The sequence below is a fragment of the Stegodyphus dumicola genome, chromosome 3, assembly GCF_044657685.1.
Source record: "Stegodyphus dumicola isolate Sdum_Otavi_A_Nest chromosome 3, ASM4465768v1".
NCBI classification, from domain to species: Eukaryota; Metazoa; Arthropoda; class Arachnida; order Araneae; family Eresidae; genus Stegodyphus; species Stegodyphus dumicola.
The window spans coordinates 159,517,697-159,636,802 of NC_140770.1; the positions used below are offsets into that span (position 1 = coordinate 159,517,697).

At 34.0% G+C, this 119,106-nt stretch overlaps 1 protein-coding gene across 1 annotated transcript; it reads right to left on the bottom strand.

The window, feature by feature from the left end:
• Window positions 1-237: 237 nt before the first annotated feature.
• On the bottom strand, window positions 238-109,929 carry LOC118203580 (uncharacterized). Its single transcript, XM_035375866.1, has 6 exons — window positions 109,841-109,929; window positions 55,918-55,998; window positions 21,034-21,274; window positions 15,073-15,339; window positions 11,486-11,752; window positions 238-480 (listed from the first exon to the last, which is right to left on the bottom strand). Exons 3-6 carry the CDS (start codon window positions 21,232-21,234, stop codon window positions 391-393), a joined length of 825 nt encoding a protein of 274 aa, XP_035231757.1. The 5' UTR covers window positions 21,235-21,274; window positions 55,918-55,998; window positions 109,841-109,929; the 3' UTR covers window positions 238-390.
• Between the last annotated feature and the right edge of the window lie 9,177 nt (window positions 109,930-119,106).

The window sequence follows — 119,106 nt, forward strand, 5'->3', positions numbered from 1 at the left end:
TGGAAATGCACGGATATTCGAAGCCAATCGCAGATATATTTCATACCTTTGCCGGTTTGTCATTCGGCATTCTATAGAATGCCTAGGAAATATATGAAATGTTAATCACTACCGGCTAGTTTCAGCATTCTATAGTAGAATGCCTGACTTTCATACATTGCCGGTACTACATATAAACACATTTCATAACATGAACATCGTTACGTCTTCAATTGTAAGATTCAATTGTAGCTCAGATAAACATATAGAAGCCTTTATTAACATAATAAAATGAATGCAGGTGCAACAAACAGACAATGATTGTGTTATTTACACTTCTACTCTGAAGATCTCGCATGCAGAGGAATGTCTAAGACAGCAGCCTACGAGTCCTTTGCAGAAACACGAATGTTACATCGTCATGTAAAGAAGTGTGATTGTCATTCCGGGCTTCACTGGTACTTGACTCCTGTTGGGTATGCAGACGTTGTCGTAGACAACCTGAAATAATAATTCCTCTTAGAATTTTATCCTAAAACTTATAAGGATTTATTACTGAGCTACATACTCAGCTACCTTTCGAATTTTCCTGATTTTAGTTTTCAACCCACAGAAGCCGCCGCTTAATGTGATCATGTTTGCCCACGGCTACTTAACCGAACGATAACATTAAACGATGCGAAAAGGTATCCTTCAAAACAGCAAAGGAACTTAACTAATTTAATATAAATATGAATAGAAACATGTAATGAGTTTATTTAGCAGCACTTTATATAGGAAAAAGAGACGTTATGAGTGATTGTCTGTGAGCTTTATGTAAAAGTTCATTTATGAAATGCATTAAATGTTTCTGGGAATTATTTTGTAAGTTTATAAGGTATATCTCGCACTTTCTTGGCGTGCTTTCGTGATGTAGTAGTTCTGCACACTGGGACGGTATTCCAGAGGTCCGCGGTTCGATTCCCGGCGAAGGCGTTGTTAATTTTTCATCTTTCCTGCTTCCAAAAAAATACCTAATGTCACTACAAGGTGCAAGTTAATTTTATAACAATTATTTTTAATTTTGAAACCCTTTCTTGTCTATTCTTGTTTCCCACTTACAACTCCCTACCAGAATGAACTCTTAGAATCAGGTGGAATGCAAATGAGTTAGAAGTAGTATTTAAAGGAAGTTCAACTTACTTCGAAAGAGAGTGCTTAGGAGTCCTTAGCGACACGTGCTTGCCTTCTGATTTATTCATTCTTGAATCTATTACGCTCGGCCGTATTGTACGTGCCTGCTTTAACCACCGGCTAGTTTAAATTAAGGGCCAACTGCGTGAAATATTTGTGTCTAGCTTTACCCTGATTTAAAAGCCTAAGTGGAGGCTTTCCTGTAAGCCCGAGAAGGGGCCGTCTGTCATTATTTCGTCTAGTGAATAAAAGGGTATTTTAACACTTCTCAAATATATGTTGCAAGTACTTAAACTCAGCGATAAGCCGTTACTTAGTTCACTAGGTTCCTCGATATCTGGACATAGACAAAATGCGAGGGACATTACAATTTGATTGATGCTATACTCCTAATTTTAATACTCGGAGGGCGTTCTTATATCAGCTTTCATAGGAAATCTACCGATTTCATGTTTATGTTTTTAGGAAGGTTATTATATATGACATGCTTGCATATATTTCAGAAAGCTCTTGGCAGATATCTTTAGTACGAAGAAGAAAGACGTGTGTCTAATCAATCTCGAAATCAAGAGTTATCAAACATTTTGCGCTAAACTAAACAGAAGTTACTTTTTTTGCCTAATTTTAAATGGTTGGCTATATTAAAAATTAAGCATTCTGTTGACTCAATTCCTTACTTGGTGACATTTTTCAATTAGATGGCATTTTTTAAAAATTATTTTGGCCTTATTTTGAGAATTTATTTCGGTTTAAAATATTCAATTAATATTAATTAATAATAATGTATTCATTATACATTATTATTAATTAATATTAATTGAATGTATTCATAATATAATATTTTATGTAATGTATTCATAATTATGACATATTACATTCATATTTATGTAATGCGTAATGTATTCATTATATAATATTTTGGTAATATTAACCGAAATTTTTATCACAATAAGCGAAGTATTTTCTGTGTTTTCGTGTACAAACGAGCGGAACTTTGCAATACCGGCCAAATTCACGGTTACTTGAAGAGCCAGAAAATGTTTTAAACAAAATGAAAAAGGTTATTAAGAATACAAAAAAAATGTAAACTAACTTTTAAATAAATTCAAATTCTCTACACGTTGAAGTAAACACTAAATAAATTACGTTTAATCTGGAAACCGCAAATTTTAGAAAACTGAAGCTCCACCAGCTGTCGCCAACAAACTAAATTTATTGTTTGCACCAACGTGAGAAATTCTGCTACCTTACCTTAATCATGTGGCTTGCGTGTAAGTGACAAAGATAGAAATCCCATTTTATTCAACCTCTGTTTTTTTTTTAATCCTGCAATAGCAGTCGCGCACACAAGCTCAGTCCATTTCTTTATGTCTCTAAAATTATAAGCATCGTGTTTGCAAAAAACTATAATTAAAATGTATTCGTAGTCTGCATACAATTGCTTCGGGGATTCGTAGTCTGCATACAATTGCTTCGGGGCCACGAATTTGACACCACTGCATTAAAACACGCTGCAACATTCAACAAAAAAATCTAAGCAGTTGAAAATTGTCGAATAAAGATTACTTCAACTACCTCTCCAGCTCACTGGTACCTTTAAAAGGTATTCCCCACCCCTCAAAAGGTGGACCAGTTTTTAGTGTGTTTTGAATCCACAACTTCGGCATCACACAGTTACTAAGAAGGAATACAAGTCCGTATAAATAAACTTGCTAAACATCATGTCTCCTCTTTAAACGGAAAGCTGCAACAACACGTTTGTTCTCTTAGGAAACTAAGAATTTTATTGAGGGAGTGTCCTGAATCTGACAAGTGAAAATAAATAGCAGTGAATAAAGGATTTCTATTTTCGTGTAAATACAGAATGAAGTTTGATGTTTTATCAATGTTCAATTCCATGCGCTTGTTTCTAGTAATCTTGCAGACATACCCTCAATAAAAGCATTCTTGCTGCTTGCTTCCAATAGAGCATATGTACGTGGTGTAATTTCAGTAAAGCGAGTAATAATTCTGGAATGTTGCTTATTAGTATTTAATGGTAGTTGTAGTACGCAACCAAGATATATTTTATACATCCAGAAGAAAAGCAAGGATAAAAAAGTTTATAGAGTAATATTTCAATCTGCTTCATTAAACTACTGTTTAGATATTTATTGTTTGACTAGTTACATATACAGTCAAAATTCTTTAATCTGGACGTCCATAATCCGGAATGATCTATAATCCGGACGTCAAAGCTACAAACTTTCAGCAACGCATGCGCATAATACCTTTCAAGCATGCGCGTTTAATGTATAACGGAAGGTATAAGCTAAAATTATCCAATTATCTATTTCAGTTAATGTTGCAGATTGCGTTGTTTCTTAATCTTCTAATTGGATCCGGCTTATTATTTTTCGCAGACTGTTAGAACAATTTTATAAAAGTAAGCATAAACTTTCGATTATGTCAAAAAGAATTTCCGATTCTGGAGCTACCAAAGCATCTACAAAACGAAAGCATGTTCCGATGTCCATCAAACAAAAAGTGGAATTGCTGCAAAAAAATGGATAAAGGCGTATTCTTTGATTTTCTAATCATTCCGAAATATGTTTATAAATTCCACGGTGCTCTGCGGGGGGGGGGGAACGACGCGGCACGCAATGAACTGGAAGTTGATCTGTCAGCACTACCCTTATCTTCAGGGCAGATGTTTTTATTTTAATCGGCTTATAATTCCTTACTAAATGTAGTATTTCATCTCGATGTACTCCGTCTTTGATATGATTTAAATCAAATTCCTCGTCATTATAAATATCACGAATACATATCAAATAGTTTTCTGGTTAAAATTTTCTAATTTCGACTATGCGTAATGTATGCTTTACGCATGCACGCGTTGAAAGAAATGTTTAATAAAGTAAACAAATAAATATAAAGCTTTTTTATTTGTAAATTTTGATACCCTTTAGATTATAATTGCGCTTTATTTCATAAATTACGGTTTCATATTTTTAATTTTATAATTTCTGCATGCCATCTTACCAGATTTAAACTGATGATCAATAATCCGGAAAAACCGATAATTCGGAATAGCCGAAGTCCCGACGAGTCCGGATTAAAGACTTTTGACTGTATAAACTGTTATTATACAGGGTGACTGCTAATTCATGGTACAAACTTTGAGGGCTGGTACAGGACACTGAAGCAATCACATTTTGTAAATTAATTTTAATTAATTTTTTTAGTTTTAAATTAATTTTAATTAATTTTTTAGTTTTAAATTAATTTTGTAAATTAGTTTGCACTTGTAAACGAGGTTATCAAAATAAAACACTTTCCCTATCATTTGTTCTTTCCTGTGTTTGTGCTTCGATGCTTCACTTTTGGCCATACTTTCCTATATAAAATGTGAATGTCCTGTTCCAGCCCTCAAAGTTTGTACCATGAATTAGCAGTCACCCTGTATATGTAGTTAGATTTCGTTTATTAGTTGTAAATTTATTTTTTTTTAATTTGACATTTTCAAAAATCGTACTCTGTTTCCAAATTTCCTAAGATATTTGAAAATTAGAGCTTTATATCCTTGCAGATCTGACTGTTCCTCGCAAAGTAGGGATTTCGTATTCGTCTTAGTCTATTAGTAACACAACATATACTATTAGTAACACAACATATACTATTAATTAATAATATAATATTTTATCTTTATTAAGTAGATTCAAAAGTAAAATAACTGATCAGTTTTGTAGAAAAGTGTTTGACCTTGAAAAGGAACGGTAAGTAGACTACGTTCGACATCCAGATTTTCTAAAATAATGCAGTTAAATCTATTATACATCACACATTTTAGACGATGTATATTGTATTTACAAAACTAAATTACATAAAATTCTTGTGTTTTAAATGTTCTATTTGACATCCCTTATTCTGAACTATCTTTCGACACTGCATTTTCCAGGATAATAATGCCTTTTGAAGTGGCAGAAGAGGTATCCTGTCCCATTCCTCCCGAACAGCTTTCCATAGTCCTGTTAGGGTTTTGGGACAACGTTTGGATAATGCAGTTTTTAAAAGTCCGAAAGCACAAAAATCCATAGGTGACACATCGGAAGATTTAGTAGGGATACCAGTGAAGGGTATGGCCTTGATATCACTTTTTTGGTGCATTTTGTTTAGGAAATTTACAGTGGATTTTGATGTGTGACTGCTAGCTTTGTCCTGATGGAGTCTCACAGACTGATGGCACTGTGGGTAAAGCGATGGTATTTGAGAAAAATTGGGGATCAAATATGTTCCTGATAGTATTTGGAGTTAATCTTGACATTTTTTTGCACTCTCTTTATTTTTAACTTGCCATTATAAGAAAAACCAGCAACAATCATGAATCCCTTAGAAAAACTTTTTTTCGATTCTTTGAACCATGTACTTAAATTTTTTTCTCCCCTTTTATGATAATAAATGGCTCGTTTTTTTTTTTTTTTTTTTTTTTTTTTTTTTTTTTTTTTTTTTTTTTTTTGTTACAATCATTTAAATACACCCATGCTTCATCTATCGTGACAATTGTTTTCCATTTTTCTGTAGATAAGTGTTTCTCATGATAGAATTCTGCAGCGTGTCCTGCGTAGAGCGATATGCTTTGGAAGAAGACGAAGCACATTGCGTTTTTTTCGCTTTCTTAAGATTTAAATCAACATTTATCATTTTGTTTACAGTGGACACCGAGCATTTTAATGATTTTGCAACTGTCCTTTGACTAGGGGGATTTTCTTTTAACATTAAACAACGTACCTTTTCAAATAGTCGAAGATGTCCGCTTTTTCCTTGGATACTTGTTTGGAATTTTTCTCCCACTTGAGGCTCCAATTTGACGTTTTTTCCTTTCTTGTTGATGATATTACCTATCGAAGCTTTAGATATCACAAAACCATGACTTTCACATCGTTTTTGGCTAACGGAGTATGCATATTTCTCTTCGGAACGAGCGTAAATGTAGCCTTCGACCACTGCTTTGTTAAATTTGCCATTTTGAATGAAAACAAAACTTTCAAGCCACAGACGATAATTTTGACTTTTAAAAATATAGTACAATTGCAATTACTTCTTTTGCAGCAAACGATTTTTTATTACGGCTTACCAAAGTCGTCTAAAAAATGTGCGAACAGCCTCTGTATTATTGATGTTATTTATGAGAATGCTACTTAATATGCTATAAACAATGGTTAAAAATAATATTAAAGTATAATAGTTGGTTTTATTCTTACACTTTCGGTTAAAAATATGTCATATTTTAGGACTACTAGATATTATCCCACAAAATTATTTATCAATATTTTGTCTTTATTTTTGCCACTAATATTTATTACTATATAAGGAATTAAATAAACTGAAATCGAAGTGATAAATTAAAATGTTTATGAAATATATCTGCTTGAATACATGCATTAGATATATTTTCAGAAATTTTTCTGTTTCCATTTAGTTCCATAAACTTTTAGTTCCTTTCATTCCCAATATTTCCTGATAATCTGTGGAAAGTTAAAAATTTTAAAAAAATCAAATGTAATGTAAGCATACACAGAAGGAAAAGAACTGTTGCTAAGTATGTAAATAAACTGCAAAACTAATCTTGTTCTCGAGCACTTCATAACAAATAGAAAAGTACAAAATCATATTTTGAACATCATCAAAAGTTCAAAGGAAAAATTGTCATTTTTAAAGTTATTTAGTGTACCTTTAAGACATCAACTTCAAGGTTTTAAAAAAAAACTTTCGGTTTACGGCATAGAACAAGAACAGCCAGAATTTTGCTTGTAACGACTGGAGAGACAAGTTAAAAGTAGTTTTGGCAAGCTTAATGTATAAGTTTTAAAGTAAAGTAATATATTTGTTTGAAAACTTTTATCAAAATTTACGATTAGAACTTATTGGGATAGGTTAGGTCATAAATATTTCTAGTTACTGTCTCTCAAATATATCAATTATTAGTCACAAAAGTGTTATTTTTCCATCTATTTTCATTGGCTACTTAGTATTGTTATATTCTGCCTCTGATTACTAATAGCAGAAATAAATAATTAAGTAGTTACAGTACACGATAGAATCTAAGGATGGTAGTTTTTGATTTCATTATTAATTATTCAAATGTGAAAGTAGAAAGTTATATTGGTTTACAATTTTCTTCTAGTAGCATTCTTACCTAATACAGAAGGAAACGTGCTTATTTAATACTATTAGTTATCTTAATTATCATTAGTTTTGTCACTAGAAGTAGCATTTAGCTATTAATTTCGATTGAACTCAGCATATCTTGTAAAGTAAGACATTATCTGATTAAAATTCTATGTCTGATAATACCTGTTTCTCATATATTGCGTAAACAATATCTGAAGTGTGTTTTAAAATAAAATACACTCGAGGTATAAAAGTTAATTCCTATTGCTTCTCAGCTTACGAAATTTATTAGCAAACAAAATAAGTCATCAACAAACTCATTGTACTCTAAACCATATACAATAGGGTGGCCGAAAAAACACACTTTTTAAATTTCTTTCTCTGTATTCCGGAGAAGTTGCCTATCTTCTAGCTAAGCAAACTGAAAAAAAAATCAAATAAAATTATATCTTCTGGTCGCTCATCGCACTCCAAATTTTGAAAAATGGTGAAATAATTTTGATGTTTTTCGTCAATTTCTTATAGTCACTAAACTTGCTATCGAAACGTTGTAGGTCCTGATGTGAAGAGACATGAAAGAACCCGAAAACGTTAACTGTAAGTTTAATTTATTCATTGTTTCCGGAAAAAGTTGAAAAAGCACAATTTTTTAACAAATAATGATATTTCGTTACTTTTTCTGCAAACCGTTTAAAGGGTGACTATGAACGCGATAACTGATTGAGAGAATTCCCACGTCGTTGACAAAACCAAACTAAGAAAAGGGAATACTCGTACTAACAGAAATAATTTCTGGAGTCAATCTATTAAGAAAACACTGTTTGGTCTATAATTTGGCTGTAGAAATGACGACACGAGGGTAATTAAAAAAATAATTCAAATCATTTTACAAAAACTGACAACGAGGACACCCTCATAAAAAACTAGGACCAACATATATAGGCTATGTTTCTTCCTCTGCAGGACTTGATAAATATATAGCTTCTACCACAATTTTCCATCAGCATCTCCTATACTCTTGTTCCATAACTTATATAACTACTTGAGTGATGTTGCCACAGGACCCAAATCTTTCAGTGTACCAATCGAAAAAAAACTCGGTGACTGAGTAAAACTTCCAGAGGTTCGCTTTTAAAGTGCTGAATTCTATACTCCTGAAGTTAACAGCAAAGTATTGAGAAAAGATCAATTATACTTATTTGATATTTCTACTGCCATATAAGTCAGGTATAGTTTTAGAAGATTTAATAATCCTTGTCCGCTTTCACATTCAAGATGATAGCAAATAGAGTTATCAGATTTTTTCCGCGTTTAGAAAGTGTACTGATGAAATTAGAAGACGAGATATATAATTTTGAGTTGTTACACACTTCTCTGGTTCTCCAAAATTTCACAGACGGTCCAAAGATAGTTTTTAAAGCCATAAGAACATCATGATATCTAACTCAAAATTTATTGCAAGTCATTTTTCCCGTAATTCAGGGAAATGCTTTCTTTTCTCATAGAAAAAAAAAAAAAAAACCTTGCAATTATTCTAGATGAAAAATGGCAGACCAGAAAACTAGCACTGCGTCGATTGTTTAAAGCTCGATCATTTTCCAAGACTGTTCGAAACTTTACCAAGCCAAAACTCAACTGTGAAGCCACAGACTACATCAGAATTGTAAGTTACATAGTTGTAACTACATAGTTGCAATATCTCTGCTCTTCTATGATTAACTTTACGTATGAGGACATCGGAATCAATTAAATTCTAGCACATCGCTGCAACTGGATTTCCAAAGCATCCTTTGTCCCACCCAGACCCGACGATAGTGTATCAAACTTGTGACCGAAGCATCTAAAAGGGTGTGTGGCACTGACACAAGAGACGGCTTAATAACGACCACCCTCCTATCAACATGTACTATGCCTTGGGGTTTCCCAAAAGCTAATTTTAAAGTACTAAATAAATATATTCACCATTTCTTTACTTAAAAGGGAAAAAATAAAAGGATTAGAAATTACGAAATGTTGCTATTTTTGCAAGAAACTGCGTATCTTGAGCTTTTTGCGCAATCAGTAAATAATTTGAAATTATGGGTTTTAAACTTTTTTCCTGTTTTATGTTGTGTAGAGAATTTTTCTGATAGCGTTATAAAAACTAGGTGAATGATTTTCTGATTTATGGGAATTTTAATTTTATTTGATTCTGAATTATTTATTTTAAGGCTTTAATTTTGGGGAAAACAGATGCTTCTGGGAATATTATTTAGTTTAAATGAATATTATTTATTTTCTTTTATTTGCAAATTTTGTACAAGCTTTGATTCATTGTGAAAGAAGCAGGGAAAGGGAAGCCATTTTTGCCAAGTCATGATTTCGCGCGCTTGGTCCTTTAGAATGTTCTAGAAGGAATTTCATTGTTAGTTGACCTTAAGAGAGGAAGTACGTGACAGAAAGGTCAAAGGTTGCTACTTGTCTTTCAATGTAAGTCATTCAGGTTTTTGACGATTGAGGGTCCGGTTGTTGGCTAAGTGAAGAAGGGCGCGCATGCGCGATCACCCTTATTTCCGCATTCAGGGGTTGAAAACAAAAATTTTGCCAAAATTAAGGGGCGATAAGTGAAGCCATAGTGGGAGCCCGCGTTTTGTGAAGGAGACGAAGGAAATTTGAGTTGGAAGGACTTACTCACTCTCTTACTGACTGGCGTGTGAAACTTACGTTGGACGTTACTCGTGAAGCTTGCTCTTGGGATGAGCAAGAACAGGCGAGCCGTAATTGCCTAGAAAAACGTTTCTGGCCGGAAGCTGCAAACATGCTCCTTTGCCGCGTTCTGGTAAAAAGGCGAAATTTGAACCAGTTATCTGCGTGTTGACTTAAGACTTTCAAGACCAAGCGGATAGCCGTCCTGGGCAGCAGTGCTCCTGTTTCTGTTTTATAGACTTAAAAAATTAGCTTCGTCATTATGAAAACCAGTTACCTGCGTGTGTGTGTTTTCGCAAATAGTGCCCGGACAGGATGATGTCTTCTGAAACTTCCATTTTGTGACCGTAAAGATGAGCCCCGTCGACGTCAACGCTTATTAGGATACGAGTCCTCCACTTCAAGATGTCTACACAAGATAAGTTTTATTTTTTTTGTGTGTGTTTGAACTTTAAGTAAGTTTTTCAAAAACGTCCTTAGAATGTAAAAACAACGTCGAATCTCAAAATTAATTCTCAGGCTATCAATTGTTTCCCTTTCCCCTTTTAAATTACCAAGACAAACCTTAAAGTTTTTTATATGAATTTAAATGTAAATGAGAAAAAAAAAAGTAAATGACAAATTGAAGAATTCCCCTTAGACTCTCTGATGAGGTTAAGATTTTATTTTATTTTTTTTTGTGATGAAATTGAATAAACTGATATTTAATCTGGAAACCTATTAAAGTATGTTTTCTTTATATATTTAATATGTTTTTCCTATATATCTTGTATATGTTTTTCTTATGTTTTCGATCCTCTCACGGCGCGGTCCCGGGATACATTTTTTTCACAACGCAAAAATGCTTTACCGTTTCACTATACGATCACTAAAAGTTTGGTAGTTGGAAAATTCTTAAGAGTTTAGTTTCCTCCCTAAGAGGAAGTAGAAACCTCTCACGGCAAGTAGTTTCTTATTTAACAATGGTGCCGTGAAGTAAGCTTCATAACATTATTTCCCGGCGTGAAATAAAGCAACTTAACATTTACATGCCCACAAAGTTCCCATTAGAAACAATTGCATTTCGATAGTAATAAGCTTACTAATAATAATAAAAAATGACAAAAACAGCAAAATTTTGTTTCAAAATTATGATTGCGATGCGCGAACGGAATGTATAATTTGATTTGAAAATATTTCATTTCATTTTGCTTCACTGGCCGATGGGCAGTTTTCCAGGAGTATAATAATAGAAATATAAAAAAGTGTTTCTTAGGCCCACTTTAACATACGTATAAACATTGAAAGTAATAGATCTTAAAAAGTCTGATATTCAATACGGCCACAGCATCAGTTAGGTCAAAAGGTAGCCATTCAGTAGAACAGAAATTTGTTGCGTTATTTTCAACACAAGTAGACAAGGACGTGTTTCAAGTAAATATCGTATTAATAAATTTAGTAAATAACGTACAAGTGAATTTCAAATAACTACCTAAGGTATTGAGTAAATACGTACTTCTCCGTCTTTATCAACAACTGTGATCTTCCAGAAGGATTCAGGTTCTCTTGATCGGACATTTTCGAATCGTCTGATGATAAGACAGCGATAAATTGGTGAGGAACTGAATGAAATGATATCTCCGTCTGATTCGAGTGGTCCTAGGAAGAGTTTAAATTGGCTTTCTGCTTGTTTTAGGGCTTCCATAATGGTCATCATTGGAGAAAGTGTAACCTTCACCTCTGGTATCGTTCTGGTTCCCAGGACACGTATAGTCACATCAGGCTTTGTAAAGAAAGTTTAAAAAGTCATTTTATTATGAGCATGATATAAATTAAATAAATATATTTATAATGATCATGAAGTAAGTTAACAAAGACTTATCATGAAGGTCACGAAGGCTATGAAGGTAAGTTAACAAAGACTTTACTTTCTGTGTTCTTAAACAGAATGTCATTATGTAACTGACGTTATTTTGGTTCCTGTGACTCAGTATATATCTAATTTTATACGATAACTTGAATGTTGTGAATAAATACGTGTTTCACAGGTGAAGATACTACGAGTTATTTTTTGTACTATACATGGGTAATAATAACACTTGTGTACGTGCTCTGATTTATTAGTCACTACACGACCTAGATCGCTCTGGAAAACCTCCTTATTAGGTGGGAGGCAGGATCCAGGCAAAACGCCACCTAGGAGATGGAGTATAGGTCACGACTGCTGAAGGCCCAGTCCCCATGCATACCGGGCAATAGATGTTTTGTATTCTCCTGAATCCGCCACTCGGTCCGGATCTACGGGGTCACCACTTCCGGATTTGGAACTTTATGAGGAGTGTGGCCCTGTAAGCACAATGGCACAGGCGTTATTCCTTTGCTGAGACCCTAGTTTGGGTACTTAACGCCAGTCTCCAATTAGTTCAACAGTATAGGACGATCTTCCCTCGGGATACTGGAACTGCCAGACTTTTTTATGCCTAGACAGTTAAGGTGGAGATTCTAGCTAGTGTTATATAAAACTGCCGGGTGGGGTCATACATGGGTAGGTAAACATTTATCTTTTATCCAATTTTGTTATTCAGGCACACTAGAATCAAATTTTAATGTTCTCCTTACTGAGGATTATTGTGGGAGAAGTGCAGAAAAGTAATCAAAATACATATATCTAAATCATTCACCAACATTTTGGCGTATTACATTTTTGTGATGATCAAGAGTCAGTTTGGTGATAGACAGCCGAATATGCACCGGCAAAAAATCGGCATCAGCAAGATCGGGTTGATTACAAAAATTAATTAACATATTTCCTAATTAATTTTTATCGATATAAAGCTCTATCTGATATGTCGAGCATTTAACACAGTTAAGGCATTAAGTACACTATACTCTATATAGCACAGTTTTATTAAAATACCATAAGTTAGAGTAACTACGAAATATTTATTAGCCAATAAGAGGGTTTGCTTACCTCAAATAGAACATAAATCAAAGTTAACAATCTTCACAATGTATTGAGAAAATAAATAACAAGAGACTCATTTTAAAGTTTTTAAATGTCCTCAGGTTTCTATTACGCAATATTATCAGAAGTATATTCCATTAAGGCTTCGTCATCAAAACGGAGGTAGAATCTTCTCTCGCCAACATATCCTTTGGTGCTCATTTTTTGACGTTGCCGAGTTTCACTACGCAAAAGTGACACTAATTTATTCCAACAGCGTCGTGTAGTAAGGAAAAAAATGATATAAAACCATATAATATTAAAGAAAAAATACACCAAAATTAGTTAATATATTTTTTAAACTATTAACTGATTTTTTAAAAGGTATACATTTTGCATGCAGCAAATGGAGAATACAAATATAAAACGCAGGAACACAATAGAACACTAGAAAAAATGCGAAGAAAGCAAAACTAAAATAGAAAATAAGAAACAGGTTGAATGTATTTGAATGAAATTATTTAAAAGTCAAATTAAGGGGTTTGATGTCAAATGTTGAAAACTTGTATCGATAAAAGTTGATCCATCAAATATATTAAAACCGTACTTTTATGCAAATAGAATCCGGGATTTTATTTCTGAAAACTTGCTTATATTTGTAAAATTAAATATCATAATAATAGAAAAAATAATTAAACATAAATATAATAAAGCGTTTTTCAAAACCTTTTGCTCATATTCTTAATCTAATTGCTATATTTAAGTTATTTTATAATATTACATTTATTATGATGATGCTGTTTACTGCATATTATTAAGAAAAATGAGTCAATGAAGGGTCGATGAAGAAAGCTAATCCTTTAAAAAGGGGTCAATGCAAGAAAAGTTTAGGAATCCCTGGTCTACGCATAACAAGAGCTACCGTGGCGCTTCAGAGACGTTTATTCCAAATACTTTTCTTCTTTCCAATTATTTTTTAAGTCACAATACGAAAAAAAAAGGTTTAATTTTGGATGTATGTGTTAATTCTTTTTCATCACTTCTTGCTGGGGCATCCTGTATCTTAAGACTTTTTTTGATATTCTTCTCTGACTGTTAAATGCCTTCAAGAGCAGAATGTATTGGATTGAAAAACTGAATCCATTTCAACACAGATGCCGATGGAAGAACAGATGAATCGCTTGTATTATAAGTATACCTTGCTAAGCCTACTTTAAGCAAAAATTTCAGTGTGAGTTTCGATCTGTGACACTTCCGATCTGTTCGATACTTTGATACTTTTTGTTGTCAGCAAGGGAGATTTTCATGTTTTTACGAGAGCCTCAGTGAATCCCATATAATGCCTGGCGAATGGTGAGTCCAAATGGTGAAGATCTCTGTATGAGAAGAATCTAAGGAGAAAAAAAGAACTAAGGTGACTTGCATCTTAGTCATTATCTGCACTGGAAGGCAGTGTTAGCATCGTGAAGCTTCGAATAAGGAATTCTGCTTTAAACGTGTCGTAAAAACATGTAAATCGAAGCAAATCCTGTTGAAAAGAAAATAATTTAGAATCAACAGAGCTATGCAAGTAGTTCCATGTGCTGAAGGTTTGAGAAAAGTCCAAGAAGTGCTTGGTGATCGTAGAATTTGTAGTGAGAGGTCAGGTGAATTTACTACATCAAACATCACCTTGGAAATCAAAATTCAGAAAACTACATCTCATTTTCTAAGATTTTCAGTACATCGAGTGAATATTGAAATCTTTTCAGGAGGGAACTGGCTTCAGAATATAATTTAGCAGTCTCCAAAATTTTGCAGAGGAATTTCGAGAGTCCTCGAATAATTTTATGGCTAAAATTTTGGTCAAATCTCCTTGGTATATGCACAGTAGCGAAGTCGTCAGCAGCTAAACTTCTGGAAGCAAGAGTACCGGAATTATGGAGTTCCTTCTTATGTTGCGCTGCGGAAGAACTTAAAATTTTTACGTCTGTTGAAGGTATGTATGGGCATGTTGTGGAAGTAACCAAATGGTTGGATCTATGAAATGATGCTCGTTTCTTGAGGAAGTTAAAGAATGCAGTTCTAAATCATGCATATATGGTTAAGGTATCTTTCGCGATTAAAATCATAATATAAAGTTAATAACAACTAACTAACTATAATTTGAACAGGCTTACCGGAGGACGAGTGTGTATTGGGATTAAAAGTGGTGGCGGACATGGCTGCGGGCTTTGCATTGCGTGTGGCGGCAGGCCTTGAGGAAAGAATACCCCAGCAAACATGCTGTTTTGAACCATTGGTGGAGATAATGGCCGTGAAGGTGATAGTGGCTGTTCTGAGGGAATGATTGGACGAATGTTTACCATACCAGGACTAGGCGGACGAGATCTGGAATTAATAAGTTCTTGGAGTGCCATCTCTTGGAGGGAAGTTCTGGATTTTACCTGAAACGAATGGTATTTGGTTTTTGTTTATTGCACCGAACAATAAGTAAATAACATTTAACATAAAAATAAGCAACATAAGAAATTATCCCTAATTTAAATACGCTAAGTAGAAATATACCGTATTTGCTCGTATATATTCTCCCTAGTTTTTCAGCGCCATTTTCTGAAAATGCTAAAAGCGCTCAAATTTCCCCTTTTTCTGTGCTTCCAGAGATCGAGCACCCTGAATTTTAAAACTATTTCATCTACACAGTAACTGTTTTCGTCTTGCTAAGAAGCACATATCCTGCAAATTTCCTACGAAGTCCATTCCAAAATCTTTCCTTTCTAACAGTTGAATATTATGCCATCCTAATGCAAGAACCAACTCATCACCAATGAAGCAAACATGAGCATACAATTCTCCGAATCGGCATCCCCCTAAACATTTGTACTTAATTTATGGATGATTTGAGGCCTAAGGAGTAGCAGAGACTATAATAAAAGCAGGCGAGATTCGCGTGATAGAGAAGTAGAAATGAAGATATATTATTATATCTTTTAATGTTATTATCTGACTGGAATGTAGGTTTCTTTTAAAGGAATTGTATTACGATAGTTACCTTTAATTTCTCTATGACGAAGTTTCATTTGTTATGGTTTTACTGTAACCGGAGATTAAATTTTTTGCATAATTTTCCCTTCTTGAATCTCGGACGAGAAAACTAGTAAAAAAAGGGGGAGATAAATACGTGAGCACTCGACAATGGCCGAGCGGTAAAGCCGCTGAGCACTGGTTGTTTGATCTGGTTTCGAATTCTGGTGAACACGCTGGTTGCATGAGTGTTTTTGGAGATTCACTTGGATGTGAGTGAAGCCCTCTACGACGGCTTTCTCTCTTTTTACTGAATACACAAGATTATGGTTCGAATACGTTGGCATACATACTAGACCTGAATCCTCTAAACGTGATTGCACACTTTAGAATTATGATTTATAGAAATAAACCTTCTCAAAGATACTGCGGGAGTTCAGATTTGCGTTTTTAAATATATAATAATTAATTCCACAAGAATGGTTTCAAAGGATATTAATCTCCAATTGCTGTATATCAGTTGTAGGTCGCAAGGAATTTTCTCCTTCCCTGCCACATGCCTTGGAGGTGTAATTGGAAACACGTTCGGCTAGGAGTAGAAAGGTATGGTGTTTGAATCCCGGTGAAAGTATCTCAGATTTTTCAATTTTTCTGCAGCTAGGTAGGCCTAGTGATTCTAAACGATGCAGCACAAATTTCTAATTATTTTGGACAATTATAATTTTTTAAATTTGTTCTGTCCCTTTCCCCGAAAATACACTGCATTTTCTTCTGTATTTTTCTATTAACACCGGTTTCTGTATATTATTATTAAATTTTAAGCATTAGTGTAGTAGTTTGTAACTGAATAAACTGTTGCTATACACGAAGCTTTGTGCTTAACATCTGCCAGTAAATTGAATTTACTTATCTGTGGAACCCAGCCAAAGCGTAGAAAAGAAGAAATATAGTCACAGATGTTAGTCTTTGAGAAAGTCAACAAGAGTTTAGCCCCTTCGCGCCGACTGCCAGCAACGAACACACTTATCTACCGGCCGACACGCAGGCGTGCCAGAGCATTGTTGCATTCTCTACCGACTGTCACGTATTTGTGCCAGTACCTTGGAACATTTTTCAAACTATAATTTCTGCCACAAGATGGCACTGTATATCCATATGGTTTCAGATACATGTGCATTAGACCTTCTACTTGAAATGAGAGAAGCATGACTCACATACACGTGTTTTTGAATATATAAACAAACGGGGAACTAAATGTTTCCGAATGGCGTGATTTATGACGTCTCTTTAAATCGCACTTTATTCGCACGTGGTAGTTGTTTATTGTAAGTAGAAGTTTTATATACGCTAAAGCGTTGAGTATTTCGGTTTACAGTTCAGTTTTTAGAAAATAATTAGATCTTGTTAGACGTGAATTCTTTCTGTTTTTACCGTTTCAATGTCGAAGCGTCGAAAATGTTTAACAGAGCATGAAATAGCAGAAATGATGCAAAATATTTCAGATATTGATTCTGAAATTCTGATATTGATTCTGAAAGATTAACTGAAAGACATTTTCCAAAACTTTGTTCAGAAGAGACTGATAAGAAAATGAGACGACGATGCTTCGTTTGTTCACATTCCCGGAAAAATCCTCCAAAATGGCAAATGAGTTATTACGAATTCAAGGAATGTAACGTAGGACTGTGTGTAGATCCCTGTTTTAAAATTTTTCATACGAAAAGAAAATTTTAAGTAATATATTTAGTTTTCAGATTATAATGTTAAAAGTCATAAAATGGTGAGTAATTAAAATAAAATGTGTAAAATATGCATTTAAACAAGAAATAAGGTAATTAAAGTATATATATATAAAGCATAAGCCGTTTAAATACTCTATAGAGCATTATTAAACAATGCGTTGATACTTCGGAAATTTCATAGATTTAGGCTTAGTAGCAAAAAAGCCCCCCCCCCGGCCCTGGAGAGACGCTCGCGGAAGACACTGCCGGCCTCCGCGATAAGCGCGCGTTTTCGCTACCCGGCTCGAAGGGGTTAGAATAGCAATACAGCAATACAATATTTTCACGTTGTCACATTGTGCAAATGCTGTAGAGAGAAATCAGGTTAATAATGTTAGGATATACAATGGTAATATAAAGATGGAGCTGAGGTAAGTTACGTACATGAGTAATTTGTATGAAAATAGAAGAACAAAAATAAGGAACTGAATGCTGTGGGTAAACCTGTAATGCATAAGAAAAAATTTACACGATATAACTGTAAACAAATAGCTATTAGAGGTTTTTAAAAACGCCAAACATCTAATCATGTATAATTAGTTAAACAAAAACGAAACTTACAGAGAGCAAAATGCTACAAACGACAGGTTAATGAAATAAATTATTTATTATTTTACTGGTAAATCCAAGCTACATGTTATTAGCCATGTTATCGGTTCAGCATATAAGAATATCTTTTGAGAGTGGTATTAAGTCAGTGTCTTTAGATACTTAGATATTTAGATCATTTTTCACTAGCCGTTTTAACCATATCTTTTATAACTGTATATATTATCGTCTCACCTATAGAATGACGTTGTAGGATTCCGCAATGTCTCTAAGCTTGTGTCAATGTTCTGAAAATCCTTCTAGACTGGAAGCGGGGTATCGCTCTAGTCGAGAACAAATGACCAAATCTTAAATAAGAAGCTCCTAAGTGAAACGAAAGCACTATTTGTGCGACAGGCAAACCTGCGCTGCTTGGGGGTTTTAAATCAACATAATAGAAAGTTAAATTCTAGTGTAGCCTAGTCTGTGACTACACGCAGAATAAGGTACTTATGTTGGCTCAAAATAAATACCGGTGCATAACTTTAAACATTGGCTAACAAGATGCTAAAGCCAGAATAAATTTGGTAGAGCTGGCGATAATCCGTAACTGCAAAGGCTGCCAGTATTTCTAACTCTAAACATTGAAACCATTGGCTTAAATGCAAAATAATTCATCTGCAGGTCTTGATAAGATTGACCTTTTTATCAGTCTTCTTCTTGTTTACGATTTTGCGAAGATTTTTGGCCTTGGTCTAGCCTGCAGCTAGATCATATGGAATAAGACAACAACAATAACAACAAAATAATTAATTGGCAGTCTGGTGGGAACTACGAAATGAAGAAATTATAGTAAAGGTTCAACTCAGAAGAAATGAGCAGACCTTGGGATAGAAACAACTTTCATTTCTTTATTCAGTTCTTCAACATTTCGTTGGGAAGATTCGACAAGTTTACATTTTACATCTGCGTGTTTCATCTCCACATGCCTTTTAAATTTCACGCGTCTCTTGCATTCGTTTGTAAGCAATTCGTAACATACGACACACTGAGGGTTTACTCAGTGTGTCGTAAATAGAAATACCACAGCCAGTAAATAGAAATTTCAAATAATTCCTGTCATATTTACGAAAATATTTTTTCATTGAACTGCTTCTCATGAGTCCTACTCCTTAAATTTTTCTTTCACCTTTTTCATCACTTCAAAATGAAATACCACAGATTAAAACTATCTAAATGCCTACAATGCAAACTTGATGATGATCTTTAAAAATAATTTGAATTTTTTAAATTAGATAAACTGCATAGGGATAAACAAAAGTTACCATTTAGAAAGAATGTCTATTTTTATGAATTTAGCAATAAAAGATGAAACTATCTTTGTTTAAATAATTTTAAATTAGAAAATCTTGAATTTTTATATTATTTAATGGAATATTTTACACTGTTAAGATCCATACTCTCTATGGAATCGAAAATGCGAACGTTTGAATCTCTCTACGACATGAATTGCATTGGAATGATAAAGGAAGAACTAAAAAGTGGAGAATAAATCCATCTGTAAAGTTGCATACACTTTTTCAGATTCGGCGATAAGATTAAACGTTGATTCAACGAATTAAAATTATATATAAATAATATTAAATAGAGATTAAACTTAGGTGGATTATTTATTACTTCCTTGTACGAAGTAAACGAAGTATTGTAATCGCGAAAAATTTCGGGTATCATATTTCAACGAAAGTATCCATTTTACCACTCTTGAATACATTTGAGCGATGTTTTTGCTGGACATCTCTACGTACCGACGGGATAAAGGACTCTCATCCAAAACGTATTACAAAATGGATTTAAAATGGTTTCAGAAGAGACTTTTCCTGACGTTTGTATGCACGCGCATAAGTATGTATGTACCTCGCAAAACTCAAAAATGAGTAGCCTTATAACGCTGCATATATTGCATTGGAATAACTTAAAAGTATAAATGCTGTTCATCCTAACAACTTAAAAATTTAAATGGTGTTAAGTTTAACGAGGCTGCCATTTGCTTACATTTGAAACTCTAGAATGTAGAATAGTGGAATAGTGAGTTAAGTCAGTTGGTGCACCAATTTTAGTGTCTTTCTGCAGAATGGGATCAAAAGTATACATTCAATTTTATGCACCGAAAATCTGTCTTCCTGACCGCTGGCCAAATTGCTTGTTTTTTGGTAGAAAGTCTAATTTTAATTGCAAAACATTTTTTTTTACTAAACTCTATTTGGTGTTTTACATATTTTAACGAAGATACATTTTTGCCTTACCGCAAATAGAGAACTGAATTAATTGAATGAATAATATATCTCTAATAAAATTCGTGGAAATAAGTTTAAATAAAATGCAGCCAAAAATGTGTATAATTTAATAGGCTGTACCAGGAAGTTACGTGGTGTCGACATCACGTTAGTCTTTGTTTTATTTTACAACAAACCCCTAACTTTGCGCGAGAATGAGTAATAAAATTAGCTAAACTTACCAAAAAAAATCAGGAATAAATCAAAAATTTGACTGTACACAGTGTTTCAGATAAAAGCATTGTTAAACATTATTCAGTATTAATAACATTGATCAGAAGAATGCGGCATCCACGCTGCATATATTATTCTCTCTAATATAAGATAATTCATTCAGTGTTATGTACTACTTTAGAAGCAATTATAAGAGGTGCCCTGCATAAGAGCTCCTTGTCTACATTAGGCGTTATCCTTCGAATCTAATGGTTGCATATTCATGTACGAACACTGAATAATTAGTTTTCAATACACTTACTCTTTCCAATTTTTTCGCTTTCCGGAGTATTCCTTTGAGCAGGACAATTGGGGATATGCCTTTCGCGTTGGCAACAGCGTATGCTATCTTCTCCATGTCTTCTACTGTGAAAGAACTGAGGTCATCCATGCAGGTGCTCATCACCAAAGGCAATCCGTTAATCCCGATGGTAAGATACAGGACGGTCAACATCACTTTCATGGCAAACTGGGGTGCAATGGTTTACTGGATTCTGAAAAAGCTAAAGCAAAGTATAGAAGTTACTTACAGTGACCTTTGTTTGCAAATTACTTGCACTTCTAAATCATACTAAAGATTCACTGAAGTTTTCAGAATGGCATGTTCACCTAACAATTGTAGCTTAATTAAAATTTCCCGAATACGAATATAATTTTGAAAGATTAAAGACGATGCAAAGCAGCATCAGAGATGTCAAAATACGTGATTGTTATAATTCCAGAAAATAAAGGTGGATTCGAATCTTGCATTACAGTAGATGCTGCTTTATGTGTTCCCGGTTAATATTATCATACGGATATTGCTAATTAACTGTCGATATCTGTCCCATTAGTATACAAGAACATGAAAAATATATTAGGCGTTTTCTCCTTTCTTCCGGCATTTCTCCGTTGCGTAACTGGAAGCACACTCAACGTGTATTCAGGAGGTTAGGAGTTCGAATCCGAGCAAGAGCATTGCGGCCATTTTTCAGTTTCCTGACTACGCAAAAATTCTAAATGACTATAAATACATTGCTTATTGTGAAAAAAATTTTATAGAATAAATTTTTCAAACCGAAGGAAATTTTCCAAATAAGGTTGTAAGAGTTTCTGATGTAGCTCGGTGTTGATTCGTACAAGATATGACTCTACGTTGCCAAAACAGTCAGCGTTCATAACACAGGTTTTTCATAAAAACACGGAAGTCACTATACGATGCTCGAACGAGAACTGATGGTAAAGGAAGTGTGTTGTCAGAAATTATCCCGCGAAGCAATGCGATGAATCGAAAAACAATGTGACGGCCGCCACAGAATTGAAAAACAACGTGACGGCTAGCGCAGCTGTAGATGAGAAAATCACAAAGTCAAAATAAATTACACATAATAACCAAGTGAATGAAAAATGTCACCAAATAAAGGATTAAGTCACACTAAACTTCCTGCTTTTCACTATAGTCAAACATTTAAAACAAACTTTTGACAATTAGGAGTGTAGCTTTAGTCAAATAATTTCTATAAACATTAGACGTAGCTCATAAAACAACTTTTGCATAAAACTCAGAGACAATCCACTAGTAACGATATATTTCTGGTTAAAATACTGTGAAAGTGAGTATATATAGCATTTTAAATATGTATGATATAACAAAATACGATTGCTGCTTTAAGAGACGATTGGCGACCTCAAAATTAACTATTCTAGATTTTATATTCTCCCTCCTAAATTCATCTGCTCTTCTAAGTTCTAGATCAGCAGTTCGCAATCATTTGACCAACGAGTACCATCTAAATAAAAATTTAAAATGTACCACCATTACAAAGTATTACTAGTCGCATAAACTTACGAGTGTTAGAGAAAACACTCAGTCAGAATGTCGGGGCTTTAATATTTGAATTCAATAGTTAAAAATACTTTACTTCTTTGGGTACCACCTATTTTTCTCTTGCGTACCACCGGTTGAGAACCTCTGTTCTAGATCATTCCTTATTGCATAACAGCCTAAAACTAACCAGTCAGAGATTAGTTGTACTTATGCATCATACTTGGCGTAAATACTCTTTGAAAACCAATGACGTCATTCCTTATCCTAGCTTCTACCCCGCAAACAACTCTGCGCCGGGGCAAGTTTGCATTCGTCCGATGAATGGAAACTATATACTTTGGCACTGAACCACACCAGCCTTCAATTGTACGTCTCCACGAAGATAGAGAAGGACATTTAATTTTCTACTTCCTGGGTTTTTTAAGTACCAAGCTCGTTTACTCATTGTAAGTGAAACATAGCATAGGAGCACGAGTTTTGAATTTGATTATTTGTGCAACTTTAATATTATTCAATTCTTCTCGAATGAGTTCCTCTTTAATTTCGTCGACAGCACAATTTGTGGGTAAGCCTCTAAGTACAAGTTTAAGTGGTAAAACCTTTTTGATGTGTACAAAACAATGCTGAACTTTTTTCTCACTTGTCTATCGTGTAATTGTCCTGTGAAATCTTCACCCCTAGGTGGAATTCTTACTAATATTTTTGCAATTTTTGATGTGAAAATGTCTGAGGTTTCTTCAGCTAACTTACTTAACAAACTTATTGAATTTCCAAGCAGGAATAACTACAGTTAGTTTAATCTGAATTTCAGTAGCCTCAACACATCGCGGTACAGAGATTTGCTCCATAATATTATCGAAAACCTGAGAATTTTCCTTAAAAACATCTTTTAGTACTTCGAATTGATTGCTAACAGCTACATCTAGAAGGATTTTATTCAGTTGTTTGAGGTGGGCGATTCTCCTTTGGGAGGTAAAACCGTCTTTACCTTGCGAAGCTTTTTTTTACTTCCTTGTACGAAGTAAAAAGGAAGTATTGTAATCGCGAAAAGTTTCAGGCAGCATATTTCAACGAAAATATCCATTTTGACCGCTATCGAATGCAATTTAACGATGTTTTTGCGTGATATCTGTACGTAAGGATAGAATAAAATACTCTTTTCCTTCAAAAAAATTATAAAACTGCTTTAAAATTAATTCTGAAGAGAATATTTCGTGGCGTCTGTACGAACGTATGTACGTATCTCGCATAACTCAAAAACGAGTAGCCTCAGAACGTTGAAATTTTGTGTATAGGTCTGCTATAACATGTAGATGTGCACCTCGTATTTTGGTTGCAATCGGCCGCACCAAACGTATATAAATATATTTATATATATACCCACTCTGTTACCCGGCTCAGTGATCTCAGTTTCTTTACTCTTATATGTTGGTAAATTGTACATTTTTTGCTTTAAAAATGATTGAATTATGTTTTTTTTATCTTCCGGTTAAAGATTTTATGCCTTTAGTAAATCTGTGTGCAATATTTTTAGAATTATCAGCAATTTTAAAGTTGTTTAATTGCCACTAAGCCTTTTTTAATGGCGGCCATTGATGTTTACATTTGAAACAGGAGACTAGTGAATTTGTTGCCAATCTAGAGAAACTTAGCTTCGCAACAACAAAGATAACGCCTTCATTTATTATTGCGAATTAAATCATGCTTAATCCTTTCTGGAATTTTTTCGAGGAAATAAGCGTTTGAGATTTACTTCGTAATTTTTAATATAGATATTTTGAGTTTTTATGTATTTTTGCCTTCTCGCGAAGTAAGAACTGAATTAATTAAATGAGAAATACTCAATCGTCTGTGAAAAACTGTTTCTTTTTTGTTTTGTTTGCTTAATTTCTTTTATACATCATTCTAGCTTTATTATAGTATTTGAATAGAACATGTAGCAACGATTAGATAATTCTATTCTTTAAATGATATAAATTTTTTGCATTATGAGTTATAATATGAACGAAATATAATAAGTTAACTGTTATATAATTATTGGATTATATAACAGTTCACTTAGTTTCAGTTATAAAATTATTATATACGTTAACTGTTATATAATTATTAATACTGTTAAGTGAATCTAGCGCCAGAGTGTCGCTATGGTAAACAAATACTAGAGTGAATTTTAAAGAATGCATTTATTCTATTGTGGTTTATGCGCTGTCGGCGAAGTAGATTGAATTCAATCCAATAAGTTTAAATGAAATGCAAGAAAAAATGCGTATAATTTAATATTCCAATACAAGGAAGTCATGTGGTGTACACATCAGATTTTTTTATCTTAGTAATCTTACTACCATCATAACATCTTTTAGAGCCAGTATTAATATCTACGATACCTTTATTAACCACGGAAACTTAATCAACATTCTTAACATCAGCAGAGTTAACCAACTTATATTAATTATAGCAGTTAGAAACTAGAGTGCTATTAGAAGCAGGAACACGACCTACATTTCCAGAATTTACAGTGACATTAGAAATACCAATATTTTCAAAAATTTTTATTTCAATACCTAGAACATCATTTAAATAAAATTTGTCTTGACCTCCCCCAAAAACTCACACTTACCTTTAATATTATCAATCTGTGAAGGTCATGTCCTTAGTTTAAAGCGTGAGTGGCACTTGTTTGTTTCCATTTGAAACTCTTAATATTATAGTAAATTAAGTCCCACTTGGTGCACCAACTTTCAGTGTCTTTCTGTCCAGTGGGGCCAAAAGTTAACTTTTGTGCACCGAAAATGTTTTTTTCTGCCTGTTGGTCGAAGTGCTTGCCTTGGCGTAGAAGCTTTAATTTTAATTGCAAAATCTGTTTTTAACTGCTTTTAATTGTATTTTAGGTTTTTATTTATTTTCAATTTTTAACAAAGGTGTTTTGATTTTCTATGTATTTTTGCCTTCCCTCGAATTGATAACTAAATTGATTGAATGAGAATTGTATCTCTAATGAAATTCGTTGGAATAAGTTTGAATGAAGTGCAGAAAAAATATGTATAACTTAATTGGCCGTTACGGTTTGTGCCATCAAAGAGCTCAAGAAGAGCTTTAAAATGAAACTTGCATGTAAATTGTAATATTTTGTTTCTGAAGGTTTGGTGAATTTTAGAAAATCAGTAGAATTTTTTCTTCTATTTGACACCTGTGATTTTGAAGATTTGAAATTTTCGCTGATAATAAAACAAACACTCAGTTAAAACAGACTTTCTTAAGTGATATTTATTTAAAAAATATGTTTTGGTCTCATGCAGAAGGAGGAGGGAGGAAAAATCCGTTCTGCAGGTCATCACATCGTTTGCAGATATATCACTTTCAGGTTCATTATATCACAAACAATACAGTTTAAGGATTGATTAACTGAGGGATTCTCAACCAAGAGGAATTCCCCACTGGTAAGGATTTCATATTTTCGGAGTAGGAATGGAGTCTATTTTTCCTTTACCTGTTAAGAATTCAGTTTTAGTTTATAAATATAAAAAAACACTTTTATTCAAGTTTTAGAACTTAAAACACATACATACGTATGTACGTACAGACGCCACGAAACAATCTCTTCTGAATCCATTTTAAGTCAGTTTTATAATTCGTTTGGTAAAAAAGAATCTTTATTCTGTCCTTACGTACAGATGTTAAATTGCATTCGATAGCGATCAAAATGGATATTTGCGTTGAAATATTGTACCCGGAATTTTTTTGTGATTACAATACTTCCTTTACTTCGTACAAGGAAGAAGTGTAACATATTATCTTTTTAAATTATTCAATGGCGTCGCATGTTTTTATAACTCGTGATATAAAATTGTAAATGAATTTCTTAAAGAGAATCATTTAATTTCTTGTTCGCATGAAATTGTAAGATAAATTATTTTCTTTCTTTGAGTTCATCAATTATTTCAGTTTTAAATATAAGCTTATTTTATGAAAAGAATTTCTTACGTTATTTTGTTCTCAAACTATTGTTATTCTATGATTCTATAAACTAAACTGCGCCTTAGCCCACCTGACCCAGCTCCGGTGCTAAATCACACTTCTAGCTGGAGAGCACCGTAACACTGAATAAGAAGGCTTCTGCACTTCTTCAATGTACCTGAACAACAATTTCAGCATAAATCTGATTTCGAAAATTTTATTTTTAATAATGAAATTATATTAAAAATGAATTAACTTTTGAATGCATGCCTTTTTTCGTTGGGAAACAAGCCATGGGTAGAGGCCGATACTTTTAAGAAAAGAAAAGCCCCCACCAATATGTCAAAGGCTTATTCTCCGGAACGTACGATGAATTTATGACAGCGGGTGAATTTTTCGTTCCAACGCTAGTATCTTCATGCAGAAAAGAACACCTGCAAACTAATTGGAACCATGTAACCAAGACGCGTAATAAAAATTCTCACTTGTTACTCTTTTTTCAGTTTAGTTTCGGTGAAGATTTGCTGCCCTGTCATATTCTGCTTGACAGCTAGAATTATACTGAAAAGAGATCGCGGTCAGAAAATGTTGGATTCTTCTTTTCATTGCGCAAAATTAATATCATCATTACCTGCAGATCATACGTTAGAATTTTCTCTATATTCTCTTACTATTTATAGCATTCTCTGCATTTTCATTAGTGACGCTTTAACCATTTAAAAATTTTTCTTTGGTGTGCTGGAAAAAGAATATTTTTTATATCTTTCATCTCTTGAGGTAGTACTTCATTCAGAACTTAAATTAAACCGTAGAACGGTTGAGCTATTTCTTACTTTTTTTGTGGGAAATTGCAGCCGAAACCACAAATAACTCAAGATCCAGTACTTTATTATTTACCATTTATTTAATAACTTTTTTATATTTTTATTTATCTCTTTACATTTTATTAAATTTTAATGTTAATTGTTTAATTATTCTAATCATTAATAATTTAAATTCCGCAATTACTTATTTAAATGTTTAATTACTAAATAGTCTACTAATCATTTTATTTATTTATTTTTGTTCTTCTTTCCTGAGAGTTTTCCATAGGGCCCCTGCACTTCTAATTTTAGAAATTAAGTCCTGTTTATTTTGCATTAATTTGTAGACGTAGCGTTTTAACATATAATGTTGAAAGACATTATTTTCATTTATTACGATAATTCAAAGTGAACAGAGCGCAAAAGAAATTTTGGAACAAAACAGGTAATACTAATTCAGAAGTCAAACAACAAAAATCAGCGATATATTTTCGACATTTCACAGGACTAGTTTCGATGGTTTTACCGAACCACCATCCTCAGCTGTAAAACCGCAAATGAACAAGATAGGAAATAATGATTAGATAAGATAGAAAGCCTGGACAAGAATAAGCACGTGGCCTCATCTGTTATCCCTTGATGAAGAACTAAATTATTTAAAAGCAATAGCTATTGACAGGGGCTTTTCAGCCAACATTATTAATCAAGCAGTTACAAAATTCTCATCTCAACACACTAAAAGACACACTCTTGTTTTAGGAGATTATGAAAACTCTGTTGTCATTCCCTTCTTTCCATCAGTTAGCTTTAAAGTTGCACATATTTTGCAGAAATTTAACTTTCGGGTCCTTTATTCTTCCATCAATAAAATTCCGAGTTCCATACTCAAGCACCCCATTCCGGATATGAATTCCTGGGGTATTTATAGGATTCCTTGCCAGTGTGGTTTAATTTACATTGGCCAAACTAAGAAAGCCTTAAAATTTCGCGTCAAGGAACATGAGGCATATGTTAGAAAAAAGTAAACACAGAAGACTTCTGTTGCTCAACATTGTTGGTCCGAAAATCACACTTTCAATTTTTCTGCTGCCAAAATTATTCAAAAAACATCTTTGCAGAACTGGATTTTCTAGAGGCATTTTACATTCAAAAAAATCTTTCTGTTCTAGTTAACGATCATTATTCCAATCCATCTTTGCCTTAGGCCTTTAAAGAAATTATGTTTTGGTTCTGGTTTCATCAACATATGCCGCCACTTGCTTATTCTTGTCCATGCTTTCTTATCTTATCTAATCATTATTTCCTATCTTGTTCATTTGCGGTTTTACAGCTGAGGATGGTGGTTCGGTAAAACCATCGAAACTAGTCCTGTGAAAATTTGAAAATATAACACTGATTTTTGTTGTTTGACTTCTGAATTAGTATTTGTTCGGCGTGTTATTGTGTCTTAAAACAGGTGATATCATAGAAACCTAATTAAAATGCTCATATAATGTTTAAAAATCAACTCAATTTATCTGTACTCTAACAGACAGCTTAATAAAGTCTTTCAAAATATCGTTAGAATCTGAAGTATAGACTCGTATTGGGAGAAAATAAATAATCGATGCAATCTATCTCCCTTTCAAAAGAAGTAAGGAACCCGTGTCTTATTTTTATCCAGAATTAATGGAATTTTCCCAAAATAAAATAAGCCTTCATCCCCCAAATAAATGAAATTACAGACATTTTCTCCAAATAAGTAGAAGGCGACGCCCTAATTTAAGGAAGCTCAACGTCCTGTAATTTATTTTTATAGATAAGATAATCGTTCTTGATATACACGATATCTATTTTTATGTACGAATTCCACGAGCAGAGATAAATAGCTATTATGCTTCCTGTTACTATTACGTTTTAACTTGTTATTAACTATTATATTTTAACTGGATCTAACTAAAAGGTTGGATGAGCTCAATGATTGCTTAGAAATGCCCTAAATATATCTCTGAACTCATATTTAATTTGAGTTTTATGTATGTCTAGTTCTCCAGTGACATTACGTCACTATGTAAAACTGCTTATTTTGTTTATCGCCTTTGAAAGTGTTATGTTTAGTTTTAGCTTTCCACATTATTTTAAATAAAGAACTAGTTTTAAAAAGTTTAATACTAAGAAATTTTAATATCTGGATTTTTTTTTTGTTTTGTTTTTGTTTTTGTTTTTGCTTAATTACAGGAGACGCTAAAAACAAAAGAAAGAATAAAACGATTGGGTAAAATAATAAATTTGCGATTAACTGGAATGACGTCGAAGATGATATGCACTATTAACTAGATATTAAGGTTAATTCTGGCATTTATGAACACCTACAGGCAAAGGGATAGCTCCTATTATACTAATTAAAAGGAAAATATTGCTAAAAATTTATGCATATTTTAATGTAGTTTAATTTGGAAAATAAATTCATTTGGCTACGTAAATTAATTCAGAGTTCAAAACTAAAAGAACACACTGCAAACAACAGAGAAATTGGAAATGAAAAAATAAGGGATAATAACGGAGTTTAGAAGCGGTTTAATATTAGTTTACCAGAGTTTACGCATTTACAAGACACATACTAAAACTGCGAATAAAAACAATTCCGAAATATTTTATCACCTGCTGTAACTTCTGCAAATCTTCGAAATTCCCCCCCGCTATTTGTATTCTTTGTAGACAGTTTTACCTTACGATTATGATTTACGATAATATTTTTTCTAAAATAAACAAATACACATTCACACAGGCACACACACATACATACAACGTCTGGTGAAACTCGATTTTACATTTAATTTTTCAAGTGTTTAAGTTAAAGACAGAATTAAGTCAGGCTTCCTAGCAGCTATCTTTACTTAGCATGAAAGCTAGTTTTACAGGCCAACAAAACGAGTTTTTTTACAGTTGATTTGCTTATTTGTAAATTATTGATGTTTCTAGAACGTTAAATATATTCGAAAATGTCTTTTTTTCTATGTTTTTAATTAAAACATAGGAAAATGTGTCATGTTTTTAATTAAAATAAGAAAGAAAGGCAACCTTAAACTGGCGTAGATTATGCATAAGATTCTACGGGTCTTGAGGGTAACCAGGTGTATACGATTCTTCTTCAGGAGGGGAAAAAACAAAATTATGGGAGGCTCTTAAACTGTTTTACATAGAAATGAATGAACGCATCAAAGCGAAAACAATATACGGTATCTGTCGAGGAAAAAAGTAACAAAATATGAAAAAAACTAGGATACAAAAATGATAAAAGCATTAGGATTAACTAATAAAATGCAGAATAAGCTATTATAGTATGTGATTACTGATCATACTCGTATATGAATATTATAAGGAGTACAGACTGATATAAACTCTTAACAATATAATATCTATTGAACAGTTCAAAATTCATCAGATGACTATTGATATGACGAACTGACCACTGACTTTGATCATTGTCTTAATGTTAAATATCCCCTTAAAATTTATTACTTTCTTACATTCTTGTGAATATTAATAAACAAATTTGTGACTTTATCAAATAATTCCAATATTCAATAAATGACCTTCTGGCAGCCTATTTTAAGTTACCTATTATTTAACCTTAAGGAATCCATTTTATTTTACTTTTTGAATAAAATAAAACTTGTTGCAAAATAAAGCAAAGAATTCGAGATAAAATAACTTTTAGATGATTAACTGAACGCATTGTTGAGCAATTTACCTTCATGATGTTGAGTATATTTATTGTGGAAGTAATTTTATCGAAATTAAAAACAGTAGAATTTCGAAAATAAATAAGTAACCTTTTCTCCTCCGCCCAATTTCAGCTATACTTAGAAATTTACTAATTTTATTTCCGCGTTTTCCGATTAATTATCGCTTAGAGAAAATGCAGAAGAAAAATAACTGTCTATATCTTTATGGCATGTTCTAATTTAAGGCAATCTTATATCTAGTTAATAAAAACATTTTCGGTAATACACATTATACTGCACGTAAGGAATGTAGCAACTAAAATATCATTAAATAGGTACAAAAAAATCTATTTTGAAGTTTACTTTCACGTGAATTTTTTTCTATTTGATCAAGATATTTAAAAGAACTACAGAATGTTCAGAAATGTTTGCAAAAACTAACATATAATAACAGCCTCTTTTCCCTTAGAACTCTAAAGAAAGGGTCTCAAATGGGTTAATACGAAATTTAGAGGGGTCGATCTTTAAGTAAACTAAAAAAACTAACTTACATATAACTTACATAACTATGTACTAATTATGTACATGGTGTTTCAGAACTATTGTTGAAAAATGTTGTTGAGGTTCGGAACCCGATGACAGACAATAATCATACAGGAAGTTCATATAGGGTCGCATGCTCAATTTTGATGCGCAGCTAGCCCACAAGGACCGAAATAGAACGACTCAAGGCAGATCATAAATAATGAAGCTTTATTAGATGAAGAACAATATCAAACAGTACAGCAGATGTTCGAAGTTGCGCCCTGTACATACAGTACCCTCTTCTCAATGACGATGCATCGATTGATGAATGTTTGCAAGAACGTCTAATATTTTCATGTAGCTTCCAAAAACCAAATCAAAATGGACCAGGTCTGGGATCGCAAGAAATGCTTTAGATACAGCATCATGCTTTAGAACGTCGAGGTTACGCATACCACCCTATATTCCTAGGTGATTATTGCCTCTTAACGTGTTCCAGAGTTCATTTCTGAACAACAATTCTGAAACTCCCTGTATATATATACACACCGTGTCTATAGATGTCCTTATTCTATCTTTATTTTCGCAAGCGTTGGGCGTAGATGTGTAATTCCAATCACAAAAGTATTTCAATTGAAGAAACGATTCATGTTTTTGTATTTTTTAATTTAAAAAGAGTAATTTTATGTAAAATAAAAAACCAAGATTTTACGTTTTTACTTATGTTGTTATTTGCAAAAATGTTATACAAATGATAGAAAATAAAACACAGAAAGAATGACCCCAGAATAACAAAAATTATACAACAAATTTAATTTCAAAACATGCGGTTTTTAACCTCATTTCCAACTAGTCTTAGAGGGTCGGTTAACAAAGAAATTAAAATTATTCGAGGCTTTTCAGTTATATTCTTTTGTGATTTACTAGAGTTTAATGTTCTTTAATTTATAATTTTGCCACAATTGATATGTTGTTTGCACAAATAATTTATAAGTTTTGAAACTTTAGAAATAAATTTTTAATATCCTCATGCAGTTTTATTACTTTTCTCATGCAGTTTTATTACTTAATAATAATCTAAAAATTATACAAAAATTTAATTAAACTAGGACTATTTAAAATTTTTAATTTATGCAAATACGGTTACGAGCTGGCAGTATAATAATACTAGAGTCTGCCAGTGTTTTCTTGTATCAGATTTCTATAAATTTTCGTGAATAAGATCACTTGTCCGGAAAAAAGTTATATTCAGCGGTACTTGTCACGATAATATGCAAAGAAATTCTCATCACATAAACTTTTAGTTAAAAGTATTTTCATAAATAGATATTTTATTTTTAATGAGTACAAATGCAAACACATTGCTCTTTAATCTGCGCCTGGCCTCTGAAAATTATATCCAAACTACAGGGTTTGTCAGGAAAATAGTAGGAATGAATTTATAAAAAAAAAAATCCCAGTTTTCACATTTTGACTTAATAGCTTTCAAAATAAGTCCCTTCTGCATCAACACAGCGTTTCCTGTGATTCAGCAATCACTGAAGGCTGCTTGGACCGCAGAAACTGGAATACTCTTCAACTCTCTCGTTAAATGTCTTGGACCGAAACGTGGTGCCATTTTTTCATGACCATTTTCAATCGGAAGAAAAGAAAGAGATCGGCATCTGGGCTGGCTGTAGGATGGCTGGAGAAGCTCTGTGATGTCTTGTTTGGTCAGGTAGTCCATGACAGCAAAGGCAGTGCGGCTAGGGGCGTATTGTCGTGATGGATATTCCATGATCCAGCGATTTGGATGGACGCGGCCGAGTTCACTTAATCTGCTGTCAGAATTCAAAAGATTTCGCACCTTCAAACGGAATTCAAACGGTTTCGTCTTTTTTTGCCGTTGAAGGGCGTCCTGTTCGTTGCTCACCTTCAACTTGTTCTCTTCCTTCTCGAAACAATTTTTGCCATTTAAAACCACGTGATCGACCCATGGCATCAAACCCAGTCAGTGCAGTAACATCCCCCTATTACTTCCCAGATAAACCCTGTAAATATCTCGTTCATTTTTTATCGTACGAGAGTCACGCTTTTTACTATTGTGCCTTTTGTAATGATTATAAAATTTTGCTAAATATGAGTAGGGACCAAGAAAATGTATAAAAGATTAAATTTCTTTAGTTTTGCAAAACTGATTTTGTTTTGTTCCAAAATATCAAATGACCATTTATGCAGTTTTAAACATTTTTGTAACTAGAAATATATGTCTACGACTAATGATTCCGAAAATAAATGTTGGACAAAGAGTTTTATAAATATGGCGTGTCTGCGTTAAATTCATATATATATTTGAAAATAACTTGACTGTAATATTGACTTGGAAAGTTAATTCTTATTTGGAAAATAAACATTAATTTTAATTGTAATGTTCTGTTTCTATTGTAAAAAGTTTTACCTTTTCTGTTTTATTTGCATAATTTTATAACGTATCACACGTAAGTTCAAGTTAACATTAATAGCATTTTTCGAGATTACTATTCATCAGCCCAATTTGACTTTTATATTTCGCACTTGAAAATTAATTGAGTAGCATATTAATTAAATTTAATTTATTTCAGTTACAGTGATACTGAAATATTGTTCCTAAGGGATCATAATTGAATTATATGCATACAGATAGAAAGATAAATAGATAAACCATTGAGATTCATTTAAATTAATTTATTTGATCTGATTAATTAATTTTTTATTTATTTTTTCCTAGTTTTAGGTTAAGACATTTTAATTTTTTCTTCCATTTTTTACGCTATATTCTTTCGTTTTTATATGTCTTCTCCCCAGTTTGGAAACGTTTTTTGCATTAATTGTTGTTTTAAATTCTTACACATTTATATATATCATTTTACATATCTGACATTTTACATATAAATAAAAAAAAATTTAAAGGAATTGGAGATTTATTTTTAATGTAAGTTTTTATTCTTTTCTAAATTTTGAGATATATATAGTTTATTAAATCATTGTTTTTAGGTAATGAAGTAACGGCTAAATTTATTGTTGGTGAGAATGTTTTCGTATGATTTCTATAAAATTCGATTTTGCCAGTATAGATAACTTTTTATTTTCTTCTTTTTAACGAATGTTGAATTAATGTGGAATTTACAAAATTAAAATGAGATAATCTAAAAATTAATAAACACTGTTTAAGAGAAATTCTTAAAAAGGTGGATTGTCAAAAATATTTGGGCAAACCTAATCTGAAATATTTAAAAAATTAGTTCTGTTCGAGCAGTAATTAAAATTAATGTGTTATTATACAAAAATCTTAAAAATAATTAAATGAAGTAATGTTCTATATAAATGTTTCATGTCGAGACAGTTACGTCTTTCAATCAGCAACAAGCCTTCAGCTTTAAATCCTTGCTTAGCTCTATCTAGAATGGGTGAATGAAACAATAAACACACCCAATTCCATACTTACATCCCTAGAGTATTAAGGTTGCTGTAATTACTGTTATTAAAATTTAATATTCTGTGCTGAACTTCGAAAGTGGATTTGCTATTTATAGCCCACACAAACGTTTCCCAACTTGCTAGACAATTTCTTATCTTCTGCGGGCATTTAAGTTTATTTTTATTTCAAGTAGCAAAGGCTAGAATATAAACACAAGTGCTCTGTTTTTACAGATGATTCTGCGTCAGAGGAATGGCAGCAGGTAAGAGATTTAGAGCGATTTAGACATTAAGCGGAAAGAAAGGGCAATTATGGACCATTTAAAGACATCACGATATGGACTTTAATGGAGAGTGATTGCTTGGGATTTAATTTCAAGTAGCACTCGAAGCACGAAAGTAGTGTGAAGATCATATTGTATTACCAAAACAAGAGGCGTCCAGTAGAATTATGAGATTTATGGTGATACTGTTTGAATACTAACCACAAAGAACCATTTTAAAACGTAGAACTACTGCAGATTTTACAAGGCAAATGATTGTAGAATGCAAATTTTCTACTGCAGTTGTATCAAACTGGTGGCCCTCGAAGCAAAAACATTTATGTGGCCCACGAATAAATCTCTGGTAATTAATTAACATTATTATGGCATTTTTATTGTTGCAAGAATTTGAAGAAAGGTTGAATATTTTAATGATTTTGAGTCTGAGTTTACATTATTTTCATCGTCATCAAAAAGTGACGTAAATAATACCCAAAAATATCGACAAATGAGTCTAACTAATTTACACTGAGACATAAGAGTGGAATTTTAAGCAGCCTGGGCAACTGCCATATGTAAGATGTATTAAAAAAATAATTATTACACTTTTAACGAACCTTTAAAGCTATCATACTAAGACCCTCCTTGATCAAGTGGAAATCCAGTAGCGCAACCAAAAACACTTTATTTAAACAAAACCATTTGCATCTTGACATCATACATCAAACTAAATAAAAATAAATAAATACATTTATTCCTCAGCATAAATTATATTACGTATTTCGTGATATTTCGTGGTATCAGTGATTAGCACATTTCAACTAGTAACTGGAAGATCTATAATTTGAAGTTTGTCAAGGCCACAGTTCATTCTTCATATTTCCTAGTCCTAAATGTTTAATGGTCTTATAATGGTGCTCGAACTAAAATCCGGGAGACAACAACTTGTCACCACTTGAGCCATAAATTGAGTCACCACTTGAGCCACCAACTTGTCACCACAAATTTTATTTTTAACAGTAATTTCAAGTATAGTATAACAGTAATCTCAAGTATAGGGCTGCAATCTGGGCGGAGACTATGACAGAAAGGAAGAAAAGGAAACTTTTCGCCATTCAGAGATCTTCTCTCCTGAGCATTTGCAAAGCCTATAGAACGACAGCTAATTCCTCTCTATGCGTTCTTACTGGGATTCCTCCCCTTCATTTAATTGCGACGAAGGATTCAATAAAAGCCAGAGTACTCCAGTTGAAAGAAGATGCTTACTTGAACGGCACCACCTATTCTGCCTCAAAGTATGAGTCTCCAGCCATACTATTGACCTACCATCCTGCAAAGTATTGTAATTTAATTATCAGTACGGACGCTTCAGCAATCAGTAGTAAAGAATGTCCAAGAACATTTACAGACGGCTCTAAAATTCATGGAGAAGTGGGCGCAGCATCAATAATCTATTCTTCTTCCTCTATTCCAACAGTATGGAAAGGAAAATTATCTCCAGAAAATTCCGTTTATCAGGCCGAGCTGTCAGCAATTCAATCTGCAGTAAATAAAGCTATATCAAATAATTTCAGGACAATAGCTATCTATTCAGACAGTCAATCTGCATTATATGCCCAGGACAGAAACAATGAGAACCAACTGATTCAGGATATTCAAAATACTATAAGTGACCACCCAGAAATCCAGTTTATCCTCAATTAGGTGAAAGCCCACATCGGAAACGACGGCAACGAGGCAGCTGACCTCCTTGCAAAGGATGCAACAACTAACATCAACAGTGAGGTAATTCATGCCCCGTGGCCCAAGTCCCATTTAAAATATACACTGAATGCAATTGTCAACTCAAAGTGGCAAGAAGAGTGGGATTCTGCATTGCAAGGCAGAAGAGTCCACAATTTTTTCTCAAAAACTGACAAAGAGGCCCTACACTATGACCATGTTCTAAATCAGTATATCACAGGACACGGTCCTTTCCCCACCTACTTCCATGACAGAGGCATCTACCCACGGATCTCTGCATATGTGGCGAAAGGGGTGACCCTGATCATTACATTTTTGATTGTAATCTAACAGACGGCAAACATCTGATCAAGCCTAACAACAATCTAATACCATTTAAGAAATATGCAATAAAGAACAGACACCTTAGGACCAAAATCAGAGACGTTCTTATACATATCCAAAGACTCGGACTGGATATTTGTCATATCTAAAGCTTATTCATCTCCATATGTTACTATACCATATTTGTCTTTTTTATTTTATTTTATTTTATTTTATTTATATATTTTTATTTTTTATTTTTCATTATTTATTTTATTTTTTTATTTATTATTTTTTATTTTTTTTAATTTCATTTCATTTTAATGCTCCAACAGTTTCATTTATCTACGCAATGCTGATGGACGGGAGCTCCAAAGACTTGCTTATTACACCTTCCGCCTTAGAAAAGACATTTATTCTTACATTTCTGCTTTTGGAAGCATCAGTTGTTGAACTTTTCAAGGACAGTCTTTTATCAATATGATTTGTGTTCACTATTAATACCAGAACTCATTTATCTCAGAAAGTCCTCTCAAGTGGTTGATGGTAAAAAAAGAAGGGCGGGAGAACCTCGGACCCCCCCCGGCGTGTTCTCCCTCAAAATTGGGGTGGAAAGTTTAACAGGTTCAGCAATACCTCAATTACCTGTGGTACTACGGAGGTGCTGGCCTAGCTTCTACCTGTACCTGTACCTGTCACCACTTGAGCTATGTTCGTATGCAAGGCTATGTTCTGGATGCCGTGTAAGCTATTATGACGCTGTGTATTTTATGTTGCAAATCTGTGACGTCAATATTGTTACGATATGTACAGGCGCGGTGAGATAGCTTCCTAGCAAAGCAGTTTTAGGGTTGCCATAAAATGGCAAGGGAAAGCAGGGTTGCCACATTTGGAGAGAAATCGCCCATTTGTCGACAAAATTGGCGATGTGCCATGGACAGATGGAGAACCTTCTGGAACGAATTTTTACCGGTTTAGCCCAGAATGTTCTCGAACACAAGCCGAAACCTATATAAACCCTGCTGGTCCGCAGTCAGTTAGTGAGTGTCTCAGAGTGTGCCTCGTCGAGAGGGCGAGTGAGAGTGCCTCGTCTAGAGTGCGAGATAATCAGTATCGAGTTGGTGTCTCGTCTAGCGAGTCAATCCCTGCGGAGTCGATCGAGTTGACAGCCGGGCAGCGAGTGCCGAGTGGGTCGTCGAGTGCACCGAAGGATTCTGTTAGTGTATTGCGGTTAATGCATCGTCGAGAGAGCGTGTTGAGCTCCGGGAACGACTGAACCGAAGAGTCGGGAGCTGTGTTCGTGTGTCGTCGAGTGCATCGCGAGTTGTAGTGTGGAGAGTCTCGAGAGTACGTGGAGTTCCGAGAACAACCAAGCAGAGTCGGGAGCTGTACTCCGGAAAGCAGAGTCGTGTGTTTTGCAGGAAGCTGTCTCCACCGTGATAGCCTGATAACCTGAAGGCTGTGTCGCTGATCGTGTCAGCGTGTTTATAGGAGTTCATCGACGACTGTAAAACGTGTTTTGGAGCTGTCCTGACAATACTGGCTAATAAAGCGTGCTTTGATATTTCATCAAGTGTCGTCTTTATTCACTCCAAATCCACACGGACCCCGTACGAACGTGAAAGAAGAAAATAGCGTAACAACTGGTGTTGTTACGCTATTTTCTTCTTTCACGTTAACAATATGTTATGTCGTAACAATATGTCGTAACACGGCGTAACAATATGTTATGTCGCAATTCTACAATATGTATGTTATGTCTATGAGGTGCTATGGTATGTCGCTAGGCTATGTCCACCTTTCATGTAGTTAAGTTACGTTGTGTATTTAATGCTGTAAATATGTAATCCTTATGCTATACTATATCATCTTATGTTGCAATGCTGTGTCATGTTATGTCTACGCTACGCTATGATACGTCACCATGCAAAGTCCACCTGTAGTATAGGTCATGCCAACACTGAGAATTGTATGTTGTAAATATGTAAACTCAATATGTTATGTCGCTCTGCTATGTCCATATGCTATGCTATGCTATGTTGCAATACTATGCGATGTCTTATCTATGTTTAAGTATGTTATGTCGCTGTATTATGTCCACCTGTCGTGTAAGTTACATTACGTAGTGTATTTAATGTTGTAAATATATTATGTCGCTATGCAATGACTATATTCTATATTATCAAATGCCATGTCATGTCTATGCTGAACTATGTAATGTCTTCATGCAATGTCTACCTGTCGTGTAGGTAATGCAACGCTAGGTATTTTATGTTGTAAACATGTTATGCTCTAGATGGAGCGGGTCCCGGAGTATATCCGATTAATCTTTGAAAGCCGTCCGGGTGTCCGGCCCTGATGTCACCTGTCACCACTTGAACTTAGACGACTGGCAACTTTCTACAGTCAAGTAGGGAAAAAAGCTAAGCCAATTACAATAATGCATGGTGTGTGCTCTTTATGGTGCAAATAGTTAGCTTATTTTCCTGGATAAGAGATACGTAAATTTTGGATAGATGTACTGGTATATGTAATAACTACAGGTAGAAAATAGGCTAACACGTCAGTAGTAACATAAGTGATTGAGATATTGTTCAACCTAGCTAAATGTCAAATGCTCGTCCTAATTTTGAAGGAGAATACCCCAGGAGAAGGAACGAGGATCGCCCACCCCTCTTCCTCTACCAGGAACTTCTCGAGAGGACTTTCGGTTCTACTGTATTGAGTGCCGCCTTGCCGCATAGACATTAAGTGATGGACGGAGCATGCGAAACAGGTTTTGATTACAATAATAATTAACAAAAAATAACATAAAATTCTTAAATAACTACCGAACATTGTAGGGGGAGGTAGCCTAATTTGGACCGTAGCCTTATTCGGACCGCTATGATACACAAAACTGATGATATCTGCGAGATTTGAGATAGGCATTTTGTTATACGTAGATGTAGAAGAGGTTAATGCAGTTGTGTTTGTAAAGAAATGCCTCGTGGTTACATTGAGAGAAGGATTATTCTTTTGGCTAAGAAGAAAATCTGTTATTTCGGCATAAGTGTGAAAGCAGTTGATTCGTCTAAACGTAAGTAATTACATGTCTTATTATACCATTACAAAACTTGCTTATTTAATTACAATTTTGCGAGGTTATGTTAGTTTGACGTTTCTGTACAATATCAAGGATTAAATATTCAAGTTTCCCAATTTGGAGCGAAAACAGTTGCCGAATTTGAACCAGTCCAATTTCGGCAACGACATTTTGTCTTACTTCAGCTGCCTGGCCATACCCCCCACCGTTTACAGCCTTTGGATATAGCATTTTTGGTCCTCTGCAGACTTATTTTACACAAGCTCAGGAAACGTTTCTTCGCTTATATAAAGGGGATCAAACCCAAATGTTAAAATTACTTAATAAGGCATATGGCAGAGCGGCTACTGTGGGAATTGCAGAGAGTGCTTTTCGTGCTTCCGGAATTCGGCCGGTGAATAGGCATCTATTTACAGATGAGCCATTTGCACTAGCTGATGTTTTGCAACCTTCTGAAACCCCTGTTTCACCTTCTAATAGGGATGATGATGAAGATAGAAGTGATAACGAAAATAAAGGATTTAGGACAAATGAATGTAACGGTGATATTTGAAACGGCTCACGGTGATATTTGAAAAAATATCACCGTGAGCAAAGATAACAAGCAGCGCTTACAAATCGCGGTTATACCAAACCTTAAAAACAAAAATCAGTTCACCAAGTTTAACAAAATGCAGAAACATAAAAAAGAAACTGGTGATTCGTGCTTTCGTATATTATGTGAAGAAACCAAGGAAGAAGGAATGATAACAATGCACGAAATGTCATGCTTGGATACATACTCGGTGTGCTGGAGTTAGTGCTGCAATTAAAAGGTTCTTTTGATGTAATTGCCGTTAAGAAAGCTCATGGTCCAATTTAGGAAACTAGCGGTCCAAATAGGAAACCGGTTTCCTAAATTGAACCGATGAAACGATTTTTTTAATTCATTTTTCACCATTATAAATAATTTTTAAAATTTTATAAATGGTTCTATTTTGAAGGTACACTTAGTGAGTTTATTTTCTACTACTTAATTTTTATTAGTACTTCTTCCGTCCTTCTATATAGTGAAAAATACAAAATTGGTTCAAATTAGGCTACTCTACCCTATATTTGTTTATATTTATATTTGAATATAAGTTTGTATATAAGTATGAAAGTTTGTATATTTGAATATAAGTATAATTTATATTTGAATCATAAAGATTTTAATGAGTCCAGGCAAAAATATGTCTGTACTCCAAATTAACTTGGCTAACATCAATATTTTGAAACTGTAATTTTTCTCTTCTTTTTTTCCGATTTGCTTTACTATGGTACAACTATTAAGAGGTAAAGATTGTTCCTTTCGTTTCTTGTTGAAAGATAGAAAAAAAAACTTCATATCAAATGAGCTGGAAATCTAATGTTAAAACCCAGATAAACCACGAAGTTCGATGAATTTTCTTCTTACCTTTTATTCGTTGAATCCTTACGTCCTGATGATTTTAAAGATAGTTTCAGGATTAACTTTCTTTGCAAATCGCTTTTCTGATCCAACCTACAGCTTTGCAATTGAATTGCATATCCACTTTTACTGGTTATGTAGCTTTCTAATGCAACACCGAATTATGAACTAAAATACTTGCTCTTCTGATAGAATTTCTAACTTCAGTAAACTTCTTAAAGCACCTTACTTTAACTATTTGTTTATAAATAGCCAATGGAAATATATTTTCATTTTTCTGGGTCCACTAGGTGCTGAGTGGAGATAAGCATCAAACACTAACAGTTTGATCCACGTTTAAATCCCGGTAAATGGGCTACTCACGTGGATATTCAAGCAGACTTCTTCATAGGTAAGGACAATATCAGACAATTTCCCTTAAAAAATCCTTCTCTGAGGTCTACTTTCCTCTTAGAAAGATAGAACATGTATTCTACGCCTTAATCAATTACACTTTAAAGACATTAGGTAATTTTTGAAAGCAAGAGAGATTAAAAATTAGCAATCGCCTTCGCCGGGAATCAAACCACGGACCTCTGGATACCGGCCCAGCGTCCAGAACCACTACGCCACGAAGGCACGCTAGGAAGGCGGGAGAAATACCTTATAAACCTAACCCAAGTTTAGAGTTTCTAGATAAATTTTAAAAAAAATCAAAATCTGAAAGTTTCGGATTTTAACGGTCACCCAAAAGGGTTTGGTAAGATTTCTCACTCTCTCGCTGAGCTCATTCACTAAATAATCTAGAAGATGATTGTCTGGAAAGTAAGGACATTAACCGGATGAATGGACCAGCCAGATCTACAAAACTCAACTCTATGCAGCACGTCTATGCTGTTGCTTGGGAGGGCAATTATCTCGCCTTTCTCCTCCCAGATACCTTTAAAGACCTGAAAACAGCATTGCAGAAGGAATGCTAAAGGGACTCAAAAACTGCCACATCATGAGAATTATGATGTGACTGTTAGAGGGTAATGTAACCTCGTACTAGCCCCATTTTTTCTATCTTGCAATCTCTAATTCAGAATTTTCTGGTCTCATCATAAATTTCTTAAAATATCTCGACAGATCTGGAGATAAACGACCAAATGGAAAATCCCTCTTAATTTTGAACATAGAGGTACAAAATTACATTTATTAGGGAATCGAACTTATTAACGACTAAAAGTGTAAAACAGATTTAATTGGTAGCAAAATGAGCTCGAATCATATAAAATGGACGCTCTGTAAAAATAAGGTGGGTTGAAGAAAATTTCTAATAAAGATTTTACTGGACATAAATCAAATTTAGATCACTGTACTCATATCATAATCTCTAAATATATTTACTGCTTTAACCAAGAAGCCTATGAAGAAGGAAGACGTTAATTATTTGACGTTCAGAATTTTAAAGGTTTCACATTTTGGCATCTGAAGCTGAAGCCTTACTTTTGTGCTATGTAATAAACTACTGGCAAATTTCCTTGAGAAATCGAAAATTGAATACCTACCATTTCAATTTTTGCGAATGACATTTTAATCGTAGCCATGAAGCATAGTGAGATAAGTGAAGATTAACGTATAATTATAAATTTATGAAGAACTTTAAAATTATTCATGAAAAAAGAACATGACAAAACAAGAACTGAAAATATTATTCCTTTTTGAGTAATGTTTCCGTGAATATAAAGAGGGAGTCTCTGCTTGTAGGAGTCAAGCTTTGAAATTAATACCGATTTGAAACATTTATGTCATATTTTCGAAATTAAATAAACGAGTTTACTGTTATTACAATAAATATGATATTTATTATTAAAAAATCTCGCTCTTCATTTTTAAGAGTATTAAACTAAACTGGAAAGTTTCTTTCGCATTGTGTTTTACATAATGTTAAATGAATATTATTGCGTCCTACGGGTTCGTGGATTTGGAGTTATTAATGGCAACACTTGATGAATAATCAAAACACAATTTATTCGCCAGTATTACGCAGGACAGTTCCGAAGACAAGTTTACAGTCGTCAAAAAACTACAGCAAACATGCTGAAACAATTGGAAACATAGCAGATAAAGGCTTAACAGATTTGTTAAATGCAGATACATGCTTTCTGCAAGCACATGCATAAATACCCATACCTATTTCATATTTTTCATTTCCGGCATGTGGAAATCTTTAATTTTTGTGCATTCACTATATTTATCGAGTAAAGTAATTTACACTGATTTTAAAAGTACATGTTACAATAATATGTGGATGTAAAAAACATTTACTTTATTTAAACCATTTTGGCGTTTGAAACATAAAATAAAAGTAGCGAATACTCTATCAAGGGTATCGAAAGATGTATACAATTTTAAAGGTACGCTGAGGTATTTTTCATTCTTTAAGCATAACGTTTTTGCTAAAATCTACATTTTTGTAGTTCAACAGCTTAAAATTTTATAAAACAAATTCATAATAAAATCGCTGTTGTTAGTTATCGAAAAATAACCAAGATATGATTTTTGCGTAAATGTCACTAAACTATACAAATTGCTATTATCCATCACACTAGGAATGTTTCTTTTATGCGGAAGTGTCTCGTTTTTTGATTTGTATGGAACTGCCATGTGTCAAAATACTATTAGAGCGCTGTCAAGCAAGCTTCTGAATGTAAACTAAAAACACCCCATCTCGTGACCGAAGCTGCGGAGCAGTGCTTCACTTCTAATGCCGGTTTGGCCACTCCTTCCTTTCTTAGCTTCATGATGACACCGATGTGAACTCATTGGCTGTTATGGTAGTGTCATGTCATAATGGAAAAATACATGTACGTTGGCCATATGGAATTAATTGTATGTGACATGCCTGCCAAGTTACTAAAGACTAATTTTGATTTCGATGTCAAAGGATAGACTTTTTCTTTTGGAATTACACGTCTATATAATGATAGTGATTATGTGATTTAGATTGTTACTTTATGAACCTTTATAGGCTCAGACCTTTCATCTGAGAACTATATAATTGGACTTAGTGTCTATATAATGATTATGATCTTGTGAATTATGGACTTTGATAGGCAAAGAACTATTGGGGAACTATATATAGTGTCGTAGAGAATTTTGTTGTGAACATTTTTGGAGATTTTCATAAATATTAACTGGACTATTATATTTACAAGATTGTAAAAATGAATATTTTGATCTTTATAAGACTATATTTTGATGTTAATTCTGAATAGGTGAAGGTAGCCTTCGCTTAAGCAGATCATATGAATGTTATTTTGCTTGTGTAACAGTATGCCTTACGTCACACAATAGTGCAAATATGTCTATGTTTCATTTATGTACACAGATTCCTGTATTTGTATTAGCTTGCGAACAAAATAACTGCCCCTGGGCGGTGGCGGTAGCTAGCTGGTAGATCTACATCCGCTGTGTAGGCATTATCCTGCTTGGTTATACCTTAGGTCAGGACCCACTTTAAAATGAGTTCCCGCTCACACAGGGATTCAAGGCAATGAAGCCGCCGACCTACTGGTCAAGCAGGCAGCCAACTGCACGGATATATTAGAAAGACCAACTAAACTTCCTTGGTCTCATATTAAGCGAACAACTTTGACAAGTCTGCTACAAATTTGGTAAAGTAGATGGACAGAGGCAGAGGTAGGACGAAAGACATACCTCGCTTACTGCCAAAAGTTAACATGGAAATAAAAACCCACTGTGCTAGCCTAACACAGTTCTTGACAGGTCATGGACCATTCCCAGTTATACCTGAACAGATTTAGACTTAGGGATATTCGTTTCTGCGAAGGCGGAGAGGAAGGCGACACGGACCATTTTACTTCCATTGTGTACATACAAGAACCTGGCACTTGAAGAAACTAGCGGACTATACCTGGGCAATGTGGACGTCTAACATACTCAAAAACAGAATAGCCCTTGATAAAATAGAGAAAATCTCAAGACACTGCCTAATCAGAAACAACCGTGTATAATATTATGTTTCAAATGTTCAGAACTTAAAGCAGATAACCAGAATAACGCTTAGTGCCTTGCAGTTATCAATATGTAAAAACTCTTATTAGAATGTAATATTCAACCTTGCTACTTTGGAGTCTACCCCGCCGTGATGGTATATAATTCCCTTTGGTTCATGTCCGTGGTCGGAAGCCATCATAGCGGTGCACTCACTCACTCACATTAGGTCAGGAGCCTGAACAGTGGCGTTCAAAACAGTCCTTCAGAGATACGCGAGTGCCAGAAGTTTTCTCTCTGTCTCTAAAGATTCGGAACTCTCATCTTAAATGCACTAAACGCTAATCTTCATTCTGGTGAGGAATGCGGAAAGAAGTTAAAGTAAACACGAAATCCAAAATAACTGGTTAATTAGCATAAGAACCTTAGAAACTTCCACAGTTGCAAAATAATATGAGAAAGATAAAATTTCTGTTAAGTTTTTCCTTCTAGATTTTGGTCCACACAATATTTTATATGCAGTCTTTTTATTAAGATCTTCATGAATTCAAATGTATATTTCATTTATAATATTTTTATAATCATATATATCTTTAGGTACCGGCAAGATTTCCGTTATTCGATGTTAAATGTTTACTTCAAAATATATTAAAAGGTACACTGGTGTGCAAAAATTAAGGACGAGACAGTTTTTTCAATATAACTTTGTACAAAAGCTTTTCCAAATCAACACATTTAATACCGTAAGATCCCCAATACGTAAGGACATGAGTAATGTAAGCAACACTTACTAAAAGAGAAATCAGAGGGATAAAAAGAAGCTTTATTGAAAAAGTAGCATGGAGCGCAATGCGACTGAAGGCCGAAACATCCCTGTAATGGGTGTCCAGCAAGAAACATCCGGTCTTTAATAGGGGATATGATCTCCCCTGACTGCTAGGCAGGTTTCACAGCGTCTGCCCATGCTGAGAATGAGGATGTCAATGAGTTGTTGAGGCATTGCTGCCCATTCGTCTTGCAGCGCCAATCGAAGCTCCGGAATCGTTACTGGTGGTAAAGTACGAGCTGCCAAGCGTCTGCCTAGAAGATCCCATACATGCTCGATGGAATTGAGATCCGGAGATCGTGCCGGCCAATCCATACGTTCAATATCCTCACTCTCTAAGAGCTGTTCGGCAGCTACTGTGCGATGACATGGTGCATTGTCGTCCATGAAAAGGAACTGCGGACCCATAGCGCCTCTAAAAAGACGCACATATGGAAGAAGAATCTCGTTACAATAACGGGTCCCGTTGACTGAACCTGCGTCGAAGATGTGAAGGTCTGTACGACTACCAAGCATGATGCCTTCCCAAACGAGAACACCGCCACCTCCATACCTGTCCCTTTCAATGATGTTCGAGGGATGATTGCGAATTCCCCGCTCTCTCCAGATGAGTATGCGATGAGAATCGCTACTCAGACTGAATCTGCTCTCATCTGTAAAGAGTACTCGTCCCCATTCATTGTCTCTCCAAGTCCGGTGTTTCCGGCACCACAGAAAACGCCTTCTCCGATGGGCAGGCGTTAGAGGTACACACCGTACCGGGCGTCGTGCAAACAGACCACCACCGTGCAGTCTTCTGGCCACGGTAAAACGCGATATCGGTCGTCCAGTCGCCTGTGTCGTGTGTCTAGCGATTTCTCCCGCTGTCTGCCGCCTGTTTCTTCTGGCCTGTAAGGCAATATGCCGGTCATCTGCGGGTGCGGTTCCTCGTGGACGACCACTACTAAACCCCCGGATAGCTGTTCCTGTAGTTTGAAATTGTCTCCAAAGTCGTGAAACGATGCTGTGAGCAATTCCGAACTCTGAAGCCACAATTGTCACACTGCGGCCTTCCTCCAACTTCCCAATGATTCGACCTCGGGTAAAAGCATCCAGATGTCGTCTAACAGATTGATTATTCGCTATTTCTCGCTGAGGCAGCAACTCAGTGTGATTTAAACTGCTATGCGGCGTGCAATCTCTTTGCCAGAAATACTGATCTTACACCGACAACGTGCTTTATACTACTCAGACACTCCCCCATTACGTCTACCTGCATATCCGCGCATGTGCTACCGTACATCACCTTACTTAATCTCCTGATTGGTCTTTCTGTCCGCTCTGCCTTTTCGTTCAGCTGATATGTTAATTTTTCGACTTCGTCCTTAATTTTTGCACACCAGTGTATATGCTTAATATGGATATCTAATGTATATTAAGCGTTTATATCAAGTACTGCTAGGTGTCTCCTCCCTCCTTTCTTCATGCTCTAGTCATGTTATTGGAAGCATAATTGAAGCATTTTCGAAAGATCCAGGATTTGAGTCCCGACGAGAGCATTGCACATGTTTCCCGTCTCCTGCTTCAAAATAGCCTGATGACTCTACAAGTAGCGCCCGAACTTGAAGGTGGTGGACAATAATTCATCAACACTAGGATCTGACAACTGGGTCCTTTCATTCCCAGTCATCCTTTAAAAGGGGGGGAGTATCTCCCTCCTTTCCTTGTGCCTTCGTGATGTAATTGGATGCATACTCAACGCGTATTCAAGTGGTCCAGGGTTCGAATCGCGGCGAAGGCACTGTGCATTTTTCACATCTTCCGATTCAAAATAACCTAGTGACTCTACACAGTGAGCAAAATATTTAATTTTTTTTTAGATTTTATTGATATATTTTTTTAATTTCAATTACTAGAAAGCAGAAATTATTTTTTTGAAATTGTTTTAATTACAGTCAGCTTCCTCTTAAACCAAAATTTCGGTTAATTTGAAAGTGATTAAAAAGATTCAGGAAAGAGGAGTAGCGCATATAATAATTTGCAGGAGAAGGATACTATTACTGTTGTTGTTATTCATCCCCCCCCCAAAGTCTTACAAAGTCAGATAAAATCCGGAAGTCCTTTAATCCTAAGTAAGTCTAGAACAAGAATGGAAAATATGTCCTCTCTTGAAATGCCTAAACAATTCAAGACTTGTTCAATGGAAGCCTGATGTTTGTGGCACTTGGTGCATGTGTCTAACACTTTCCTGCTCGCACAGAAAGAGAGGTACTTAATGCTACTACTTGCTAGTTGCGAAAGCAAAGTCCGCAAGCTCTTGTCACATCTAAGGATTAGAACCATTCCTGGTCTTCTACCCAGATACCATTGGATGAGTGGGGAGGGGCAATCACTCTACCATATTTTGTGACTTTTCCAGGAATAATAGCTCAAAAAAAATAATTGGCCGGAGGAGGAGGGAGTAAAATGAGTACAACCCTCTTTTACCATTTTGTTTACCTGTTTTATAACCGTAAATGTGTACATGAAATGGAATCCACTAAAGATGCAGCGAAACCACTTTTAACTTATGTAGGATGGAAACACTGGTTTTATCGTGATTCAGTGTGATTCAGTTGCTAAGATATTGCAGGAAACTGCGGCAATAAGATAAGATTCATAGATAGTCAAATTCCTTTTAGATAGAATAGCTTCGAATCTAACATTAATTGTTTTTTAATTCACTTCCGTAAACCGAACAGAAATCTGGAATATATTAGAAAAAAGTCATTTTTTTCCTGAGGGATCTTAGTATAAATCCGGTGGCCTGCATTATCAGCCAATTTTGCTTACCATCAGTGAAGATCTTAATGGCATTTTTTGGTATGTCTTCTATGATCTATGTCTTCTTCTATTCTTCTTTCCAAGTCCAACTGTCTGAAGTGGTCATTGACAAAACTTGTTTCGTTAAAAGTACAAGAAAGACATAAATGGAAGTAGACCTTTGAAAGTTTCTCCGAGGGATTCAAGCAATACTGTAGAGAGTGGGATAACTTCTGAATAAGGTAACTTCGTAAGCTTGCATTTTAAAGTTTTGCAAGATTATCTTGTACTTATACTTTAAAGTAGTTTAATCTGTAGAATAAATTTATTAATTATATGAATTAAATCAGTATTTAATATTCTCTCTTTCTCTTTGTCAAACGCTCTCTCTGCTTTAACAAAATCAATGTTTCTTGTTTATTTAAAGGTACGCATTCGTTCCTTTATTTACATTACTTCTATAGTAGTCAGTGTGAAACAGAAAACAAATCCTTGATTTCCTACATCCTTGATTTATTTTTATAAACTGAAGTGTTCTGCTTGTATGCAAGCTTAACTCAATGTCTTTCAGAACCTTACTAGATCAACAACCGAGTTATCGCTCCAGTCTGAATTCAAATGACAAAATCTTATGAAAATTAAAAATAACTATTTAATTCTTCAAATTAGCAGAAGGCACTACTTGTGCTACAGACGGAACTCCTCCATTTGTAGGTATTGAAAATAACATAAAGCTGAAAGTTTAAATTCAAACAATTAGATGTAACACAAAATATAGTGCACTGAAGCTAAATCAAGTGATTAAAGAGACATTTTTAACGTCGGTCAAAAACGTGGCTAACTGAAGTCCGAATAAACTTTGCTGCGAGTACGTAACTGCATGCCTGGCTGCCAGAAGCTCTTCTATCAACACATTTATACCCTCGCCTTTAAGATTCGACAACTAATTTGCATTCAACTGGGGATTACGGAAAGAAGAAGTTATAACAAACTTTAGATCATAATAACTGGTTAATTAGAATCTTTATTTCTTTAGAATCTTATATTTAAGAATATTATTGGAATTTTTATTTTCTGTAGACAATTTTGCTTTACCTTTATGGCTTGTCACAGTAATTTTTCCACAGTTCTGCAATGAATAAATTTCATTTTAGTCAAGGTTCGGTTTGCCCATAACCCGATTAATCTGCTTCGCATTTTTCGTGTTCCCTACTTAGAAAGCTATGTTTATACAGTGGCGCCCAAACTAAAAGGGGAAGGATTATGATTGTTTGCCACCAGGATTTGGTGATTGGGTCCCCTAATCTCAAGTTGTCCTTTAAAAGGGGGGTATATAAGGTATTTTCTCCCTCCTTTCTGCAGGGCTTTGTGATGTAATGGTTAGGGTGTTCCAGAGTTCCAGGGTTCGAGCTCCGACGATGGCATTGCTCATTTTTCACCTGCTTCACATTAACCTAATATCTCCATAATATGAAGATCACAAAATTAAAATTAATTAAATGAAGTATTTAAAGTAATTGCTTAACAATTAATTCATGACTTTCTGAATATCAAGATAAGGCCCCGCAAATAAATTCTTTAATAAAAGAGTAATGTAACAGTGGATGGATTAGATCTGGATGTTTTCCGAGAAATATACCCCCCAAATATATATATATATTTAAAATTTTCTCGTAAATGATTACGTTTTCTCTTTGGATACATCTTAATGGAATGAAAAAGATAGCAAAATGAATTGTAATTTTGAGTGGAACTAAATTCGAGTAGAAAATAACTCAAAGTATACGTTTAGAATAAATGCATTCATCTTAGATAGTACCACAGGCGAATATTATGCCTCAACCATTTGCAAAACTAACAAAACAATTGGAAAGCAAGCATAACAATAAATGAAAACAAAGTACTCAAAATTCCCTTTCAAATTTTGATCAGTTTAATATTTTAGATGAAAAAAGTTCGATTTTTCCCAATAGGAAACTTTTACTCTAAAGTGAAAACTAGGAAATCATTTTTTTTTTTTTTTTTTTTTTTTTTTTTTTTTTTTTTGTGTGTGTGTGTGTGTGTGTGTGTGTGTGTGTGTGAAAAATTTCCCAAACGCAAAAATGAAATCATGAAAGTTTCCTTCATGATTTCCATATTTTTGAATTACTCCCTCGCTAAATAACTATTTGATGAAACACCATTACTTTAAGCCTCTCCAAGCTCTTTCGCTTGATTTTATTGCAAGCAGTCTATTACATTTTATTGCAATCTACGGGTTGAAGCCTTCGCTTTTTAAGTCACAGGAGAACGAAAACTATTACAGTAAAAAAAATCGCTCTTGTAAGCAAAAGGAAAACGGTTATTACAGAAACAGCACGAAGAAATGTTGCAAATCTCAGTTACATTGCGAAATTTTGATGCCCATTGTGTACTTACAGTGTTCCAAAGGTAGTTCGACTGTAGTAAAAACTATTCTGTTTCTATCGCAACAATAACGAAAGATGTATATGGAACTTCAAAATGTGCTTCAGATAGGTGAAAGTGAAGTACTTCTCAGATTTTTCGAATTTTCAATTTCTATTTTTATCAGTTTTATTTGAATATTTAAACTGATTCGAATTCAATTATTTATTCTCATACATTTGTAAAATAAAATAGGATTTAATTTCTTTCAATCATTAAAATAATATAAACAGCTGCTTTAAAGTTTCAGAACTCTGTAATTAATTGAGAATGTCTATTCTACTGCTGCTATTACAACATGTCTAAACAGACACCCCATTATTTTATAGCATCAGATTATCCCATTATTTTATCCATTATTAATTATCCATTATTAGACGAGGCATTAATTGCTCGCTTTTCGCTTTGTTTTGAAACTTTTAAAATCCTGTTTAGAGATTTGAGTATGCTACAAAACGTCGTTCGCACTTGGTGGAAACGATTTCGATAACTAATTGTTACGCATAAAGTGCATATTTCTTCCTGAGATTTGCCTCTGTCTGATATCCTTGATTCTTAGCTATAACTCTAGCTAAAATCTTCCTTGAAAGGAAACTTTTCCTTAAAACTGTAAGGTATTTTGTCCCTTCTTTCCGCATGCCTTCGTGGTGTAACTGGAAGCATAATTGACGGGTATTCGGGAGGTCTAGAGTTCAAGTCCCGGAGAGGGCACTGCGCATTTTTCCCGTCTCCTCCTTCAAAACAAACTAATGACTCTACAGAACCATCAGGTAAATTATATCCTACTTCTCTTGGATCGATTTCCAATTCGAAGTCCATTCAATGTTCTCGGTTGCCGTTTTTCTAAGGTTCGTTTTAACAAACCGAAAAGGCAAAAGTACATAGGAGCTTCAAGGAATTTTACAGATATTCCATGACATGAAATGTAATTCATTTCTGTTTCTAGTTCTTTCTTTCCTAAATAAGCGGCAGTGACTTAGACGTGTGGTTAGAGACTTTGACCATTTAAGGCTCACTTTCTAGATGTCGAGATTTCTTTTTTTTTTTTCGGGGGGGATGGCGCAAAAGATATTTTTCAGATTTGATGTGAAAAAGCAAGATCATTTAAAGTTCCTCTTTCATATTCTCTCTTGATTAATCTAGTCGATCTTTCTAAATCTTGGAAAACGGAATCCGTTGCACATGGTAGTCTTAATTCAAATCAAGCTGCTTTGAGACTTAATCCCTTACTGGCAACATGCCTGCTTCATTTGGCAATTTCTACTCTCTATTTCAACATTACTTGGTGATTTTATTTTTGATTTGGTCATTTTACTTCAGTTAAAATAATTTATTCTGTAATATTTTGGCAGCATTATAAGGTATTTTCTCTCTCCTTTCTGCATGCCTGCGTGATATAACGGTTACACACTCGGCGGGCATTCGAGAGGTTCAGGTCGTAGTTTCGGCGAGGGCATTGCTGATTTTTCGTGTTTCCTACTGCAAAAAGTCCTAATTTACATGTCAAATTATAACTAGATTTTTTATAGTTCTAATTTTCATAGAGATTAAAGAATGGTACTTTTAGTAAGATAAAAGTGTAGAGAATTTGAAAATGCAAAAATCCAAAATCACCATTTTTTGAAGATTTTATGATTCCAACACCCCTTTAAGTTTTAATAATATGGTAAATTTTTTAGTCATTTTAGTTCATTAATTTTTCATGACCATTTTAATAAAAAGTTTACTGCATAAAAGTCTTTTTTTTAAATGGTATGTTATGCTTCATATGTTATCACAGCTTGGGTAATGAATAAAACATGTCTCTTTACCTTATTAATTACTCATGTTTTTAACTAATTTAATAAATGGAAACTTTATCATACATAACACAAAATGTTTTTTAGTAACTCAAAACTGATAAATATATAAGTTTTTTAAGTTCAGGAATTAAGTTTGGCAAATTGTTTAAATTTAAATACTTCAAATCTACATAAACACAAAAATATAATTTAGAATTGTGTTGCACTGTATAATGTAACATGTAGGAAATTCAGTTACACTGAGGAAGGAAGTGTAAAAAAATGTATAACTCATGATTTTTAATCAAAGTACTCATCAAAAGATAGGGAAGTGTTTATTGTTTCTGAAGACTCCAATTTCTTTAAAACCTATACGAGAATTTGTTGATTTAAAAAGTGACCAGCCTTCTTAAGAAACAAAAATTACCTGTGTTAAAAAATCTGGGTTATATAAAGTGGGCGTTCTTAATGTGATTGCGGTTAATGTTACCATTCAGATATTGTTATTGAAATGGCAACATCTAACCCATATGTGTGCATGGAAAAAGTACCGCTAATTGGAATCAGAATTCGGTTAATGTTATAGAGTCATTAGAACGTTTTGAAGTAGAAAACACCATAAATGAGCAATGCCCTCACCGGGACTCGAACTTGCACCTCTCAAATATACGTCTTGTATGCTACCGTTACATCATGAAGGCATTCAGAAAGGAGGGAGAAAATACCTCATATACTCCTTCTTTTAAAGAGCGACTAGTGATTAGGAGACCCAGTCGCCAAATCCTGGTGATGAAGAATCATCCTCCACCACCTTTTTAGTTGGCGCCACAGGAAAGTCATTAGTTAAAAAGAAGTTTTTTTACATGTCAAATTATATTAGATTAATAATATGTTATTTGATGGGATTAATAACTTAAAGGGGTGTTGGAATCATAAAATCTTCAAAAAATGGTGATTTTGGATTTTTGCATTTTCAAATTCTCTGCACTTTTATCTTTCTAAAAATACCATTCTTTAATCTCTATGAAAATTAGAACTATAAAAAATCTAGTTATAATTTGACATGTAAATTATAACTAGATTTTTTTGCAGTTCTAATTTTCAGTTATAATAATAATTATAGTTATTATTAAGTTATACTAGTTATAATTTGACAATGTAAAAATCCTCATTGACTGCTTTGATTAATGAGGATTTTTAAATGGAAAGCGTTTTTCTCCAAACGCGATTTTTTTATACTCGATGTACCTTTTCTCAGAAACTACTGCTGAAAAAGGTATTTAAAATTTTTATGGCTTATTTATTAGGTTTCCTATTATTTACCGAAATGAGCTTTTTGTGATAAATTAAGAAAAAAATTTTTTTTAATTTTTGTGTGAGAAAAGTGCTAAATTTTACTATGCCTAACAAAATATTTTGTAAATTGCTCTAAAATTCAAAATGTTTCAAAATCTCATTTCAGTATAATCAGATATGTATACTTTAATTACACAAAAAATTTCAAGCGTGCATCTGCAGAAGATTTTTAGAAAAGGTACATCGAAAATGGCCAATTTAACATTGTCTATATAGAGGTTGCTGATACCCCTTAAATAATTCTATTTACAGGATTCATCCACAATTTCATATCGCGATTCTTGCGGAGCCTAATTAATGAAATCTATTAATTTAATTGCACTGTCAAATGTAAAAGCGATTATCTTTTTAAATTATCACTAATTTAATTGTATTGCCAAGTGTAAAGGCATTATTTTTTAACCTATCATGAGCTCCCCACGCTTTTATATTCGCAACATAAAATTGTAGATGAATTTCATAAATGAATTATTTAATTTATAAACCTATTAAAGGTTCATGTTATTTTTTTCTTTTTAACGCATTAAATATCATGTCCATTTTTAACAGAAGCTCATGGTATAAAAAAACTTCTTTTTAATTGTTTTTTTATTTTCTGTTCTTTAGCCTCAGTTATATGTTATCCGTAAGAAAAAACTTATAAAAAACAAATATCGCCAATTCGTTATTAAATGCGCCAATTTGGTAAACTCAGAAGCAATACGAGAAACGTTTCCCCCCCCCGTCTGGTTCAGACTGCAACACATTTTTAAAATATGCAGAAAAAGGCCCAAGCAATACTTTTTATAATTCTTGTTCTGGATGTGAGTAAAAAGCTCATTTTATAATCTAACAAAATTTCAGATCTTTATAAGTGAACTAAATAAGAGTTTATTATTGTCCTGTGTAAAAGTTTACCAATAGTAAGATAATAATTGTTCAGTACCTGGGAAGTAGATTGCTGCAAAGCTTTCTTCGAACACTAATAATATTGATCACAGGCAGAATTAATCCTCCATTGAAAGACCTGTAAGTAAAACATTCCTCGTCAGTACAGTAGTTTGCCTAATTAACTAATCATCTAAAACATTAGCCACTAGTACATGTCATTAGAAAATATTTCGGGTTGTATTTAAAACACAAAATAAAATACCGAAATTTACTTCGCGTCTTATGGTCTTACAAATGTTTTGATTAAGACTATAATTTATTCACATACCCGTACAACAATGTTATTGGAGCATCTTTTATGGCGTCTGAGGCATCGCACTTTGCGTAACTCCCAAGTGATTAACTACGATGTTTCGCGTTCTGATTTTGAGATCTGAATTTGCATAACATTTCCCAGGAAACACGTAATCCATCGAGTTATTAACACGCTGCGAAAATAAGCTCATTAGGACATCAACGAGGATTAGCTGGAGGGGTGGAGCAATATCAGAACAGCAAATATTTACCGTATCCGGAAAGATGCTTAATGACGTTCCACCACGTGAGTTCTAACTTTAGAACAAAGTGATAGCAGTTGCGTGAGCAGATCTTCTCGAAATCTGGTCAATGTTTATTTTCCATTTATAGAAATAATCCCAAATTACTCCTCAGGATTGTCTTTCTTTTATACTGCGGAAATACATATACTTTAGCTCACTTAAAGACAGGGTAATTTGAAAGCTAAATGAACCTGAATTATGCCAGTTCTTGAATTTCTGATCGGACCAATCGCATATCGCTAAAAGGTCTAATTTTTTGAAGACACCAGTGTAGTGTTTCCCTAACTTCAAAACGAAGCTGATAAATTATTTTAAAAAGGACAACCACCGTGGCCCAATTTGTTGATTTTTTACAGACGAAAAGGTAAAAGCTTCTTATCGGATGCAAGTTGGTGGTTTTTGTGACCAACATTTTGTCTCAACTTTAAAAATAATTCTGGTATTATTTAAAGCAATGAAAACTTTGAATTCTTAAGTTTTGTCCAAAATGATAACTTATTGGTTACCTTTAAAGTAAAAAATCTGATGTATACACCCCGTGACTTCCTTGTACGGAATATTAAATTATACGCATTTTTTCTTGCATTTCATTTAAAGTTATTATATTGAATTAAACCTACTTCGCTGACAGCGCATAAACCACAATAGAATAAATGCATTCTTTAAAATTCACTTTGTTTACCATAGCGACATTCTAGCGCTAGGTTTACTTAACAGTATTATATTTCGTTCATATTATAACTCAGAATGCACAAAATTTATATCATTTAAAGAATTATCTAATCGTTGCCACATGTTCTATTCAAATACTATAATAAAGCTAGAACTATGTATAAAAGAAATTAAGCAAACAAAACAAAAAAGAAACAGTTTTTCACAGACGATTGAGTATTTCTCATTTAATTAATTCAGTTCTTACTTCGCGAGAAGGCAAAAATACATAAAAACTCAAAATATCTATATTAAAAATTACGAAGTAAATCTCAAACGCTTATTTCCTCGAAAAAATTCCAGAAAGGATTAAGCATGATTTAAATAATAAATGAAGGCGTTATCTTTGTTGTTGCGAAGCTAAGTTTCTCTAGATTAGCAACAAATCCGCTGTTCAGCTGTTTCAAATGTAAACAAGAGCAATGGCCGTCATCAAATTAGGCTTAGCGGCACTTAAACAACTTTAAAATTGTTGATAATTCTAAAAATATTGCATACAGATTTACTAAAGGCATAAAAACCTTAACCAGAAGATAAAAACAACATAGTTCAATCATTTTTTAAAGCAAAAAATGTACAATTTACAAACATATGAGAGTAAAGAAACTGAGATCACTGAGCCGGGTAACAGAGTGGATATATATATAAATATACAAAAGGCGGGACAAAGGCTATCTCTCTTAAGAAGGCCTTCGTAGAAGACTTTTAAACAGATGCTTTATGTGGTTCGCAATTAAGTTAAACATGAGAAAAACTATAAAGCCCTATGCAAACAATCCGCTTATCGGGAACCGAACAATGACGAACTACGTTTGATTCTCAATTTAATCCATTACTTTCGGTTAAAGAAAACGCAAGAGAGAATAATAACCCACATTATAGCTAACAGATAAACGATTTTAACAGTATATTTCTATTTGAATCGGAAGAAAAAGCTATTTGATTGCGTAAATTAAACTAGCACTTAAAATACGTAAGAAACACTTCAAATACAGGAATAGTTGTCATTTTCTTAGAAATATTATTTTGAATTTAGCGTTTTTGGTAGCAGTTTTTCCATGTTTCGGCAGCGAACAAACTCAAGCAATTTTAGACGTAATCCGCTGAACTCATAAGCCGGTTCATAAACCTCCGTTTAATTCGAAATTAACCAATTTTCAGAGTTTTATTCATTCAACTCTTTTTTTTTTTTTTTTTTTTTTTTTTTTTTCTTTCTTTTTTCGCCATCGATAGGACAGGTAGAGGTAGAAGTGAGCGGGACAGAATGTCACCATTGGTCGTGCAAATGTAGTCCCACGCCACTAACTGTGCAATTTTTCAAACGTTTTGAGGAAAACACTCCGGGGTACGATCCGAATGTCTCTCATCCCTCTTTCCCTATCGCCAATCTCTCGAGAAGACTTTCGACTGGCCATCTATTTTGGGTGCCCGCTTACAACTCAGACAAATACGCCTACAAATATACATACCTTCTCAAAGATTCTAACCTGGACCAATCAATTTAATTAATTACTAATTACTCGTTACATCGCCTAATTACTTTTTCAATAGGGGTACAATATGGCATGCGACTCTAATCGTCTGTAATATTACATTGTATTGTACGTTACATTATGGATTATGTTAATTTACCTAACAGTTAAATTCTGAGTTTAACAATTTCCGGCCTGAATATATTTTTAGAATCGCGGTTGAATGCAAACGAGAAGAAGTATTTAACTGTGAAGGTCTACTGACTTCGTTAGAGAGAACCAGTGATTCTAACTAACGCGCGTCCGCCTTTTTAGGCTACTCTCTCTTAAGCTATTATTACGCTCGCCTGTACTTTAGGCCCTTGATAGCTTTGCCGTTATTTAGCATTAAGGGGCCAACTCTGTTAGAATCTTGATAGCTTCGGCTATATCTTTTTAGTTAAGTTTAGTTAATTTCTTAATTCCTGAAATCAAGCCTGAGTAGAGGCCTTTTGTTAAATTCCAAGAAGGAGTTATGTGAATTTAATTTGGAATAATAAAGGGTATTTAACCCTTCCCAAGTTTGATTTTCTGTCTCCCGAACTCAAGCGATTATTAGTTTACCAGTTCTTAAGATTCTTCAACTTCAACTGTAACTTAAAAATACACAGATTAGAACCTTACAGTATTATACAAAAGTTCGTAATGTTTTTCAACAAGTTATGCTGTACTATTGCGAGTATTTTTGCGTATCTTCTATTAGCTATGGACTTCTTTTTTTCTGAAACATTATGGCACACTTTTCGACTTGTTGCACGTTATCTTTATAGCGAGAACTAACTATTATCAGTTGTTGAGTATGCCTGTGTTGCATTTTGTAATGAAAGGTAACCCCATAGCCAGAAGTCGCATGGGGTAAGATCAGACGACCGAGGTGGCCATGCAGTTGGAAAGCAGCGACTAATGACTTTTTCTGTTGTGAATTTCTGTCGTAGCATCTGTTGCACCCGTACAGCAACGTGTGAAGGGGCTCCATCTTGCGTGAAAATGATTTCTCCCAGGCATTGTCTTTGCTGAAGTGCCGGAATGACAAAGCTGTTCAACATGTGGCGATATTTCTCTCCGGTAACAGAATAGGTTTCCGGTCCTGTAGGGGTAATGTTCTCATAGAAGAATGGACCTACGATAAATTCCGCTGTGAACCCACACCAAACTGTTACCTTTGATGAATGTAAGGGAATTACTGTGACTGCATGTGGTGATTTGTCATCCCAAATTCCGCAGTTCTAGGTATTCACAGTTCCAATCAGGTAAAAGTGGGCCTCGTCTCTCCATAAGATTTTCCACCGCCAAGCATCATCCACCTCCATTCTGGCAAGAAAGGTGAAAGCAAAAGTCAATCGCTTATCATGGTCACGGTACAGTAAATCCTGTACTCGGCTGATCTTGTTCGAATAGAATTTGATAATCTTTCGTAAGATTTTCCATACGTTCTGTAAGGCATATCCATATTCCGAGCCTAGGAGCCACGAGCGCTAGGGGTGGCAGCAATATTGTCTGGTCCTCTCTCGACAATCACCGTGGCAACTGGTTCGTTTGTATCCTGTGGTACAGGTTTTTGTCCTCCCTGACTGAACCTTCAGAGAACCTGTTTTCTCAAACGTCGCAACCATTGCTTTTAGCCCATTAACTGACACAAGACTGTTACCTTTACTCTTTTTTTTTTTTTTTTTTTTTTTTTTTTTTCGTTCTAAAAGCATGAAGAGCGGCTGACGCGTTGCACTGGTTGAGGTAAAAGAATTTGACCAGTAACGCACGCTCGACTAAAGAAAAAGACATTGCACATAAACTTTCAATCCGATTGATTCGAAACGTAACACATTGCCTTTTAAAACCCAAGCAGCTGGCACTGTGCGAATGGATGTAACGCGAAATTTGTATAAAGAACTTTTTCTTCTGCTCAGCATACGTGATATTGCAGATCACGAGACTTTATCGGTGTTTATGTACATTTTACGCTTTTTTTAAAGTGTTGCCATATTACACTTGAACTAAATCAGAAAATGTGTATAATAAAAAGTAATTTTATTCCGTATAAATTTGCATTTGTTAACACTCTATTTTCTATTACACAGCGCTAAATATTCCCCTAGCGATGACTTTTGGAACTAATTTGTTATTTCGCTGAATACTTCGTCCCCCGTCTTGTTTAATCTTCCTACAAAATGTGGCGTCATTCTTGCAAATAGATCGCGCTACAGAACACTGTGAGACTGTCAGTTTAATTATGGCCACCCGGTACAAGTACAAATGTAAAGATGAAGTCAGTACAAATAATTAAGCATTAAATAGCAAGAAAAATTGATGTAGTTAAGTTAATAAGAATGCACACTGAGTAAAATAAAAATGGGACATTTCTGTAGCTCCCGTTTTACTGGGCCGATTGACGAAATAAAACTTGTGTTTTTCATGTCCCAAAAGCGCGACTGTGGATATGCAAGAGATTTATATATAGCATTTTTCTAATATAGGTATTTTGACACAAAACAGGACGTTTTCTGAAATGACATGAAAAGTTTTTTTACATACTTCGATTCTACGACTCAAATTACGCCAAAGTGCCAAGTTTTGTAAAAATCGCACAAAACGTTAGCTCCTCAACGTTAATCGAATTTGGTATATATTTTTTAATCTCTGTTTTTTTATTAAACATATCTGAGTCTTCATTTCACATTTCGAAATTTAGGTTCATTTCAAATAAAATTCGCCCATTTTCATGATTTATTTTTTTTAATTTGTATTTTAAAATAATTTTTATAAATTTTTCAAAAAAAATTCTGATTTATTATACATAAAATTTTTACCATCATCTTAAAGTAGATGTATTTCTAAGAATACCTGAAAAAAGTTAGTTTATCAATTACAATTATTTAAAAAAGTTTATTCAAAATTTCCGAAGATATACGTGAATTTATATATTGGTGCATTCTGAAATTTGGCATATTTGTTGAAAGCGATAATAACATAAAATATGGTTTAAGCACTTTGAAATTATTTGAAAGCACGAACGATGTGACATTTTTCCGCTCATGCACGTAATAGCACGTATATAGCGTAAACATGAACCAGTTCCACATTGTAAATACTCCACGAATCCCTCAGGTAAATAGCCTTGGCATGCTCTCCTGTGTTCAAATGATGTAATCTATCTATCTAATGATTGTAATAAGCAAAACGTAGCTAACAAAAAAATTGGCACAAATAAAGAGGAATTTGCGTTAGAACGGGTCCATTATTATCAAAGCGTTGTTGTTACGATAGACCCAATAGAAATTATAAGGCCTCAAGACCAAGTTGAAATGTTAGGTATAAAGCAGAAAGATGAGGCTCGGAAAAGGTTTTCTCACACCTCCGATAGCAACGGGCGGAAACTACGTCATCAATTAGATTGTTGTGCAGAAGGATTTCCAAATCTCCTAAAAAATTCGAACTGAACGGTGAATTAGTGCTAACAAGATTTTCGCCTCCAAAAATTGCAAGTTCTGGGTTTTATCGGAACAATGAGAAAAACTAAAGACCTTTTACTTCCTTCAGTTTCACATATTTGTTCCTTCATCCTGAAATTTAAAAATGTGCGGCCTCTTTCTAGGTACACAATACTACACTAAAACAGAATCACCCTCGTATGCAAAATTAAAAGAATTTGCACATTATGTCCAATTTCTGAAAACGTAATGGATAGTTTATGATGAAATTAGGTACGAATATACATTGAAAACATAGAAAGGAGATATATCATTCAAAAGTCATTTTATGCACGCATGATTATCAGTAAAGCTCATAGTTCAGAGATGTCCTAAGTCCACGTTGTGATAATGAACTGAAAGTGAGTCTACTATAGACTACAGTCCTTTCTCACATCCAGACAGGTTGCGCAGCGTGCGGCATACTGGATAGGAGGCAGTTGAGGAATACCAGTCACAGTCGATACCATTCCTTCAGCCAGCCAGTTTTCAACTCGGGATGAACTTCAGAAGGGAATGACGAGATAAAATTGCCATCCCAAAAGCGCACCAGACATGGTCTATAAGATTAATGTCAAGAGATCTCACTGGATAATCCATGCAGTGATTATATTCACTTTCCAGGTAATCTTTGACCAGCTTAGCTCTACATGGACGAGTTTGTCGTCCATGAGCAGAAACCCAGGACTAACTGCGGCCTGAAAAGTCGAACATAAGGCACTAAGATCTCCTCTGTGCATCTCATAGCAATCAGGAAGACTTTGTAAAATACGTGCAAAGGTGTGCTGCCGTCCATCATAATGCCTGTCCAAACCAAAACACTTCCACGGTAATGATCGTTTCCCTACAGATGAAGGAGGGATGGTATCGTGTTTGAGGCTCTCTTCAGATAGAGGTACACCATGAATCAAGGGTCTAGGCTCAATTTTGGCTTGTAAAATGCAAGGTACTCCAGTGAAATCTGGTACATGGTGAGTGTTGTCTGCAGCATGCTAAATGCTCTCTCTTGGGCACTGTAATGAGCGTGATTAAAACAGCGGGTCTACAGCCCTTTCCCATGAAGCCTTCGACCAATTATAAACCCTGAAACAAGAATTTCAGTGTCAGCATACAGCTCACATGAGAGCACTGAAGCTATAGCAGTTCAGCGTCGTGTGTATACCAAATAACTATCCTCATTCGTCGTTGTGAATATTCCTCAACTTAGTATTCTCAATATGGGTCCAGTATCCTGAAACTGTTTTCACAAAATGCAAATGATACTGGGCATTACACTGAGTTCTGTCGCCATCTGCACTTGCGACTGGCCTGCCTCCAATCTACGGACAATTCTCCATCTAATTCCGTCATCCATATGTTCGGGGTTACTAATTGTACTCGATACTATATAAAACGTACCTAGCTCTTGCGAGAAACACGGCGAATGTCTTGAAGGAGCAGTAGCACACGAATCGCCGAAAAACCTTATATCCTCTGCACAATCACAGCTTCGCAGATACGCACATGTACGCTTACGTACTCGACTTTTAATATTTGCATAATACTTCGGCGGCATGTTTAATACCTTTGGTTCAATACCTTCGCAAAGCTAGACTTAATTTGCAAATAATGTCTAGCTTTAAGTCGTAATAATTTGCAAATTCTCTTAATTTTACACTCTAGTGTATATAAGTACCCCATGAAAGAAAATCTTATATCTCGCCTTTTACAAAAGAGAACTTATATTTTATTGCTAAGTGTAAAGGAAACTACCTACATTCAGTAAGGTTAGAAGTCCCACGAATGGTTGAGTACATTAAGAATATGAGCCCCACCAACGGCCCTATTTTCGAACCCAAGTGAACGGGCGCGGCTTTTCCAGTATGTAGCATGAATAGGAGCCAGTTTTGTTAGAGTCCTCCACCCCTACGCATCCTTCCCGTAATACAGATAGCCCTCGTGTACTTTGCCGTATTTAGATAGCATAACCACAAACATTAATATTGTAAAATTCGTTGTTAGAGTAGTTTTAGGTACATAAAACTTCACATTTTAAAAATTCAAAATGAAAGAGCTGTTATAATAAAAAAAGTTTTCATTTTTTTCCCCTTGTTGGGTTTAAAACTATAATTTTCGATTTCCGGAAGTCAAAATGAATATTTGCATTAATTCACTTTTTAGATTGGATTTTCTAGAAGCTTCGAAAATTCTGCACAACAATCTGTTTAATGATATTATCTGCCACTTCCTTCCAATTAGAGCCGCCGGGGAAAACACCTGTTCTAGGCCCCACTTCTATTCTTCTCACCTAACATTCCAACTTCTAAAGCCCAGTATATTTTCCTTTGTGTTTATCGTAACAACAACAAAAACATTTCAATTTTAACGTGGTCCAATATTTAAGTTAATATTTGCCGAGTAAAATATGTCAAGTTTTAAAACTGGAAAGAGAAAAGAAATGTAAGTTTTCATTTCTGCTATAGTCTTTTATGATAAATTATGCGAATACTTTTTTCTCTGCACTGCTTTGTAAACCTACCTCATAGCTAGTTTATTCTGCAATTTGTAAAGTTTCTCATATTTTTCTTTTGAAAACTGATCCGGCAGACTTGAAAGTTTCTTTCCATAACAATGCCGTGTTTCTCGCTATTTTGGGATAATAGAATTTGCCACTACACAAACGTTACCTCGATTCAAAAAGGCGCGATTTCTCAGTAGCTATTAAAATGGCGTCGTTTGAGCTGCTAAATACAAAAGATTGCCAAATTATTTTTGATACCGATGCATTGATTAAACAACAGCCATAAAAATTGAAGTACTTCTGCTGTATTTTATACAAATATAGAGGAATCAAATACGTTTAGTACACCTGCTAGTCGTACAAAGTTTAGAAGCTCATTCAAAACTAATTTATTTACCTTTCTACCTTCTAAACCTTTCTTCTTCTATTTAAATATTTCTAGTAATTTAATTTTTGCGATTTTGTAATTGGTGTGTTTTTCCCTTAATGTATTTTCTCGCGTATTGTTTTCCCTAGCTGTTAGCTTTCAGCTGTAGATTCTTAATATTTTTAAAATATTCGCCTGATTTTTCCCGTCCTCTACAGTTTACAGATTTTCCTCTGACAGCTATTTAATTGGTGAATTGTACACCCTTGATTATTTTAATTTTTATTCAGTGTATTCAACTCGTATTTGCATTTTTGTATCACTATTTGACCCATTCTGTTTTCCCTTGCATTTATTATTTGAAATGTGTTTTTTGGCAGACTAGAAAACATCCCCACCGTAATGAGCTACCTTAAGCTACCTGGACGAGGCCGGTGTTCCCCCACTTACGAAATTTTCCAAACATGGGATTTCACCTTACTTCTGTTATTTATGTTCCAGATCATTGCATAGCCTTATCTACTGTTCGATCTTTCAAAATCCGAATCTTCAGTCTATCTTCCCTGTTTCTTCTTTCCTCCAATGTCCCTCCTAAGAACTGCTATCAAGACTTTCACGTGCCCTCAGGCCTTAAAAAGGTGAGGCAGATATACATCAAATACAGCCGTCAGATATTTAAATGTAAATATACCCATGTATTCTAAATGGAATTTAAATTTTTTCTAAAGGAATAATATTGTAATAGTTAGCAACAGTTTACCTATCACTACTTCCCATTTACCATGTTCTAACTGTTACCACGTTATTCTAAGCACGTCCTTCGCAAATTAAATTACTCGCATAACTTTTCTTTCCAAATTTTTGGACGATACAGTCAGATAAAAAAAGATGCAAAATACGCAAAGAAATATGATATGTACTAAAAGGAAAAATTATTTTAGAAACTGTTTTTCAGAAAAATCAAATTCTTGGAATATAAATAGTAATCTCTTCTTTACTGTTCGAGTTATTTGGAGTTTCCCTTGATTTCTTGAGCCAATAAAATGGCTTAACAGAAGCATTATTTTCATTCACGAATACCTTGTAACTTCCTTACGCTGAGAGTAGTAAAAAGGATATATTACAATAGTTAGTTCTTTGCTGTATGCTGCCATATACATTCGTATTTCTTTTCATTTTTCTGTTTGCGAAGCCATTAAATTTCCGCTTTCTTCAGTATTTGAAACCATACGATATCCTGCCACTTTAAATCTACTTTTTATTTCCCTCTTTCTTGAGTTGTAATGTTCTACTTGTATTGTGAATATCACGCGATTGTTTGCAATGCAATAAAATGTCTAAAAATAGTAAAACTTTTCCATCAATTAACATTATTGTTGCTGTTGATTATCCTTGTGCTCTTAAACCGGCTTCCACGATTGTGGTGGGTGGATGTGCTTTTGAACCTCGATGGACTTAAATTTTGAGAACCAATATTGATCCGAATTTTGCATCTTTTTCCCAATTTTTTTCCAAGACATTCTGGGGGTTAGAGTTCGTCCCTCTTGCACTTCTGTTTCTCTTGCTCTGTGAGATTCTTTACTGTATACTTTAAAGTTACAGTTGAGTGGGAAGAATCTTAAGAACTGATAAGCGAATAATCGCTTGAGTTCGTGGTACAGAAAACAACAAGTAAGGTGGTGTGGTGTATTTAATTATGGCAAAGCACACTAGGGCTATCTGCCTAAGGGAAGGGATGCCTTCGTGGAGGACTTTCTAAGGGAAAGTGGCTCTTATACACGTTACACATAGCAAACAACAAGTAAGAAGAATGAAATTATAAAGTATTTCTACCACCTTCCTAGCGTTCCTTCGTGGTTTAGTGGTTCTGCACGCTGGGCCAGTATTCCAGAGATACGTGGTTCGATTCCTGACGTAGGCGGTTGCTCATTTTTCATCTTGCCTACTTCCAAAAATTCCTAATGTCTCTACAGTGTTGGATGATTACTAAAAGAGTGTTGTATGAAAACCCAGGATTTGGCGATTGGGTCTCCTAAAAGTCCCCAGTCGCCCTTTATAAAGGGGAATATATAAGGTATTTCTCCCGCTTTCCTAGGTGCCTTCGTGGTGTAGTGGTTCCGTACGCTGGGCCGGTATTCCAGAGGTCCGATGGCGTTGTTAATTTTTCTTCTCTCCTGCTTCCAAGAAGAATCCAAATGTCTCTACAAATTAACCGTTTATTATTCCAAAAAGATATAACAGAACACCGTTTTGGAGTTGTGAAGCCGAAACGCGGGCTTGAACTTAAGAGACTAAGAACTAAACTAAGCTAATCTTAACTAAAGAGATATAGCCGAAGCCATCAAAAATCTAACAGAGTTGTCCCCTTAACGCTGAACTGCGAAGCTATCAAGGGCCTAAAGTACGGCCGAGCGTAATAATAGCTTAAAAGAGTAGCCTAAAATAGCGGTCACGTGCTAGCCAGAATCTCTGGTTCTCTTTCACCAAGACAGTAGAACTTCTCAGTTAAATACCAATCTTCCTCAATTTACATTCAAACGTGATTCTAAAACTACGTTCTGGCCGGAAGTTGTTAAGTTGAAATTCAGAAATGATAGGAAAGGAAGTTTAACTCGAAATTTAACTGTTAGATAAATTAATATAATCCTTACAGCTCCAAACACGGAACAGGATTTTTGAACCAATGGTTTTAAATGTTTCTACTGTGAAAGAACATTGTACTATACATAAACTTCTACGCTTTAATAAGAACGAGAGCTCTTTACACAAACAAACTACCATATTTTCTGATTGATCGTTAATATCTGCATCATTCCATCATTATTTGTACTAAAAGCAGTAAACTGACAAAACAAACTTTAATTGTGATATAGTACGGGCAACCAAGTGAGAAAGTTGGAAATAAGATATAGCCCTCGAATGAATTAATCAACTTACCAAATTTGGATCCGATTGAGCATGTGTGGGATGCCTTAGGGGGTCTAACTGCAGTCCACCAAATAGCTCCTATGACCTTCCAGGATCTGAAAGGGTAAACCCCTTCAGAAAAGTGGTTTACCCTTTCAGATCATGAAAAAGAAAGATTTTTTGCAAACTACGAGAGATCCTTATTCCAACATTTTTAAATTTCCATGAGTCTGACTTTAAATTCAATAATATACAATGCAATAGAATGTAAGCAATGTTAATCAATCAGCAGTAATAATTTCTAGATGAGACACTGAAATGCTTAAGTACAATACATTTACAGCAGAATAGCATTGTTCTGCAATGTAAATGTTTTTAATCATTCGCAGAGTATGTCTTTCATCCATAACAGAATAGATAAATTATTAGTTATTTTAAAACATATTCCGATTATTTTTTAATTCTCAGACTATAAGGTATTTCTTCCGCCTTCCTAGCGTCCTTCGTGGCGTAGTGGTTCTGCACGCTGGGTCGGTATACCAGAGGTCCGTGGTTCGATTCCCGGCGAAGACGTTTGCTAATTTTTCATTCTGCCTGCTTTCAAAGGTACCTAATGTCTCTAAAGTGGCGCTCGAACTAAAAGAGTATTGGATGATGATTCTCCTCACCCAGGATTCGGCAAATGAGTCCCCTAAACACCCCAGTCGCCCTTTAAAAGAGGGAGTGTATAAGGTTTAGTTTAGTTTAGTTTAAGAGTATGCTGCAACCCTCCTCGCCGACAATAATCGTCCTCATGGTTAACGCAGCACACCAGCCGCAGACAAACAAAAAATAAATAAATAAATAAAAGATTAAAATATTTAAAGTCCTATTTCTATGATGGAGCATATAAGGCATTTCTCCAGCCTTCCTAGCGTGCCTTCGTGGCGTAGTGGTTCTGCACGCTGGGCCGGTATTCCAGAGGTCCGTGGTTCGATTCCCGGCGAAGGCGTTTGCTAATTTTTCATCCTGCCTGCTTCCAAAAGTACCTAAATGTCTCTACAAGACCACTACAAAGAATTTTTAACGCATGTGAAGGTTTAACTTTATCGTCTGTAAGCCTAAATTAAATATTTTATACCAACAAAACGAAAGGAATTGCACTATGCGTACTAAATAATTTTAATCTATGATTAAATCATAAGCTTCCTTTTATATAGTGCAGTTGTTAACGTTTTCCCTTTTCAAAAAAAAGGAAATGGAATTTATTGTATCCAGTTATGAGTACATGTACCGCTAGAAGTGGACAGGACATCAAAATTTCACCATTGGTCATATGGGTAGAGTATCGCCCCATTAACTGTGCATTCTTGCCCCAGTTCTTAGGGAGAGCATCCTGAGGTACGTTCCGAGAGGTTTCTAAATAAACCGTTTTAAATCAAAAGGAAAAAGTTTGAAATAAACCGTTTTATTTACTAGTCAGATTGATGGTTACGAAAACCATATAATAATAGACAATTAACCCGGGAGAGCGCGCGATCTTTTGAGTTACACGAGCGCGCGCCCCGGATCCAAAAGACCCGGATCGCGTGTTTTAAAGAAAAAACTGTTACTCTTCAGGTAAAAGTGCTACATTTGTACCAAAATATTGTGTTCAAACTTTAAAGATATGCAAAAAATAAAAATTAAAATGTTAATTTCTATAATATTTTTTATGAAATATTTTAAAGGAATACAAAAACACATTATATTAATAAAGAATTTATTAGGAATTTATTATATTATTATTCAGGTTATTCAGGAATTATTATTCACGTTTATTAGGAATATACTGCCTGAAAAAATATCTTCCTCGGAAAACTTCAAGCTTTTCATCAATTGTTATGAACTCACCAATAGTGTAATATTTCTAGCAGAAGAATTCACAGAATCTTCAAAAACTCTCTTATAGGTTCAAGTTTATCTGATTCTTTCTGGACGACGTGAGTGCCTATGTCATCAAAACGCAAACGTCTTGATAAAAAAAGAAAACGTTTGTAGGACATAGTTTTGTGGAAAATTTCCAAGCCGGGTCATGTCTGCTGCTCACAGATCCCGCATATCTGAGATGACTTATGTCACAAAAATATAAAAAAAACCTATAAAAGCCCAAATTTAACCCAGAGTTGTGTGATGAGCATCTCTCCCTCTTTGGAAGCTGTCAGAAATAGATGCAATATAAATTTGTGTATAATTGACGACTTTCAGCAACATTTGTTCACTTGGTAAAAGTTCCCACGATTCTTTGGGGTCTGCATATAGTTTGCCTTACCGATGTTTCCAGGCAATTTAGTAATAATATTATGTGCATGAGTTCTAACATCAGCTTTAGGCTTTTCTTTTGACCATTCTTTTTATTTTGTCTTTTCCAATAAAGCAATAAATGTCATTCTCATTTTCGTTTTCAGAATGCATCCCGATTTCTGAATCAGTATCATGAGAACTTAAAAAATTCATTATAACTTTCATCATCAGTTTCTTCAGTGGAGGCTTCGACAGCTGGTACATCTTCTAATAATTCTTGAAAACGTAACATTTCTTCCTTATAGAATAAATTACGCCACACGTTTGCAGCTTTCTGTGCTACCACAAGTGAACTGTGTTACAGCAATGCGAATAGACGCGCTGGGTTTTAAAGACCCGATCCGATCAAAACAAACCTTCGAGTCAAATCTTCGGAACCATAAAGAGGATGGCCTTGGAGAAGACCACATTGAACCACAACCACTTGGGAAAAATAGGGACATTTTTCTTAAAAAGGTTTCTTTAATCGGGCGGGTCCATTGGACCCAATGCGCGCGCTCGTGGGTTAAAAGCCACTGCTTCAGAGAAAATATAGAAAAAAATGTTCCATTCAAATTAAAATACTAAATGCAAAGCAACACGCGGTTAAATAAATTTTTTTCGGACCCTAATTATTCCCCGAAGCGAATGCGTCTATTGAATTTAAAGCCAATAAATGATTTCAGTAGCAGGGAGACCAAACGCTGCCATAACTGTCATAACTATAGCGTAACTGGTCAGACGTAGCTGCTAAAGATTTCCTCCCAAATTCAAGAACTCTGCACTTAATTACATTAACTAATTTGCATCCAGGGGAGAATGGAGGAAGTGATAGTATAGGCAAAAGTAAGATAACGGCGTTAATTAACGTAAACCCAACAACCATTGGTTTAATATTTCATTTTTTATACTCGTGGTCTAAAATAAAATAATAGTTCTTGATATGGTTGCTTATAATCTTAATAAAATTGACTCTTTAAATGGTCAGCTTTCTTTTGCTGATGTGGAACACGCTTTAATAATACCCCACATAAGTCAAAGATTTTATGTATCATCAACGAGCAAAAACGTCTATCCATAATGGGCATTATTTTATTACTAACTGAAAAGAACACCCTCTTCCAAAAAACAATAAAAGTGTTTAAAATTACTGAAAAGTCTAGAAAGGCAATTTAGATTATTAAAAGAATAAAATTATTACAAATACTTTAAAACGAACAACCTTATATTTTCCACTTCGTATTTTATTGCGTTTAAAAATTACGTTCGAATTTATTTTAAAAATAAAATTCGCTTTAAATTACAGTAACTGTAGTAATAAAAAATACAATTCAAGATTTGTCTTGCCTTTTTAAAAAGGTTTTAGATTCATTATAAAATACTCAGTAATGCTTTAATCCTAGTTCACGTAACAAACAGCTTTAAAAATGATCCTCCTTATTTAACATGCCGTCTTTTTTTAATATCTAAGAGAAAAAAAAGTCATCTCCCATTATTATACTAAATAATAAATTTGTCTCGCAACCTATTCTTAATGAGTTTCTTCCTCCTATTGTATGTCTTTATTCCTCATGAAAACATTTCTATGCGATAAAGAAATTTATTTTTACATTTGATGAAATATTTTGCAGTCGCATTAATTTCTTTCAATTACATGAAAATGTGCATAAAGCTTAATATCTATAATTAAGAATTTAAAAATTTTAGTTGATGTTACCATGATGCTGACTTTATGAATACTTATCATTACATGAACTCATAGAGACTTACTTACCGTTTAATCGTTACTCAGTTTGTATATGTTTAAAATAAATTTTTAATGATAGATTTGTAGAGTCATTGAGGTTTTTTTAAAGTAGGAGACACGAAAATGAGTAATGCCCTCTTCGAAATTCGAACCTGTACCTCTAAAATACGCGCCGAGTGGTTTGACCTTTACACCACGAAACCATGCAGAAAGGAGGGAGAAAATGCCTTATCTATTCCTCTTTTTAATGGGCTACTTACTGGGGATTAAGGTACCCAGTCGCCAAGGCCTGATGGTGAGGAATTATCTTGCACCATCTTTTAGTTCAAGCACCACTTGTAGAGTAATTAGGTTATTTTGAAACAGAATATATGAAAAATATTCAATGCACTCGAATCCTAGACCTCACAAACACTCGCCGAGTGTGCTACCTTGACACCACGAAGTCATGCTGGAAGGTTGAAGAAAATACCTTATAAACTTAAACATTATTTTTAAAACTATACTTTTTTTCAAAGTAATTTTTATACCTTATTCCTTGCGTACTTCTTCCCCTAGCATTTTAGCCACCAGGTCTTAAAAATATTGTTACAAAATGTACAGGCGCGGTGAGATGGCTTCCCCGCAAAGCAGTATTAGGGTTGCCATAAAATGGCAAAGCAAGGCAGGGTTGCCATATTTGGCGAGAAATCCATCCTTTTGGCGACAAAATTGGCGATATACCATGGACGGATGGAGAACCTTCTGGAACGAATTCTTACCGGTTTAGCCAAGAATGTCCTCGAACATAAGCCGAAAGCTATATAAACCCTGCTGGTCCGCAGTCAGTTAGTATCTCAGTGTGTGTGTGCCTCGTCTAGAGTGCGAGTTAGTTAGTATCGAGTTGGTGTCTCGTCTAGCGAGTCAATCTCGATCGACTAGCTAGTCGATCGAGTTGACAGCTGGGCAGCGAGTGCCGAGTGGGTCGGCGAGTGCACCGAAAGATTCTCGTAGATTGTCGCGGTTAGTGCATCGTCGAGAGAGCGCGCTGAGCTCCGGAAACGATTAACCGAAGAGTCAGGAGCTGTGCTCTGTGTGTCGTCGAGTGCATCGCGAGTTGTGGCGTGAAGAGTCTCGAGAGTACGTGGAGTTCCGAGAACGACCGAGCAGAGTCGGGAGCTGTACTCTGGTGCTTTGTGGTGGAGCTGTCTCCACCCCACCGTCATAGCCTGATAACCTGAAGGCTGTGTCGCTGATTGTTCCAGCTTGTTTATAGTAGTTCATAGACGACTGTAAAAGGTGTTTTAGAGCTGTCCTGACAAGACTGGCAAATAAAGTGTGTTTCGATACTTCATCAAGTGTCGTCGTTATTCACTCCAAATCTACGAACCCCCTATGAACGTGAAGGAAGAAAATAACGTAACAACTGTTGTCAGAAGAGAAAAATGTAACAATATTAAAAGCATTAGCATAATTTTCTCCTTCCTCTATCGCACACAGACCTTCCCTCTGAAGGAAAAGGTTACTGGGAAATTGTAAACCCTTGATTATTTTTATTTTTATTCAGTGTATTAAATTAGTATTTGCAATTTTTTGCATTAGCATTTTATGTATTTTATTTTCCCTTGCATTTGTTACTTGAAACATTTTATTCAGATTCTTCATTAAGTTACCCGAACGTGTCAGGTGTTCTCACACTTAGAAACTTTCCAAACGTGTGATTTTACCGTGCTTTTATTACTTACGGTGCGACTCGTTGTAGCCTTACCTACTGCTGATGCATTCGATCTTTTTCGAAATCCGGATGTTTGCTTTACTTATTTCATTTTGGGGAATGATCGTTCAGTCTTAGTTGCAGTCACAGGAACCGTTTAGTACTGGATGCAAACTATGTATACATCAGGAAACTTGGTGAAATTAAATTGTGATTTATTATCAGCAATTCTGCTTAAAAAACGAAAATTTAAATACCGTTGATGAAGTTTAATTTTTATATCTTTTAAAATGAAATCTCCAATAGAAAAAAAAAATCGATATGTTTTTCTGCTTACTCGCGGGCCCCTTAAAAACGAGCCGCGGAGCACTATGAATTCACGATATGATTTTAGTAATTCAAGAGTTCTCAATAGATGACATTCTGTATCACGTTTTCATAGGTGCTTTCTAAAAGGATTTGAAAGATTAACAGCAGATTTACGTGTTTTAGAAATCGGCATGTTCAACTTTTTTAATGCAAGATCATTAAAATTGATTTGTTTGGAAACTTGATTTAGAACTTAACACATACAGACAAGTACTTCACCGTAAAGTGTCTTAATGCTTGTTTCTGGAACTTAACTCTCTTCTGAAGTGATTTCAGAAAATCGACCCTTAATATACGTTTCCTATCTCTAAAAACATAAACATTTTGATTGGATTTTTTTTTCGGCTAGTGCTATTTCTAATCCCATCAGATTTCATAAAATATTTCATGATCTTTTTTATTTCATTTTCTATTGAAGAAATTAGAAAGCAAAGGCGATACTCAACAAAATGTAATAATATAAATTTAGATTAACTACTTTTGAATGAGTGACTGCTAAGAAGAGAAAATGAGCTTTAATTAGGGAATTTTGTGGTGCAACTAAAACTGAATCAGTTTGTTAAATACTGTTATCTAACGCACTCAAGTTGAGACACAAATTCCTACCATTAACATACAATTAATTCTCTCTTATTATTGTTATTACACAGATGAAAAAGAATTAATATCTCATGGTAAACGTGCAAAAACTCTAAAAATTTATGAAAGGTATCTAGTTCGAAATGATCTAGTATCTAGTACGATCTAGTTCTAAGGTATTAACTGTGGCGGCTCTGACATGTAGGCCTTAAAACTATCCGTATGAATTTCATTGCATGTTCCATAGTGCTTGTACCGTCCTACAACGGAGATTTGATGTAATGTGTTACCCAAAATAGCTGTTTAGAAGGTGTGGAAAAGCTTCTGTTTGACGATGAAGGGTCGCTATCTAATAATTTAACCTCATACGGTCATACATCAGTAAGACAGATTTAATGGCTCCCTATATGTATCTGGTGAATTTCCTCTGATTAAGTAGAATATTTTTCCAAAAATTTTTAAAATATATCATTTTTTTCAGCTTTTCAAGCAAGGGTTACTTCGAAGAAGTAAATGTCATGTAATAAATTCTTTTCATTTTATCATTTATTTGTGTTATTCCATAATGTAATAAATTGGTATCGCTTGCTGCGTTTCAAAATTTGATGAGTGTCTACATAATTGTTTTATCTTTCAACGAAAATAAAATGTAATTAAAAAAATGTTTATGCATAAAGACTTTTATTAAAATGGATATGATAAGTAATGCATTAAAATTAAAATGAGGAAAATAATTTATCATATAGTTTAAAAGGAATAATAGATTAAATGATTCTATTTAAATACATAATTCACCTACAATTTTATTTTGAGAAAATTCAATGCGTTAATTAATTTAATTATTTAATCATTTAATTAGATTAAATAATTTTCATTATTTGCAATTTAAAGTTGTAGATGAATTCTATAAATAGAATTATTTAATCTATTATTCCCATTTAACTATATGACAAATTATTTATCTCCTTTTATAGCATTAATTATCATATTTATGTTTTTATACATAGTTTTTATACATAGTTTTTATACTATGTATAAAATCTTTTTTAATTGTATTCTATTTTCAGTTTTTTAGTGTCAATTACATGGTTTCAATGATTAAATTTAATCAATATTAAAACATAACCAATAAATGATAAGAAAATTCTTAAATAAAGAAAAGTAACTGAAAGTCATTCAGAGAATGAAGAAATTGCTTTCAATATTCAGTTTCGGAAACTGGATGTAATAAAGATGTTACAACAAGCATCTTACTTGAAGCTAAAATAATAAAAGAAATTTTGCTAATTCATCATTAGTACACCAAGATGGGCGAAATCAAAAGCTTTTTTTTCCGCAAGAAACACTTTTTTCACCTGCTTCAGACTGCAACGCGGTTTAGAAAATCGTTTAATTAATATTTTTTATCATTCTTATTTTAAAAAAGGATGAAACATTTGTTTTATAATGTCTGAAATTATCCAATACAATTTTAGATGTTGAAATTTAAAAATTACAAATGTCAGTTACATTACAAATGTAGTCTAAAAAATCAAGGGATTTTCAAAAATTCGCCAAATATTCAGAAATTAAGTTATAATTTTGCTACATATTTCACTGAAAAAAATTGTTTTCGCTGTATTCAAATAGTAAAATCCTAAGGTGCAAATAGTAATAATACATAAAGGTGCAAATAGTAAAATTCTGATACTTTTCGTTTGTTCATTAAACGAAGCCATGTGCTAAAATTCGTTTAAACATCAAATAAAAGAAATCTAAATTGAACTTTGGAAATATCCATTTACCACATAGCATTGTTACCGACTAGCAGTATATATGAAAAATTTGAATTGGATAACGTTTTAGGAATATGGCTAAAAGTCATATTCATAAAAGTCGATGGCAAAATCCCAACCGCAGTAAAACATTATGAATGAATAGAATAAAAGCTTATAATGATGGGTGTAATTGAAGATATCACTTTTTTCAACTTTCACGAAAGATAAATAATACAAGACTTCCATTTATATACGTGTCATGATTTCATCGTGACGTACGTATAGATAAAATAAGTAAAACAATTCATATAATTTCTAGGTTTGTAAGGATCTTAAGTTTTACTAACGTTTATTTTTATTTTGAATCTTTACTATCACTTCTTATTTTCTACTTCCGGCCAGAATTATAAGCGTTAAGGTTTTTATGCAAAGTTTGTCTGGCGAACGCCAAGTATTTAAGTTGTGGCTTTTTGCCAAGCGAGAGAGAGGAAGCAGTTGAGTCAAAGCAGGCCGCTTACCTTAGAAGTTACGCAGTTGCTGTTTGCCTTCCAGGCCAGAGGTTTTAATCCTCTTGATAACTTTTAAACGTATTGTAGTGTTCTCAGTTATCTGTACTACATACGCCTTCCTGTTAATATAAGGCCAATCTTCCACGTTTATTATTCTAAAGTTAAATTAGAGTTTAGTTTTATTTTTATACTTTTACGTTAGACCCCGAGTAGCGGGTCGGTGTATTCCGAAGTACGGAAGTTATTGTATATAGAGAAAAATAAAGGGTTTTGTATACCCTTCGTCTGTATCCTGTCTACTTACCGTCAGATCCTTGTATGTTCCCGAAGAAGGTAAGAAGGAACACTGACCCTGATAGTGGCGCCCAACGAAGAAGAATAACCATGGCCGAGTTTCAAGAAGAACCTGTGCTGCCTGCAGAAACGGCTCAGAATCCAGAAATGCCAGCTGCTGCCCTGGAAGGATTTGGTTATATCGTCCAGACCATGCGCGCTTCGATGAAACCAGAAGCAACATTTAAGGGAAACTCACCGGTAACCAGTTTTTTGGAAAAACTAGATGACCACTTCATGCTCTACCCCGTGCACGAGTTTCAAAAAGTTACCTTAGCTACCAGCGCTTTGAGGGGCCAAGCGCTTAACTGGTTCAAATGTATAGGCAGAAGTCTCTTGGGTCAAGCAGGAAGTCCCACCTATACTTACGAAAATTTCAAGACTGCCCTACTAAAAGCCTTCCCTTTTGTAAGGGATCGTGCGAAATTAGAAACGGAAATTTTCAGTATATATCAACAAAGAATCGAAAACCTCTCGAGCTTTATTTTAAGAAAAATTCACGTTTTCAAGCTATTGTATGGAAACCGTCCGGATCCTGAAATAATTCAAGTGATTTTGCCGAGGTTACTACCCCAAGTGCAAGACTTTATTGAATTAAGAAATCCGACTACACTGGAAAAGTTATTTGAGCTAGCAATCCAGTTTGAAAGTAGAAGAACGCCGGACGTCGAAAGAAGACGCCAGTATCAACAGCGAAACCAATTTGGTGCGCCAAGACCACAGCAAAGTCAAGCACACGGCTACGGAAGCAAAGCGAATCAGTGGGCAAGGAAACCCGAGCATTCAAAAACAGCCGGCGAACGTCGACAGTTCAATCGCAACCCAGGAAAAAAGTCTCAAGGCCAGTGGAAAAAGAAGGTAAGCACGGAAAGGAAAAATAATTTAAACTAAAACGGATTTCTGCTGACGAGAGGGTGCGGAAATCCGAAGGCCAGGAAAACCCCTCTTCCTACAAGTTAAATACAGTAATGGTGAAAAATTTGACTCTTCCGAAGATTGAAGTCTTGGTGAATAATATCCCAGCCACCGCACTCCTGGATACCGGCGCGCAGTGTTCCTGTGTGGCAGAAGAGTTTTTTAGGAAGTATTTTCGCAAATGCCGCATATATAATGCGGATAATACGACAGTGTTAGCGGCGCAAGGAGAAAAATGTAAGTGCGTAGGTAAAGTACCTTTGTATATCCGTATCAAGGACGAACAAGTAAAGGTGATGTTTTTTATAGTAAAGAATCTGCAAGCACATTTAATTTTAGGAATAGATTTTCTTTCAGAAGCACAAGCTACACTGGATTTTAATGAAGCGTCCCTTAAGCTGACAATGAAACCAGTTCGTATAGAAAACGCTGAACCGCCGATGTTAAAACTTGACCACCTCCTTAATGACGAGCAAGGAAGAATCCGACAAGTGGTAAGTGAATTTGCTTCGTTATTTAGTGATATTCCAGGATTTACTCAGGTTACTAACCATAGTATTGACACCGGAGATGCAATGCCAGTTCGTCAAAAACCATACCGGTATGATAAGAATAAGGAAAAAATTATAGAATGGCATATTACCGATATGCTACGTAAAAAGATCATAACGCCCATCTCAAGTAGTTATGCTAGCCCGGTGGTTTTATGTAAGAAAAATAATGACTATCCTTTGACGCATCCAAAAAGATGGAGATTCGCTATTGATTACCGTAAATTAAACTCCATAACTAAATATCCGGTATATCCGTTACCGATTATAGAAGAAATTCTAAGGAACATAAAATCAACCAAATTTATGGCGACTTTAGACTTAACGACTGGTTATTTTCAAATAGGGGTGAGGCCCGAGGACGTGCCTAAGACTGCTTTTATAACCAAGTCTGGCACTTATGCATTTTTGCGTATGCCGTTTGGCCTTTCAGGGGCCCCAGCAACATTTCAGCGATGCATGGACATTGTGTTAAGACCTGTTCTTGGAAAGTCCACATTTATCTATTTAGACGATATCATTATTACTAGTGATAATCTCGACCAACATGTACAGGATTTAAAACAGGTGTTTTCTTTATTAAATGAGGCCGGTCTAAAAGTTAATGTCGAAAAGTGCAAATTTGCAGCCCCTGAATTAAAATATTTAGGTTACAAAATATCTCAAAAAGGGATCGAGACAGATGAATCAAAAATAATCTCTGTACAAAAGTATCCGACTCCAAACACGGCAAAGAAGCTCTCTTCTTTTCTAGGACTTTGTTCATATTATAGGTCCTTTGTAAAAAATTTTGCAGCTATTGCTGAGCCATTGTTAAAATTAAAAAGGAAAAAGGCAAGATTCTCGTGGACGGCCGAAGCCAATAGTGCTTTCGAAAAATTAAAACAAGCATTAACGCAAGCCCCTGTGTTGAAATTTCCTGAAAAGTATGAGAAGTTAGAAATTTCAGCGGATGCTTCGGATTATGCGGTAGGAGCGGTACTTTCGCAAAATCAGCAGCCCGTGGCATTTTTTAGCCGAACTTTAAATCAAACACAAAGAAACTATTCCGCGACCGAGAGAGAGGCACTTGCAGTTCTGTTAGCAGTGCAAAAGTTCCGAGTCTATTTTGGAAAGGCGCCGATAACAGTGTACTCTGATCATGCGGCGGTAACTAGATTGTACTCAGGGAAAAATTTATCCCCCAGGTTAATAAGATGGGCACTCAAGCTGCAAGAATATAATCTGGTAATTAAGCATACCCCTGGAAAGGAAAATATCGTAGCAGATGCCATATCAAGAATTAAAATAGACGAACAAGGAAATACCGTAAAGGTGGCAATGCTTACAGCATGTACAATAAATTCCCGAGAAACTGTAATAACCGAACTGGGTAAGGATCCTGAGTTTGGAATCATTTATGAGTATTTGAAGGATCCTGAAAATTTTAGCCACCAAGATATTGTGGCGATAAGAAATAGGGCGGCCCATTACGAACTAATAGATGGTCTATTATTCTATACAAAAACTACGAATTCCAACAACGAATTTCGACCTGTTATCCCAGCTAGTCTTAGATTAAATATCCTGCAGGAGCTCCATGACAGCCCTTTAGCTTCTCATGCTGGTATTCGAAAAACTATCCAACGCGTACGCGAGGCAGTCTACCTTCCTGAACTGCAAAAGTTAACAAGGGCGTATGTCCAGTCCTGCCCAACATGTCAAGCAGTTAATTATATTAATTTCCGCCCGGCCGGGTTTCTAAATAGTATTAAATCCGAATTTCCAAATGAAATAATTGGCATCGATTTATTGGGCCCTTTCCCAAAAATTCAGTTAAATAAAAGTCGCTATCTCCTTGTTATGGTTGATCATTTTAGTAAATGGACCGAAATTGTTCCCTTAAAACGAGCCTCCGCGAAATTAGTTACTGATTCTATTTTAAATAAGTATATTTTAAAATACGGGGCGCCCCTAAAAGTTATATCGGATAATGGTCCTCAATTTGTAAGTAATATATTTGAAGACATGTGCCAAAAACTGGGCATACGTCATTTAAAAATGGTCCCGTATCGGCCGCAATCAAATATAGCGGAACGGGTCAATAGAAATATAGTGAAAATTATCCGTAGTTATGTTAAAAATTTTCATAAAAGCTGGGATAACTATGTCAATGAATTTGCTTTCGCCCTTAGGACCGCAAAACATGATACAACGGGCAAAACTCCTGCTGAGTTATTTCTAGGCAGAAAGATTATAACACCGTTAGATAAATTATTTTATGTGCAACAAAGAGCCCCAGAATTTAAAATGGGTGATATAGAAAAACTAATAAAAGAAGCAAAAAAGAATACGGAAGTAGCACAAAGAAAACAGAAGCTCTATTATGATTTGAAACGACGGGGAGTAACTTATAAAGTAGGGGATGAAGTTTTAAAAATTAAGCATTCACTTTCTTCAGCACCAGAAGATAAAACTGCCAAATTTTTTCCACGATTTGAAGGACCATATGTTATAGAAAAAATAACTCACGCTGTTGTAGTGTTAAAAGCCAGAAATGGTGAAACCTGTTCCGCAAACATTGATCAAATCAAGCCCTACTTCGATCGTAATAAAATGCAAATATTTTCAGATCTTTTGCAGGATCCGGCACGGCAGACACCGCAGGCACAAGCTCCAGAGGTGGGAAAACGACAAGTACAAGGGCAAGCCAATAAGAGGCAGGAGCAAGTGAAAAGAAAATTGCCCCGCGGAAAAATTGAAGGTAGCAAGAAAAAGAAGCCGTTCCACCGTCCAGAAAAGAGAGTTCACGAACACCCCCAGAATGAAGAAGGGAGAAGGACGACGTATGTGAAGAGAACCAGGAGAAATGACGTCAACTATAACCCGGCTCTAAAGCGGAAGATCGACTCATCCGACAGGACTCTCCGCAGTAAATGTAGCCGAACTGCGGAAGGGCCATCAGCGGCGGAGGAAAAGTTACAAGGAAAATTTGAACGGCCAACAACGAGGTCCAAGCAGGAACACGACAGAAGTTTCCCGGTTCCGCCAAGACCAGCTGCCATCAAACGGCCAAGACCACAAGCAGAGGAGAAAAAGAAGGTATTCAAGGGTGGCCGAACTGGTGAAAAAAGGAAGCTTCCAGAGGAAAGCACTGAAGGGCGAGCCCGTACAAGAAGGAGGATAAATCACACAACTATCTGCAATACCTTTAAAGACTGGGCCCAGAAAAGGATGTCCGAATATCACAAAGATAAGTAAAATTTTATGTTACTTTGCAAACTTAAGTTAATCTTTCATTCTTACTGCAAGTGGCAGATTTCAAGAAATTTTACCTCATGCGAGGTCTACCTTTATCGCCAAAAGGGCGAGAAATGAGTTGTTACCGATTTTCGTATTATGTTTTTAAATTACTCGCGCGTAAAACTAAAGTTGATGTATAATAGCGTTGTGTAAAGACTTAAATATTGAAAAAAAAGTTATTGTATAAATTTTATTTAAAACATTCTAGCAAGAGAGAAGTTTTAGTCTGAAAGACTTTTTGAAATGTAGTATTTCAATGTAGAAAGAATTGGCACTTGCTTTGAAAAGAATAGAAGTTAACAATGTACTACTAATGTATGCTTTCAAATGTGTAAAATTAACGGCATGTTGATATGTTCTTATATACAATGTGAACTGTTATTTTAAATGTTAAGAAATACCGTGATATGGTAAAAGTGAATGTTAAATTTTTTTTTATTCGTGTGACTGTAAAAAGACTAAAGCATGGCAAATATGTGTTAAAGGTTGAATGATGTAGTTAGGCTCTCTGACCCTACACTTTAGAGTTAGACACTTTCAGAATAGTACCTCAGGGTTTAGAGTTGAAATTAGGGTGTGTTAAGAGGTCTTGTTATGTTGAATTTTAACACGTTAGTGTTTTGATTGTAGGAGGAAGTGTGGAACACGTAGACAGAAACACATTCGTGTTTGGTGTTCTTTTACAACACATGTCAGAGAGCACGCAGTGAGATAATTAAAATAGTCATGAATGAAATAAGAATGTTAAGAGAAGTATAATTGTATATGTTACTTGCCATTTCATTGTGTAACATTTCATTAAACTAGTTTTCCTTCCAGATCTCTGGAAGGAACCAGAATTGAATAAACGCTCCTGTTTAGATGCAGTACAGGTGAAAAAAAATTGTTGTATATCCTGGGAGCTGCTATTGTAAAAAAAAAAAAAAAAAAAAAAAAAAAAAAAAAATTCTTTCTTTTAAATTTCTAGTTTCTAGCGAAGTATATTTGTAAAAGATTGGCCTCGCGTTAGGTTCTAAAGCTAAAAGTTTTCAACAAGGTCGTTTTAGACCTCAGTTTCAAACTAATTAACTCTGGCGAGAAGTATGTAAGGATCTTAAGTTTTACTAACGTTTATTTTTATTTTGAATCTTTACTATCACTTCTTATTTTCTACTTCCGGCCAGAATTATAAGCGTTAAGGTTTTTATGCAAAGTTTGTCTGGCGAACGCCAAGTATTTAAGTTGTGGCTTTTTGCCAAGCGAGAGAGAGGAAGCAGTTGAGTCAAAGCAGGCCGCTTACCTTAGAAGTTACGCAGTTGCTGTTTGCCTTCCAGGCCAGAGGTTTTAATCCTCTTGATAACTTTTAAACGTATTGTAGTGTTTTCAGTTATCTGTACTACATACGCCTTCCTGTTAATATAAGGCCAATCTTCCACGTTTATTATTCTAAAGTTAAATTAGAGTTTAGTTTTATTTTTATACTTTTACGTTAGACCCCGAGTAGCGGGTCGGTGTATTCCGAAGTACGGAAGTTATTGTATATAGAGAAAAATAAAGGGTTTTGTATACCCTTCGTCTGTGTCCTGTCTACTTACCACAATTAGTGAACATAGCTTTAGTAAGCTCGCTGTTCCGAGTCAGGTCCTTGTATGTTCCCGAAGAAGGTAAGAAGGAACACTGACCCTGATAGGTTAACCATAAATGCTAAGAGGAAGTATGAACACTTGATAATCAATTAGAAAAAATAAATTAAGATTCTCCTACACGTAAAATATTAGGTTTATGCTGTCATGAAATCTCTCTGTTTTACGTTATGTAATTTGAAAGATAAATTACAAACCAATTAATAAATCATATAGCCTTCCTTTTCTTGATTCAATAATTGGCAGTTTTATATGTGTATGTAAATATACACATAGCAGTTTACCCATTTAAAGTACTACATTATGTAGGTAATAAATAGTACGTAATTAGTTACCCCAATACGATATGTATTTTTTTACTGTACTATTATTTTCAGGTTAGACTTTCTCACTTCAGGAATTGAAATGTCTAACAATTATGTCTAATTTACGTTAGACTGTAGAGACATTAGGATTTTTTGAAGCATGAAAGATGAAAAAAATAAGCAAACGCCTTCCCGGGAATCAAACCACGGACCTCTGGAGACTTTTAATAGTGCATGGCGATAAAATTTGGTGACAGCAGTTTGAAAATTGAAATGATTTCAAAAATGCTAAGGAGAAAAAGTGAGTTTCGAGATTAATAGCACACCTGGCGCTGATGAGACACATTCAATTTAGACTGTTCACACTGCTAGCAATGTTACTGGTACGACATAAGAAAAGAAAAATACTTTTCATTCTAAATAAGCAGCCCTTAAACGTTATCAATATGAGAATCCATTTAATATGACGCGCTCTTCACCAAACTCTTGTAGAGATATTAGGTTTTTTTTAAAGCAGGAGTGATGAAAAATGAGCAACGCCTTCGCCGGGAATCGAATCACGGACTTCTGGAGTACACGCCCAGGTGCAGACCACTACACCACGAAAACATGCTAGAAAGGCGGGAGAAATACCTTATATACTCCCCCTTCTAAAGGGTGACTAGGGATTTTAGGGGACCCAATCGCCAAATCCTGGGTGGGGAGAATCATCATCAACCACCCTTTTAGTTCAGGCGCCACTGTAGAGACATTAGGTAATTTTTGGAAGCAGGAAAGATGAAAAATTAGCAACGCCTTTGCCGGAAATCGAACCGCTGACCTCTCAATTACTCGTTGAGCGTGCAGACCACTACACCACGAAGGCTCGTTAAGAAGGCAGGAGAAATACCTTATAAGATCACCAATCCTATATTAGAAAATGCGAAGAGAAATGTGTGTGGCTTGATACAGGTTATCAGTTGCTTGCCTTTAGAGAGTGTTAAGTGTTGCTATGCCTCTTTTATATTCACAATACTATTTAAGTCTGAGATGTAAAGTGATGAAACTACCCGGATGATCTAAAAAATTTGTTATTGCTTGGGGATAAAACTAGCGAAGATTGGGTGAATCTGACACCAAAAAAAAGGCAAGACTATAACGTAAACAAAGATGGACTACCCAAAAACGAAATTTCTAAGATAAGTTAAAGCATAAATCACCTTCGGAATCGAATCAATTACAAAAATCACAAGCAAAAACTCTTCAGCGAATTTTAGCCAACCTTCTTTCCAAATCTGTTTATTTAAAAAGCTTGTTTTTTTTTTTTTTTTTTTTTTTTTTTTTTTTTTTTTTTTGCTACATGCTCCTCCTTAGGCACTACACTGAGAGGGATGGCCTGTGGAGGTCTTTTTGAGGGAAACTGGCTCGTATCCACGTTACACATGAGCAAAACCATTATTAACCAGTACTCAGCTGTTTTTACTACCAAGACGCTAATGATCTTATTTATCTGTTAAGAATTCAGTTTTAGTTTATAAATGTAAAAAACTATTTTCATTGAAATTTTGGCATTCACCAGCATTTTCCATACTCTTTGTATTTTAATTTATAAAACAGTTAGGAAATAATCTAAATAAACATATAATAAAATGATAATAAAACGTAGAATTACATCGCCATATCATTGGAGTTTATGCAGACTCACTGCGTAAGTTGAATCTTAATAATTTATCCTTTAACCCTAATACTGCTACAATGATTGGGAAGTTTAATAATAAGAACTAACAAGCTGTCTTCGATAGATAAAGCCAAAGTTAAGAAAACTTGTGATTCTATAGAAAGCTTACATATTTTATATTATGCCCAAACGGGCGTTTTTGTAACGTTTTGTGTGTTACCTTTATTTATTAAATATCATGTTTTTCGCACTTAAACACATCAAATTCAGTTCAACAGTAATATCACAAAATGTTTAAAAACAGCATATCTTTAAAATTCCCGATACACAGTCTCGCGCGCTGGAGATAAAAATGCTTTTTTTTCTCGTACAGTGTTGCCATTACTCGTTTTCTAATCGTTGAGTATGTTAAACAAAAATTTGTTTCCAGCATATCAGATAAATAATAAAACAAGTTTGAAATTCAAAGTTCGGGCTTCCAGATGACCATGTTTGGGTGGAGGACTACGTATTTCAAAATTTGATGGCTCTAGGCATCGTAGTTTTTTAACAATGCGAAAACATACGTACACTTATGTAGATTCTTCATAATTTAATTTCTTTAAAGGGCAATAATATTTGGAGGCAACATTTTGGAAAGTTATTCAGACTTTTAGAATGATTCAATGTAAAATGCCGTTTCGAAACTAAATAGCCCTTCTGGACTAACGCTACTATGGGCTAATAAGTATAACAAAATAAAGCTTCGCAAGTCCTACCCTTTTGTTCAGTATTAGAATTATTTTTGCTCAGTATTAGAAAAACAATATGCGCATTCGTAGGCTTCTGCTGCATCTATAGAGAAGCTTGTGTCAATGTCCTGACGATCCTACCAAAATAGAAACGAGTTTTGCTTTAGTATGAAATAAAAAACCAAATCTTAAGAAGGTTAAAATAACCTTTTTATTTAACTCCTTAATGAACAGAAGCCACTACTTGTAATTGAAAGACCCTTTGCTATTTTGGGGTATTTTAAAATAACATAAGATGAATTAAATTCAAATTTATGTAATGTAGTCTGAGACTACATACAAAATAGACTACTTAAACTGGTTCAGGATATTAACAACGCATATTTTAAGCGTCGGCTAGCAAGATGGCTAAAGCCGAAATAACTTCGGCAGAACGAGACAGCCAGAAAAAGCTCTATTTCTAAAACATTCAGACCTTCCGGTTAAGTACACAGCAACTAGTTTGCATTATGATAAGAACTACGGAAAGAAGAAGTTAAAGTAAAGTTCAAAACATAATAATTGGTTAATTAACATAAAATTTACTATTAATGCAACCAGCTTCATCTATTTCGTCGGAAAATAATGAAATCACAGTTAGATGCGTCTTCGAAATAACATTGTGTTAAATCTCATACTTAAACATTGTGATCTAACATTAGCGGACAGACCTGTATACAGAAAAAATACAACTATACTACTAAAAAATACTTAGTAGACCATATTTCTCAAAATTGGTTATGCAGCATGACTACATTTTATCTAAAATAAATTCTTGTTCTCTCTCCACGTTTTTAATCAGGTTCTTTGACCTGACTCTTTAAATAGAAATAAATATATTTGTCTCTTCAAGTTCTTTCGCAGTTCATTAAATTCGCTGTTTACTGAAGTTTTGCAAGTTAACTTAATTTCTCAATAACAGGTAAAATGTTTAAAAACGTTGTAGCTAAATTTAGAATATTTTCAGCTACTTAGCAATTATTATTCAAATAAAATCCTAGCAAAGCTTTTTTTATTTCTTTTTACTATGATTTTTTTTCTCGTTTAGCAATGGTTTTCAACGCTACCAAATAAATTAGGATCTGCTAGAAAAAAAGTGTCGTGATTTTAATTTTTCTTTCGCATCCAAAACAAACTTTACATAGATGGGCTAAATATTGACAAATCACTTACAAATGGAATATTTTAAAATATACACAAAAGAATAATTTTTCAAATTATTTTCGCTTTCCTAGATAGCCATGTTTTGTCTGTTAACACAGAATTCTATTCCTTTTTTGCTTCGTTTTTATTTAGCATATATGAATATTATATATCATTTTACGCTTCTGGTACTTCTGGTGCAGTTAAAAAAATTATTCTTCAAACTATAATGTAAAAAAACAGTTTTGTTTTTCGTTATATCTATTGACTGAATTTTAATGCTCAAAGCCACTGACCCTTTTAATGTAAACTTCCTGGAACATTATTTCAATCAAGCAATCATCTTTTAATTGCCACTAAAAGCAAAAAACTAGACTATCTCGGAATTTTTCCCTTCTTTAACGTGTGCTTTCCTGGTGTAATTGGAAGTACCCTCGGCTAGATATCTGGAAGTCTACTCAGATTTAATTACGTGTTCCGCTAAATTACTTCGGGCTCTACATGGACTGACACGTTACCTCCGGATGCATATTTCACAAGTGCACATCAGCGTAGCTGAGGGAGGGGTTTCTAAAATGAACCAATGAGCTGCCATTGCTCTTGTGACGCTAAATCTTCGTACATGTGAGCATATGTTGTTAACGTTTTAATTTGCATTTGTTTCGCAGTTATAAATATATGGCGTAATAGTAGAAATCTTGTAGAGTTTTCGTTTAATTAATCTCTGACATTTCACTTTCGCGATTCTTATCACGCATTAATATTTGGATTGATGTTCACGGCATATTATGTGGATTAAGAGAATAGAAGAAAAGTGTATATTTTTTTTAATTGAGCTGAGAATGATTGAAATGCCAATTCAGAAGTCAAACAACAAAAATCAGCGTTATACCTACAAAATTTTCACAGGACTAGTTTCGATGGTTTTACCGAACCATCATCTTCAGCTGCAAAACCGCAAATGAACAAGATAGCAAATAATGATTAGATAAGATAAGAAAGCCTGGACAAGAATAAGCAAGTGGCGCCATCTGTTGGCGAAACCAGAACTAAAACATAATTTCTCTAAAAGCCGAAGGCAAATTTGGATTGGAATTAGGATCGTTAACTAGAACAGAAAGATTTTTATGAATGTGAAATGCCTCTAGAAAATCCAGTTCTCAAATGGAAGATGTTTTTTGAATAATTTTGGCAGCAGAAAAATTGAAAGTGTGATTTTCGGACCAACAATGTTGAGCAACAGAAGACTTCTGTGTTTCCTTTTTTCTAACATATGCCTCATGTTCTGTGACGCGAAATTTTAAGGCTCTCTTAGTTTGGCCAATGTAAATTAAACCACACTGGCAAGGAATCCTATAAATACCCCAGGAATTCATATCCGGAATGGGGTCCTTGAGTATAGAAGTTGGAATTTTATTGATGGGAGAATAAACAACCCGAGTTAAATTTCTGCAAAATATGTGCAACTTTATAGCTAATTGATGGAAAGAAGGGAATGACAACAGAATTTTTATAATCTCCTAAAATAAGAGTGTGGCTTTTAGTGTGTTGAGATGAGAATTTTTTAACTGCTTGATTAATAATGTTGGGTGAAAAGCCCCTGTCAATAGCTATTGCTTTTAAATAATTTAGTTCTTCATCAAGGGCTAGTTTGGAGGAGCAAACTTGAAGAGCACGGAAAACATAGGAATAAAATGAAGCTAACTTTTGTTTAGTCGGATGACATGATTTAAAGTGTGGTGGAAGGCAAACCGATGAAGGTTTACGGTAAACTGTAGTACTGAAGTTGGATGTGTTACGTGTGACCAGAATGTCGAGAAACGGAAGAGAATTGCAAGTCTCAAGTTCAAAAGTGAACTGAATAGCAGGATCAATAGAATTCATTGTTGAAAGAACTTTATTTAAATCATCTTTATTACCTTCAAACAGGGTAAAAGTATCGTCTACGTAGCGGAACCATGCCGGGAAGTTTAAAGTTTCAAACAATTTTGATTCATAATAATGCATGTAGATATCAGCCAGGATGGGACTGAGGGGACTTCCCTTGGCTAATCCCTCAGTTTGCTTGTAATATTTATTTTGGAAAACAAAATGTGTTTGTTTCAAACAGAGTTGAGTGAGAGAAATTAGCTCATCAATTTCGATGCAAGAGAAATGAAATTCGCGAAGTCTGGTTTCTAGACATCTTAATGCACCCTCCACTGGGACATTGGTGAATAATGATTTTACATCAAAAGAAACCATGAGTAAATTACTAGGAGAAATATTTTTAACCTTTTTTACAAACTCTATTGAATTTTTTATGGTGTAAATGTTATTGTCTAATAGAGTGGAAAATCTAGAAACTAAATATTTAGCTAAAGGATACGAGGCAGTACCTAAATTTGATACAATAGGGCGGAAAGGAATACCACTTTTATGAATTTTGGGAAGAGTATATAATCTGGCACAATTCGCAACAGATGGGATAAGCGAATGTTTTAAGTTGCTTGAAATGATTTGCGAAGATTTGATCGCAGTTTTTATTTTGGATTTATTTTGGTTACAATGAATCTAGTGTTTTCTTAATTCAGTGCTTACCTTCTTTTGATATTTTAAGTGTATGATTCAAAATGCATATGATCTGATTATATCCATTACTAGCATTAAAAATTATATGTAAATAAATTGAATATATTCGTCGTGAATAAGATAAATTCACTCTGTTTGATGAGTATTTCTTATGTAGACAGTATATTTAAGAGTGAGCAGTTATTAAATGGAAAATTTAACACACTAAATGTATACGAATGCAAATTAGTAAAGTTAACTTTGAATAAAATTCTGCATTGATTTTTATTATAGAATATCTTTTTCATATAAACTGCAACAAAAAGTGCTGACTTCTATTTACATATATAACTGGTGTGAATATTTTTCTCATACGCATAGTTTTATGTAAAGATTGCATTTACGCTCAGATGTTTATCACATATTTCTTTCTTCATCTTATTTACCACTTATTAAGTAATACTTCACATGGATATTTTTGCGGGGTGTCCAACATTTATTTCAAATTCTTTCAACTAGGTAACGAAATCTTCATAATTGCCTATATTTGATATAACTTCGCAATGAAAAAGTTTCAGAAGCAGTCGACGATGCTTTAATTATTTTGTACAGAAAATTGCGTGGCAGAATATTTTCAACCATCTTGCTTAAATCTTAAAGCACGTGAAAGGTCATGTGACATGGCAGAAATATTTCTGGATGCTCATTGGTCCATCCTAGAAGCCACTCCCTCAGTGGCTACACAGATGTGCACTTGTGAAATATGCCCTCCGGATTAGGAGAGAGATGGATTGTAGCCAGTCACAATGCCCCCAGAGATTGTAATATTAGTTTTAAATTTTGAATTCTCTCTTGTCACCCAAACTTTCCAGTTAACACGCCCGACAGCACGCAACCACGAATGGTGAGGCGGGTAGTTCACGAACTGTGTTCCGACAGTCGCGTTCCACTCGAATGGCTTGCGCCCCTACCTTCCGGAACAGCGAAGGCTACCGTTTGGGGCAGTAGGAATTGGGTCCGTAATTGTATACCCTAGAGCCGCAATAGAGTATAATCCTAGGTAATATTTACAACCGCTATGGATTAGAAATTGGAAATCTGTGTGTACAAAGGCATAGCTGATTTTCCCCTTTTTTGGGGGGGGGTGGCCTTCAAAACATTTTTAACTTGGCGCCCAAACTAAAATTTAATCGCCCTTTAAGTGGCAAAGATTCTCCTTTAAGTGGAAAGATTATTCAGTGTAATCATATTTTTCCTTTCTCACAGCGTACCTTCATTGTGTTAGGTTAGCATTCGAGGGGTCTGAAGTTCGAAACCCAGAGAGGACATAGATGATTCTCCCTGCTGCCTACTGCGAAATAAACCTAATGATTTTCTATATCCACATAATTTATTCTGCTTTGAATAAATGCAACTGATTTACGTAAGATAAATATACAAGAGGAATAATATGCACAATATACGTAGTAAACTAAGACTACAATAGATATAACTTAAAAAAAAACTACATGACGTCAATTGTAATGAGTTCTCTGAGCCCTTTAATACAACAGCCAATTTAAAAAATCATGTTTAAACTTATTATCAGTGGCCTTTGGAAGAACATTGTTCTTTCTTTTCTTCCAAAATAGGACAGTCACATACATAACGAAAGGTGCCAGCTTCCAAAGGCAGCCTTTTCCCTCCTACCCTTCCTTACTATCCCCAGAGCAAAGACTGTCAGAGTCCAGACCTCAGTCAGTGCAATAAACGACCTTTGGGGCTGTAGCACAGGAAAGCTAAACTGAAAATATTTAAGAGTCGAATAGGTTTAACCTTTTGTAAGGTATAAATTGTAATTCTGTAGTATCTTTTTTAATATGACAATGCATTGATTCTATCAATTATATGTAGGTAAGACCTTTGTGTTTTGGTAATTTTATCTGTTGAAGAGTGAGCTGACTGCATGGAGCTTTTGATGGTAATTTAATGTAAATAACTTTTAAATTTTTATTAAAATATTATCCTTTTCAGCAAAAGAAATTTCCCTAATTAGTTTTCAGTCCCCGTGCAATATTAACTGAAAACTGTATTCTATCTCGATTGCACGCTTGATAAGGAAAAATACCAGTAATATGAATACTTTTTATTCGCAGAGTAGTTTTACAAACAACAAACAAACAAATTTTTGCGATAAAATTTAACCACGATTTTGAGTTTCTCGATTTTGGGGAACGATTTTGCACATAAAATGCTGTAGATAGCTTATTTGATATTTTATGTTAATTAATTAGTTATTAGGATTTAAACCTTCACTCTATTTTCTCCTTTCCGTAGCCCTCACCAGCATGCAAATTCTTATAATGTATTGAAAAGTATTCATCTCAAGTGTTTTGAATGATTACATATACTTTGCTGCGACGTCTGCAATTTACATTCTACCGCCCAGCTCTGTCAATGAAAATTCCGGCTTTAGCCATTTCGCTAGCCAACATTAATACGCTCCATTAAAATATTGATGTAGCTATTTGGCCAATTTGTGTCTTCTTCATTACGATACTTTGAGGTTCAAATTCCAAATTATGTTATTTTAAATAACCTCAGGTGGCGGTGTTTGATCGTAACCGTGAGTTTTTTTTCTGTTTAAATTCAAAATCAAATATAAGGGTTACTTAAACCTTGGGACTATTACTATAATGCTTTGTAAAGTTTGTTGTCTTTCATTGTGGTAAACTGCGACGAAACCTTTGATAAACGTAAAGCCACTTATCGTTAAGTCTAATAGTAACTACAGAAGCCTGAGAAGAGTGTAAAAGACCCTTTTATTTTAAACTCAAATAGATGAACACCTGGTGCTTACAAATCCGCCAGCTTTCAAAGCAAGAATTCATATCTAAAATTCAAATAGCCAAAGGCTTCACAGAATTATTTACGCGAAGTTGGATATTATTTCGCCGGCGTTAATTTAAACTACTGTCACGTATAATGTATCGCTGAAGACAGGAACTCTTATCTTAGAATAGCAAGCCCAGCAACGTGGTCTTCAAGAGGAAGAACACGCTCTGTCTTAATAATCTCAAAACCTCAGTTAAATATACGTGAACTAATTTGCATTCTGGCAAGAAAATGGTCAAAGAGAAAGGACAATAAAGATTCCAAATGTAAAATAAGTGGTAATTTAAATTATATAAACTTCATAACTTCAAATGTAGCGTTAATTCACTTCTCAGTCTAAATGCGTCTAAAGGACTTTGAATTAATACCACACAATGAGAAACCAGTAAGTTTGGCAAGCAACTTTAAGTTTTATTAACGTATGTTTTATTTTTAAACTTAACTTTCCTCTCTTATTTTCCACTTCCAGGATAAACGCGTTAAATTGTTTATACAAATTGTACTTGCTAACCCTTAAGTATTTAAGTTGTGGCTTTTTGCCATGAGCAGAGCTAGACGGGGAGAGAGTTAGCCATCTTGCCACTATATTTCACGCGAGTTGCAATCAGTTGCTGTCCGCCTTTAAGGGCAGTGGTTTTAGTCCTCTTGAAAGCTAAAGACGTATTGTAGTTTTCCGCAGTTTGCGTACTAACTACGTATTAATTTAAAAGGCCAGTCTTAGTGTTAATCATTTGTGTAAAGTTAACTCTTATTTTTAGTTAGTTAATAGTTCGCATATTTTTACGTTCAGACCACAAATGGTTGGTTTTTGTATCCCGAAGTGCGGGAGCGTATGAAATATCCTGGAAAATAAAGGGTGATTAAACCCTTCTTATCTTGTCGTCTCTCCTACACTCCATAGGGCATAGTTTGTAATCAAACTCACTGTTTAGTCAGGACACATCATGTTCGCCAAGCAGATTAGGAGAAATACCTGATAACGTTGTCGGGAAATTTCTAAACGATGCCATAAAAGTCTAGCAAATTAGAATATGCACGATTTTAAATCTCCGTTTAGTATAAATAATTGCTGAAATTATGTATTTTTTATTTAACAATATTGAATTTTATATTTATCTAAAAAGGCACACTTGCTGCTTCTTTTTATTTGGTAAAAGTACGTCTTATCGTATAGCTTTGACAAATTTTTATGGTTCCTTCTGCGTGTTACTTCTTTTTTTAACCATCTTTAAGAGTAGCGACTTATCCTGTTGAAGATGGCTTAAATGGAACAGTGTGTTAAAATGTCAGTTTATACAAAGTAAAATTTTATACAAATTTGCTAAAACATGCCAAAATGATCGTAGCCAGAGAAGCCTACGAGTTTACCTTCTTTTCATTCATTTTTTAAACTGGAATCACGATTTTTGAAATACTGAAAAGATATTTCATTCCTGAAGTCTTTATGAAATATTTTCCGTGTTAAAATTTAATCTTTAAGAGATATGGGTAACAAATATCTACGGAAATAGATTTTTGTTTGTCTGCATTTAGCATCTGAAATGCAAATAAAATGTTATCATCATTTGATATTTTTGGTTTGCTTTTTATTTACTCGATCACTGCTTAAATTCCGGTCGATGCTACCTTCTCGTTATATCGCTTATATATCGAGAAAACACTAGCTTCGTTTTTATTGCAACTCATTCATTTTTAAGCCATCAATATCCATTACGTTCGACCGTATAAAGAATACTAACAATGATCCATACCTTGCGAGTGCGATAATTTCATGATTGCTTTTGATTAATGATGGAAAAATTGAGAATTTTCCGAAATATGACTGGAAGCCTGAAAGCATATCGAAGCATGGTGCGTTTGTAACAGATAACGTTTTGTATCTTTTTGCTCTTTTTCTATCAGAAAATAGTTCATTACATTGAGGATTAAAAAAACTAACTTATTATTAATATCGAAACTTTACCCTTAATACATACAAAGTATTATTTACACATATTATACCATTTTAAACACATATTGTTTACTACATATTGGGCTTTCAATTTTTTTTTTTTTCCAATGGCAGATTGTAAAGAATTACACACGTAATCCAGTCCATTAATCTATACAAGGCCAGATGTGGTGGTCTCTTTATTATGGAGGCACCTAAAAGGTGGGCCACCATCGCCTTTCCTATGAAGGGACGGACAGTTACAACCATGTCTTCTTCGGGATTCGAACCCAGGCCCTTCGGTATCGCAGTCAGCTTCCCTGACCATTATACCGACTGGGAGACGGCTTTCAAATTACGTTTGCTTAAACGTAGGATTAGAACAATTTAGGTACAGACTACAATGTTATTTTAAGGTACGATTTATGCTCAGAAGTTATCGCTACAGCTGTTGGTCTTTGCTGTTATACAAGGAAGAATCAAAAGTCAAATATGCTTGAGTCTTATGTTAATTAACCACCATTTATGCTCAGGCATTTTGTAGCTACAACTGTTGGTATTTGCTGTTATACAACGAAGAATCAAAAGTCAAACCTGTTTGTTTCTTATGTTAATTAATGATGATTTATGCTCAGGCATTTTGTCGCTACAACTGTTGGTCTTTTCTGTTATTCAAGGAAGAATCAAAAGTCAAACGTGTTTGAATCTTGGTCAATGCCCAGATGTTTCGTTGCTACAACTGCTGGTCTTTTGCTGTTATACAAGAGAGAATCAAAAGTCAAACGTGTTTGGTTCATATGTTAATTAACCACGATTTATGGTCAGGTCTTTTGTTGCTACAACTGTTAGTCTTTTGCTGTTATACAAGAAAGAATCAAAAGTCAAATGTGCTTGAGTCTTATGTTAATTAACCACTATTTTGTAGCTACAACTGTTGGTATTTGCTGTTATACAACGAAGAATCAAAAGTCAAACCTGTTTGGTTCTTATGTTAATTAATGATGATTTATGCTCAGGCATTTTGTCGCTACAACTGCTGGTCTTTGCTGTTATTCAAGGAAGAATCAAAAGTCAAACGTGTCTGGATCTTGGTTAATGCCCAGATGTTTTGTTGCTACAACTGTAGTTGTAGCAACAAACCGTTGTTGGTCTTTTGCTGTTATGCTCAGGCCTTTTGTCGCTATAACTGTTAGTCTTTTGCTGTTATACAACGGAGAATCAAATGTCAAGCTTGTTTGGTTCTTATGCATTAATTAACGATGATTTATGCTCAGGCATTTTGTCACTACAACTGTTGGTATTTTACTGTTATGCAATGAAAAATCTTAAGTCGCATACGTTAGGTTCTTATGTTAATTAATCACTCATTACGGTTTTTATCTTTACTTTCACATTTTTTTTCTTTCCGTACTCTTTATCAGAATGAAAATTATCTTTTAATGCATTTAAGCCGAGACTTTTGGATCTAAGAGAGAGAAATTCTGGCAATCGCGCAACTCTGTTAGACATTTGTCAGGTTTACCTAAGCGTTGTATCCCGGTTTTTACATTCTCTTGCAGCCGATTGCTTTAAACCTAAGCACCCGTATACAGGAGCTGTTTAAACCATGGAGGTAGGAAGTAAGAAGGAGTCGCCCTAAACAAGTTTCTCCGTACCCTGCTCTGAAGCACCGGCGATCCCTACGTGGTGACCAAAACATTGGGTCATTTACCATTGAGTTCTATGGGATTTGACGCGTTCGGGTGTAAATATTTTGTAATTACGTCGCAAATATACATATAAATGTATATATTTTCTTTTTCTACAACACTTCAGAGTCCTAAGTATGTGAAAACAACATATTTTTAAACAATATTTCATTCTGAACGGAATTAAATGCTATACTTTTCACAGGACAGTTTTCTCAGAATGGTTTAATTTGAATGAAATATTTTCACAAGTTTTCGTTAATTACATTAGAAAAAAAATTAAGGTAGTTCGATTTTATTCGGTTAAGGTACAAAAATTAAGATCAAAGTTTATTGTATTATTAATATTAAAATTATGCATTATTTCTTTTCTATTTATAGAGCTTCTTCCTAAAATACTTTCTTAAATATGACATGATTTTTTGGCTTCTTTTAAATCGAAAAATGTAAGTCAATTTATAATTAATGCTCTATTCGGTTCATTTTAAATTAGAGAATTATTAGGAAAATAGTATTTGACTTTCTCTGAACATTTCTTAAAGGGAATAAAATATTTTTTTTTTTTTTTTTTTTTTTTTTTAAAGTATTATTTAAAACTTGTAACTGAGTTATTATAAAATGTATAGGGAATAATTCTTTTAATTATACTTATCAGATTTTTTTTTACCCTTCATTTCAACAATACATATTCCAAAACTCTTTATTACGTTCTTAAGTGCGCATGTCATAGCATTTGCTTTACAATACCTTTTAACAGATTGCTTTCCAATACGAACAATTCTTGCTTAAATAGTTTTATAACGTATTTGTCAACAGGATTTCAATTTATGTTTACAATTCAATATTAAGGTTATTATATATTTAGATAACATTTATAATCATTATAAATTAAATACATTTAATCATTAGATTTCTTCACAGTACTATCACAGTTGTTTATAAGTGAATAAATTCTTCATTTCAAATACATTTATAAATAATTTAATGAATATTTAAGTATTTTGTCAAAGGCAGATACATGCTTTTTGCAAGCACATGCATAAATACCCATACATATTCCCTATTTATCATTTCCGGCATGTGCAAATCTTTAATTTCTGTGCATTCACTATATTTTTCGTGTAAAGTAATTTACACTAATTTAGCATACACCCGAAAGTTTTACATAAAAAATATATATGAATATAATTTGAATGAAAATTATAAGTATTATTTTTAATACCCACTCAAAGGTCAGTTTTTCTTCAAAATTCCCCCACGATGGCATCTCTCTCTTTAGGCAGATAGCCCTTGCATGCGTTACTCTATTTAATAAAAACTTAATCTGACCTATGTGCCTAATTACAAATATTTTAACATACATAATTTTATATTTACATTTAGCCATCAAGTTTCAAACTTTTCAAATCTTCTAGAAAATAAATTTTGGCAGATCTCTTTTAGCAATTTTCTTAAAATCTATATTTTTGTAGTGCAACAGCTTAGAATTTTATAAAACAAATTCATAATCAAAATCGCTGTTGTTAGTTATCGAAAAATAACCAAGATGTGATTTTTGCGTAAATGTCAGTAAACTATACAAATTGCTATTATCCATCACACTATGAATGTTTCTTTCATGCGAGAGTGTCCCTTTTTCGATTTCTATGGAACTGTCGTGTGTCGAAATACTATCAGAATTTTGTCAAGCGAGCTTCTGAATGTAAACAAAAAACACCCCGTCTGGTGACCCAAGCTTCAAAGCAGTGCTTCACTTCTAGCGCGGATTGGCCCCTCCTCCCTTTCCTACCTCCATGGTTTAAACGAATTTCATTGCACATACAGAAATATTTTACCTAAAATGCTTGTGTTTTAAATGTTTTCTTCGATAATCCTTATTCTCAACCATCTTTCTACACCGGCATTTCAAAAACAATAAAGCCTTCTAGTATCGGAAGAGGTATTTTATCCCATTCCTCTTGAACAGCTTTTCACAATCCGAGGACGGCTGTAGGTCAACTATTGGACAATCTTCTTTTTATAAGTCCAAAAGCGCAAAATTCCATGTGTGATCAAATCCATCAAGGATTCAGCAGGGATACAAATGAAGTGTATGGTTTTGATACCTGTTTCTTGTCCCATTCCCCCCCCCAGAAAATTAACAGTGAATTTTGACGAGTGACTGCTTGTTTTGTCTTGATTCAGTTCTACAGATTGATGGCATTGCGGATAAAGAGAAGGTATTGTATAATAGGCTACAATTTCTGAAAAATCTGGCAATAAAAATAATTTCAAATATGTAAAATCCCGTTTCTTATTAGGTTATTTTTGAAGTAGGAAACATGAAAAATGAGCAATGCTCTCTCCGGGACAGAAACCTGGACCTCTCGAATAATCGCCGAGTGTGCTACCGTTATAAGGCATTTCTACCACTTTCCTAGTGTACCTTCGGGGTGTAGTGGTTCTGCACGCTGGGCCGGTATTCCAAGACAGGACAGGACTAAGTGTGGGAAGCACCAACACATCGCCATTGGCAGAACTGGTGTCGCTCCTTCATACTAACCGTCTTCAGAAAAACACCTCCACAGGGCGACATTAATGTGAGCCGATATTCCAGACGCCCGTGGTTCGATTCCCGGCGAAGGCGGTTGCTAATTTTTCATCTCCCTTGCTTCCGAAAAATCCTAATGTCTCTACAGCCCGAACTAAAACGGTATTTGATGATGATCTTTCTCAGCCAGGATTTGGCGATTGGGTCCCCTAAAAAATCCCAGTCGCCCTTTAAAAAGGGGGAGTATATAAGGTATTTCTCTCGCCTTCCTTGCGTGCCTTCGTGGTGTAGTGGTTCTGCACGTTGGGCCGGTATTCCAGATGTCCGTGGTTCGATTCCCGGCGAAGGCGGTTGCTAATTTTTCATCTTGCCTGCTTTCAAATATATACCTAATGTCTCTACACCGTTACACCACGAAGACATGCAGAAAGGAGGGAGGAAATACCTTTTAAAGGGCGACTGGGGATTAGGGAATTCAGTCTTGAAATCCTGGTGGAAAAGAATCATCATCCACCACTTTTTATTTTGGGCACCACTGTAGAATCTTTAAAGCGGGAGGCATGAGAAATGAGCGATGCCCTCTCCGCGACTCGAGCCTGGACCTCTCGAATACTCGCCGAGTGTGCTACCGTTAGACATCGAAGGTATACAGAAAAAAGGGAGAAAATACCTTATAGTATTATATATTTGAAAATTGGATCTAAAATATGTTCCTGCTAATATGTAGAGTCGATATCAACATTTTTCTCTACTTTCTTTCGTTTGCTTTTTATGAAAAAACCCCAACAAAATCATATATCGTTCGGTTCTTTAAACCACGTTTAATATTTCTCTTCTCCTTCTTGATGATAATAAATGGATCTTTTATTATTACAATCGCACCGGTACATCCGAGCTTCATCTAGAATGACAACATTTTTTCATTTTTGTTCGTATAAATGTTTCTCATAAAGAGTTCTGCAGCGCGGGTTTTTTTTTTTTTTTTTTTTTTTTTTTTTTTTTTTTTTTTTTTTTTGTGTGTGTGTGTGTGTGTGTGTGTGTGTGTTCAACGATAGGTTGTGGAGAAGGACGATGTATATTATGTTTTTACGGTTTTTAAGATTCAAATCAGCATTAACCACTTTTTTTACCGCTAACACTGAGCATTTGAATGAATTTGCAACTGACCTTTGATTTACCTGATTTTCTTATAAATATTTTGTCTTTGGAACATTAAAAACATGCCGTTTTTTACTCGGTTGTATGTTTAGAAAACTTTTTCCCCTTGAAGCTAAACTTTGACGTTTGTTAACTTCTTGTCAATATTGCGCAAAACTCATGGTTTCACAGCGTTGCTTTAATAACTAGATGCGAATAATTTTCTTAGGAAAGTGCAGAAATATAGCCTCCTATCCATTGCTTCTTTAAAAGCTCTATTTTACATGAGAACAAAACTGTCATGTAGCAGATGATAATTTACGCTTTCAAAAATATATCTGCAGTTAAAAGAAATTCCAAGCAAAAGATCTTTTTATAGCAAAGCAAAATGGTCTAAAAGTGTGCGAACTTGTAACTTTTATCAGCGTTTAAATTGAAGTAATCTGTTGTTTATTAAATTATGCAGCCGCAAGTAGTGGTTTATTTGTTGCACAACTCATGCTGTTTCAAGTGTGACGATAATTTGCTAACCTCTCTAGTAGGGTTGTAAGGTTTGAATTCACGTATCATTTCAGTTACAGCTTTGAAGACAAATTAATCCATTTACATAAATGCTACACAACGTCCTGAGCTAGTAAACCTAATGATTTGATGTTATGATTTAATTTCACTCAATTTTATTTCATTTAATTCCACAAGAAAAACCGGCCTTATTTTGCTGTTTTCAATGTAGATTAGAAAATGAATTGTTATTAACACTTCTTTCTCAAGCACTTGGAATTCTATATTCTAAACATTATTTCAAATTTTTAGCTCTGAATTTAATTTACTTTCTAAGCATTTCAGAGAACATCAAAATCCTTAAAGTTTTTTTCTTTTAATTTAATAATAGGCTACAGTTTCTGAAAGATGGGACAATGAAAATGATTTTAAATAAATAAAATCCCATTTCCTATTGGTTCCACCAGTGACAGAGCGGTTAAGCCCGCTAAATACAAGGAGTTTGATCCCAAGCGAACACTTAGAAAGTCCTCCACGAAGGCATCCCTCCCCTTAGACAGATAGCCCTAGTGTGTTTTGCCATAATTAAATAAACCAAACCAAACCAAACCCAAGAGAACGGACTGGATGTAAGGTTTGTTATCGTGCAACGGCCCAACAGCGACCAAATGACAAAACTGCTGAATTCTTGTACCCATTTTTATTTAAAATTCCTCCACAAAAGCATCTCTCCCCTTAGGCAGGTAGCCCTAACATGCTAACATGCTTTATCGCAATCAACTAAATCAAACCTTGTATGTGCAGCTTGAATAATACGAGGTAACTTCCGTTAGAACGTCCTCCATCAAGGCATTCAGACAAATAGGCCTTGCCATATACGATTTAATAATACATAAATAATTTTTTGTTGTTATAGTTCCTAAATACTGCTTTATTAAATATTTGAGTCGAATTCTGAAAGCCATAAAATTTTCTGTGGAAAAGAAAGCTGATTTTCATTTCTGGATCTAGTGTTTCCCAACTATATGTTAAATATAATACAGTTAGCTAAACGTTAGAGGTCATACATGTAATTCAATTCTCAGTTACACCTACAGTCATTAATAGCTAAAAGATTTCTTCATAGCAATTGTACCCTAAGTTTCTAATCTACATTACTTTCATTTATCATGTACCTTGCTTTTAATGTAGATTTTTTTTTCTTTAGAAGGAGGAATCTAAGTCTGATCACTCTCAAAATCAACAGAATTTGATTAAAAAATCTAGTCCAAACTAGAAGCTCGGGTGGTATTTTTTCGGGGAGGGGTGAGGGGGTCTTATTTTGTATTTTATATCAACGTGTTTCTTTTCCAAATTAAGCATAAAAGCATTCAAAAATAATATGAATTTCTTAGTCCCATTTCGATATTTTTCTTTGCATTGTTTTAGGTTCATAAAAAATACAGAAACAAATGCTTGAGGTTTTAAAATAATAACTGTTCTTTTACTGATTTTTGTACCTAATACTGCCCTTTTCAGAATCATTTCTCATACTGTTAAAAATGAATCTATATATTACTATTGACATTAAATGCTACTAAAATTATAAAATTTATTACAATTTTAACGCGTAAGTCTCATTTTGGGGTAAACGACGAATTTACGAAGAATTCTGAAGGTCAAGAATAAAATTTTGAGAAATTCTTTGAAATAAAAGCAGTTTCTGAAGCCCCAACTGCAGTTAAAGAAAACTTATTTTGTCAAAGAAGAACTCGAAATGCTTCAAAACGTATTGTCAGCATAAAACTAGTAAACTTGAACGTCAATGGACTAAAATTTAAAACAAAAATTCTCTAAGAAATAAAAAAAAACTGCTGCATGAAACAGATTAATGAAAGGTGACTTTGACTCGACCTTTTCAGCATTCAAACATTGAAAAAAATATTTTTCCCGAACTTAAAGATTAGAGGGACTTTGTAAATTATCAATGAGCCTTATCTGTCATTGTTACCAAACAAAGTATCATTATTCGAATCTTTGTAGACGACATTGTGAAGACGCTTCATTGAACGAAACAAATCTCCGTCTAATTACGACCACATAATGAAGAAAACAAGAAATTACGCAAGAAAGTTTTGTCATTAAGACACATAGAATTGTATCATGGAAACAATTTAATCGAATACATTGTAAAGTATTTATTTATTTCAATTAACGAGTTATTTAATATTCAGTATCTATACTGTCATTTCTCCCTTTCCGTTTTCCTTTTAAATGTAAATTTTAGTGAGCACATATTTAAATGAGGTAGAAAGAAATAGTATTTAAAGGGAAGTTTTAGATTGTATAGACAAAGCGTGTTCCTCTTGCTGAAGACCATGTTAATTGTTGACATTCTAAGTTAGCAGTCTGTCTGCCTTCGGCGTTGCTTTATTGCTGCCAATAGTGCTTGTCATGCTGGTGTAGGATTGAGCCACCTTCCGCGTTAATCACTTCTGTGTAACCTGTAAGCTATGTTAAGATTTATTTGTGAGTTATGCCATAAATGCTGGTTGGTTTTGTTGTAGAGACATTAGGTATTTTGGAAGAAAGAGAGGTAAAAAATGAGCAACGCCTTCGCCTGGAATCGAACCACGCACCTCTGGAATACGCGCCCAGCGTACAAACCAACACACCACGAAGGCATTCCAAGAAGGCAGGAGAAATACCGTATATACTTTCCCTTTTAAAGAGCGACTGAGGTTTTAGGGGAACAATCGTCAAATCTTGGTTGTGGAGAATCATCATGCACCACCCTTTTAGTACAGGCGCCACTGTAAAGACATTATTTATTTTTTGGAAGCAGGAGAAGTGAAAAATGAGCAACGCCTTCAGCGGGAATCGAACCACGGACCTCTGGAATACGCGTCCAGCTTGCAGACACTACACAACGAAAGCACGCTAAGAAGGCGGGAGAAATACCTTATATTGTAAGCATAAGTGTCTTCTATTCAATTATATTGCGTTCTTAATAAAAGAGTCTTTCACACCTTTTAACGTTTCTGTTGTTTTTCTAGACATAGTGAAAATTCGCTTAAGTCTACGCATAGAGTCTTGATTTAGTGGATGCTATCTAAGAGAGTAAGACTCTATACCATGTTTTAAGTTCTTCTTCCCCATTAAACCAAGAATTGTTTAGATTTTATTTTGAAATCTTTATCTTGAATATTTTTTTAGCGACTGGGGATTAGGGGACCCAATCGCCAAATCCTGGTGGGGGAGAATCATCATCCATCACCCTTTTTAGTTCGGGTGCCACATTAGCTTATTTTAAAGCCGAAAGACATGAAAAATAAGCAATGCCGTCACCGGGACTCGAACCATGGACCTCTCGAATACCCGTCAAGTGTGCTAGTCACTACACCACGAAGGCATGCTAAGAAGGTGGGAAAAATACCTTATAGCAGAACTAAAAAATTAAAATGTCTCAGCTTAACTAGCAGTTTCTTTGACGGAATATTATCCATGTTAAACTGCTTCATTGACAAAATATTACCCTTGCGGCCAGATGAATGAACCTAGTTGTAATCGATATTTGTTGTCTACAATTTGCGAATTTTACAAGGAAATCAACAGTTGCAAATGTTGGAGATATACAGCACTAAGAATCGGCACGAATTGCCTAAATTTGCAGGATTAGTTTCGAAGGTCTGAATGGAACCTTCTTCTTCAACTGCAGAAATTAAAATTACGAAGGAGAATCATATGCTCATGGAAAAATAATACCTAAAAAAGTTGGAGAAAGTTGCAGTTAAGGAAAGAAACAAAGCAGTACTAGCCCCGCTATTAACAATATTTGGAAACATCCGTGAAATAACTTCTTTAAAAACTGAAGTTAAAGGTGGATTGGAATTCAGATCATTAACTATAACTGAAAGAATTTTATGAAACGCATTTAGGAAATCCAATTTCCGAACGAAGGCTGATTTTTGATTAATTTTGGATGTAGAAAAACGGAAAACGTAATTTCCTGACCAGAGGTATTCAGCTGAGGATTCATAATTTCCTTTTTTTCCTAACATGTGCTTCATGCTCCTTAGTGCAAAATTCCAGTCCTTTCTTAGTTTGACCAATGTAAATTAGTCAAACTAAGGCAAAACTAGCCGACTAAAAAGGAATATTACAGAAGTTCATATCCAGAACGTAGTCTTGAAGCATGAAAGAGCGAATTCTATACCTGAGATTAAAAATAAAAGCTGTTCCAATATTAAACTTCTGCAAAATGCGTGCAGTTTTGTAGCTTATAAGTTCCTTACTCTCTTGCCTATAATAAAATATCGAGGAACTTAGTGAACTAAGTGACGACTTATTGCTGAGTTTTCGCAGACAGCGTAGACTCGAGAAGGGTTAAAATACTCTTTTATTCACTCAATAACAACAGTTGCTTCCTTCTCGGGTTTACAGGAAAGCCTCTATTCGGGCTTTGAAATCAGGATAACAAAAACAGAAACAATCATAATACTAACTATAATAGACTTAGACGAAGCTAGACACAAAAATCTAACGTAGTCGGCCCTTAATTTAAACTAGCCAGCGATTATCAACAGCCACGTACAATACGGCCGAGCGTAATAGATTCAAAAGTGAAATAACCAGAAGACAAACACGAGCCACTAAGGACTCCTAAGCACTTTATCTCTCGATGTAAGTAGAACTTCCTTTAAATACTACTTCTAACACATTTGCATTTAACGCGACTTTAAAAGCTCATTCTGTTAGAGAGTTGTAAGTGGGAAACAAGAATTGAAAGAAACGGGTTTCTAACAAAATTAACATACACATTACAAGCTAATAGATGAAAACAAAAGAATTACTACAGAATTCTAAAAAAAAAAAAAAAAAAAAAAAATCTGAAAGGTTTTAAATTACGTCTAAAAGAGAGGGTTTTTTTTTTTTTTTTTTTTTTTTTTTTTTACATTTTGTGTGTTACCTTTATTTATTAAATATCATGGTCTTCGCACATAAGCATATCGCAAAATAATTTTAAAATGAGGACATCTTTAGAATTTCCGATACACAGTTCCGCGCCCGCTGGAGATAAAAAGATTCGCTGGAGATTTTTCCTCCCGTAGAGTGTTGCCATTGCTCTCTTTTAAATCGTTGAGTTTATTACTCAAAAATTCGTTAAAGTTTTACAAAATATGAAACCGATAATAAAACAAATTCCAAATTTCAAATTTGTTCTTCCACATGCCCATATTCGGTGGAGGATTACGTCATTCAAAATTCGATGGCTTTATGTACCGTTGTTTTATCACAATGCGAGAAATATACATACATTTATGCAGATTTTTCATTATTTAATTTATTCAAATATAATGCAGGACTCTAACATTGGGTGGCAACAGTTTGAAAAGTGAAACGGACATTTATAGTGATTCAACGCAAAATCGCAAAACGAAAACAATAGTCCTTCAGGGACAAAGCCCCTTTGGACTAATAATAATCTGCCAAAATATAAAAAAGGCTTTTAATGTTTAGATAAAACTTTAACTTTATGTTAGATAAAAAAAACTTGATACTGGGAAAAAAGCGTATGTGAGTTGCATTTTCTTTTTATAGTTTAGTTCTTGATCAACAACAAACATACATAGATTGCATGGAAAACGAAAGAATAAATTGAAGCAACATTTTTTTACTCGAATGATAGAATTTTAAAGGTAGTTGAAGGCAAACAACTGAAGATTTATGATAGACAGTAGTACTAAAGTTCGAGTCATTTCGTATGGCTAAAATGTCGAGGAGTGGAAAAGAATTCAGCAACGGTGGATTTCCTTGTTAAGAGAACTTTATTTGAACTTTCTTCATTACCGTTAAACAGAGCAAAAGTATCATGAGTTGTTGAATGAATCAGCTTGATAAAAGTATATTATCCAATTTTATTCTTTATAACGTGTATGTACGATACATAAATGCAAGATCTGGGAAAATAAAAGTTTTTAACGTACAAGTCATTTTTAGTTCTTCTAATTTAAAATCTTGCTGATTTCCATGTTCGGTGAAATTAACATACTTAGAGCATATTGAATGAATATTAAAATTTAATAAATGGCAGATAAATAAATAATTTAATGAAAATCAGCTAATTATGAAATTTCAGATACAAGTTAATTTCTTATATTTTCTCCTTCCCCCTCCCAAAAAAAATCTTTGCTTGTCCTTGTCTTGAACGGAATCATCATTTTTTTCATTTGAAATTAAACATGAAATTTCAAAATCCTGACTTTGGAAATATTTTTATTCGAATGAAAGAGAAAATATTACTTAACTTTGCTTGGGAAAAACATTAGCTGTTCTCTTTTTCTGAAATTCGGGCTCACAAGCAGCCGAGCGGTAAAGTCGCTGAACACTGGTAGTTCGGTCCGAGGTTCGAATCCCGCGAACGGGCTGGCTGCATGGGCGTTCTCGTGGTTTTCCCCATGTGTAACGTCTATACGAGCCAGTTTCCCTTAGAAAGTCCTCCACGAAGGCATCCCTACCCTTGAGCAGATAGCCCTAGTGTGCTTTGCCATAATTAAATAAACCCAAAAACTTTTTCTGAAATTCTACAGAGGAGTTGAAAAATTATTTTGCTGTAAATATGTATAATATTCAAATTGTTTTATTCGTTGCAATTTTAGTTAAAACTTTTTTCAGATATATTGTACGCCTCCAAAATTTCTAAGACTTAAAATATACTTTATTATTATGAGTACAGCAATCTGAAGATTTAACTTATTTTGCTGGACACTGTGATAATTGTAAATTCAAAAGCTAAAATTAAATGCTCAGAATTATCTTTCTGATATTTTATTCATTATAAAGAATTATGTTTGCAAAGCCTATTTAAATATATTTTTTCTTTCAGTAGTCTATAATGAATTTTACAATTTAAGTTTTGTTTTAAAGCTTTGATTTCTTTAGTACATGGCACAAATAATTTACGAAACTCCCCACATTTTGATTCCTAAATCTTCATTCAGTGTTTAGATAATTAAAAATTGTTTCAAAATTTGTTTCCTTTGCGTACAAGTTGAAACTTAACCTAAGAATTATAAAACAACTAGTATATATTCCGGATCTTTAAAGCTTCGGTAAAATATCTGTAAATAAAAATTATTGAAGCCCTACTTTAATTTCTATGCAAGACTGCTGCAAGAATTCCTAAATTTTACGAAATTTGAAATTTTCATGAAATATGTGTTTATTGCTAAAGCTTCAGCAATTAGAAACTCCTAATTCTCAACACTATCTAATTTAGTAATAAAAGTATTATTGTTATCATACATTCTCGAAATGCCTAATTTTATGTAAAACTAGCAGCTACGTTGCCAGCCTTCGTCTGGCTTTTAAATGTACCGAAAATGCCTGAAGGGAATACCAAACGTTAAATTTAAAAACTGCGCAGAATTTCATAAAAAAAGTATTGTATATAACACAATTACAATGAAATAAGCAATATCCCTTAATACAAATATTAATTATCCTAATAAATAAATTAACCAACTTCCCGTTGCCTTCTCTCCACAAACGTCCAGTACCCAAGAGAAACATTAAATTTAAAAACTGCACAGGATTATTGCCCTCATTTTTCCAAGTGGCAACAGTGCTGATTTCCAGCAGTCAGCAGTCCAGTATACAAATGAAGGAAAAACTGTTGCCAAAACCACATTTCTAAAAGAATGAAACTATTCAAAATAATGCGATAAAATCGAAAAGATTAAATTTAAAAAAAAACCATTCGAATTTTGAAAAAATCGCTTCGAGGTGCACTGGGTCTTGTCTAGATGCACCTATGTACCAAATTTCGTAGCCCTCGGTCTATTAACTTACGCGCAGCACGAACGAAAAGACACACAATTGTTAATTTTAATCCTTTTATTATATGTAGAGATTTAAAATTCCAAATAAGGCAACTAACTCCTTACTTTTACTAGTTTCCAACTTAATATTAGTTTTATTACTTCTCATTCTGAAAAATCCAACATTTTACCGATTCTTAAATATATCTATAAATGCATTTAATGTTTTAAACCACCGCAATTACTTTTAGTTATAAAACAAGCACTGTAAATAAAATTTATTGTTGCACTTATTTTCTGTAATATATTCATTTAATATCGTTATTATTCATTTATATCGTTATATAATCATTTAACTTAATCATTTCTTACTTCATTTCCCAGTAATAACGGGCATTTGAATGCAAAAGCCAATTTCTTGCTTAAAAATATCACTGTTATTACGCTCGCTCTGAAAGACGTAAATTTTGCACATTCTTAAAAAGTATTTAAAATGTGTTTATTCATTAAAAATTAAAAATTTTTTATTATAAAACAAGCACCGCATGCAAGATTTATGGTTGCATCTAATTCCATAACATAATAATTTAATATATCCATTTGTTAATATATAGTATAATTTAATATATCCATTTGTTAATATATAGTATAATAATTTAATATATCCATTTGTTAATATATATTATAATAATTTATGTAAGTAATTTCCTGCTTTTAATATTTCTTAACTTAGAAATACTATTCTTATATCTAGTCGCTCTGTTAAATGTAAATTTTACACACTTTTAAAAATGCAGTTACTAAAAAACGAAACAATTAATTTTATTGTAAAATAAACATTGCAAAGATTAATTGTGACATCTAATTTCCATATCTTAATCATTTAACATAACCATTTGCTAATATAGTCATATACTATAATAATTTATTATTTAAAATTCAAGTTATCACTTGCTTGTGCATGCAAGAAAACCAATCCCTTATTTATTAGCTTTAATATTTTTTAGCTCAAAAGCCTTATTCTTATTTTTGCTCACTCTGAAAATGTAACTTTTCTACATCTTTAAAAAATACTTAAAATTGAAACAAGTACATTTATAGTAAAAGTGGCTATGCATACTTAGGTTATTGTTGCATATATCTCATTCCGTCAGTTACATTATCGCAAAATTTAAAATGTATTTAAAACGAAAAGACACATAAAGTTTTCTGCTTAAAGAGTCGCATAAGTTTTCTGCTCAAATAAGTTTCATCAAATTTTTATCGAGTTTTAAAAAATTATGATAAACAAGAAACAACAAAAGGGATTCGAAATAAAATTAATTTCTGAAGAGAGCGCAACTAAAAAGAATGCTGAGAGACAACGAGAAAACTCACCTGTCGTGAAAAGGTGCAGCGACCAATAGATGGAAGCGCGGATTGTGGGTATCAGCTTGCCGAGGAATAGGCTATATAAGAGAAGAAAACGTGCGTGGGTGGTTCGCGCTTAGATCGAGGTAATTACGCGGGGGGGGGGGGAAGACACTCAAATTGCGCCCTCTGATCATCGAATTCAGCCGATTGATGCCGACTCACAAGGGCTATTTTTTGGCGATTTCGAAATGTGTACAAAAATTAATATCATCGATGTGCGATTTGTGCGCTGTAGACGCGAACTTGCTTTCCTCCGAGACGAGATTAAAGAACAGTAAAGAGTTCCTAGCTAAAATTTTGCACAAGTTTGAGTTTTTAAGCTGATATTTGGGTCCTCGGTGTTTGCAAATAAATATTCGTGCAAATATTTTTAAACAAAATAACATTTAGGCATAAAAATAGAAAAGGAGTATGATATTTAAAAAAAAAAAATCCAGCAGTTAAATGTTATAAAAGTTCCTTTTTTAGGAGAAAAAGTTTAATTTATTTTTTTCTTTTCTCAGGAAATATAAGGAGGAAACTCAATTTTTTTTTTTTTTTTTTTCAACGACCAAAGCGTGGTATAGTGTTTCAACAAAGATGTTCATTTTGACCACTACCTAATGCTATTTAATGATGTTTTTGTGTAACATCTGTATGTAAAGAGAGAATAAAAGACTATTTTTCCCCAAACAAGTTATAATGCTAATTTAAAATGGATTCTGAACAGATTTTTTTCTTGGCGTTTATACGTATGTATGTCGCATAAATCAAAAACGAGTAGTCTCAGAAAGTTGAAATTTTGTATGTATGACTGCTATAATATGTAGTTGTGCACCTCCATTTATAATTGCAATATATATATACTAATATATTCACTCTTGCTCGATGAGATCAGTTCTTTTTTATTCTAATATGTTGGTAAATTGCGAATTTGTTGCTTTAAAAATGATTGAATTATTCTTATCTCCCGGTTAAGGTTTTTATGCCTTTGGTTAATCTGCATGTACTACTTGAAAGTTGTTTAAATGTAACAAAGCCTAATTTTTCTTATCATAGCAGTCATATGTGTTTACATTTGAAACTTAACAGAATAGTAAATTAAGTCTTTCTGCACCTTCAGCGTCTTTTTGCCGAATGTGACCAAAAGTAAACTTTCAGTTTTGTGCACCGAGAAATCTGCCTTCTTGCCCGCTGGCGGAATGCTTGGTTTTTGCGTAGAAACTCTAATTTTAATGATAAAAATAGTTTTTTTAATTATTTTAACTGTATTTGGTGTTTTATATTTTTCTATATTTTTCAATTTTTAATAAAGGTATTTTGAGCTGTTATGTATTTTTGCCTTACTGCGAAGTGAGAACTGAATGAATTGAATGATAAATCTATCTTTAATAAAGATATTTTATTAAATTTTAATAAAGTATTAATTTTTAATAAAGGTATTTTGAGCTGTTATGTATTTTTGCCTTACTGCGAAGTGAGAACTGAATGAATTGAATGATAAATCTATCTTTAATGAAATTTGGGGGACTAAGTTTGAATGAAATGCAGGAAAATGTGTATAATTTAATATTCCGTACAAGGAAGACATGTGGTGTACACATCAGTTTTTTTTTTTTTTATCATTATTATTTGGGGAGGAACGCCCAAATAATAATAATAATAATAAATTAATGAAAGTTCCGATGACGGAACTTTCATTATATTGCGTAACTTTATTTCAATTTATAATGAAAAATATTTTTTCAGGAGATTTTAAAAATTAACTTAAAACTGAAATATTTTAAAATTCGCATATCTGGCTAGTTTGATGTACTAAACATTACTCTATATTTTATTTTAACGCTAATTAATGCTTTAAACTTTCTGGTATGAATTTATATCTGAGTCAAACACTTTTTTTATATATAGCATATCTTTTTAACGTATTTTGTGGCATGTCAAAAGTTTAATATTAAAAACAATTACTACCACCGTATCGAAATGATCTCCCTATCTGCATTTTTTATTTGCATGAAAGTGGTTTCTCCATTTAAATTTTTTTTTTCTGTTCTATCAGTAATTTGAAGGCGAAAGTATAATTTATCAAGTACGATACTGTTATACGAGTATAATAAGTATTTATGAGCTACTGGAATTGTTTCATTTTTCGATATTTAACAAATTAAGTGAGGTATAAACATCATGAATAAACTGGTCTATGTTCATAGGCGCAACTTAGAATTGCAATGTTTGTGCTATAATCCTAAATCAAAGATGCTAAAGTCAGGAGTGTTGCGAAGTTGGCAGCAGAATTGTATGTTCCATCCATCTCCATATGTTTCACAGCAGCATTTGGCTCGTTGCCTATCACAGAACCAATTTTGTCTGGCACATCCCATTTTTCAACGATAACCGCTGAAGTATCATGCTTCCATGTTTCATTTTCAAAGTTTCTCAACATCTCCTATAGAATCACATTTCTCTCTTTAGACCTATAGGTATTGAAATAAATCGACACATGATATTAGAATTCTATTTTATCGAGTAGAAGGTATATCCATAACCCCTCTGCCCGCTTTTATCTCCTTAATCCTACTCAAATTTATAAATTAGACTATCATTTCGTAATTAACGTTGTCCGATTGTCGAGGAAGGTTTTATTTAATAAATAAATCCAAAGTGTAATTTCATTATATTTTGTTATGTTTTATATCTCCTTATGCAGATACCTCTCCTCCTTTTGTTCTTATCAGTTAATATAATCATATGCTATAATAATTTATTATTTAAAATTCAGATAAAAACAACAACATTCTGATAAAAACAAAGGACAAGAAAGAGGCAGCTGAAGAAGAAAATTCTATGTTTAAACCTTTGAAACTAGGCCTCCAAATTTATGAATATTATGTTGGTTCTTGTTGCTTTATCTGCAATAATTGTTGTTCTATGTGTTATCTTAACTCAGATATTGAATAATCTTAATTGTTTACAAAACATTTTAAGTACCAATGTGTTATTAACAATTTTAGACGAAAAATCTAAAGCATTTAATAATTAGCTCTTTCGCATCAAATGCAGTTTAAAAATTCATGTTATTTTAATATCGTAATTATTCGATACCAGTTTAGTATCGCAGTTCTTTCTAAACAAAGCAGAGTAATTTGGAAACTTCTTTTAATTTTTAAAACGCAACAGACGAAATGTAAAATGCTGGCAATATATTTCAGTAATATAAAATGCAGTCGCAAGTACTGTATAATAAAGACATTTAAGTAATAAAAGTATTACTTAAATACTTCTTCTGAACAAATTCAACATTAGCGAAGGCAGAAATTAAATTTAAAAAAATTGTTGTAATTTAAAATAGTATCTCGTTTAGTTTGCTATTCATATAGATCATAATGGTCGGTAGATGAATCTCCGACTATAACGTACCATTACCAATAGTAAAAAATTTTAAAATTTTGTAAGAAACTCTGAAGTCAGACTGTGTTGCAGATCGCTATCCTTTATATTTTCACGCAATTTAATCTTGCTAAAGAAAATATTATATTAAAAACTCTAATCTAGCAATTAGTTAACTTCCATTAATTTATCTCCTACAACAAGTAATTCTATAATCAAGTCCAAAACTATCTATATATGCATGAAAACTAGGATTTCTAAAAACCTTTTATGAATTTTAGTGGAATAGTAACACATAAATAGAAAGGAAAATTTTAAGAACTGTGCATATGGGATAGAAACCTGTAGCAGGAAACACTAAAAATGGTAATAAGATGTTACAAGAAGAGTTCAGGGGGGAAATAAAGAGAAGAACTGAAAAAAATAGAACTTTTGAATTATAATATGGGATATGATCTCCTTTGATTAGTACACTTGTAAGGATCTTAAGTTTTACTAACGTTTATTTTATTTTTAATCTTTACTATCACTTCTTATTTTCTACTTCCGGCCAGAATTAAAAGCTTTAACTTATTTAAGCAAATTTGTCTGGAGAACGCCAAGTACTTAAGTTGTGGCTTTTTGCCAAGCAAGAGAGAGGAAGGAGTTAGTCGAAGCAGGCCGCTAGCCTTAGCAGTTTTACTCAGTTGCTGGTTGCCTTCCAGGCCAGAGGTTTAATCCTCTTGATAATTTTAAACGTATTGTAGTGTTCACAGTTCTCTGTACTACATACGGCCTCCTCTTAATATACGGCCAATCTTCCACGTAGGCCCTTGTTTATTATTCCAAAGTTAAGTTAGAGTTTAGTTAATATTTTTATATTCTTACGTTCAGACCACAAGTGGTTGGTCTCTGTATTCCGAAGTCCGGAAACCATTGTAAAGAGTGAAAAATAAAGGGTTTCGTATACCCTTCCTGTGTATCCTGTCTACTTCCCACATTTCTTGAACATAGCTTTAGTAAGCTCCCTGTTCCGAGTCAGGTTCTTGAATGTTCCCAAAGCAAGTAAGGCGGAACATTGAACCTGATAGTGGCGCCCGACGAAGAAGAATAACCATGGCCGAGTTTCAAGAAGAACCTGTGCTGCCTGCAGAAGCGGCTCAGAATCCAGAAATGCCAGCTGCCGCCCTGGAAGGATTTGGTTACATCATCCAGACCATGCGCGCAGCGATGAAACCAGAATCAACATTTAATGGAAACTCACCGATAACCAGTTTTTTGGAAAAACTAGATGACCACTTCATGATGTATCCCGTGCATGAGTTCCAAAAAGTCACCTTAGCTACCAGCGCTTTGAGGGGCCAAGCGTTTAATTGGTTCAAATGTATAGGCAGAAGTCTCTTGAGTCAAGCAGGAAGTCCCACCTATACTTACGAAAATTTCAAGACTGCCCTAGTAAAAGCCTTCCCTGTCGTAAGGGATCGTGCGAAATTAGAAACGGAACTTTTCAGCATATATCAGCAAAGAATCGAAAATCTCTCAAGCTTTATTTTAAGAAAAATTCACGTCTTCAAACTCTTGTATGGAAACCGTCCGGATCCTGAGATAATTCAAGTGATTTTGCCGAGGTTACTTCCCCAAGTACAAGACTTTATTGAATTAAGAAATCCGACTACACTGGAAAAGTTATTTGAGCTAGTAATCCAGTTTGAATGTCGAAGAACGGCGGACATTGAAAGAAGACGCCAATATCAACAACGAAACCAATTTGGTGAGCCAAGACCACAGCAAAGTCAAGCACACGGCTACGGAACCAAAGCGAATCAGTGGGCAAGGAAACCCGAGCATCCAAAAACAGCCGGCGAACGTCGACAGTTCAATAGCAATCCAGGAAAAAAGTCTCAAGGCCAGTGGAAAAAGGAAAGCATGGAAAGAAAAAAAGATTTAAACTAAAACGGATTTCTGCTGACGGGAGGGTGCGGAAATCCGAAGGCCAAGAAAACCCCTCTTCCTTCAAGTTAAATACAGTAATGGTGAAAAATTTGACTCTTCCGAAGATTGAAGTGTTGGTGAATAACATCCCAGCCACCGCACGCCTGGGTTCCTGTGTGGCAGAAGATTTTTTTAGGAAGTATTTTCGGAAATACCGCATATATAATTCGGATAATACGACAGATAATACGACATTCGGATAATACGGGAAGCCATTTCGACTATTTCCATCTTCGTACCACTTTAATCAGCCGAAATATTAATTGAAAACTCTGAAAGCGCTAATTTTCGCACTCATTTTCCGAGTGGCAAATTTATAAGTTTTATAAAATCTCTATATATAAAAATAAGAATGTCTGTTTGTGTTTTTGTTTGTTCGCCTTATTGATTTCTAGACAATTGTGATAAATGTTTTGCCACATTTAACCCTTTCCGGCACGCTACCTTTTAAAGTTGGAGTTTTGATAAAAAAATAATAAAAAAATTAATAAAAAAGTAGGCAGTCTAATTAGGCCTAGAGGAGTACACAAGTAAAGTTTTGTGAAGATAGCCCTTATCGTTTAATTCTGTGGGTGTGCCCAAAGTGGGCAAACTGATTGAATAGAGCTTCGAAAAGAGTGATGAAACGAGCATTGTTGTCAATAAACTGACCAATAATACAGACTCTCAGTTGTCCTAGATGAACGGTGAGCCCGGTCTGGGCACACCTAGGGTTCGCCGTTTGATTTTAGGCAAGATTTCAAGGTAAAAATTTAAACTAATATAGAATAAGGAGATTAGCATACAGCCAAAAAAATAACATAGAAATTTCTTTTCAAACAATTCCTTTTATACCTAAAAAAATCTGGAAGATTTCTTTGAAAAATGAGGGTCTTAAAAAACTAAACATGGCTAAAATATATGGACTGGTTTGTGTTGAGCTGCCATCTACTAAAGAAGGTTCAGAGTAACCTATAAATCCTTTTTCATTCAATTTTTCTGTGCGTACAGAAGGAAATTTTTAGGTGTGTCCAGACTTTATTAACATAAAGGGTTAATCAACTAAAATTGAATCTAGGTGAAATATTGGATGGAACTTTAGTTTTTACAACCATTTGATTAGAAAGACGAAAATCATTAAAAAATGCGTGCCATTGTTGCTGATATAATGAGAGAATTAGTTTATTTTTCCTATCAAAATTTTTTTTGTGGATTCCATATCGCATCAGACGGAAAATGTATGACTCTTGAAATTCTGTATAGTTACTCATTCCACGATGTAGACGCGCACTAAGAACTGATTTTACGTAAATCCTGTCTGAAATGGATTTTTGTTATACAATAGAAGTTTTTTATATGTTTGGTTTTCAAACCCAAGTTTAGAATTTTCTTTTATTGTTGCCAAAACTAAATATGAAATACGATGTTGCTAATGAATGCATTTTCCTTTAAAATTTTTTAATTGATAAAGAACTTGCATCTATCCAATGAATACAAAGAACATTTAAATGATAAGATTAATAATAACATTTATATTTAACTGTTATCATAAGTTCCATGAAAATAAATGTTATTATTAAGAGAAATAAATTATTTTGATAAAAATAAAAATGTTGTTATTATTTATAAAACTGCCATACATGAAAAATCAAAGAAAAATAGTTATAATTGATTAAAAAATTTGATAACAAAGATAATAACATTTATTTTCATGAAACTTATGATAACAGTTAAATATATATAAACATTAGTTTTATGTTGGCAATTTTGCATGGTGTAGGCCTACTGGGGATCCCATCATATTAAATAATGGGGACGCATCCCAATACACAGTACCTCATGGGTGATATGGAAATCTTTGCATGACAGATTCACGGACTGGCACTATATTTCCCGTCTTTAAAAAAATTACATTAATTATCAATTCGAAATTACACATTTCTTCCATATAAGAAGTCTAGGTTCACATTCACATAGATAGCATGCCCAGCAAAGCAGACGGTTATCAGCTAGTCTGATTATAAGAAGATTGTTAAACCAGGAATGGAATCGCTTGCAATTTAATATCAAGTAAATTGATTAACAAAGAGGTAGAAAATTTGAAGAAGGCTTAATAAAACTTGCAAGTTTATAAAATGAAAATCATTTGAAATTCAACATTCCAAATAAATGCATAAAAATCATTTTCTTTTAAGTTTGTAATTACTGAATACATGTGCAAATATGTACAAGGCAACTGAGAAGCCCGTATACCTGCTTTTAAAATGCTATTTTTTACTCCTATTCACTGTTGATAAGTTTAATGTATTTTTATCTTTTCTCAAAATATTGATCTAATAGAAACAATATAATCAAACAATTATGTGTAGTAAAATTCATTATCAGAATTGTAGTGAATACTAACATTAGATTTTTGTACTAAATATAATTTTAATAAGTTGAATTGTATTTTTATAGGTATTACATGTAAAAATACATCTATCAGCTTCGCTTATACTTTCAAATCCATGTGGTTATTTTGTATTGAAAATATTAAACTAATTTTTCATATAAAAACTGTAACTTTGCTGAACTTTGCAATTATAAAATTTTTATTAAAAAATTTACTTTTATTTCATGATAATATAAATGAGCATTGTTGTGTAACTTTAAAAATTTCGAAATTTTATCTGATAGATAATGAAAACTATTTAATAAAATGAGGTTTTTATGGATGTAAAACAATTCATTTGTAAATTTTTTTAAATGATTTTTATCACCTTAGGTTTAATTTCGCAACTTGATTTAGTATGAAAGGTGACAACAAACTGATTAATTCTGACTGCATTGTAAATATTAAGCATAGATTTATTACGTATCATGTTTGTAAATCTGTGGGAAGGGGGAGTAAATTATAGGTAAAATTAAAATGCATAAAGTTTTAAGCTCAAGCATTAATTTTTGAAAAAAAATTGTTAAAAATGTTGTATGAAATATTAAGAATTTTAATGGAAGCAAGGCTTTAAAAATTAACTTCAGCTGGTGAAGCTTTATGCTTATTCAGAAAGCATGATATTAGATTTTTGATGAAAGAATTCGATCTGTTAATTCAAAGGAAATTATTTGGAGATAAGATAAAAAATTATGCAACTATAATCTATTCTTTCAAATAGTAGCAGACTATTGACAAACACTGAATGCAGATAAGAATAAAAAGATTAATTAGACATTCTTATTCAAACATACGAAGAAAACTTTGGATATGTTGTGGTAGCAAAATGAAGTTCATTTGCTGTGTTGTATTCTTTACTTTACTGAAAATAATTTTAAGAGAGAATATAGTATTTTTGAAACATGAAGAACTATTCTGAGTTCTTCATAGAAATATTTCACAAAATGGTTTTTATTGTAATAATATCAACATGCAACACGTTTACCCAAGTTAAATCTATTTTAGCTAAAATTACTGAAAAATAAGTTCTGGAACATATCTTGGTAATTGACACTAAAACATATTAATAAATCACATTGTTTTTTTTTTCAACTATTTTACAGGACAAATATAATTTTTAGATGCCCTTCCATTATTTAATGTAAACTATATACTTGTGATTTAATGTAAGGAATAGCATATCAGTTTGAACTTTTACATTAATCAAAATTAAACTTCAGATTGGTGATAATTTGAAAGGCCTTTTAGTAATATTAAGCATCAGTTTCTCTTCATAAAAGAAAATTACTATGCAACAGAATAATGTTACTTTTTGAAAAAGAGTATATTAAATGCTGCTGAAAGCACATCTTACAAATTAATGCTATTTTGAGGTTGAATTTGCTAATTTAAAAGCGCAAACTGTTATGCTTCACTTGAATATATATATATATATATATATATGTATCATTCTTTTACTTGAACATATTGATTTCAATATATT

Bases quoted from the DNA above. Each gene is read 5' to 3' on its own strand.
- LOC118203580 (XM_035375866.1), bottom strand. From the start codon at position 21,234: ATGAAAGTGATGTTGACCGTCCTGTATCTTACCATCGGGATTAACGGA. The intron at 15,340-21,033 runs GTAAGTGTATTG...CATTCGTTTCAG, and splicing joins AAGCGAAAAAATTGGAAAGA to GTAAAATCCAGAACTTCCCT. The intron at 481-11,485 runs GTACGTATTTAC...TTATTATTTCAG, and splicing joins TTGTTGATAAAGACGGAGAA to GTTGTCTACGACAACGTCTG.